The 144,179-nt window shown below is 36.0% G+C and overlaps 8 protein-coding genes and 1 long non-coding RNA gene across 13 annotated transcripts; 3 read left to right on the forward strand and 6 right to left on the reverse strand.

Moving 5' to 3' along the window:
• Positions 1-8,217: 8,217 nt before the first annotated feature.
• Positions 8,218-48,074, forward strand: LOC122014940 (phospholipase SGR2-like). 4 transcript variants are annotated; one of them, XM_042571489.1, is made up of 24 exons: positions 8,218-8,452; positions 8,835-9,148; positions 9,758-9,858; positions 11,107-11,274; positions 14,189-14,344; positions 14,832-14,903; positions 14,979-15,122; positions 25,204-25,254; positions 26,178-26,348; positions 27,623-27,772; positions 34,962-35,027; positions 35,126-35,495; positions 35,571-35,698; positions 35,843-35,954; positions 36,060-36,169; positions 36,337-36,409; positions 40,278-40,380; positions 40,579-40,672; positions 40,768-40,830; positions 40,938-40,986; positions 41,081-41,181; positions 45,573-45,619; positions 45,700-45,970; positions 47,802-48,074. In XM_042571489.1, the coding sequence occupies exons 2-23, from the start codon at positions 8,893-8,895 to the stop codon at positions 45,938-45,940; spliced, it is 2,826 nt and encodes a 941-aa protein (XP_042427423.1). In that variant the 5' UTR covers positions 8,218-8,452; positions 8,835-8,892; the 3' UTR covers positions 45,941-45,970; positions 47,802-48,074. The 4 variants fall into 4 exon arrangements, with proteins under 4 accessions (XP_042427423.1, XP_042427424.1, XP_042427425.1 ...); XM_042571490.1 differs by lacking the exon at positions 47,802-48,074 and adding an exon at positions 46,247-46,491; XM_042571491.1 differs by lacking the exon at positions 47,802-48,074 and having other exon boundaries at positions 35,616-35,698; positions 45,700-46,202.
• A 2,297-nt stretch (positions 48,075-50,371) lies between these two features.
• On the reverse strand, positions 50,372-51,613 carry LOC122015362 (F-box protein At5g07610-like). The gene is made up of 2 exons (XM_042572217.1): positions 51,138-51,613; positions 50,372-51,052 (listed from the first exon to the last, which is right to left on the reverse strand). The coding sequence occupies exons 1-2, from the start codon at positions 51,564-51,566 to the stop codon at positions 50,411-50,413; spliced, it is 1,071 nt and encodes a 356-aa protein (XP_042428151.1). The 5' UTR covers positions 51,567-51,613; the 3' UTR covers positions 50,372-50,410.
• A 2,082-nt stretch (positions 51,614-53,695) lies between these two features.
• Positions 53,696-59,114, reverse strand: LOC122015363 (thioredoxin F-type, chloroplastic-like). Its single transcript, XM_042572218.1, has 3 exons — positions 58,742-59,114; positions 54,053-54,152; positions 53,696-53,972 (listed from the first exon to the last, which is right to left on the reverse strand). The coding sequence occupies exons 1-3, from the start codon at positions 59,041-59,043 to the stop codon at positions 53,838-53,840; spliced, it is 537 nt and encodes a 178-aa protein (XP_042428152.1). The 5' UTR covers positions 59,044-59,114; the 3' UTR covers positions 53,696-53,837.
• A 26,013-nt stretch (positions 59,115-85,127) lies between these two features.
• On the reverse strand, positions 85,128-85,758 carry LOC122013804. The gene is made up of 2 exons (XM_042570029.1): positions 85,503-85,758; positions 85,128-85,396 (listed from the first exon to the last, which is right to left on the reverse strand). The coding sequence occupies exons 1-2, from the start codon at positions 85,756-85,758 to the stop codon at positions 85,128-85,130; spliced, it is 525 nt and encodes a 174-aa protein (XP_042425963.1).
• Positions 85,759-112,389: 26,631 nt separating this feature from the next.
• LOC122017425 (40S ribosomal protein S5) lies at positions 112,390-114,532 on the forward strand. The gene is made up of 4 exons (XM_042575039.1): positions 112,390-112,536; positions 113,157-113,428; positions 114,013-114,216; positions 114,298-114,532. Exons 1-4 carry the CDS (start codon positions 112,477-112,479, stop codon positions 114,350-114,352), a joined length of 591 nt encoding a protein of 196 aa, XP_042430973.1. The 5' UTR covers positions 112,390-112,476; the 3' UTR covers positions 114,353-114,532.
• A 4,776-nt stretch (positions 114,533-119,308) lies between these two features.
• On the forward strand, positions 119,309-126,794 carry LOC122014839 (cyclin-dependent kinase F-3-like). Of its 2 annotated transcripts, XM_042571287.1 has the most exons (19): positions 119,309-119,469; positions 120,212-120,467; positions 120,546-120,603; positions 120,688-120,766; positions 121,645-121,713; positions 121,813-121,902; positions 122,960-123,098; positions 123,179-123,281; positions 123,413-123,465; positions 123,563-123,629; positions 124,479-124,587; positions 124,668-124,733; positions 124,826-124,891; positions 124,959-125,019; positions 125,090-125,194; positions 125,838-125,872; positions 126,040-126,085; positions 126,283-126,367; positions 126,443-126,794. In XM_042571287.1, exons 3-19 carry the CDS (start codon positions 120,596-120,598, stop codon positions 126,567-126,569), a joined length of 1,308 nt encoding a protein of 435 aa, XP_042427221.1. In that variant the 5' UTR covers positions 119,309-119,469; positions 120,212-120,467; positions 120,546-120,595; the 3' UTR covers positions 126,570-126,794. The 2 variants fall into 2 exon arrangements, with proteins under 2 accessions (XP_042427221.1, XP_042427220.1); XM_042571286.1 differs by having other exon boundaries at positions 120,212-120,603.
• A 5,731-nt stretch (positions 126,795-132,525) lies between these two features.
• On the reverse strand, positions 132,526-135,226 carry LOC122015660. Its single transcript, XR_006120941.1, has 3 exons — positions 134,851-135,226; positions 132,848-134,290; positions 132,526-132,584 (listed from the first exon to the last, which is right to left on the reverse strand). It is a non-coding gene; the product is annotated as an uncharacterized LOC122015660 (long non-coding RNA).
• Positions 135,227-135,273: 47 nt separating this feature from the next.
• On the reverse strand, positions 135,274-135,624 carry LOC122013805 (non-specific lipid transfer protein GPI-anchored 1-like). Its single transcript, XM_042570030.1, has one exon. It carries the CDS (start codon positions 135,622-135,624, stop codon positions 135,274-135,276), a length of 351 nt encoding a protein of 116 aa, XP_042425964.1.
• Positions 135,625-140,517: 4,893 nt separating this feature from the next.
• Positions 140,518-143,662, reverse strand: LOC122015873 (pentatricopeptide repeat-containing protein At3g26782, mitochondrial-like). Its single transcript, XM_042572939.1, has 2 exons — positions 142,726-143,662; positions 140,518-142,097 (listed from the first exon to the last, which is right to left on the reverse strand). Exons 1-2 carry the CDS (start codon positions 143,626-143,628, stop codon positions 141,054-141,056), a joined length of 1,947 nt encoding a protein of 648 aa, XP_042428873.1. The 5' UTR covers positions 143,629-143,662; the 3' UTR covers positions 140,518-141,053.
• Between the last annotated feature and the right edge of the window lie 517 nt (positions 143,663-144,179).

Below are 144,179 nucleotides of genomic sequence, written 5' to 3' on the forward strand. Positions count from 1 at the left end.
CAGACAAACCGACCACAGGTCAGGTTTCCGACGCTCAGAAGAAGAGTAGGTCTACCGAGCGATTTGTCCGCCCGGCTGAACGTCAAGTCGAGTAGTGTTGCTCGTCCTAGTGTGCGGCCGAGCGACCTTCCCACTCGGCCCGGTACGCTCCCTTGACCAGACGCTGGAAGGCCTAAGCGGTCGTCCCGTTCGGCTCAGTGACAGACAAACAACATAGAAGAGGATAAAAAGGGGCAATGGGTGACATCAACCTCGAGACAATTACCGCCGACGGGCAACATGGTCGGCGGCCGGGTCGTACAGGGAATAGTACGGTGGAAGTTTCCACTGTCCTGTCAGGGATTTGCTCAGACAGTTGCGGTATGGCGTCAGACACGCTTTTCTGACACGACCACTCTAGGTATGCTTTGAGGAGCGTGCACGCTTTGGGATGCGTGCACGCATCCCCCGGGAGCCCTATATAAGGACCCCCAGGCTTCAACGGAGGTATGCATTCTAGATCACTGTAGTTACAGTTCTCATTCTCGTCATTCCACCTCGATCTTTTTTTGCCGAAGTTGACTTGAGCGTCGGAGGGCCGTTGCCGGGAACCCCTTCTCGGCTCGGTTTTGTGCTTGCAGGTTCTTGCCGGAGGTTCACAACAGTCGAAGGTCTATACGTCATCACCGAGAGCGCCACGTCCCCAGCGTTCATCTACTCAGCACTCAGACAAGATCAGTTTCCATTAGAAATTAGACAACTTTTTATGCTCAAATTATAGTGTAGAAATTCCATGTTTTGGATTCTATAGGGTTTGGTTTTAATCACTATTTATAGGGGGTTTATTTATCATGATATTGCACTACAATTATTTCATGTTTTCTAATTGGTTTCCATTAGAAATTAGAGAACTTTGTATGCTCAAATTATAGTGTAGAACTTCCATGTTTTGGATTATATAGAGTTTAGTTTTAATCACTATTTTTAGGGGGGTTATTCATCATGATGTTGCACTACAATTGTTTCATGTTTTCTAATTAGTTTCCATTAGAAATTAGAGAACTTTGTATGCTCAAATTATAGTGTAAAACTTCCATGTTTCGAATTCTATAGGGTTTAGTTTTAATCACTATTTTTAGGAGGTTTATTCATCATGATCTTGCAGTACAATTGTTTCATGTTTTCTAATTGATTACCATTAGAAATTAGAGAACTTTGTATGCTCAAATTATAGTGTAGAACTTCTATGTTTCAGATTCTGTAAGGTTTAGTTTTAATCACTGTTTTTAGGAGGTTTATTCATCATGGTGTTACACTACAATTGCTTTATGTTTTCTAATTGGTTTCCATTAGAAATTAGAGAACTTTGTATTCTCAAATTATAGTGTAGAACTTCTATGTTTTGGATTCTATAAGATTTAGTTTTAATCATTATTTTTAGGGGGTTTATTCATCATGATGTTGCACTACAATTGCTTTATGTTTTCTATTTAGTTTCCATTAGAAATTAAAGAACTTTGTATTCTTAAATTATAGTGTAGAACTTTCATGTTTCAGATTATATAGGGTTTAGTTTTAATCACTATTTTTAGGAGGTTTATTCATTATGGTATTGCACTACAATTACTTTATGTTTTCTATTTGGTTTCCATTAGGAATTAGAGAACTTTGTAAGCTCAAATTATAGTGTAGAACTTTTAAGTTCCGTTCATGTTTATGTTTCGCAAGTAGTATGTTTATAGTCATACTTATGTTAATGCACTAGTTATGCTTATGTTCATTCTCTAGTCAAGTTTAAGAATTATGTTTTAATTATGCTTATGATTATACTCTAGTATGCTCATGTTCATGCTTTAATTATGCAATCATCTATGTTGTGCGAAAAGTATGCTCTCGTTTATGTTTGGTACCATATGTTAGGGACCTTTATGTGTACATATGTATATGTTTATGTTATGCATGCTCATGTTATGTGAATGCACAAGTTTATGCTTAAGCTTATGCTATAAATTTGCATGCATATATTTAGATTTATGATTATGCCCATGCTTAAATAGCGATCACACTATGATTTGGGCAAGCTCAGGGAGCTTACTGGGTGTGACCGGTGACCCTAGCCCGGGAGCTCACCAAAGCCTACATGGTGGAGTGTGACCGGTAACCCCAACCTGGGACCTCATTAAATCCTATGTGGGGGAGTGTGACCGGTGACCTAGCCCGAGAGATCACCAAATCCTATGTAGTTGAGTGTGACCAATAACCCTAGCCCGGAAGCTCACCAAATCTTATTAGGTAGAGTGTGATCTGTGACCTTGGCCCAAGAGATCACCAACCCTACGTGATTTATGACATGCCAGTCTGTTTACGTGGCATTACATTTATGATTATGTCTATGTTCAAGTTATGTTTATGATAGGTTCATATATGATTATGGTTATGCTCATCCCTAATATATGTGTTTACGCCATGCAAGTATGCTTATGCCAATGTTTATATACATGCTTATGATTATGTTTATTCTCATGCTTAAGCTTATTTACATGTTTATGTTTATGTTTACACTCTTCTACTTATGTAGACGCTTATGCTTATGTTCATGTCTATGATATACTAGCAGTCAAGTCTTAAGTTACCCAGCATGTGCTTCCCTTAGTACACTCGATTATACGCACTAACTATTGCATAACATAGTTTTGAACATGCTAAGTCCGTAGACTCACCGTTGAATTTATTTCAGGATACGAGACATGTGAGACGGGAGGCAGTGACCAGTGAGCAGGCTTGGGGTGTTGGACACACAACCCAAAGCTTTTTAGTTTATATTTATGCATACTCTAACAGTTTATTTGTTTGCAAATAAATTCAATACCCTATGACAAGAATTTAGTATTTCCCTTCATGTCGAAAATGTAGATTTAAGTTATATATATATATATATAATACATGAATTATTATAAAAGAAAAATATATAAAAAAACTAGAGTTGTTACATATATTATTGGACTGATCAACACACAATGGATAGATGTTGGCATGGACCAATTTCAAGCAAGGGGAATTCCCATTTTAATATTTTGGCAATCTTTAGCGGCTAAGAAACTTCTGACTGCTAATCACAGATTGTCAAGACTGTTTTTGGCTTTCCATATTGTCAATTTCATGTGGAGCCATTGACAAGTTGTATGCAATCCGTAGAGCCTTGTTTAGACATCCAAACACCCTTCGATCTCTTAAGCTATAATGTCTTCCCCAAAGGAGGAGGGGGGATTAGGTTCATGACCTTCAGGTGTGGAATTTTGTTCTACACAATCATACGCTTTAGAATATTTAGTGTAAGAAGGACTCGCTGTGGGTTCGATGGATTCATCATCAGCACCTTGAATCGAGTGGATATTTGGGTGGGGCAATGGAAGTGTAACGCCCCGGCCCGGGCGGGCCCCACCCGATCGAACCGGGAACGCCATCTAGAATTGCCCATCGAGTTGACGACTAGCTCCACAGACCACCGGAGGTCCTTTCAGCGTACTTTGTCCTCACTCGCACGCACCCTAGAAAACTTCCCAGAAGGTCACCCATCCTTAGATTTTTCCAAGTCAAGCACGCTTAACTTTGGAGTTCTTAAGTTTGGGCTTCCGAAAAGGAAGGTGCACCTTGGTGATATGGATACGCACCCTGGAAAACTTCCCAAAAGGTCATCCATCCTCAAATTTCTTCAAGCCAAGCACGCTTAACTTTGGAGTTCTTAAGTTTAGGCTTCCGAAAAGGAAGGTGCACCTTGGTGATATGAATAGTATCATCTAACCTTTTAAGCATACTTAACCAAAATCTTAGAACCGGGGTATTACAATCACCTCCACTTAAAGACACAACGTCCTCATTGTGTAACCACGAATCACGCCACAAATAAATCCCAGAATCTCCCTCGCTAGGTGGTGCCCTGGGTGCTCCTGCCACAAGGGCACTCACGGTCGCAAGGTTGCTCCGATACCATCTATATCACCCCGGCCCGGGCGGGCTCCACCCGACCGAACTGGGAATGCCACCCAGAATTGTCCATCGAGTTGACGACTAGCTCCATAGACCACTGGAGGTCCTTTCAACGTACTTTGTCCTCACTCATACGTATCTTGGAAAACTTCCCAGAATGTCGTCTATCCTCAGATTTCTCCAAGCCAAGCACGCTTACCTTTGGAGTTCTTAAGTTTGGGCTTCCAAAAAGGAAGGTGCACTTTAGTGATATAAATAGTATCATCTAACCTTTTAAGCATACTTAACCAGAATCTCAGAACCGGGGTATTACAGGAAGGCTTTTGACTCTCCGCTTGTCAAAAGACTACTATAACTTAGGGATGTTGTTCTAACTCATGCTACCTTATCAGAGCAGGCTGCAGGCTGCAGGCTGCTTGCTGATTGGTCTGCGTCTGACTAGTAGGGAGTCTTTAAAGCATATGATTTCTCTTGTTTGTAGAGTATTGTTCAGGTCTTGTCAAATGTTATCTGGAAGTCGTACCTCATGGGTCATGTCAAAACACATATTTGTTAGTTAGTCCTAGGAAAATGTACCGATTCCACTGTACAATTTTTTTTTGTACAAGTGTCAAATCTTTCCTTAAATAACCTATTGTGTTCTTTAGAAGTTAAATTAGGAATCACAGACGGAACTTAATATCATTGATTCTAAATTTAACTTATCTGTTCTTAATGATTTAGATTTGAATCGCAAGCGGAACTTAACACTATTGATTCAAATCCACCTATGTTATTAATTTCATTAAATATTAATTTCCAAAATTGGCTTCTAGGTCTACATGGCGAGGCACATGACCTTCTTGGATATGGGAGCAACCACCACCGCCTAGACAAAGTCTTTTAAGGAAAGCTAATATTTAATTTCCTTAAATAACTCTAGGTTAACCAAAAAGAATAATCGAATCACAAATTCAAAAAAGAAGAAAACACAAACTCGAAAAATTAATTCGAAAAACTAGATCTAATGCCTCTTGTGTTTGGAATTCTTACAAAAAGAAATAACTAGCATGATGCGGAAAATAATTGCTAATTATATCTTCTCTTTGTATGCTAATGACCTCGTGATCTTCTGTCGTATTCCTCGCCTCGCCTTGGACGTCGTGTGGGTGACGATCCTCCAAGATGAACACCACCCAAAAGCTTCCTTCCTCTTCCTCTAAAATCGGCCACCACCACCACCAAGGAGAAGAGAGCAAAGGGAAAGGGAGAAGAGAGAGGGCCGGCCACTAAGAGATCTCCAAGCAAGAGAATAAGAGTTGTGTCTCATGAAGCCTCCTCACCCCTTCTTTTATAATACTTGCCCAAGGCAAATAAGGGAAGAATTTTTACAAAAATTAAAATCTTCCAAGAGTTTTTCCTTTTCCCTTTTAAATTTTCCTTTTCTTTCCTCTTGATTGAATCAATCACCAAAAATAAATTTGATGATTTTATTTTTTAAAACATGGCCGGCCACTTGCTTGGGCACCAAGCAAGGGTGGTCGGCCCCCATAAGAGGAAAGGAATATTTATTTTTATAAAATTTTACAAGAAGAAAAACTCTTATAAAATTTTACAAGCTCTCTTTCCTAAAGTAGGAGTTAAAAAAGGAAAGTTCTAAAAATTAAAACCATGTTTTAAAATTTAAAACTTCTCTTATAAAATTTCCTTTTTTAACATGATGATAGAAAATTTAAATTTTAAAACTTATCTTTCTTTTTTTCTTAAACCACGAGGATGGTTAAAAAAGGAAAGTTTTAAAACTTTTAAAACTCTCTATTAAAATATGAGGCCTAATTCAAATAAGGAAAGTTTTAAAAATTAAAATCTTTCTTTTAAAACTTATAGTTTTCTACAAAAAAGAAGATTTTAAAAATTCAAAATAACCCTCCTTGTTTGAATTATTGTGGTCGACCCCTACTAGCTTGATCACCAAGCAATAGGACCGACCCCTTGGAAGAGGATGTGGCCGGCCCTTGCTTGGTCACCAAGCATTGGACCGACCCCCTTCTTGGACATCAAGATGAGCTTATATTTGGATGGACTTGAGGCTTTAATGAGGCTACGACAGGGACCTAGAGGAGAAATTGGTTTTGGCCTTCCGATGAGCTTGAGTATCCCGTGTTCGCCCCGAACACACAACTCAAGTTCATCGATAATAACTCATTCCACTAGAGAGTTATTATCGCACTACCGCACAAATCCCAAATTACATTATGGACTCCTTCTTATCATGAGTATGTTAGTCTCCCCGTGTTTAAGATAACGAATGCCCACTAATTAAGTAAGTTACTGACAACTCACTTAATTAATATCTAGCTCCAAGAGTAGTACCACTCAACTTCATTGTCATGTCGGACTAAGTCCACCTGCAGGGTTTAACATGACAATCCTTACGAGCTCCTCTTGGGGACATTCTCAACCTAGATAAGTAGGACACAGATTCCTTCTATAATCAACAACACACACTATAAGTAATATCATTTCCCAACTTATCGGGTATATTGATTTATCGAGCTAAACCTCACCCTTTGATAAGTCAAAGAAATAAATATTAAATATATGTGCTTGTTATTATATTAGGATTAAGAGCACACACTTCCATAATAACTAAGTTCTAGTTCTTTTATTAAGTCAGTATAAAAAGAACTTACCTAAATGGTCATACTCAATACACTTAGAGTGTACCAGTGTAATTTATTAATCAAGATAAACTAATACTTAATTACACTACGACTATTCCGATGGTTTGTTCCTTTCCATTTTAGTCGTGAGCAACTGTTTATAATTTATAAAGATCCGTCAACATGATCTTCTGTGTGTGACACCACACACCATGTTGTATACTATATAAATTAATTAAACAATTACATTTAACAAATAAATATAAATATTGACCAATGTGATTCTTTTATTTCAAAAATAAATATTTACAAAAGCTAGGCTTTTAGTATACACTCCAACAATATTCACTTTGTAACTTTTTGCCCATGAAAGGCTATGGATTAAGACCGACAGCCATATGTGTAATGCAAGGCATGCCCATTGTGTCAAGGTGTGGATGAGACCTTTGACCACTTACTCTTTCGATGTTTGATCAGCATGACTCTATGGACCAAAGTGCGAGTTTGATTGGTAATGTGTCAAACGAACTCGACAAAGAGAATATCACTTATGCTCTATTTGGGAGGAGGTGAGGGAAGGGGAAGGAAAAGTAAATGAGGGGAAGGGGAGAATTGACCTTTGTTTAGGATGGAATGAGTTAAGGAGCGGAAGAGAAGAGAAGGGTAAGTTTTATCCCTGCATGCTCGATAGACATAATTTCGTACATTCTAAATTGGGTTGTAAGGAAGGGGAAGGAAATTTGTTCCAATTTATCCCTCCTTCAATCAAAGAAATTTGCTTGGTCGACTTTGACGAACTCGGTGTCCCATGACTTAAGGTCCAACGGTGTCCTCAGAGGACTTGGAGGCGGCAACATCGACATGCTTCTTGCAGTATTCAATCACCTTGGTGAGGATCCTAGACGTTGGGGAGGGGGATGTTGTTGTCGATGCAGTCATCCTCTATCATGTGCTTGATGGTCTATGACTCCATCCCCATCGCCTCCTTCGCCTCGAACACCTCACCGTCCGAGTTCCTTAGCGTGATCATCCTCACCATGCCTTCCACTATCCAAGAATAAAATCGCACGAGAAGGTTGAGGGAAGGAGAGATCAAGAAAAGGAAAACAAGAGGCAAGAAAGTCATGACGTAGATGAGGTGGGGGGAGTTGAACATGAAGATGTTGGGACTGATTGACAATTCTTATGTCGAGATCTCCATTACTGTCGTAGTTGTCAGAGTTCATAACAAGATGAAATACAAATTATTTTTATAATTTTATATATTTAACCTTCGTTACCTTCCCTATTAGCCCTTTCTCTTTTCCAAATAAAGTGAACATCAATATTTTACTTATTCCTCCTCTCTTTCCCTTCTTTCCAAACAGAGACTTAGTCTACTAGAGGAGACTACAAGGGAACATTTGTCTCACCGTGGCTAGATTTTTAACTATGCCACATGTATTTATTATATTTGCAAGTGAAGAATAGATGTAATTTTGATGTGATCTTTCGAATGTACATGGGATATTTTTTAAGGTCCAAATATATGTGTTTTGATCATTGATTTTTTTTTAATTAAGTAATATTTACTCTTTTTTTTCAGCCAAGCTGAAAGTTAGGAGCGAATAGAAAGTTAGGAACGCAGGTGCAAGCCACTGCGGGACCCTCCGTAACTGCCCCGTTTATTCCCTCGCCACCGCAGCGTTCTCCTTCCCAAATTCGACCACGGCCATAGCCCCACGCATCCTCCGCCGCTGCTTCTTCCTCCTCCCTTCCCTTGCTACCAACCCTAATACACCAACACCTTCTTCTCTCTCACGTCAAAATCTCAGCTTTCAATTTCGAGGTCGCATGATCGAGCCGTAAGCTCTTTCCTCTTTTTCCGGTTGTCTATTTATTTATTTTCGATTTTCTTGTCTTATCGGTCTTTTTTTTTGCGATTTTTTGCCGCATTCAATTCCGTTGTTATTAAGGTTCCCATTGGGGTCTCCTTCGTGCAAAGTTCGTGTCAGGTATTTTTATGGTTGAACAATTTTGGGGGCAGTTGTTTTCATTTTGATGCCACGGTTGTCGGTGTGTTCACGATTAACTTCTTCATTTGTCTCTGGAATTAATAGAAATTGTTACTCTTCCTTGCCTGTCTAGCTCATTATTCACTTGGCGCAGACAATGTTCGTTTACTTTACTGACGATCTTGGTTCAGTTCACTGATATGCCTTTTTTTTCCTTTTCTCTTTCTACCAGATCAAAGAAGGCCGCCCTAGTTATAGATCTTTGCCTAAAAGTTGCTTAGTATTTGGTAATGGCAAATGCTGAAGTAACTAGCGCTGTAGAAAGTGCCAATGAAGATATTCCTTTGTTCTCGGATATTTCTGGTTATAATCAGGTTGAGGAGATTTCACCGGATTTGTTGAAGAATACGCCATCAAACATTGCCAAACTGGAAGATGCAATTGAACATTGCAAGGCCCACCAGAAGTATCTTGCATGCACGAAGAGCCCTTCCGATGGGGATGATGTCCGTTGGTACTTTTGCAAAGTGCCTCTCGCAGAAAAGGGTTGGTTTATTGAATTTCCTTTCCATCGAATTCGTCACATACATTTTCTAGGATTTTGACTTTTATGGGGTACTCACTTTTGAGCTCCTTATCGTTTTGAGAAAAAGGTGCTGCAGATGCCTACTCTGTACATAAAGGAAGAAATATTGACATACATACAAAGTAGTTGCACAAATATAATTATGTATAGAGTCTTATCCACTCTTTGTGTTTAAATATTCAAACAATTTGAAATGTTTAACATTTTCACTTTTCATGAAGTTCGAGTCTTATTGCTTTTGGGCTCAATTTATTTTCAATGTTTCAGTAGAAAGAAAGTGTACATAATTTGATCACTGCTAAGTAACTCACCTGCAAATTAGTTAACTTATGACAATTTTGTCAACGTGATCATCTTTGTATATAAGTTATACAGAAAGGACCAATTCAAATAGTACAATTAGAGTGTCATTCTATTATTGTATGACGAGCTCTTTCTGTCAGATGATTTGGTTAGGTTATGCTAGTTTTATCATAAGGTAATAACATAATCTAGTATGATGCCATCACATATAGATAAGAGTGCTTTATTTGTACTCTGTTTATGAATATGTTTATCTTGTTTTACAGAGCTTGCCGCTTCAGTTCCTAGAACAGAAATTATCGGAAAGAGTGATTATTTCCGATTCAGTAAGAGGGATTCTCTTGCACTAGAGGCTTCTTTCTTGCAGGTCACTACTAGGACCACAATCTGTTCAACTTCTCTGCCTTTGAGTTTCTGATACTACACATAGCCACTAGCTAATGATTTTTCATTTTTGTGGGAACCATCTTGGCTACTTGTTTACGTAAGACTGATTGTCTACTCATTGACATGCTAGTATTTTTCCACCTCGTATGAACATGGACATGTATCAATGGTAGAATGGTAGAAAGGACTAAGAGAATAAGATTCAAGTCATTTAAAACACTTTTCTGATGTTTATTATATCATTTTTTGATCCAATAATATTATTGTCAGGTGTTATGTTTGTCAATTGGAGAAGAATATTGTGATAAACCGTTGTATCATTATGATGATGAAATACAACCATGAGGCAAGGGAATTGTTTGATTAACACATGCTGTTGTTTATTCTTTCTTTCTTTCTTTTGGTAGAGGAAATGGGCCTCCTTAACTTACAGTTTCATACTCATTGACAATTCTATCATGGGAATATGTCTGCTTTGTGCAAACAAACACTCTGAACTGTTACATACCCCCTAGAACTAAGTTCTAAGCTTTCTGTGACATATTTACATGGACCAAGAAGTTATTAAACTAATAGTTGGCACATATGGTGTGTAGGTTTTTTTGTACTAGTTAAAGGATATAGGAGGATTTTCACTTCAGTTAGTGTTTACTCTAGTAATCATTTTCATCAATCTTGGTTCTCTGCTGACAACTATAATTAAGGAGTTAATGACGAAGTTGACAAAGGAGATAACAAGACAAGAGGTCTAAAAGAATTTAATCCTGCGTATTCACCAGTTTTCTTTTTCTTTATAGAATAATCTCACCTAGATAGCCTTAAATGTGGTCTTTTGTCTAATGATAGGATAAGCCCAGGTTAACCAATTTGGTTGGTGGATAACTATTTTATTTTATTTATTTAAATATCTATATCTCAATTTGTCAGGAAGCTTGTGCCAAATGTAGGCGATGATGCTTCATACTATAATATAAAAGTTTTTTCTAACATCGCAGCATGTAGTGTCTGTATTGAGTACATTTTGTTTCCAAATTGCTCTTAGCTTACACTCCTAGCATTCCATATCAGATCTCTGATAAAAAAAGTTTCATTTGTATCACAACTTCTGAAATAGTAAAATCTTCTAATCATTGGTTGCATAGTTTTCTTTTGTTCCTAAAAAACAAGCATCACTACTTTACATTCAAATATTTGTCATTGAAATGTTTGCAAAAGAAAAATGTGACAGATGGAGGAAGAATTACTTGCACATTGGTGGAAGGAATATGCAGAATGTAGTGAGGGTCCAAGTGGACCTCAAACGACTAGTAGCTTAACTTTTGACTACAAATATGATGAGTTGTATGCTGTAGAGGAAGAGAGAGTAGGTGTCCCTGTAAAAGGTGGTCTTTATGAGGTATTTCCTATACTTGTTCTACAATCTGACATTTTCCTTTAGATATTGTTTTTTATATTTACTTACCAGTTAATGTCTAAATAATATGTTGGATAAGTGTTTATTCTAATTGGGTATATCATTTTGTTTATGACATTTTTTGTATTGTGCTTTACCTTCCAATTGTAGCAACAAGTCATGTGTCCCACTTATTTAGATGTTGGTTAGATATCTTTAAATGTCAAGTGAAGTCTTCTTGGTCTATTTTTTGCTCTTACCACAAGTTTAATTAATTCAACCTGTAAACTGTCTAAATATGAAGTAAATCATTTGTCTTTGACTTTGAACATTGCCATAACATTTCAATTACTCTCTCTCTATCTCTCTCTCTCTCTCTCTATATATATATATATATATTTCTTACCATTAATAATCTTTTTTTTCTTCCATCTATTTTAGTGACCCCACCTCTCCATCTAAATATTCTTGTATCTACTCATTTTTCATATTATTTCTTAACTACCTAGCACGCTAACACATGTAGCATGATTGCTTATATTATAGTATTAAAAATTTCATCTTAGTCTAAGGGGAACATGACAATTACACAAGACTTCATGAGCCTCTATTCATTCAACCACCTTCGCTTTATTTGTTAATTATCACTTTTTTTTATCGATCTTTTATAATTTATCTAAAGCACATCTAGAATTTCACATGCAAATAACTTAGTTGTTCCTTTTCTGTCTTTTAATTTATGAAATTATATTTCATGTATTTCTCAGTTTAGGTTTTTTTATTCTAAAATTTGTCTCCATAGTTCTAAATTGCAAGTTTCAAGCTTATTCTAACAAGGTTATATAATATCCATCACGGACAATAAGATTTCATATCATATAATTTGACACAACATGCATTAATGTGTGCTTAGACAATTTCCAATAAATTTTCTTGTTTAATTCCTTTCTATTTGGATAGTTATAATCCCCTTCTTGGACTAGTTTACATTTTTAAACTATAGACAATTAGATATTCAACTTGGCTTGTTATAATTACCTTATATTTGGTTTTGGTTAATTTAGATTCAAAAATAAACTTCAACAACTAGATATTTAAGTATTAGAATTTTCAAGAAATAAATTAAAAAGCACAATATGCATCTGAGCATTAAATATAATTCTATGTAAGCATTAAGGTGTAGAGTTCTGTAGGGTGGCACAAGTGAAATTTATCGTTCCACTCGTTAACCAACACTAAAACGCTTTAGTACAAGGAACCACAATCAAAATGTCAGTCGTTGTGAGGCCTCTACAAGCTCTTGAGAGCCTTGGAGGAGTGAGGCCTGACTGCGAGACCTTCGTGAGCTTGTAGCAGTGAGGTCTAATTATGAGGCCTCTTGTGGCAATCTCGCCTAGCCACGAGGCCTCTACAAGCTCTCAACAGCCTTGCAGCAGCGAGGCTTGACCGTGAGGCCTTCGTGAAGTTGCCTCGTTTCCGTCCTAGCTTTGATAAATAAAAAATATTTTATTTTTTAAGAGACAAAATTGGTAGGGAGAAGCAGAGAATTCATTTTTAAGTTATGGTACAAGGAGAAAAGGAATGAGTAAAATAAGAAATGAAATAGGTATTATTGTAGATAATTCGTTAAGGGATTAAGTAGTAGTAGTTAGGAAGTAGTATATAGTTCGTCAATTTAAGCTAATTTTGAAATTTTTTAATTGATCTAGCTTCACTTTAATCTTACTTTGATTCTTAGAGAAGTTGCACCAGAACATTAGAAGAAGAGAAACTTTGCCAAAATCTTAAATAGCTTTATCTTGCCACTGTTCAAGGTTCTCAGGGATCACTTATTTAATCTTGTCATTACTTGTTAGGCTTGACACATCATCCATCTCTCTCTCATCCGCTATCAATCAAGCAAGACTAGTGTGGATCAAGAAAGATTATTGTGGCCCCTCGAAGCACGGTGTTGCGAAACTCCACAGTGGGTGGCGCAAATTGGAGCATCAGGGTTCAAAATTCCACCCATATAGCATTTCTGCCTACAGTGGATTTCTAGCCGTGAACGTCTGACACTATTGGTCCGATGTGAGCGCTACCTGGATTTACTCTATTAGCTAGTGGTGGCTAGTGAGAAACATCCGTAGGCCGGGCCGATCGTCTCTAGGATTAGTCGGTTTGAAGAGCTGGATACCTGGATTACAAAAAAAAAATTATTGTGGAAAGGAAGTGAAGACAATAATTTGTCTCAATCAACAATGATCCTAAAGTTATCATTCATTATTTCATTCAACTAAAAACCAATTCAAATATAGTTAGAGATTTGACTAAACCCCAGCCAGTTCTTGGATTTTTTTGACTATTCATTCTCGATTACGATACCAATAACAACTAGGCCATTGATGCCCTATTAGTTTGGTGGATCTGTCCAAAAACCAACAAGGCAGAAGAGGATAAAGATAAGGAGCTAAACGAGTTGTTTAAAATAATCATTCTTTTTTTCTCTCTTTATTTAGGGATGATTGTTATGTGAAGAAATTGGAATGTTTTGATCTTCTCACTCTTCTCTCTATTCTCACCAAGTAGCCCATCTTTTCTTGAACAACAATAACTGTTAGTAGATGTTGATCCCTCTTGTGATAAGTTTTTGGTGATGCTCAAACATTTTGGTGCTAAAAAGCATTTTCTTTATTCCATCAAACGTATTTTAATTTTTAAAATTTTATTTAGTCACTTAACTAATCATTGGGACCTGCACCATTATCTATTTTCATTTTCCATAGAACTCAATAATCTAATTCGGTCTATGTGACTACTTATATATATTAACATGCACTTATGCTCAAGATTTAATTAACCATGAATTTGATTTTATACAACTTTTATTAAAATGACAAATATTATCATAGCTTACTGTTGAAATTCTTCTGGGCAGGTGGATTTAACTAAGCGTCACTGTTTCCCTGTGTATTGGAGTGGTGAGAACAGACGTGTTTTAAGAGGCCATTGGTTTGCCCGTAAAGGTGGACTTGATTGGCTTCCACTACGTGAGGATGTTGCAGAACAACTAGAGTTGGCCTATAATTGTCGAGTATGAACTCTGTTATGCTATATTCATATACTTATAGATTTGACCATTCGCACGAGGCTGCTTTTTTATTTTTGTGCTTGTTCTGTGCACTTCTAAGATATGGTATGTTAAGGACCTGAAATCTGTTGCTTCTATTCAGTATTTTACAGTACTTATTTTGGAGAGTCAAATGTGTTCTTCTAGGAAGAAGCTAACTCTAAGACACTGTTAGCTGCATTCTTATTTTCGTAGCTGGTTTCTCTGTTTCTGATGACCAAAGAATATCTATTGTACTTGATCTAGTAATCTTTAGTGCAATCAAGTTTCTCTAATGCAATGAAGTCCTGGAACACCTTTATGCAGCTAATCAAAAATAATTCCCTGCTCATTGCCTCCCCCTTGATCTTTATTTTTTTGTATTTGAAAGTTTGAAGATCTTTTTTTTTTCCTCAGCAGCCTAGTTTCTCTTTTATAGCGACACTAGCCCTTAAAATTGTGATACATTCAGGTATGGCATCGTCGCACGTTTCAACCTTCAGGTCAATTTGCTGCTCGTATTGATTTGCAGGGCACATCTCCAGTATGTCAGTTGATCCAATTGTTTGCCAATCCAATACATGCTATCCTCTTGCTAAAAAAATATTTACCTGCACAGGGATTGCATGCACTTTTTACAGGAGAAAATGATTCTTGGGAAGCATGGTTAGCTTTTGAGAACATTGGCTTCTCTTTTGGAGGTGGTGCTGTGGTTAAACTAAGACGTGGTTTCTCAACTTCTGGATCAGTGAGGCCTACTCAGGTTGGTCTTCTAAGTTTGGAACATTTCTTACCACCTTTTGAACAAACATAGCTGATTTTATAGATTAGTTAAACTTCTACTCTTAATAATGATTGATTAGAAAGCGAGCAATGTCACATATTTCAAATTTACTTTTAGGTTTGCTTTTGTTTTTTTAAGTGGATACTGCTTGGCTTTTTCAAGCTTCAAATTATCACATATTAGATAAAGGCACCGGAGTTTTTTTTTTTTTTTTTTTTTTGCAATATCTTGTTGAAAATTGAAAAATATATTATTTAAAAACTTGTCCAATGCATGAGATCCTAATTTTTTTTTTTACAGATTCATAATAAGATTTATTCTTCAAAACAACTTTTTTAATAAAAAACCCTTAAATTTTTTTTGAAACTAAACAGATTTTTAAGAAATCATATTTTCCTACACTTCAGTGAAGTCATGCTAAAATTGCTACCATGTGACGTGAAGATCATAGATTTGACACTCGAAAATAGTCTCTTCCAAAGCAGGATAAGGTTGATATACCCTTCTCTAAGACCCGTATTGGCGGAAGCTTCACTCTCTGAACTATCTTTTTTTTATATTTTTCTATACTTCACCTCAAACTTTTGAATAGATATTTATGATTTCCAACTTGAATATAATACTTTGAAACATTGAGCTACTTTTTAGTAAGTATATCTTCAACTTGTTCATATGTAGACTTGTAAGGAGTACAAATCAACCCACTCTCTAGTTTTTCGTTTCTCCTTGATGAAGCGTAACACCCCAATTTCTTGCTCACTAACTTTTCACAAAGAAAGGTGCAATATTTGGTGGACCTTTGATGCATTTCTGGTGTTTCTTTGAGATACTATAATAATTGGTGAGCTGCTTGTAGATGAGCTTCTTTTGGGTTATTCATGAATTGAGTAATCATTCTTACTGAATATACTATGTCTAGTGGTGTATGAGACATACATAAGTTTTCCTTCCGAATATTGATACATTCCTTTATCTATTGTGACATCTTACTCTGTAATTTCAAGTTTGAGATTTAGATTTATTGGAGTAGTTGGTGGCTTGCATGCTTCCTTGCCTATTTCTGTAAGAGAAGATCATTGATATATTTTTGTTGGGAGATGAAAATGCCTTGCAGTGAGCCACTCAATCCCAAGAAAAAATTTTAAGCTTCATAATATTTTGATTTAAAATTTTTTTGGTAAAAACTAAGTTAGGAGTGTCTTTCCTTTCACCGTTTCCTAACATTATTATATAAGCATATACTAAGAGTGTGTTGTGACTCCCCTGAAGAAAAATTTAATGAATAATGTATAACGCCCTTCACTTTGTACCCTATAACAATCTTAACTTTAGCAAATCTAAGGTTTAAGATTTTAAATTGTGTCATAGTTTCGGTCTTTTGACTAGAGCAATAATATTTCCTTATTGTGCTAACATTTTGGTGCATGGTGCCTGTGATGGATTAGAGGTTGAAGGAGGAAGGAGATAAAATAGAGGAAGGAGACATTATACATGTCGAGTGGTATTAAGTTTTGATAATTTAACGAAACGATACATTTTGGTCGTTTTGCTCGACACATTATGAGATTTCAAACCAGGGGTAAATCTACCAAACCATGTTTGTGGTGATTACTTAAGTCCATATAAGACTATTCAGTTTACTTATAATGTTGAGTATTCAAATTATTTCCATATCCTGATGGGATTTGCATATAAATATTTTCATTTAGTTCTTCGTGCAAACCTACCAAAGTCAGCTCCAAGCCCGGTTGAAAAAGGGTGAGGGTTGTGTGTTAGGTGCCAACTAGCATAGACTTACAGGCAAGTGTTCAATGAATAGATTTATCAAACTATTGTGCTAGTATTAGGATGTTCTCGGAAAGAACGCGTTGTAGGGTCTAACTGTAATGTCTCGTTAAGGACCGCTACATCTTCATGAAAACTCTAGTGTAGTGTTAAATATGCAAGAGTTCGCGTTGCAGGGTCTTGGCAAGGATCACTACATGTCTATGATAATTTGAGTGTAATGTTAAATATGCAAGAATTTTCACACCATAGGTTAGGTAAGAATAAATATTATAAAAAAATTAATTGTCTAAGATTTGGAACATGAAATCTTGGAACACTCACTAGTAAAATGATAGAGGTAGTAGATACAATAATTAGGAGAAGAATTAATATTTTGTGTGTACAAGAAACAAAATGGATAGGAGAGAAGACAAAGATGATTGAGAATTCGAGTTTAAAGTTATGGTCCACATGAAGGAGTAAAAAATGGAGTAGGTATTGTTATTGATAATTTGCTAAAGGATGAAGTAATAGTAGTTAGAAAGGGGAATAGGATTATAGCTTTCAAGATAGTGGTGGCAAAAGAAACTATTAATATAATTAACATATATGCATCTCAAATAGGATTAGATTAACACACCAAATCTAGATTTTGGGGTGACCTAGTAGACGTATTACAAAACATTCCACACGATTTTGATAGGAAATCTAAATGGGCATGTAGTAGTAAAAAAAGAGGAATATGATAGAGTGCATGGGGGTTATGAGTTTAGAACAAAAAAAATGAAGAAAGAAAAACTATATTGGATTTTGAAATAGCATATGATCTTAAACTAGCTAATATGTTTTCTACGAAAAGAGAATAACACTTGATCACATTCAAAAGTAAGAATAATAAATCACAAATTGACTTTCTTATGGTTAAAAATAATGACAGAAAGATTTGTCAAGATTGCAAAGTTATCCTCGAGAAAATTTGACTATCCAACATAGGTTAGTAGTGTTGGATATACGCCTCAAATATAGTATCAATAGAAAGAAAATATCCACAACTCCTAGAATTAACTGGTGAAAGTTAATAAATAGGAAACAAAACATATTTAAGGGAGGGTAGGAGTACAAATATTAGGGGAAATATATGACTCGAATACGACGTGGGATAAGATGATATTAAAGTTGAAGGAAAAACAAACAACCTATAAGGAATTATATATTTGTAAGAACGAATAAAACTTAAAAAAAATATACAATAGCTGAGAAAGAGGCTAAGAAAACAGTGATGGAAGCTAAGAATGAAATTTTTGAACACATAAAAAATTGGATACAAAAGAATGGGAAAGAGGGAGACAAGAGATCTTATCCAAATAAAATATATTAAAGATGAATGTAATAAGATACTAGTAAACGATGTGAAAATCAAAGATCGATGGAATTGGTATTTTCATCAACTTTTCAATGAAAGTTTAGATGACCAAGTAATTTAGGTAATTTAAGTAAGTCAAATGAATTTAGAAATTTAAATTTTTATTATAGAATTCAAACTTTAGAAGTAGAGCAAGCTTTAAATGAGATGCAAAATGGAAAAGCATTTGGACCAATTTTCTGATAAAAGTATGGAAGTATCTTGGGAACAAGGTATTGAATAGCTTACAAAGTTATTCAACTTGATATTGTAAATTAAAAATATGTCTGATTAGTGGAAGGTAAGGATTCTAGTTCTCTTATGTAAGAATAAAAAAATGTACAAAATTATACAAACTATAGGGGTATTAAACTAATGAGTCATACTATGAAATTTTGTGAAAAAGTAATAGAAAAAAGATTAAAAAAAGCGACCACGGTTAGTGAAAATCAATTTAGATTCATGGGTGGAAAGTCAATAATAGAAGTTGTACATCTTATCGGACAACTAATTGAAAAATATCGGGAACAAAAGCAAGACTTACACATGGTATTCGGTGACCTAGAAAAAGCTTATGATAAAGTTTGAAGAGAAATTATATGGAAAATTTTAGAAAAGAGAGGTGCTACCATTGTGTATATTGAACTAATTAAGGATATGTATAAGAATGTAATTACAAGTGTGAAGACTTTAGGTAGATTAACTGAAGCATTTCCCATAAAGATAGGTTTACATCAAAGATCAGCTCTAGGTCCTATCTTTTTATACTAATCATGGATGAACTCGCTGAACACATCCAAGATATAGTACCACGGTGCATGTTATATGTAGATGATATTGTTTTGATAGATGAGACACGTGAAGGAGTAAATGCTAACCTTGAATCTTGGCGGGAAACGTTACAAGTGAATGGTTTTAAGTTTTGTAGAGTAAAGCAGAATATATGGAATTTAAGTTTAGCAATATTAGACATAATAAAATAATTATTAGGATGGAAGATGATGAGTTGTATGTAGCTAAGAGTTTTAAGTATTTATGATCATTTTTGTAAATGGATGGAGTGATTGAGAGAGATGTCTTACCTAAAATACAAGTGGATCAATACAAGTGGATCATTGAAATAAAGGAGAGCGTTAGATATTCTTTGTGATCGTAAAGTACCTATAAGACTTAAAGAATTTTTTTATAAAACAATGATTAGACCTATTATATTATATGGAGTTGAATGTTGGGCTATGACTCGAGCACATGAACAAAAAATGAGAGTTGCAAAAATGAGAATGTTAAGGTAGATGTGTAGACATATAAGGATGGATAGGATAAGAAATGAAAATATTAAAGAGAAAGTCAGGGTTGCACCTATTAAGGGAAAATTGTAGAGGATACATTTAAGATGGTACGAACATGTACTTAGATGACAAATAAATGCTCAAATTAGGTGATGTGAAACTATGACAAATGTGCATAACAAACGAGGAAGCGAAAGACCAAAAAAGACTTGGTTAGCAATAATAAAATAAGATAAAATTTATTTAAATATAAATTTTGATATAGTGGGGGATAGAGCCCAATGATGTAGAAGGATCTGTTGGAACCCCAAGGTTGTTTTGATGTGATCAAACAAGTTAAGTTAGGTCTTGTGGTGTTTTAACTTTGTGTCTAAGTGTGCAGGAGCTTAGGAGCACAGGAAGTAGAGCGGAAGATGCAGCTAGCGAGAAGGACGACACGGGAGAGAGCCGACGGGATCAGTACGTCTGAGGGACGAGGCGCTGCGGATGAGAAGGGAGTGTGCGATGTTTCTGAGGAATGAGAAACCGGAGCGAAAGATTGCTCGAGGATCAAGAGATGCAGCTAGCGAGAAGGTCAGCACGGGAGTGAGCCGACGGGCTTAGTGCATCCGAGGGACGAAGAGCTGCGGATGAGTACACTAGCGGACGAGAAGGAAGCACGCGATGATTTCGAGGGACGAGAAGCCAGAGTGAAAGCCTGCCCGAGAAGGCCGGAAGTTGGGTACGGGTGAGCCCTATTCCGAATGGCCAAGATCACCCAAGCGATTGGAGTGGAACATCTGGACTGAGGCAAGCAGAACTGGAGCAGAGGGTCTGGACCGAAAAAAGTCAACAATGTTGACTTTAAGGGTTCGGGTGCCTGGAATGCAATTTTGACCAGATCACGTTTGACCGTGATCCGTTGTGAAGGGGATAAAATTTTATCCCCTTCTAGGCGGTTGGAACTTTCCAGGTTCCTGGAACCCTTCCAGGCGCCCCAACTAAGGCTATAAATACAGCCTTGGTCCAGAAGCTAGACATGAACTAGAATTACTGAGCAACACTCTTATACGCCTTCTACTTTGTTTAGCTTCTTCATTTTTGTGCTTTTACTGCTGTAAAAGACTTCTCCGCCCGAAAGAGATACTTAGTGCGATTCAATTCCTTGGATTAACAACCTCCCCGGTTGTAATCAAGTAAAATCTGTGAGCCTCATCTTTTTTAATTTATTTCTTTTCTTTTATTTATGCAAGTGTTCTTTTAAGTCCGAGAAGGGTTGTTTTGTTTTTAATTGTGCAGGGCTATTCAACCTTCCTTCTTGCCGGCCTATCCGGACCAACAGGATCCATATAACTGACCCCACCTAAGTGGGATAAAGCTTGGTTGTTGTTGTACTAGTAGTATTTAGTTCTTCATGCAAAAATGCATTCTTGATATCAAATTGTTGTAATTCCCAATTATAATTAATTGCCAATGATATTAAAATTCTGACAATATTCATTTTTACAACTAGGAAAAAAAATGTTTAGATAATAATCCCATAGGTTTGATTATAGCCCTTGGCTAATCTTGCTTTATATCTCAGTATTGATCTATTTACTCTATATTTCACTATATAAACTCTTTTACACCGGTTTATTTTCTTCCCTTTTGGCAACTTGAGTAATTCTCATGTTTTATTCTTCTATAATGCCTACATTTCTTTCCATTTCTCAATGGAAAATGCCTCAGATAAGGTGATGTAAATGACATTAGTGTTCAAGTTAATCAAGAAGGCTTTATGTGATGGTGAATATTGTTCAAATGATAGGAATTTTGCAAGAGGATATAAAGGTTGTTTTATGCACTCACTAGTTTTTTAATAAGAAGATTCAGGTCCTCATCATCATGAAATTCAATTTCAACTTGTAATGAAGAATTAGAAATTATTACCTCATTCTCAAGATCTGAGTTTTATTTAGTTTTATCCTGGACATGCATTAGTTTAAGGACGACCATCTTCTCCCACGAGTAAGCCCACATTCTTAATGATAGTCAGAATTTTTATGCATAGATTCAAACATAAGTTTAGACATAGGATTTGACACAAGTCTAGACATAAGTCCAGACACGATTTGACTTATTAGTTTACTTATACAGTAATTATATGGATTGATATTAATATACTAAGTTAACACTTATAACTTAATATTGATAAACTTTTTAGGTTAATAGTGACGTAAATTTGATATCAATGTTTTACATCGTTATAAGATATTATAAATTTCTCATTTGAATACAATTTAGTTAAATTGAATTTAACTAGGACATTATTTAAGATGTTTATAGGTTGATTTGACTTAGCATATGATTCTCATTTTGGTATTAGAATATTAGTAGAGAATTAGAGATTACAATAAATCAATATTCATTTGATAGGATGATTGTTATATGTTTTAAGTTGTTTGATTGACATTTTTATTCAATTTACTATCTTATTGCTAAACCCGTCGATGTCGATCCCAAGCATGGATGAAAAAGGACAAGGGTTGCACGTTATATTGTTAGCCAACATGGACTTTTAAGCAAATGCTCAATAAATGGATCCATTAAACTATTAAGCTAATGCTAGAATGTTCTCCGAAAGAAACGTGCAACAAAGACCACTACATCTCTATGAGAATTTGAGTGTAGTATTAAATATGCAAAAATTCTTACATTATAGGGTGGGTAATAGCAAATATTATAGTAAAAATTAATTGTCTAAGATTTGGAATATAGAATCTAGGAATGCTAACTGGTAAAACAATGGAGGTAGTAGATACGATGATTAAGAGAAGAATTAATATTTTGTGTGTACAAGTGACAATGGGTAGGGGAGAAGATAAAGATAGAGAGTTCGAGTTTTAAGTTATGGTACACATATGGAGTAAAATAAGAAATAGAGTAGGTATATTGTCAAAGTTCGCTAAAGGATGAAATAGTAGAAGTAGTTAGAAAGGGAATAGAATTATAACTCTCAAGATAGTGGTGGCGAGAGAAACTATTAATGTAGTTAACATATATGTACCTCAAGTAGGATTACATGAATACACCAAATCTAGGTTTTGGGACAACTTAGATGAGGTATTATAAAATATTCTGCCGGTCAAAATGATTTTAATAGGAGGAGATCTTAATGGACATGTAGGAGTGAAAAATAAGGAATATGATATGATGCATAGGGTTAAGGGTTTGGAACAAGAAATAAAGAAGGGAAAACTATATTGGATTTGGCGATAGCATGACCTTATACTAGTTAATATTTGATATGTTTTTTAATAAAAGAGAACACTTGGTCACGTTCAAAGTGGGAATATTAAATTGTAAATTGACTTTCTTATGGTTAGGAAAAATGATAGAAAAAATTGTAAAGGTTATAAGATTATCCCTAGAGAAAACCTAACTAATCAATATAGGTTAGTAGTGTTCGATATACGTCTTAAGCATAGTACCAATAAAAGGAAAATATGCATGACTCCTAGAATTAAGTGGCAAAAGTTAAAGGATGGAAAGCAAAACATATTTAAGAAAAGAATAAGAGTACAAGTATTAGCAAAAATATACGGCGACTTGAGTATAACATGGAATAAGATGATATCAAAATTTATGGGAAAACAATTGGACTAGATGATATTCCGATAGAGGTATGGAAATACCTAGGGAATCAAAGGTATTGAATGACTTACAAAGTTATGCAACCTAATATTGAAAATTAAAAGGATGTTTGATTAGTGGAGAATAGGTACTCTAGTTTCCTTATATAAGAATAAAGAGACGTACAAAATTGTGCAAACTAATGGGTATTAAATTAATGAGTCATATAATGAAATTTTGGAAAAGAATAATAGAAAAAAAGACTAAGGAAGGATATCATAGTGATTGAAAATCAATTTGAATTTATGCTTAGAAGGTCAATAATAGAAACTATATATTTTCTCAAGTAACTAATTGAAAAGTATCGAGAATGGAAGCAAGACTTACATATGATATTCGTCGATTAAACAGACTAAGGAAATTATATGGAGAATTATAGAAAAGAAAGGTGTTAACATATATTGAGCTAATTAAGGATATGTATAAGAACGTAATGACAAAATTGACGACTTTAAGCGAATTAACTAAAGTATTTCTCATAGAGATAGGGTTACATCAAGAGTTAGCTAGAAGTCCATGTTGTTTGCAATAATATTGTTTTGATAGATGAGACACATAAAGGAATAAATACTAAACTTGAATCTTGGTAGTAAATGCTAGAAGTGAAAGGTTTTAGGCTTGATAGAGTAAAGACAAAATATATGAGATTTAAGTTTTGTAATATTAGACGTAATACGACAATTATTAAGATAGGAGATGACGAGTTGTCTGCGAGTTTTAAGTATTTAAAATAATTTTTTAAAAGGATAGAGGGATTGAAAGAGATGTCTTACATATAATACAAACGGAATAGTTGAAATGGAGAAAAGCGTATGGTGTTCTTTATGATCGTAAAGTATATCTAAGTCTTAATGGAAAGTTTTTCAAAACGATGATTAGGCATGCTATGTTATATGGAGTTGAGTGTTGGGTTATGACTCGAGCACATGAGTAGAAGATGAGAGTTGCAGAGATGAGGATCGTAAGATGGATATGCAAACATACAAAGAATGGACATGATAAGGAATGAAAATATTAGAGAAAAAATTGGGAGACACCTATTGAGGGAAAACAAAACACGTTTAAGATAGTACGAATATGTATTTAGACGACCAATAAATGCTCAAGTTAGACAATGTGAAACTATGACAAATGTTCATATCAAACGAGCAAGAGAACGACAAAAAAAAGAGACTTGGTTAGCAACAATACAACAAGATAAAATTTATTTAAATATAAATGATGATATACTATGAGATAAAGCCCAATGGCGTAGAATGATCCATATAGCCGACCCCACCTAGTTAGATAAGGCTTGAATGTTGTTATTGTTGTTACTATCTTGTTGCTATGGTCTTTGAAATAAGCACGTACATTGGAAGGGATCTAAAGAAGTTAAACCATTATTGTTTCTTTACTTTGTTTCCCTTCACAATATTGCCCATTAGGACACACATTTGTGTGAGTTTTTCCAATTGAGGTTCACTTTCTTTTCCTCTCAAATCTCCCTTTTCATCTATCTTTTATGTGTCAACTACTGGCCACTGGCAAAGCATGAACTAACACCTATCATATGGCTGACCTGATCACAATGCTCGATTAGGTCTACTGACACCACTTCATAAAATAAGCAGGGAAGATTTTACAAATAATTTGTGATTAGGTGAGCCATAAAACTGCATAGTATGCACTTAGTGGACTCAATCAATGTTAATAATTTCTTAGGACACTCAAATTAAATCGTTCTCCATTGAACTTATCTGTGACCATTGTCTCATTCACAAAGGGCTCAATTTGCTAATTTAGTGGCAGCTGAACTCAAATATAAATACCTAGTCTCTGGATGTATGCTTCCCATTGGTTTCATATCTTCTTGATGTTATTATGCATTTATGCTCATTGTCCTTTATGTGAAACTAAGGTTTCCTGTGAATTTTTGGTTCATTTTAGTCTAATTTGAATTGATCAGGATGAGCTTCGGCAGCAGAAAGAGGAAGAAATGGATGACTACTGTTCTCAGGTGTACCCTAATGATCCAAATACCTTGAATTTTAAAGTTAGAGATGTTTCTTTTGGTATGTTTTCCTTTTTCTGTCGGTATAATCCAACTTCTGAGCAATAAAGTTTGAAGTTGAAGAGTTCCTACCATAACAATATTCCAACTCGATGCCAAGGTAGTGTACATCATCACCAAGTTGTATATAGATAATATGCATAGAGTTGGGACTAAAGAAAACACTTGTCAATGTAATAAAAAAGAATTTATTTAATTTGCATATCACTTGGTGAGAATGTGGGATCACCTTGTATAGAGCTTAATGGAGGATAAGAGTCATGTCGCTTGCTTCAAATGGTTAGGACAAACATGGCTGGATGATGAAGATGCTGCTTCATAGATTTGGGACTACTAAATAGCTTTGTGCTATCCTGATCTTATTTCTCTATTTAATGTATATGGTCAATGTTTGATTGCTAAAAGACAAAAAAAAAAAATTGTAGAAAATATTTGTAATGTAAGAGGAAGAAATGAAAATAAAGGAAGATGTAGGAGAAACGTGGAATCCTCTTGCAACCATTTGATTGCCTTGTATATTATGTGAGATGCCTTTACATAGGTATAAACTCATTAAATGAATGAATTGCTTACCAATGACTAAACTAAGAAACAACCCGCTAATGAAAGAAACACCCTTTACATAAACTAATTATCAATAGTTGATTTTTTTACAGCATTAGTTTGACTAAAAGCAAGTTTAGATGAGTAAAAGAATTTATTGATACAAGTTGATTTTTTTTGGGTTTGTTTATGTGAAACTACTTACATTACCTGAACTAGTCCGATATCATTCATGATTTTATGAGCTTTTGAAATTCCAACGATATGGATTCTGTTGTCTTATCATTTTACTGCTTAATCCAAATCTCCAATTTTTGGTACTGCAGGTGCCAGTTGGTCACCTAGTTTTCATGGTTCATGGTATTGGACAAAGATTAGAGAAAGCAAATTTGGTTGATGATGTTGGTGATTTTCGTCGTATAACATCAAGTTTAGCTGAGAGACACTTAACTTCATACCAAAAAAGCACCCAGAGGATTCTATTTATTCCCTGCCAGGTAAATATTGCTGATTGTATAAGAGTGTGCACATCCATCTTCATGAAAACAAGGAATCTTGACCCGCTTTTTATTTTTATTTTGCCTTATTATGAAGGTGAGCAATTTCTGCCATTCATTAATACTTCCGTTGGAAACTTATTGGTGATGTCACCACAGGGGAAGTTGTATGAGCATCTTTTTTGTTTATCTACCTTATTGTTCCTTTCCTCGGTTGTTTTGGGACATGATAAGTTCATAAGCCTAGGGGATATGTATGAATTTGATATTACATAAATGGTTCCTAAACTACCATACAGATTACAAATAGTTCCCTAGTATTTTTTTTTGTTACCATACATCACCAGATTGTCGATATTATGTAAATATCTGCTTGTCAGATTTACTAAATGGTTAGTAACAGGAAACTGATGTGGTAAACATCCATCTCATTTCTACATTGCATATTTATATTAGTCGACTGCCATGCTAAAAGGCATGTCAACAGCCATAACAGCATTCTTCACTGTGATGCAATGATGTGGCAGTTGACATTGATGATTATGTTGACACAGTGGTTGCAATTGATGATTCTGCAAGATACATATTGCAGATCACCATTTGCCTACCACCAATCTTGTCAAGGTCCAAGGCATTTTTTTTTTATAGGTAAAGGAGAATGTATGTATGAGAGAGGTGAATTTAGATCTTCCTTTGGGCATACCCAAGTCAATCCTCAAACCCCTGAAACTTTAGACTCAGAGTCAAAAGTGAATAAATGTTCATGATTTAAATACATGTATTTGTATCTTTATAAAAACTTGGTCTCTATGACTGGCTGCAAGGCTGCTGCGAGCTCACGAAGGCCTTGCGGCCTTGCCTGGCCACCAGATGGCTGCAAGCTCGTGGAAGCCTCGTGGCCTCTATTGGCCACCATGACCTCGCAGAGAGTTTGGTTGAGGCCCATGCTGCTAGAGTTTTGGCGCAAAAGAATGTTAGATCCAAAACTAATCTTCTCGTCGTTATCATCTGCTATTACCGGCTACAGGCTACAGGCGACAGATATAGTTTATATTTTCTTCTCGGTTGGAACAACAAATTTTGTCAGTGTCAACCGGTACGATATGAAACTTTAAACCTTGGTGTACATGAACTTTTACAAGCATTGAATTGATTGTCATCAGAGTAATTTTTGAGTTAGAAGTTTTAGTTCGATCTTGTGCTTGTTTTATCTAGATATGTTCATGTATTTGATCACTGTCTTCATGCTTAAGACCGTGTTCTCTATGCTTTAGTGGAGAAAGGGTTTGAAGCTGAGCGGCGAAAGTGCAGTTGAGAAAATAACCTTGGATGACGTTCGAGGTCTCCGCATGACATTGAGTGCCACAGTACACGATGTTCTTTATTACATGAGTCCTATCTATTGTCAGGATATTATTGATTCGGTATGTAAATCATCTTCATAGATGTACTACTGACCACTGTTTTGGTTGGGTATGAATTTCCATATGTTACTTTCCTACCATTTCTTCTTGATATTTGAATAGTTAAGTTTTTAGTGATCAATTATATTCACCTAGATAGTTCAATATCTTCTTCTACTGCAACTTGGACTATTTGATTGATTAATTAGGATTTAGAATTAAAGTGCAACTTGTTGCTTTGACTGCTTTGCATATAAGGCTTTGAAAAAGCATCATCTTGGAAGCATCTTTTTAAATGTGTTTGTCTAATTTAATCATAATTCTTAGTGAATATTATCATTCCACTTCCACATCATATGTCCCAACTATGATGGATCAGCTACATGAATGCCATTTTGACATGTATATGTAAGGCCCTGTATTTCTATAGTTATAAATATCAGTCATTCGAACTCTTTACTCTTTTAATCATGTTAAGAAAAGGTTTAAAACTTTGATTTTGCTATTTGCTTTTAGTCCAGAATGATATTGTTTCAGGTTTTCACCTTCAACCTATTTCAGCTGACAATTTAAGCTATCAGGGATCAGATTCTATCAGCATTGTTTTGGACTGACTTCACTACTTTGATCCCTTCTCAATTGGCTTATTGGCTTTCCAATTCATTTTATTGTCAAATCTAAATTCCATAGAAACAATTTGAAAAAAAAAATTGAAAAATGTGATGTTACCTTTCTAGTAGGGCCCCTGTGCTGACTGGTATCTCGTTAGTAGGACTTCCATCGTATGAGAGCTGTTCTTGCAACATCCGAGTTAGGTTATGATGGGAGCTGTGGTTCTTGAAACATGCAACTGAGGTTAATATCATAGGTTTTTATCACCCAAATTAGATATTGCTCATACCTCCAATGCATCTCTGTTGGCATCAACTTTTATTTGTAGAACAGGAACTGGAATCAAAATAGGTACAAAATGTGGATCGATGTAGGTGTCAAAGGGTGTGAAAGGAAGAACAAGGGTTGATTGAGGTTTCATAAGTTTGAAAGGGGTGAAAGAGACAAAAGTGACAGGTAGCTGTTGTAGTTCATCATGCTTAATAAGGTCCAAGCCGAGATGGATGTATTAAACAATCAATTATACCTTGTGCCAACCAATACTTTCTAGCACTAGCTTGGGGCGGTACATATTGCCATATTGGGTATTATCTACTGAGATCATGATGTTAAGTAGATGATTGTCTGTAAAAGAGAAAGAGACAATATATTTCTCATCACAATAATCTACTTACATGTAGGTATTTATATACATAAGGAGGGAAAGAGGTTCCTATAATTATAGTATGTCTATCAATCATTAATTACAATCAATCACAATCTCTATAATCAAGCTAATCTAAATCAATCATAATCTCTACAATTAAGGGAATCTTCAGAAGTATTAAACACTCCTCCTCAACTTGAAGCATATATGTCAATCATATCTAGCTTGTCACAAAGTTCCAAAATCGTTTTCCTCCTAATGCTTTAGTGAAGACATCGACAACTTGGTTGGATGATGATGTGAATGGAGTGATAATTTTTTGGCAGTCAACCTTAATATGCTTAGTCCTCTCATGAAAAATTGGGTTACTTGCAATGTGAATAGCTGCTTGGCTATCACAGTACATTGACAATGGTTCATTGTAGGTGAACGCTAATTCTTCAAGTAAATTCTTCAGCCATAACATCTTAGTTACAGTGTGAGTCATGGCTCTGTACTCAGCTTCAGCAGTTAACCTAGCAACAACAATTTGTTTCTTACTTCGCCATGTTACTAGATTTCTCCCTATATAAGTGCAATTCTCAGAAGTGGACCGTCTATCGATCTTAGATCCAGCATAGTCGGGATCAGAATAAGCTTCAATCTTTAGGTGCCCATTTCTCTTAAACGACAACCATTTTCTTGGAGATTTTTTAATGTACTTAAGAATCCTGATAACGGCATCCCAGTGAACTTGTTTCGGCTTATCCATAAAACGACTGGCTATTCCAACTACAAAAGAGATGTTAGGTTTCATTACTGTTAAGTAGATGAGTTTCCCAAGAGGCCGTCTACCTTATCCTTAAAGAACTCTCTCATATCATCCCAAACACTTGAATTAATATTCGTAGGCGTATCAACAGGCTTTGTTCCAAGCAATCCAACTTATTTGAGTAAATATGTAGCATACTTCCGTTGGCATAATGAAACTCCAGATTTGTGTTGTGAGCAATTTCAATTCTCAAGAAATACTTAGGACGTCCCATATCCCTTGTCACAAAGTGTTACTGCAAATACTTCTTAGTTTCATCTATCCCACATATATCATTGTCGGATATTAGGATGTCATAAACATAAACAATAAGAATGATAATCCCATTCGTGTTGAATTTATCAAATTAGGCTCTAGGGCTTTGTTTAAAATCATAAATAGTCTTTTTAAATTTGTAAACCATAGTAGCATTCTCTCCTAAGCAATATACCCTAGAGGTTGCTCCATGAACATAATCTTGTGCAAATCACCACAAAGAAAGATATTCTTCACATCTAGCTGATACATTGGCCAAGATTAATTAAGAGCCAAGGTAAACAGAACTCTAATAGAATTTAGGTGAGTAGTAGGAGAGAACATCTTAAAGTAATCAACATCATAAGTATGTGTAAATCCTGTGGCTACCAGACGAGTTTTGTATCGATCAATAGTATCTTCAACTTTAAATTTCAAAGTAAATACCCAACGACAGGCAACAATATCAACAAAAGGTGGTGTAGCCACCACCTCCCAAATGCCACGAGAGATAAGGGTAGACATTTCCTCATCCATTGTAGTTTGCCAAGCCGAGTGTTGATAAGCCTTAGAGTAGGAAGTTGGAACTTCTGTAGATGATAGAGAAACAACAAAAGCGTGGAATGCAGGACCAACGTAATCAAACGAAGTATGATTAGACAAAGGATGAGTAGTGTATGACCGAATACCTTTACGAAGAACAATAGGCAGATCAATATCAGAGGGGCGAGGAACATCAGGATCTGCAGGAAGAGGAGGTGAGGGACATGAATCTGGTTATGGCCGAGCACGCCTCGTGTACACCTGCAGTGGGTCTATAGTGGGAGACATGGATCATGGGATAGGTAATGGAGGAGATGCTAATGTATCATGTGACTGAGCTATACGGAGGAAAAGTATGGTTGGGACTCAAAAAATGTAACATCAACACAGGTATAACTGCGTTTTGTGAGTGGGTCAAGACAACGATATCCTTTTTGTGTGCGAGAATATCCAAGCAGGATGCATTTAATAGAGCGAGGATACAATTTATCTAAGCCTGGAGAAAAATTATGAACAAAATAAGCACAACCAAATATGCGAGGAGGCATAGACAAATGTCAGGATGAAGTCAAGAGAAGGTGATATCCCCATGTGACACAGTAGAAGACATCCTATTTATGATAAAGCAAGCTATGAGTATAGCATCACCCCATAAAAACTTAGGAGCATGCATGTGACAAAGAAGAGTACGAGCTATGTCTAAAATATGACAGTTTTTGCGTTCAACAACTCTATTTTATTGGGAAGTGTATGAACAAGAGGTTTGATGAATTATGCCATGAGAATTATAAAATTTAGACATTTTCTTCTAAGTGAACTCAAGTGCATTATCGGTATGAAGAATGTGTAAGGAAATAGAATATTGAGTTTTTATTTCATTATATGATGTTAACACCTAGAACCTCACTCCTATTTTTGAGTAAATATAACCAAGTCATGCAAGAATAATCATCAACAAAAATTATAAAATACTGAAAACCTCATCTCAACTCAACTCTAATAGGTCCTCAAACATCACAATGAACAAGTTCAAAAGCAAAAAAAATTATATTTATCAACTTTAGAAGGAAAAGAAGTACGATGGTGTTTGTCAAACTCACAGGACTCGTACTTGGAATCAATAGACGGAATGGGAGCTAAACTTTTGAGAGCGGAAGAAGATGGGTGACCTAGACGACAATACCACTAATAAGGAGACATAGTTGCTAAGAGTGCTCGGGAACTTACAGGTGTAACCAAATCCAGATAGTATAGGTTATCACTCTTATGTCCTCCACCAATTATCCTCTCCGTGTGTAGGTCTTGAATAATACAATATGATAGATAAAAGGATACAAAACAATTGTGAGCTTTTGTTAGCTGCTTATGCAACATTAAACTAACAGGAAATTTAGGTGGAAAGAGAATATTATTAAGAGTAATATTTGTGTCTAACAACACCTCTTCCCGTAATTGAAAAATAGGTACCATTGGCTAGATGAACAGGGGATAAAGATGAGGAAACAAAAGAGGAAGAGAAAACAAACTTGTTACCAGTAATATAAGCAAACACACTGGAATCCAGCATCCAAGATTTATCACGAGATACAACTAATGCACCTGGAGAGGATAAGGCAGCAGTGGTAGAGGGAATGCTAGAAGAAGAGCGAAGCAATTTCTCATAATCAGTACAAGAAACAAAGACTATATCATCATGACTGCCACTGTCTAGTGATGAAGTCGATAGTTCGGTAGATGCATTATTAGGCCAGTCAAGCTTATCAAACTTCGCCCAACACTTCTCGGAAGCATGGTTGGAACGGTCACAAGTACTCCTGGTGGTATCAGTTTCATGACCATGACCGCGACTATTACGACCAAAAGACCAAAAGAACCCACAACAGCGAGCAGTCATAGTCGAAGTGTCGGAAGATGAGGAAAAATTGGTGTTATGACGACCCATGGTTACATGAAGAACCCGAGGCAGAAAAGGATGTCGGCACAAAAATCGATAGCACAGGTGTTGGTCTCGAAATCGGCAGAAAAGGATGTTGGTGTTGAAATTGACAGAAAAAGGACGTCGGCGCCGAAATCAGCAGCAACAATAGGAGACCGCAGCAACAACAAGGGGTGGCAGAAAAATTAGGGCAGAGAAGGAAAACTTGTCTCTGATACCATGTAAAAGAGAAAGAGACAATATATTTCTCATCACAATAATCCGCTTACACTTAGGTATTTATATACATAAGGAGGGAAAGAGGATCCTATAATTATGGTATGTCTATCAATTATTAATTACAATCAATCACAATCTCTATAATCAAGTTAATCTAAATCAATCATAATCCCTACAATTAAGGGAATCTTCCGAAGTATTTAACAATCAATATATATATATATATATATACCCTAGAAAACTTCAAAGTATGACCCTTGAGTATTCCTAAATTGGATTATCAAGCTTTTGATTGAAAATTCCACAGAGAATTATGTTCAATTGGGCTGAATTTGTTTTTTCTTCTAAGCTTTAAGAAATCAATGCTTCAACAGGAAAGCCTTTACTCATGATAAAAAGGCCATTCGAACCAAGTTTCTTTTGGTATCTTGATTCAAGTTTAGTATTGTTATGTTAGGAGTTTCAATGCCTAGTTGGAATGATGTAGTGTATCGAGATGATTAATATTGATCTAATTAATAGTTTAATTTATTAAATTAATAATTTTATATATTAAACTAATCTTTATATAATTAATATCAATATAACCTTCAAAAATCAATATTGCTAGAGGATAAAAATTAACATATTAATATTAACTACCTTACATGATATATTAATTTATATAGAGATAATACCTATAATATATCACATAATTGTATGGATAACTTCATAAGTGTTAAATTGACCAATCACCCATTCTTCATTCATGACTGTGATCTCTTATTCCAGACTAGCAATATGGTTTTGACTAAGATTTAAATTTTGAGTCATACCGTAGTTTCGGTCTTTAACTTGAATGATAGTTTTAGTATTGTATTGTGTATGTTGATACAATTTCAGTACTTATTTATATAGATATATATATATATATATATATATATATATATATATATAAATATAAATATAAATATATATAAGTATATATATCATGAACAATGTTCTAGCAAATCATGCATGAATTGTTTTCGCATCAATTCCTCCAAGTTTTCAGTTTTTAAAATACGAAATAGAAGCTTTTCTATCGTCCTTTGTTTTAAAATCAATCTTAATTGCTCTTAAAAAGTTTTACTATCTTAGGAAATTTATTAGAAGTTATGCAAGGGAAAGTTAGATTTACACTTTAAAATGTAGGGGTAACTTATTGATATTTCACTATCTAGTCAGAAAATCCTACATACAGATTTCAATGAAACAATGACATAACTATACTGGATAGTTTAAGAATAAAACCTAAGTTTACATAAAAAAATAATTTTCCATTCTGTTTAAGAATCACAGTTTTGTGATCTAATATGATACATAGCTATATAGAACACTATATTAGTATATATTTTTTTGAAATCATATTATTGTTTTACAATCCATGGTATAAGATTCAATTAATTTAATTACGTTTGAATCAGATTTTATTGAAAGGAAAGGAAGTTTTAGTTCACTATTGTGGAAGAGATGATTGTTATATTAGGTTTATAATGTGGCATACTGTGAGTGACAATAGTGGAATTAGCGATCCTTGAGCTTGTGTAGATCTCAAACTTTGGCAAGGTTCAGAGACCCAGGGAGTCAATGAGTTCCATAAACTCTCTCTCTTTCTCCTTGTGAATTTTCTATCCATTTTGTCTCTCAATTTATCAAATTCCAATTGATTCCAACCATTTTCTAGTGTTAATTGTAACCTTTTAAGATGCCCAACTTCTTGAGAGAGATTGGAACAACTCTTGTTGATATTAATTTAGTGATCCAATCGCTATGACCATTTCTCATGGACAGTGTTTACTAAGTCTAGATTCCTTGTGAGTTTCATTCCATGTATGTATCAAATGCTGACAAACTGTATACTTTGAATGCAACATTTTCCATTTTGACAAATTGATATGGAACTTTAATGCATGCCAATCAAAATGAGAGAAAGTCCTGAAGAGATGTGAGATGCCTTCAGTTTTTGCAAATGTTTATTTTCTCATGTTCAGCATTGTCACTTTTTGTCCCTTATACTGGTTAAGGAATTTAGTTATACTTCTGAATAACATTATATGCTTACTATTTTAGACAAATTCAATTGAGAAAGGAGTATTTGAATGCGAAAGCTCAACCGTACACTGTAGTGATAATAGTTGGGGCTAGTTATTTTGGAAATTTTTTAACTTGAATATCTATCTGTTTTCAGGTGTCTAATCAATTAAACCGACTATATTCAAAATTTCTTAAGCGAAATCCTGGTTATGACGGAAAGGTAGGTGGTGAAGTTTTTCATTAAATGAGTATAATCATACTTATGTTGATCCGTGCTCTGTTTGGGGAAGCCTCAAAACTAATGCAAAAGTTGTGCAGGTTTCTTTATATGGTCACTCATTAGGAAGTGTACTTTCTTATGATATCCTTTGTCATCAAGAGGGTTCTTCTGCACTGTATTCTATGGATTCTGTACTTGTGAAAAGCGTAGGTGTCCCTATAAAAGAGTCTAAGGTTGATGCTTCTTATCAGCCCACTGAACCTAATGTTTCCATGAGATATGAGAATAACAGCACCAAAACAAGATCCGCTTCAGATCCATATAACACTGTTAATTATAGCACTCAAGATCTTTCTGTCAGTGAAGATAACATTCATGCTAAAGACCTGCAAGAGGTGTTTTCAGACAATGATGGTATTATGGATCCTGAAGAGGAATTTGATGATCTGGATCAACTATATTTCAAGGGTATGTGACTACATTTTTTCTCAAAAGATCTGATTAAATGGTGAAAACTCTTCTGCTGACTTTTTGTATGTGAAGGTGGGGAAAGTTCTACCACGGTTCTAACACCTAGTGTGGATTCAGATGATGCTGCAGTCAGAGATGGTAGGTCTCAAACCGAAGACAAAGCTGATAAGGACAAAATAATCATTCTCCTTGAGGAAGAGGTTTATGTTCTGTTGATATTATGAACTTAATGAAATAGCACCTTTCATCATGTCTTCTAGCTGAGTATAAATCCATGCCTGAATTATATTATTTTCTTATTTCTTTTGGGTAGTGATTCAATTTTCCAAAAATATATTTAACAGGTGAAGTCCCTTAGAATGAAAATCGCAGGATTTGAAAAGATTCATCAGTCAGCAACTTACTTTAAGACCAACCCAAGGAATCCTGCAAGCAATGAAATTTGTCATGCCAAAGGTAAGCCCAACTTTTAGTTTTCTTGTTAATGCTCAGAATAGTCATGATATTCTTCATCTTTTTTTCTTTTTTTTTATTGTTTTATTTTCTGTGAACGATGGGCAGGAAAATTAGTTGAATCTATTAGTCTATCATCTGGAACATTGTCCAAGGAGGAAAATGTTAAAACAAAGAGTTATACACCTCTTATCAAATATACCAAGCTTGATTTTAAGGTAAAATTGTGTGCTTTTTTATCTTTCATATACCATAACTGTTCTGATGGATATGGATTTTTGGTTCTATACATGATTTTGTATTGCATTTGTACATCCATTTGAATTGTTTATTTTTGTCTTAACTTACTAATACATATATATTTATATTAGTCTTTTCTTATCAGGTTGATACATTTTTTGCTGTTGGATCGCCTCTTGGTGTTTTCCTTGCCCTACGAAATGTCCGCATAGGAGTAGGTATGCAAAATGCATGCTTCTCATGCTAGTTATTGTTTCATGCTATATTGAGAAGCCACCTCAAACTTAGTGGTGGGTGAAGTATCAATAACATTTCTTTGCATTATAGTTCTTTAAACCAAGGATCGAGTTCTCAGCCAAAAGTTTATGTTGCCCATTTGTACTTTTCTCAGTTTTCTGTTTTTTTCCTCGTAGAGAAGGCTTGTTTCCTTGATTATGCTGGCAACTTGCTCAAGTGATTGTTTCAATATTTGAACCTCTTGTATGCTGATGATCATGATTTTAAATTGTTCTTTACTCCAACTTTGATAAGTTGATGTAAGAATTCTGGCAATGAGATAGTTTTCAGCCAAAAGCTTATGTTGTGCATTTATACTTTTCTGTTTTTTTTTTTTTTTTGCTTACAGGGAAAGCTTGTTTTCTTCATTATGCTGGTGTGAACCTTTTTCTTTTGTATGCTGATGATCATCATTGTACATTGTTCTGTACTTCAAATTTGATAAGTAGATGTAAGAATTCTGGCAATAGGAGAGAGCCATTCATGGAGTTTTGGTTAGTAAAAATTCTAGGGAAAACTCTCTCCTTTCATAGCATGCGGTCATGGAGTTTGGTTAGAAAAGATTCTAGTGAAAACTCTCTCCTTTCATAACATGCAGTTAAGAATTCTGGAAATAGGACAAAGCTAGTCTTGGGTTTTGGTTATGAACGATTCTTGTAAAAGTTCTCTCCTTGCATAGTATGCAGTTATTATTGTTTGCCTTCTGTTAGACTGCCTAAATTTTTGTCATTGATACACATGGGCTTTATGGGGATCAACAGATATAAGATGGAAATTAATCTGCTTTTTTATTAGTACACCAGCTTTACAACTGAGGTTTTTTGTTAGATAAAATTAATGAAAATTTAACAAATTGGGATATATTTTGTAGTGTTTTGTAGGCACGCGGATGGCCTGGCTAGAGGAGAGGGGTGAATAATCTTCGTAGTTCTTATTCTTATTTTGATCTACAAGAAATATTATCACAAAAAAATATAAACAAAACTCAAAGAAATAAGAAAGAAAACCACAGCACCAAGATTTAACAGGTTCACAACCTCCATGAATTGTTACGTCCATGGCCTAGGTCCTCAAACGACCACTAAACTTTTCTCCTTAGTAGAGGTGGAAAAACCTCTTACAAGCACTCTTCTTACAATGAATAGAAATTAAGTACACAAGAAACAAAATGAGAAAACACTCATGTACAATTCTAGTACGAGTACACAAATATTTGAGGTAGTCACATGTCTTCTCCAAGTTGACATTGCCCATGTTTATAGCCTTTTAGCTTCCAACTTTGATTTTGCCCTCGAAACAACCTTTTCTGTCAAGTAGTTGACTGTTAGGACCTGATCAATCGATTGATGACTTGTTGAGTCAACCTAACTTTATTTTATAGTAGTCACGTTAAATTAACTTTTTTAACAATAAACTTAATGTTACCATTGGGATCACCAATCCTCTAGCAGTCTACTGACCAATTGATTGTTGGTCAAATATAAATAACATTTTGATGTTTTTGTTTGGTCCTAAGTCGACTCCTATTGACCAGTCGACTGATATTTTGACTGTGACAACTTTTAAAGTTGAGTTTCTCCTAAGTGTGAATCTACCATCGCCCACGTGCACAAGTTCTCTCACTCTCATCTCACACAATCTTCCAAGCCTCTTTGGTGTATCTTTGGCAATGCTCCTCATCCGTAGTCCCTTGGATGCCCATGTCATCCTTCTCCGATCTTCCTAGACCTTGAGCTATTCAGTCACCAGACCCTGGTCGCTACAAGTCTCCATGTATATCAACATCAAGTTCTATATGACTTCACACATATATTAGATCAAGATACCTAACTTAAACTTTTTACCTAAACTATCAAAACTGTGATGAATCCTAATCACAAGGGCATCATTGCACCAACAAGTTTCCGTTGTTGAAAAGGAAATAAATTGGAGCATAACTTGATCCCAATTAAATTTTAAACTTATTGTTTGGTAAAGTTGTTGAGTTATTTGGTAATTTAGGATTGTCACCTTTTCTCTTTTGTAATTAATTAGAGGGATAATTTATCAATTATGTGAGGCGCATTTACCAATTTGGTCATTTATTTCATAGTTTCCATTAGGGTTATTGTTAGTATTAGCCCTAAGAGTCAATTATAAGATGATTAGGCTTATTGGGTTAATGGATATGGATTGGCTTATTGGGTTAAAGGTTAATTCAATATACTAAATCCAACCCATTAAGATTAATGAATATTAATAGAGATTAATTTATCATTAATCAAAAGAAGACACAAGAGACACAAACCTTTGGTATGCCTTGGATGAGTACAAAAGGCTTTTGGAATTCTTTTCATGAGATGAAATTTGATTCTTCTTCTTCTTCCTCTTGATCTTCTCTTGGCCGAACCTCCTAGAGTGGCTAGCACCACGAAGGTGATTTTTCTCTGAATCGTGAGTTCGTGAGACGAACGGAAGAGCGTGTTTGTGTGGATACCGTAGAGGCACGAACACTTGATCGTGCTGAAATCTGCATCCAAAGACAAATTGCTGTCGAGACTACTTTGGGCACGCAACAAAGGTAACGATTTTATGTGATAGAGTAGTAAAAACGTAATATACAGTATTCGTAAGGATCTCTGGAGGGATCCTTTTTCTGAATGTGATTATTTTTCTCATAATATCCCTACAGTTATGTCTATAAAAGAAGTGAAGAGTCCATGTATAGATGCTGATTCAAGTAGATAGGAAGGTATGGAGGAGTAAATGAATCATGAAGAGAACTCTAATTGACATCATTACAAGAGATATGGGAAGTATTATTAATATGGCTTTATATAACATCTTGATCCGTGTATCCCATCCCAAATACATGGATCTTGCTTTTCATATTGAGTACAACCAGACAAAAAAGATCAGGATGAAAATATATAGCCAACCTTAAATATTCATGATCTTACTTTTTGTTCTTTATACATTCTTATTTTACATTGTAGTTAATGGATAATCCGTAAGAATTAAGAATTGCTTTTTTAAGGGCTCAGAAGTCGTGTAAAAGGGCTCATTGCATTGGCTTAAATTGTGGTGGTGTTTTTCCACTCAATGGATTTTTCAGTTTTTGTTCTCTGTACTGCATGAGGTCCAACTACCTAGAAAGGGTACTCTTCATGCAGTTGCTTTGTGCATATTTTATTTGCAAAGCATCTTTAACTTGATTAGGTCTGCAGGTCAGAATGTCACTGCCTTAATTGGCTTGCTTGCATGTCCTATACTATCATGGACTTTGTCATCGAGGCATTTTAATTTTGAGTATGTGTGATCTGCTACATGGACTTTTATCCTTCAACTCTAACTTTATGCATGACTATAAAAAAAAAAGGGTAGTTCCACGAAGCTCCAGCCAATGTAGGATTCCGTGGAAAGGGTCTATTATACGCAGCCTTACCCTACTTTGCAAGATATTGTTTCTAAGACTCGAACTCGTAACCTTTAGGTCACACGGCAGCAACTTTACCGTTGCACCAAGGCTCCCTTTCTTATGCATGACTATATTATTAGTGAAATTTAGATCACTTGAACCACTTCTAAACATTGTTAAGTAGAGTTTTGTTTAGTCCCCTCCACTCTTTACACCTACAACTCCAATTGATTTTAGTTGTTGTCTTAGTATAGAATCTATTGATCATCTATCAACTTCCTTTCAGCTTGTGTTACCTCATGGAACTTTGCTTCCCTTGTTATTTCTACATGTGAAATCTTCAATCAGATATCACTGCATCATTTGCTCGTGGTGGATTAACAGTTAACAAAAGCTAGCTTTATTCCCTTTAGGCAGGGGACAAGACTATTGGAAGGACGAAACAATAATTGAAGAAATTCCTGCCTGCAGACAAATGTTGAACATTTTTCATCCTTTTGATCCTGTAGCATACAGGTTTGTCCAATACTTCTTGGTCTTTCTTCAGATGATTCTTCTGTGTATTGATTGGATAATGTTGCATTGAATGTGTATTTCGATTAGCTAATTACAACCATGTAATATTGTACCTATTGCCTCCTATTTGTTCTAAAATATGATCATCTATTTTGAAGTGAGAAATATTTGATGAATCTAGACTGGACTTTCATACAGAGTAGAACCATTGATCTGCAAGGAGTACATTTGCAAGCGTCCTGTTATTATTCCTTATCATAGGGGTGGGAAACGGTTGCATACTGGGTTTCAGGCAAGATATGCTTGATAACTTTTGACAAGGTCTAAGTATTTTGGTGTGTTGTAGTAATCTCTCTCCGTTGTCTTATTTTCTTGATTCTCTTGTAGGAGTTCACAGAAGAAATAGCTTCGCATTCTAGAACTTTGAAGAGTCAAATAAATTCTCTGACGGTATTAACACATTTATTTCTTTTAACTTCATTATTTGGCAAGTACCATATATGTTTAATATCAAACCACTTTAAGGTAGCTTAGTGAGACAAATTTTCTTTTGATAGGTTAACATAGCCAGCATGTTTCAACCACAGAACAAGGATAACAATGAAGGTAAATGTGGATATGATTTTGGAAATATTTTTGAGATGCTTTTGACTTGTAGAGTTTGCTGAAAAGGCTTTAACTAATAATTCATACATTGTAGGCACCTTAGACGCATTCAAAGAAAAAGAGAGATCATACGGTTCCTTCATGATTGAAAAACTAACTGGCAATGAAGATGGTCGAGTTGATCATGCTCTCCAAGTACGGGAAAACTGATCTTATTTTCACTTTATGTTTGTAGGCATGAATAATTTTGCATATGAATCTCGTATTAAATAATGGGACTATATTCATTACTTGGCTTTCCAAGCAAGAAGAGGATCCATATTTTTCCATTAAATTGCAAGCCAACTATTATTTTATCTTGCACCATACTTGTTAATCTGCGCTTTATGATTTTTCAAACCCAAGTAGAACCATTCATATCACTCAACTTATAGGCTTTGATGGAAACCTAAACACTAGGACAAATCAGAAATTGGGTTGAACAACTCACAATTCCATTGGACATAAGGTGTATTTTTATTTATTGTGTAACTAGATGGATCATAAATTGATAATACTGATAGAAGAGACTGGTTTAAAAATATGTTCTAGAACCTTGCTTCACCAAATTGACTTAAACTTCTCAAGATTTATAAACAAAGTTAGTATAGTAAAGTTAAGTTGATTCCCCTGCAACTCTCACTCGATGGGGAAAGAATGCCTCCCTCAAAAAGAAATGCTAGCTTAAAACAAGTAAGGTCTAAAGTATTATTATGTATCGAATTTTACTCTACACTGAACAATAAATTTTTGGCACCATGCTATGTCAACATGACATCCTTTGGCACATTTCAAAGCTTGTTGTGATTAGCTCAAATTTGTTTGAATCACCTTCCATTTAACTTGTTTGCCTTTTAAAGTTTAATGAAATTAACATTTTAGAGCAACAATTTGTAAAAATATAACAAATGCCAACAAATGATTATATTTTATTAGTACAAAATAACTCTCATGCATTAAATGAGATTCATGCAGTATCTTAATGAGATAAAACTCAAGATCATGTTTTAAAATCTCATACCATGTCAGGCAACATGGTCAAAAGGTAATGTTCTGATAGATTAACAAAACTCGATACTAGTAATCTATATTTTCTGTTGTTGTGTCAATCATCTCTATGAGTATTGTGTCATTCTCACATTTGGCGCTCCTTTGTATGCTACAATATGTGTCAAGATGAATTGAAATAATATTTGTTATTTTTTAGGTTTTGTTCATATAAGACAGTGTTTGATTATATTTCAGTTATGTCATTAAGCATTTAAATTGCAATTTGGATGAGTATAGAATATTGATGCATCTCAATTTCTTCAACTTTGGTATTACCTTTCTTCTTTATTATTGTTGGTGCTCTAGTTAGTAACTTCCCTTCTTTTCCTCCCCTATTTTTTAGTGCTTGTCTCCTCGCTATGATCAATAAACTAAATTAAACGATGAACTGACAGAAGTGAAGCTTCCTGTTTGAATTGACGCTATCAAGATGGAAGCACAACGATATTTATAGGATCACATAGGCCTGGGTAGGGGAGGATTTGAATAAACGACATTTGCTTCTTGCAAAACACTACTCGATTCAATTGTTGATCTAATGTACACATGTATGAACAATTAAAGTGTCAAATGCGCAATACAAAATAAATATACAATTAAACACAATAGTAATACAAGATATAATGTGGTTGGAGATTTACTCTACAGCTATGACTTTTGTCGTGCATGGTGTGTCACCGCTAATAGAATCCACTTTTCATCCTTAAAATGAGGTAATAGATAAAAGTTTCACAAACTGAAGATAAATCCTCATTGAAGATGAAACCTCTTGGGCATAAGAGTTCAACGTAAAAGAATGAGATTTTCACACAAGATAAAATCTCATGAGGATGAAACCTCGATCAAAAAAATATATTCTAAACACGGGTGGAACCTTAACAAAATGGCATTTCAGCAAGCTAAAAAAATTCGACCCAGTGCTAGATATCCTCTAGCGATGGCACTTTTGATCTTCTTCCTCTCTAAATAATATAAGAATTAAGTCTAGATGGAAAGCCTCACCTCTCACTAAAGTAGATGAAAATCTAACCCATAAGTGACAAGAATGTTACTGAAGGAGCTTCAAACAAGGATGAAACCTTGATTTAACCTTTCAAAGCTCTCTTTACACTTCAAGAATGATAGAGTAATAAATATATTTTTATGCAACTTTTAATGTCAAAAGAATCACCAAAAACACTTTTAAATTTATCCTTGACGGTAATTTCTATTCTTAGGTTGGTTTAATAAAACCCTTAGTGCCTAACTCTTAGAAATCCAGCCTTTGCAAGCTAATAAATACTTTTGGTCAATCTGGCAAAATCCTAGTCATTTCATCCAACTTAGGTCTACCTACTAAAACTTGTAAGTAATCTTACATTGATACTGCCTGTCTAAGTCTTCTTAGGTAAAACAACCCTTAGTGTACCAGAAATTATAGGTTGACCTACCTACAATCAAGGTCACATAAGCACTTAGATAAAACTCCTTAGACAATACTTCATGCCTAGAAACTAAATTGTATCTTTACCTTCACTTTTACTCGAACAAATCCAAAATACATCAATGATCAACACAAGAGACCTTGGGTCCAATCTCCAAGCTCCATCCTCAAGGTTGAAGCTCCAAACGGCTCCATGATCTATGTTAACCCCATCATCCACACTCAAGCTTATCACCTCAATCCCCTAAATCACATGAGTAATCCTACACACTTAAGGAAATTATAAATACAAACTTCTAACTTAAAGCGCTTTGCCAAAACATAAAAACACTATGGCACTGTTAGACCTCACCACAAGGAAGGAATAATGTCCCAACAATATTTACCCATGCTGACATAGTCAGCAGCTAGAATGATACAGTTTGGTCGTCCCATCCCAAATCTATTAGCATCTGAAACCATAATTTCAACTTCCACTGGATCTGTTTCTCTTAAAGACTTAAAAGTAAACTGAAAAAACATTATAAACAATGGATATAAGGGACTAATGGAAATGTAGACTTTCCTATACTATTCCTTCACCTGGATCGATAGCACAGAGACCTTGCATTCGAACTTCCATTTTGATGCTAGAGAAGGGAACTAATCTGGAAAGAGATTGAGATAGGAAGGCAGAACAATTACTCACTAGAAATTGTTGGCATTCAGGACAAGGACACTCTGCCATAGGGAGGAAAAGCATTATGAAAGACATTGAGCATGTGAACGTTTAGCATAAGATTTGTGCTTAAGAATCACATGTAAAAGATAGGGAGGATTTATCTGCTCAGTATAGTTTCAAAGATTGTTGAGCCTGAGATGGCACTTAGTTTATCTATCTTCTACTTTCTGTGTTCTAGACTCGTGGCTTGTTTCTGTCATAGTAGTCAGTATTCATTTGACAAGGGATCTGTTCATTAATTGCTAAAAGGATTAACTGTTGACGATCTTAAGACCATTACACCTTGGACAATAAAAGCATGTTAAAATTTGTCTTTCTGAAGAAGTCTTCATGTGAAAAATTTAGATTTACTCAAAATAACTCTATATGCTAATATAGTAAACAATTGCACTTTCTACAACTGATTTGGATGATGGCATAAAAAGTTGAGGCTCTCTCGCCTTTCTCTCTCACACACAAACATTAGCATTTTTCTTATTTTTCACTCATAATGCATTCAAGTGTGATTATCTTTTTGTGTAATATCTTTGTTGCCATGATTATTTTTCTTATTTTTATCTTTCTTTTGAAAATATTTTCCTTTAGCAACATTGTTTCAAAAAGTCTCCATCTGAGCCACTTATAAGATTGAATAAGCTTATGCAGTGTGGGACCCTTATGACATTTGCTTATGAGCGTAGGTATCATGCTGGCTAAATCATTCCCTAGTTCATTAAAGTCTAAACAATGTTGAACCCTTGAAGGTAATATTGATTAAATTAAACCAATTTTGCTAATTGATAAAATAAAAACAGTAGCAAGTTTTATGTATTGCCACTAAATAGGTAATATTTTTCTATAAATTGCAGAGGTTGGTTAACATGCATTCTTACATCTGATATGTTGTGTGATTTGTGTGATATGTATTGCTTAGATGAATGTACATAATATTTACTAGAAATGCTAAATTAAATGATTAATTTAATTTTTATGTAACAGATGTAAACTTTTATTGAAATGATTGCTTGGGTTAATAAAGTTGATGATATATTATATGTAAACTCATATATAGACATGTGATGTTATACATCATTGTCATTATAATAACCATTTTTAAAACATGTACTCGATATGCACTTGCACATGTGTCCTCATTTTTCATTAGCGTTATGCAATGGTTTGACAGTAATCCGCCTATATGCTTTTTTAAAACCTTGAATAACCATGCTTCTATGCTTGCAAAACCTTTTTACAAATATTTCTACCTTAGCAATAACTACTCTTCTAGGTTCTGCAGAGCCTTCTCAAGTGATTAATCCAATGTGTTTATCAAAAGCTAAGATTATTGATGGTTGCACCTTCTTGATTTTGTAGGATATAACATTTCGGCATCCATACCTATCAGTTATGAAGTCACACACGTAAGGACTAATGATGCTCGTACCTCTCAATTGAATGATTCTTTTTGTTCAATGGTTTTAATGCAGTCTGCTTCTTTCAGTAATTACTGGCGTGATAAGGACACTGCTCTTTTTATTTTAAATCATTTATATCGTGATATTCCTGAAGAGCCTTATACAAGTAGTGGAGAGACAACTAATCTAAGTGGTCCGAGCAGTCAAAGAGTGCCAACAAAATTGTTCTACGAGCGAGATATCATTGCTGAGGAGACCCCATTGACATTTTCTGACAGATATTCTATTAAGGAATTCTCAAGGGAAGTGAAGAATGTTTCCAGATAGTTCTTTGGCCTTTATCTATCAGTAAAATGAGTGAGTAAAGTTTACTTATTTTTTGGTTTCTCGAAATGTAGCATGAATTTGTGTTTTGCTGATCTGATTTTTTGAGTTTTAGAGGATGGAAGTAAGTGTGGGTACAATTTAATTGGTTATGTGTTGAAGCACATATTCAAACCACCGACATTCTTGGGTTCTATTATTTTAAATTAAATAATTATTACATAATCTATAAAACTGTAATCCACCTTGTACAACACATTTCTCAGTATAGCTATGGAGTGATATATTTAGTAAAGTTTTGGTTTACAGGATGGAAGCAGGGATCACAGATTTCCCAAACTGTTAAACTGAAATCAAGCAGAAGAATACATGGTTATATCTTATGTTATTCTTGTGTTCTATTTGCGGTTGGGTTGATGGTCTGCCATACAAGTGTGTTCTCGCATGTTTTTTGTTTTTCTGGTTCATGTAAGATGAGAAAAATGGTGCAAGGCCCTCTGACAAAAAGCAGCCTTTTTTATGGACTAGTGCAACTTATGCTTGTGAGATGCTACTGGATTAACCTATCTAGGCTGAATTTTTTACATTTGAGTTTTCTATTCCTTGTCATATTTTGTGAAAATTTGAAAGTATTTTATTGGCATATGTAGGAAAAGAACGCAGCCCATTTAGTAGACTCCAAAACTACTCATGATGATAAAGACCGAGTTAGATAAGTTTGTAGTGTAGTGATTTACTTCACATTTTTGTGTTGGAAGAGCTAAGAATGTATGGGCACATAAGATGGCTAATTTGGCATTGAGAAAGGTAGAGGAGTTAATGTTAGTGGATGCATGATGTGTACCATCTCCAATCGGTACCCTTTTACACTATTTTGGTGTAAAAGGGACATCAAATCTCCTCCAATGAAAATCCTAAAATTTACACCAAAATGGTGCAAGTGAACAGTGCAGCACCATCTTGGTGTTACACTGTTCACTTGCACCAAAATGGTGCAAGTACGGTTTATTTTAAATATAATATATGATAATATTAAATTTATATTTAAAATATTCTTAAATATTATAAATTAATATTATTTAATTTAATTTATTATGTAAATTTTATATGTTATAAATTTATATTAATTATTAACTTAAATAAGTAATATTTAAAATATTTGTTATATTACTAAGATTATAAATATATTAAAATTTATAATATTGGTCATTTCTTTAAATATTAGTATGTTTATTAAATTATTTCTAATAAAATTATAAAAATACTAATTTTTATGTTCTTGTAACTAAAAACATAATATCATAAAAATTAGTTATTATGTACAATAAAATTATTAATTTTAATAGTAATTATTATCGTAATAAAAATATTTAACAAATTAATATGTATATCGAATAATAAATTATAAGATGGAAAAATAGAATATTTTAAAGAATATTCCTTTTATGTAGGAAATGGTATGTATTGGTTGGAGTTGAAAAAATTTTTGGTGCTCAAACGACACTAAATTGGTATTGAAAGTGCACCAAAATATGTTTGAGTGTTTAGATGGTCTAAGTTTTTGAATGATATAATGGAATATTTGGCTGTTATCCTTTAGAAAAAAAAAAGACTGGTAATTTAGTTGAATAGTGAATTTACTCCACATTTTATATTATAACTTTGCATTTAAGCAAAATTGATCGTAGTAATATAATGCAACGCAAAACTGAAATGCCTACACGAGCTATTGTCCTTAAGGCGAGAATCTCTGTACCCATCTGCTTCATTTCAAATTTTTATCATCAACTGCAGTTGCCAAAGTGAGTTCAAGATTATGCTTGTACTCAGTTCTATTATCGACTGATGCATTTTTACTCTGCAGAAGTAAACTCAAAAAGTATGCGCCGAAGGCATGTTCTTTAGCCCGAGGGTTGCGGAAGCCTTCTGTATAAATGCGTACCACTGAATTGCCATCCTTAAGTAGGTTAATTTTGCTCTTTCTACGTTGTGTACGTATACATACAGTGAATTTTCATTTATTTTCTTTAGTTTTAAACTGAAAAGTATAGCATTGTATAAGAATACACTACGGGATGTAATGCTTCGGTTTTATTTTTTCAATGGTAATTATGTCCGAGCAATGTTTATTAGTTAAGATTTTGATATCTTAACTAATAAAAAATATAAAAACAAATAAATTAATAAATTTTATTAGTTAAGACTTTGATATCTTAACTAATAAAAAATATAAAAACAAATAAATTAATAAATTTTATTAGTTAAGACTTTGATATCTATGTAATCATATCTTAACTTTAATACAATATAAATGATTTAGTAAGCATAATGGTATATGAATATTATTTTTTTAAAAAAATAAAATATTGATTATTTGAACTTATTTTTTTTCCCTTTTTTTGTATGTATTTTCTTTAGTTAATATAATTTTATCTTAGAAAAAAAATTATCTTAGGACCGAGGGAGTGTTAAGAGGTAGCTTTTGGATGAGTTTTCTAATAAATATCATTTCAACATCTTAGCTCTATTTAATCTCGTGATGATGTGAAGGTCGATAGATCAGTGGTTTTTGAGGTGGGGGTTGTTCGACCAAGCTCGAGAAGTTCGACTTGCGCACACTAAAACGAATGTCAAAGGGCGCTGAGGTATTCGACAAAGCTTCTAATGGTTAAGTCACTACAGATAATAAACACTGAAGAATAAAACATAGAGAAGAAAAGCGCCTTAGCATAAATGACATATCAACCTAACTTAGTATTTATAGGTGTAGGTTTAGAAAGATCTATAGAGATCAAAGTAATGTTCTCCAAGAAAGTATAAAAAGTCTTAACAGTTTCAGTCATTAATCTTATTAATTATAAACACTTTCACTAATAGTAATCGTTTGGTTGTTTCTGTCATTATCTTCATAAATGAAGAACATTTGCCAGTGGCGAGTTGAAAAACTGAAAATGCCCAGAGTAAGCTCGGAGTACATCATGAGAAAGGATCGTGGAGCTCAAAGTATTAAGCTCGAGCTAAAAAAAAACTCAAAAAGACTCAGCATGGAACGTCGACCTATAGATCTAGATGTGTCGACCCAACTTGAAAACTTAACTTATAGATGTTGATTTATTGATGCTTATTCATCGGTCCAGTTCAAAAGTGACAGCCCAACAATTCAGTAGTTTAATTCATTCATTGTATGACCTACAGTCCATTTATAATCGCAAAGAGAGTTAAATCACAAGATTAATTTATAATCATCTGCCAAATAGCTAGGCTAGGGGTAGGAAGAATTTTTCACGAATACATGTGAGTCAAATTCATTTATTTGGTAAAAGATTTTATGCAGACCCTTGACGTCCCATACGATCAGCCTCACAATCATTTATAGAAAGGAGCATATCTTGATTTACTAATTTTATCATGTGATAATCAACTCAGCCCAACCTGGGGGTGAGTCAAATTCAAATTCATTCATTGGTGTAGTAAAGGAATCTATGCTCACCTCAGACATTCCTCACAGTCTGTCCCTAAGTTATATAAAAGGAGATAAATCACAGAATCAGCTTATAGTTGATTGCCAAGTGACTAGTAGGTGGGAGGAATTTTTTTTCCCGAGGGTATGCATTAGTTGGGAATCTATCTCTTGTCCCATTGTGGTAAGTATGTCACCCTCTAACCAATTAGGCATCCCATGAGGAAAAATTCAAATTCATTCACTGTAGCAAACGGTGATTATGCTCGTCCAATCGCCCCTCAGTCCATCCCTAGATCATGTAAAAGGAGGTAAATCACGGATCAACTTATAGTCAATCGCCAAATTGACTAGAAGGTGGGAGGAGTTTTTTTTTCTCATGTGGGCATGTGCCCACAATAAATTGATTCCTTGCCCCATCAAAATAAATGTCATCCTCTGTCCGATTTAACATCCCATAGGGACAAATTCAAATGCATTCACTTATGTAATAAAAGATGATTATATTCATCCTATACACCCCTTACAATCCACCCCTAAGTTAGATAAAAAAAGGTAAATCACGAGATCAATTAATAATTGACCACCAAATTCGTTAGAGGTGGGATAATTTTTTTCCCGAGGACATGCGTTCATTGAGAATTGATCTCTTATCTCATTGTAATAAGTAAGTATGTCACCCTCAAACTAACTAAATATTTCGTAGGGACAAATTCAAATTCATTCACCCCTAACGATCACGTTAACTTATAACCCACGTCAAACGAGGGTAAGAGAGTTTTTTTTTTCTAAATTCAAAATCATTTGTAACCTTGGTGCTCCTCGAATTATTTCATTACTAAAGGTCAATCATCGAATTAGTTTTTAATCGATCGTTTTAGAGTGAGTGGGTTTTTTAAAATAAATTTTAAATTCAAATTCAAATTTAAATTTAAATTCAAATTCAAATTCATTCGCGAGTCCAGTTGAAAAGGTGAAAGAAAACAACACATTAACCCTTTTGTTATAATAATTCAGTTGGCTAAGCAATCTGACATGTAGCGCGAAAAGGGAAACACCCAAATCTGCACCAGGTAAGTCTTCTCCTTCTCCTTCTCCTCCTTCTCCTCCTCTTTCCTAAACTCGCAAATCTCCCCCAATTCCTCCTTCCCCAAGTCATACGCCACTATCCTCCCCGGCGTCCGCAGGTACACCACCCCCTCCCTCTCCGGATGCACCGCCAACAGATGCAGCTGCTTCTGCTGCAAATTCCCCGGAACTCGCCTCAAGATCGCGTCCGCATCCACGCTGTACCTCAACGCCCACCCGCCGCCGCCGCCTCCCCCTCCGCCCTCCAGCGCCCAAACCTTGATCCGCCCTTCTTCCTCGCACGCGTAATGCAACCGCCCTCCAGATCGGTCGACGCACGCCCCCGGCTTCACGCCCACCGGAAGATCGATTAGGCGGCAGGGCAACGCGTCGTCGTCGAGGTCGATGGCGACGATGTGGTGGGGGTAAGCGAGGACGTAGAGGGTTCCGGCAAAATAGCGCAAGGAGGCGGTCAGAGAATCGGAGTCGATGCCCCAGTGAACCCGGCGCTCGGCCCACCCACCGGTCGAGGACGAGAAGACCTCGATCTGCGACCCCTGCGGAAGCCATCCGGCGAAGGAGACAACCTGCCGATTGCAAATCGGTTAGCCACGGGAATAATTCAATTTAGCCCTCAGATGTTTCTTTATTTACTGCTTTGCCTCCGTGCACCTTGTAGCCCTTGGAATGGTAGGAATCGAAGGCCAAGACGGAGAGGAGAGTGGTCCTGCGCGCCGGCGGCAGCCCAGCCCACCTCTTCGTAATCGGACTGAGCACGTAGAAGGAGGCGCTGCTGGCAGAGTAGGCGAGCAGCAGGCCGCCGCAGCAGTCCACGATGTCCGACTTACCGTGCAGCGGGAAGAACTCCAGCCCACACTCCCGGAGCTCGCCGGCGTCGTTGGAGGTGCACGCGAACCGGGGCTCTCTGTTGGCGGCGCTGCAATGGTAGAAGACGGCGGAGGTGAGCAGCGGCAGCCGGCGGCGGAGATAGTCGTCGTTGGAGATGAGGCCGTGCCATGCCTTGGAGACGCACTTGAACCGGAAGAGCGACTTGAGGGGAAGCCTGGTGAGGATCTCCACGGAGACGTCATCGTTCGCCATCGATCAAGGATGGATAAGAGTTATATTACAAGGTAAATAATCTATTACATCTCTCTCTATATATATATATTTATTTATTCTTAAAAGATGCTTAGGAAGCCAGAAAACCAGGATAACGACTTGAACGCGGTGATGCGTTATGAGTTGTGGCGTGGTGTCGGCGTCGCGTGGAGTGAGAGGGAAGATGAGGCTGCTTGTTGCGTCGTTGCTTTGCTTGCTTGGGCGGTTGATGTACGCAAAGCGAGCGTCCGTTCTGTTCTTCGAAAGCGGAAAATGAGGCGGCGTAGTGGGGAGGTGGAGGTGGTGAGAGATGGCGTGGTTGTTTGACACGTTGAAACGTGGAGGGAGCATCTTAAAAATAAATAAAAAAACCAATTATATTTGTATTATTATATTATTATAAATATAATAATATTTTAATAATTAAAATTAAAAAGTCAAATAAGACAGTTAACTCCAGCTTGTTTATGTGTCTAACGTCCTTGACTGATCATCGCATGATAAAATTATCAAGCTCGATTACGTGTCTAACGCCCCTGACTGAGGATCGCATGATAAAATTATCAAGCTCGATTACGTGTCTAACGCCCCTGACTGAGGATCGATTTTCGGTGAAATCAAAAGAAATATTTCATTTTCTCATACGATGACTTCCTTAAATTTTTTAATTTCAGTTGTATGGGATGCTCGAGATCAATGTATAACTTTTACCAAATTATCTAATTAATTATAATTTAAGTTTGTTTAATAATATGAAAATGATATATTAACGAGTCAAATTTGAATTAAGCTCATTTAACTTTTAATTAAATTATTTTTTAATCGAATTCGAGCTTATTTAATTTCATTATGAACTCAATTTGAGTTTAAGAATTAAAGTTTGAATCGAATTCAAGTTCGAGCTTAAGGAAAAATTAATCGAGTGGAGCTAAACCCACCCTAGTGATCATTCATTTCAATTTTTTTTTTTACTATTCGACTAAATTTTTTTTTAGTAATCGTCCGTGATTTATCTCTTCCGTGTTAGTCTTGAGATGGACTGGCGGGGACGATGGAGACGAACGTATTTATCTTTTGCCACAATTCATTTCAATTTTTTGCTTTTTTTTCCTAGAATATGAAGTTAATTTATAGTTTGATGTTAATGCAACTTTTAAAATGGTTAATTAAATGTTACATTCTTAGAATGAAACGTAGATTTATCTATTATTAAAATTTCCTAGAATATGACTTATTTTCTAAAAATATTTTTGGTGAGCTACTTCAATTCATATGTCATTAATGTTTTATTTAGCAGGCGTGGATTGCGGAAGGAAAAAAACAAGAAAAAAAAACACGAAAAGGAGAAGAAAAAAAATGAGAAAAAAAAGGCAGCCGATTGATGTAAGTTAAATAAGCTGTTGAAGAAAAATTGTAAGAAAACGATCTAAATTCTGATGTGACTAAGTCGAGCAGAAGTGGCTAGAGGTGCTTTTGTAATCAACGTCGTCCAGCTTGAGTAGAAGTTTATAATGGCGGATTCTCCCACGTTCGGTGTGACCGATTAATGATTTTATCATAAAGGCGGATTCTGAGGGGATTTTAAAAGAGGGTTGAACGTTGCTGTGTTTCAGAGCTCATGCTTCACGAAAATAAAAAGTTGGTCATGTTTCATGAAAATAGGTGCTAAGCATGCGAGATGGTGGTAAAAAATGCATCAACTTCTTCACCTACACCTAAGATGAAGGTTGAAAAAGTATCCACCGCTGCAACTGAGCAGAGAGGTAAGACCCATGACACGGAGCGTCAAAAAATATCAACCTGTGGAGTAAGAATGCACCACCTTCCATACTTGTAAAAGTAGTAGAGTGGGGCTTCCACGGGCTTAGTTAAGTTGATAAATGACAAATTAATTACCACATAAGATTTTTTGAGATCGAATCCTTGCAATCCGTGTAAACTTACTCCACTTGTCACTTGTCTTCTCAATCATCATGATTTAACTCTTCCGTGTTGATCCTGGGATAAATTGACAGTAACGCTGAGACGAACGTATTCGTCTTTTGTCACACAAAAATAGTAGGGTGGCAAATTCACAAGTCAAATTATCAACCTATATTTTCCTGTGCTATCCTTCGTGCTCGGTTCAATTAATGGAGACTTTGGAGAAAATATCTTTGTAACCACTGAACCAATCCACATGGTCAATTTCAGAATGCACACAACTAATCAAATGTTGCCATCGTATATTAGTCCCGAACTATATGGAATTGCCAAACAGGCAGGAAGATATCAACTTGATTTCACAGTGTCAATGGCGAGGACTAGATCATCATATTTTGCTCCTGTTACTTCCTTCACCACCTTCCCCTCCTTGAGGATCTTGAAAGTTGGTACTACTCTTATGCCCAACTCCTTGGCAAGGGTCTGCAAGGAGAATGGTAAAGAATCAGAGAAAGGATCACACATATAGTGAAATTACTTGAAACAAGAGGACCAATCTACACCTTATTGTCCTGATTGCAGTCTAGTTTCACGAATACAACATCGAGATGTTTCTCAGACAACTCCTGGAATTTTGGGGCCATCACCTTGCAAGGGCCACACCTGCAATCACAAATAAATGAGATCTTTGATGTGAGGGAAGCACTTGGGAATACCTTTCTTGAGCTATTTTAGAACATAAATGAATGAATAACGAAGCAACCTAAGACTACTGTTAATTATCTATGCTACATCCAATTGAAGTTAGAACATTGCTGAAACAAACTAATTGAAGAAAGTAGATATAAAGTACAGGGCAGGCTATGTAAGAGATCAAACTGTTGACCAGTTGAAAAAAAAATGTAGGTAGATTTGTCTAATTGAGGACGGTGGATGTTTGGTGCCACTAAGAAAAGATACAACAAAAATATAGCAGTTAAGAAATTAAAGAGCGTTTTCAAATTCTGTAAAAAATGATGAGAAACCATTTAAGCAGTGGTGCATAATTAGCATTTAGTTGTGGTAGAGATAGGGATAAAGATTCATTGAAAGTTAGGCAAAAGAAAGATTTGATGAGGCACTTTAGAAGCATAGAGATACATGGCTAAGAATCAAAGCAGTTTAGAACTGTCAGAAAACATGGTTAGGATAAGAATTCAGTATATTGGACCTGCCTTTAATATAAAGAAGCGTATTTATAAATCCTAATTTAACTAGCAAAATCCAGACTTATTGGATCTGAATGGTGTGAAATAGTTTCTACAACTAACCTACTGCCAAATAAGCAAATTTTAACTAGCCCATGTGGTTCATGAGAAACATTTACGGATGATATGGATCCAGTATCTTGGCTGAACTGCAGTATGATATTGTATATTGTTTATTGCCCAAAAAGCATCAAACAGTCAAGCCAATGATTTTCGGTGACATTTCAAATTCTTATTCTGAAGTAATTGTTTTGCAGACAAATACAACTACCCATATTTTACAGAGAGTTTGGTTGAGAAACATAAACAATTGTGATCAAGTGCTTTAGTTGACGAACCAAATTCATACAACTGGCTTTAAAACTTAAGTGTTAAGTTTCTCAAAGGCCAAGATGCAGATATCCTAGCACAAAATAGTTCTGAAAATGCAATATGGGCCCATCTTATACACTAACCATAAAAGCAATGACATGTATGCATTAACAAAAATTCAATAGCTTATTACTAGTTTGTGCTCTTGACTTGTATTAATTGATATTTTCTTTAGCATGATTCTAATTAACAAGAACCTTTAAAGTAGGTTATATTTTCTTTTTCTTGACTATATTTAATAAAATTAGTTATATTTTTTTAATATTATGAATTATGTAGTTATTCAATTAAATTAGGTTATATTTTCTTTTTCTTGCTCCCTCTTCCCCTTTCTTTGCAACCCACACACACCCACTTGCACGCCTAGTTGTCAGCCACTTGCAGTCACCAACTGACCACTCACATCTACCCATTGTCCATGAACACGTACCACTCCCCTTCAAGTTCACTCCACACAACTCGCACATGTCCCACCACATGTGATCACCAAACGCTTGCTACTTGTAGCTTCCAGTCATCCACCCGTGGTTGCTCGCTGCTCCCAGAAGGTCATCCGTAACCTCTCAATGCCCAAAGACCCCGCAGCACCCATCGCCTTCGGAAATGACCACGCAATCATGTCCTCTCTCCCCGATAACTTCTTCCTCTCCTCCTCTCTTTTGACCTTTCTTCATCTTTTACTTTTTCCCTCCACTTGGGTCTCACTTACATCTGTGTGTTGATGTCAAGAGTTTCACGTGTCGATTGATGGGCAGAACAATACATTTTGTTGTGTCAATCGACATAGCTTGACACTTCAAACGTTGATTATGAGAATATTTGTCATAGTTCTAAAGATTTATAACTAAAGAAGAAGCAATTCCATCAAAAAAATGTTGGACCCCGTGGTTGTTTTGATGTGATCAACCAAGTTAGGTTAGGTCCTGCTTGTTATTTAATCCCTGTGTCTAAGTGTGCAGGAGCTTAAGAGCACAGGAAGTCGAGCGGAAGACGCAGCTAGCAAGAAGGACGGCACGGGAAGGGAGTTGACGAGCTCGGTGCGTTCGAAGGATGAGAGAGCTGCAGAAGAGTACACCGATAGACGAGAAGAATGTGCGTGGCGTTCAAGGGACGAGAAGCCGGGTTGGAAGCCTGCTAGAGGAGAAGGCCGGAAATTAGGTTCGGGTGAGCCCTATTTTGGTTGGCCGCAATCACCCATGCATTCGGAGCCTCGGAAGAAGAGAACAAGTCAAAAGAAGCTGGAAAAGCTAGCTGGAGGCACCTTCAACGAATTGCTGAAGGCGCCTGCGTTGACTGCAGGCTTGGAGGCGCCTTCATTGTCTTGAAGGCGCCCTCAACCTTGTCCAGGACGCCTTCAAGGCCATTGGAGGCGCCTTCGACCTGGCCAAAGTAGTCGTTTGTAATCGGATAGAGTTTTATCTGGTCAAACCCCTTGGAGGCGCCCTCAAGACTCGAGATAGAGTTTCCATGAGCTATATAAAGACCCCTGAAGCTAGGAAATTATTCAATCAACTCTGTATCAACTTCCTAGCAACTATTTGAGCTTCTAGTGTGTAAAAGGCTTCTTCGCCTTCAAAGAAAGAGGCTTTTCTAGTGCGTTTTTTCAACTGCCTTGAATTAACAACCTTCTTAGTTGTAACCAAGTCAAAAGTCTGGGTCCTTTCTCTTACTGTTTATTTCTGTTATTTCTTTTATTATTATTGCTATTTTTTGAGTTGAAAGTTTGAGGAGGGTATTTTTATTTTACAAGCAATTCACCTCTCCCCTCTTGCTGGCTCCGCTGCACCAACAAAAAAGTTATCTCATATCCACCACAATAAAATATTGCCCAATGCCAAGGTGTTTTATGTAAAAAAAAACATGCTAACAACAAACTATATGATAAATAGATTGCCAACTTGAGTACTACACAATATTACACCTTTGTAAAAGTTCTATAACCATCCTCCAAATTATCAAGCACTCCAAACCTTTGGTAGGGATATTTTGTGCATCTCCGTCATTCTCAAGATACTAAGCTAGAGATAATTACTTTCAAACTATATTCCTAGGATTCAAAGACATAGAAGGGATATTGTTGCTATAATTGGAAAGTATTTATGAAGATTTATAATAGTTTTCATTGTATAGCCCTTCAACTAATATGGATAACTCTATTCCTTTATCATTATTTTCCTAACAAGTCACAGTTGAGTTTCCCCTCTTATGTCTCAACTGCTATCTAACCCAAGGACTGGTAACTCTTCTTCAGACAACTCCACCTTACTAACTTTACCAAGATGTTCTCGTATAATTAGGCCTCGCGTAAATCTGGAAAAAGAAACCCCACCAAATTGCTCTCCTTATCTTTCAAACATGATTTATTGTTTATTCATTATTCATTCAAAATCAGTAGAAGAGCTTAAAGCCTTGGAACTAAATTACAAATGAAATATAGTACCCTCCCTCTCAACCAGATTATCTAATGGCTGGATCAAAACGAGTCGGATAGATTCTTATCATTATAAAACTCTCTTGGTGGCACAGGAGATCAAAGAAGAATATGAGGTAGACTAAACTGAAACCTTTTGCTCTCATGTTTAAGATGACTATCTCAGTTTGCATCATAACTGTCACAGTGCTATTTCAAACTAGGATGCATATCAAATGGACGTCAAAAATGTGTTCTTTAATGGTGATTCCATAGAAATTATGCTTCCTTCCCGATATAATGCTCCTCCTAACATGGTATCTAGACAAAGAAAAACTCTTATGGTTTGAAGGACCACAAGCTTGTTTGCGAAACAAAACACAGTACTACAACAAGTAGGTCATTTCAGCAGAATTACAATGATTATTCTTTGTTTATTCTTCCATGGGCAAAGGTATCTTAGTTTATGTGGATGATAATTTAATTATTGGCGTCGACCCCTCCTCGGATATTCAATCTTTAAAATTTCCCACAAATGGTTTCAGATGAAAAATCTTGCACATACATTGTATTTTTGGCGATAGAAATATCAAAAATATGACAGTAATTCTCTCTAAAAGACATTACAGTAAAGATTGTATTACCATAACCGAAACTGATAATAAATAGATTGATATCAACCTCAAATTAACTGTAAAGTACAATCATGCAGACAAGTGCACATCTCTGATTCCGCACTATATCGGAGGAAAGGGGAAAGTCTTATTTATCTCATTGTTACTTGTCGAGGTATAACACATGGCGTGTAGATCAACAGAGCTACTCTGTGCTACTTTAAATCATTAGCTACTCTGTGCTACTGCTACTGCATCATCAGAGCTCCTCTATTCCTGCTGCCCTAAACTGAAGGGTTCACTGATGCTGAATATGCGGCTACTAGGACACTAGACGCTCTTCTACGAGTTATTGTGTTTTCTTAAGAATTTTCTTCCTATGAACTATTGCATTCCTTGCGTAATTATTTTATAATCTTAAGATTCCATATTGAGGAACTTGTATTTTAAGAGGAGGTTGAATTTTATATGGAACTAGAATGAATTATTGAATTCAATAGTCTAGTTTCCTCAACAACCCCTTTAACAGCGGTAGAGCAACCAAATGGATCGATCACAGGTATGGAAACCAGGAAAAAAAATTTTAAATGCGAGAGGGAGTGAATATACCATTGGGTGTACATGTCGAGGACGACGACCCTATCACCGGCAGCCTCGACAAGGGGCCAGAAAGTGTCCTTATTGACCTCCGTCACCTGCCCCACGACCGGAACGGCGGTATCCAAGCTAGACCTCACCGCGAGGAACTCCCTCCCTCTCTGGCCGGAGGCGGCGGAGCCATGAGGGCGCGACTGCCGGCTGTGCCAGTTTAGGGACCGATTCAGAGAGTTGGGAGAGGGATTAGCCCAAGGAGACGGCAACTGCGACGGGTTCGATCGGATCGAGGGAGAGAAGGCAACCCGCATCGCCATTGCGATTCGAAAGAGGAATCGAGGTAGGAAAAATGGGGGAGGCGGCTTCGGCACGGAGTGAGGGAGGCTGATGAGTGGATACGACTAATTAATAGTAATAACAGCAAAAAGATCTGGAGGAAAACTGATTTTTAAATGACGATAATACCCTCGTCATAGTGTGTTTGGGAAGCTTGTAATGACCTTGTTCACAAGAAGCAGGGTTATTTTCGTAAACACGGATATCCGGTTCGTCTCGTCCACAGAGAAGAGGAGAAATGAACTAGTTAGTGTTTTATTTTTATTTTTTTTCTGAGGTAGATATTTGCATGTAATTCGGACCAATTAATGAGAAGTAGGCAGAGTAAAGAATGTTGAACTGTGCAAAAAGGGAATTACATTCCCTCATCGCCCCGTCAGTTCACTTGGAACTGTACGTTTAATTAAAGGTTATTCTTAATATTCATTTAAAATTATCAATGAAAATTATATTTAATTTAGATAATTAATAATTTTTAAGTAATATTTTATGTTTGACCTATCAGTAAAAAGGACATATAACTTAGAAGATGAAAATCTCAGAAAATTAAATTATTCTTTATTTCGAAATTAACGAATTCTTTTACTTAAAAATGTCCTCCGATAAAAAATATATATAAAAAAAATGTAAAATGTAAAAACAAAAAAAAACAAAAATAAAAATAAAAACGAAGACGCAAAAATCTTTAAAAACAAATATTAAAAAAATTAAGAAACGTCAAAAAAAAAAAAGGAAAAAATAAAAAAAAACACACATAAAAAAACGTAAAAACATAAATAAGAAAAATAAAAAAAAAATTTAAAAAAAAAAGGAAAAAGAGAAAAAAAAAATGAAAACAAATAAAAAGAAAGGTAACACTTACCATTTGAGCTAAGTCCATAGAAAAAAAATAAAAAATGTTCAAATAATAAGGATAGGAGATGTCAAATAGTTAAGATGAGATCCACTGATCTCTTTTCATGCTCTGCTCTTAGATCAGGAGATTGGTGGAAGATAATGACTTCCACCTGTTAATAGATGGGGGTCATTATTTTCCACTAATACAAAGGTTAGACTGGTCTAGTCTTTATGGACCAGAGTATCTCATTCCCTAATAGTCGGTATTATAGAATTAATTTTCTTCATAATTTTGGAACATTGATTGTGACATGGAGAATCATTCATATTTTTAGAATTATCATGGTGGTTGTTCCTATATGAAAATTGAGATGATGGTAAACTAAGAATGTGACTAGAAAGTTGACGAGGCGAGGACTCTGTGTAGATATGTAACATAGGAGGCGTTAGTGCCAAGCCAGGAAGGGGTTCCCGACGATGACCCTTCGATTCTTAAGTCAATTTCCGGTGAGTAGAAAAATAGAGAATATCTGCCTGTAGATAGGAACTCCTTTATAGTATCATTGTAATGTTCGTGCATGCATCTCAAAGTGTAGACATGTTTTCCTATGCGTCCTAGAAAAAGACAAGTCAAAAAGTGTCCCTGACACCCTTCCTTAAGCAGTCATGCAACTCTCTGATGTGACAGCTTAGAAGCTTCTAAAGTACGATTTACCTCTTGGGCATGCTCTGTTGTCAGCGGCACAAACTCCCAAAAGGATATGACAAGATAGCTAATGGGCCCATGTGCGATCGACTACCCGCTGCTCGACCAACTAATCCTAGCCTGGACGTAATGAACAGAGTTATTGCCCTACTTTTCGTTCGGCTGTATTGTTGTCGGAGGACTGCCCTTTGTCCGACCGGACATGCCTCCCGCTCGGGAGTAGTGGTCTGGGGCTATTAACCTTAATCGCAGGCTTTCCTAGAGCGATCATTCAGACGCGATTTGGGTTGATAGGATGGTCACGCTCGGCCTGATAGACGATATTGTCGCTCGGCTTAATTGGTTTGCTTCATGGGCTGGGCCTTTGATTGATCTGACTTTGACCTCCACGTCCGCTACTTTTCTTCTACTTTAATCCACTAATGGGCCCCCTCATCATCACATAAGTGGCAAAGGGAGATTTTTATAAGCTAAATCGATCATTACTTTTACTATCCTAAGCTATCCGAGCCGAGCACCTTTCTATTTCAAACCCGAGTGGGCGTCGTTTATTTCGATAAAATGTCTTCTTCAAGTAAGCACTAGAAGGAGCATTACTTCTACATCCGTCTCCCCGTCCTGCCCGACTTTTCGACCTACTGCCAAATAGAGTTGGCGAAGTCTCCTCCGGTCGGCCGGTATTAAAGCCGGTCGGACTACCTTCAAACAGTTGTGAGCTTGGCCAGTTAGAAATATCACATACACCAATTGTTATTGAAGGAGATCCTATATATGTTTGGGCTAAGTCATATCCAAACGTGGTAGCCCATCCCCTTAAGTATATCCTTTTTCTTCCCAATATCTTTGAATCTAACTAATTTCTTATCCTTTTTTGCAGCTCAAATCATGCTGAGGGCACAACTTAGCGGCAAGAGCAAGCTTGTCGATGCGGAGATCAACGTCGAAGGCGTCACCAAGCTGGAGAGTCGAGGCCTGCTGCCAGTCGAGCATTCGGAAGAGTCGATCGATGAAGCAGGGGGAAGCAGGGTGGCGACTAGTGACACAGTGGCCACCACTGGCGAATTGCCCCCCGAATGACAATCCATGGCGCTGATCTCAGTGCCTTCAGAGTCGGCCACTTCTGGTGAGCCGCTCATCCAACACCGCAAGAGGCACTGGGCGGAGACTTCTTCTCGCTCGGCAACTTTAGCCCTACAACCCTCTATTCCTTCAACTTCCCAGCATCCATCCAAGCAGGGCAAAACTTCATCTTCAGCAGTCCCTAAGAGAGACTGCCTTACCAACCCCTCCATCCTCCTATCGGATACCTTTGTTGTCCGTGCTACCAGGCGGGACGATATATGCATCATCGGTTGCCTACTTGCCACCTCCACCCACCAGCCCGGCCGACTAGGTATCCATAATTCGCTCCTCCCCCATGTTCAAGTCCAAGGGCCTGGTCACTTCAGAGCCATCAGACCCAAGCGGTCGATGAAGCATCAAGGTCATCCTTCACTTGCCTACTAACGAGTGGCATCACCTGGATGGTGTCGAGCCGTGCTCCCCGCGGCACCAAAAAATCATCCAAGGTCCCCTTGCACAAACATGGGCAGATGTCAGGGATAGAGCGACGACCATTCTGCCCGAGGAGCTCGCTAACGACTTTACTCAGAAATCCACTGAGGTGAATTTTAACTAAGTATTTTCTCTACATTCCCCGATCAAAACTAATTACTTTTTTGTCTTGCAGCTCTGAGTGGACCAATGGCTAGCGTTTTTGGAGCATGAAAACCAATAGCTGCAAGCCCCGTCCGGCCAAGCATACACCTCACGGGCTCAGGTTGAGCAACTCATTGTGGAGGTTGTCTAATTGAAGAAAGACTTAGAGCAAAGCTCCAAGCAGCTGCTGGGCTCTGAAGGGGTGCTCAACGTGGAGAAGAACAAGAATCACGAGCAGACCCTCCAACTCGACCAGCTAACCAAGTAAGCTCATAACTTTGAGTCAAAGATAAATTCTACCAACGTCAAGAAACTTTGAGCTATCAAAGACCTTGACCACAAAAACAAAGAGGTTCGAGTCTTGGCCCAAAATCTTAAAGAGGCGGAAGCTACTTTGGCGGCCAAGCAAGTTAGCCGAACAGTAGAGCAGGTGACGAGCAAACTCCATCTCGGTGAGAAAGATGTTGAGCTTGCTACTTTTAAGGTTGAGTTGGCTAAATAATATTTATACTAAACAAAGAATGTCGATGAAGTTTGTCGGCGCTATGTCGGAGCAGTAGCTTGCTTGAAGGTGTGTTGCAGAACAGTAACACGAATACAGTCTTGCACAGAGGTGAATTGAAAATTGATTGCCTGCCTTAGATCTCAAGCTCCTTTTTATAAGAATTGTCACTGTTCGGTCGACCGATCCTCGAGTTCGGTCGATTGAACCCGCTCCCTTCCTTCTTTGCTGAGATCCTATCTTTGAGCATTAATGATGTTTAATGGTTCGATCGATCGATCATCATATTCGGTCGACCGAACGGTACACTTTCCTCGTTTGTGGAGATTCTTCATTAATGCTCTTTAATGTAATGATCGTTCAATCGATCAATACCCTGGTTCGGTCGACCGATCAGGTTGGCTTCCATATTTGCTTCTAATCGATTTGATCTCTGTCACATCATCATGGCTCGATCTACCGATCCTCTGGTTTGGTCGACCAATCAAGCTTTGATTATATTGTGCTCTACTTTGGTCTGAACTAGTCTCTAGTCTGAGTTAGCCTTGCTCGGTCGACCGATCCCTCTGTTCGGTCGACCGATCAAGTCGTTCCCTGTAAAACAGAGTTAAACAATATTTCCCTGCAAAATAAAGGCTAGCATAGTAATATAGTGAGATGCATGAGTAGTAATAGACAGTAACACTATCTTGATCTCAACTTGGAAACCTTCCCGATTTCTTCAGTTGGATCAACGACCTAGGATTTGTTCCTTCCCGAAACACAACCTCACCGTCACTCCTCTAGTTGCTTACCTCGACCTACCTGTCAAACCTTGGTCATCCAGACCTATTTGGACTTTGCTGCTTAGCATCAGATTAGCCCACCAGGACTTTCCCTTGATGTTCGGTCCTCCAAACCTATCAAGCTTCCCTGCCAAGTGTCGGATCCTCTCAACCCACTTGGTCTTTCTAGCTAGCTTCCATGATCTGCTAAGTCTTTCCTACCTAATCACGACTAGGGCTTTCCTGATTGAGTAAATAGCTTGCACACTCAATCAACTTGTTAGAACACAACAAGACTTAACTTGAATTTTTGACAACATCAAAACTCAGGTTCGATTGTGGTGCACCCTACTCCAACAATCTTCCCCTTTTTGATGTTTGGCAATCAAGGTTCACAGTTAAGTTAATAACATATACAAACATATAAGTAAACAAGCATTTTTATTTTTCACTTTACTCCCCCTGAGTTTAACAACTACCTCTCCCTCTTTGACACACATCAAAAATAGAAGAAACACAACTTAAGAGTTTTGAAATATGGTTTTGAAAATAAGATTTTGATAAAAAATCTAAGCAAGGAAGAAAAGTAGACCTTTAAAAACCGAGAAAGATACATTTTGAAAGGAAGTTTAAAATTTTCTAAAGTCAAAAATAAGAACATTAAGTAAAGTTAAAAATTTGGTAGGGAAAATAATTTTGATAATCAAGTTAAATTTTAAAAGGTTGTTAGTGTAAAATAATTTTAAAATTTTGTTAAGAAAATTATAAAAAAATTTGGTAAGTTAAAGTTTAAAAATTTCTTAGGGTAAAAAGTAATTTTAAAAATTTGATAAGTTAAAGATTTTTAAAGATGAAGTTTGAAAATTTTGAAAATATAAAAGGTACTCCTGAAAATAATTCAAAAAATAATTGAGAAAATGTTATTAATGCTCCCCCTAAAATTGGTAAGTACCTAAAAGTCCAAGCATGATTTTAAAAACTAGAAAAAAAAAATCCTTATGATAAAATATCCAAACTTCATACTTAGTTGACTACCACAAGATAACAACTACTGATTCAGGTTGGTCAATTTGAGTGTGTGATTCTAACTAGCTTGTTACTAGCTAGATTGTCCAAATTGATCAATATAGTTTGTTTAAAGTCTAGATTTATAGTGATGCACTGACTTAAACATCTGAAATCTTAGGATAAGTCCTAAGCATCTCATACCATTCTATGTTTCAAAATACACAAGCAAGGTGTCCTACTATGCTTGTGAGATGTTGGCTGCTAAAACTATAGGAACATGCATTTCTACGGTAAGACCTAGGCTACTCCAAAAAGATAAAATATTTTAAAATTAGTTTTGAAAACAAATTTTGAAAATATAACTTTGAAAATATAATTTTGAAAAACTACTAGTAATAATATTTGAAAACATGTAATAAAGAAAAAGACCTATCTTATAAAACACATGCCTAATTGTCTTCTAAGTTACTGAATTCAGTTTCAGGTAAAGGTTTGGTAAATATATCAGTTTGGTTAGATTTGAATTTAATATAGTTAAGTTCAATATTTCCTTTAGTAACAAAATCTCTTAACAAAGTGATGTTTAACTTCTATGTGTTTAGTTCTAGAGTGATGTACTGGATTTTTAGTTAGATTTATAGAGCTTATATTATCAATGTAGGTTTTAACATTTTTATAGTCTAGATTAAAATCTTTTAAAGTATGGGGCATCCATAGTAATTGAGCTACGCATTCGCCCATTGCTATGTATTCAACTTCAATAGTAAATAATGCAACACAATGTTGCTTCCTATTAAACCAACTAACTAGAGAAGATCCTAGTAGGTGACATCCTCCACTAGTACTTTTTCTATCTAACTTGCATCCGGCATAATTGGAGTTAGAATATCCAACTAACTCAAAATGTGAGGTTCTTGGATACTACATTCCGACATTAATGGTTCCTTTTAAGTATTTAATTATTCTTTTAACATAAGATAGATGAGACTCTTTTACGCATGTTTGATAACGAGCACACAAATTTATTGCAAATAATATGTCAGGTCTGCTTGTAGTTAAGTATAGTAAGGTGTCTATCATGCTTCTATAGTATTTTAGGTAAACTGATTTACCATTTGGGTCACTATCTAGATTAATGTTACTTGCCATAGGTATTTTTAGTTCTTTTGAGTTTTCCATTCCAAATTTTCTAAGTAGTTCTTTTGTGTATTTAGTTTGATGTATGTAGTTTCCTTCTTTAGTTTGTTTAATTTGTAGTCTTAGAAAGTAATTTATTTCTCCAACTAAACTTATTTCAAATTCATTTTTCATTAAAGTTATAAATTCTTTTAAGAATTTTGAGTTGGTTGACCCAAACACTATTCCATCTACATAAACATGGTCTATGAATATGTCAGAGTTAAGGGTTTTTATGAAAAGTGTATGGTCAATTTGACCTTCTTTAAACCCTTTCGAATTTAAAAAGCTAGATAGTCTCTTATACCAAGCCCTAGGTGTTTGTTTTAATCCGTATAGTGCCTTTTTTTAGCCTAAAGACATGGTCTAGGTATTCAAGATCTGTAAAACCTGGTGGTTGACTTACATAGACTTCTTCTTTAATTTGTCCATTTAGGAATGTAGATTTAATGCCTATTTGATATAGCTTGAATCCTTTGTATGCTGCATAGGCTAGCAACATCCTAATTGATTCAAGTCTGGCTACCGGGGCATAAGTCTCGTAGTAATCGAGTCCTTCGACTTGATTAAACCCTTTGGCAACTAGTCGAACTTTATTCCTTATGATTTCTCCTTGATCATCTAACTTATTCCTAAATACCCACTTAGTGTCAATAACTGACTTATCTTTTGGTGGAGGTATAAGAACCCAAACCTGATTTCTTTCAAATTGACCTAACTCTTCTTGCATCGCAATTACCCAATCGGGCTCGGACAGTGCATCATTTACGGTTTTAGGTTTAATTTTTTTATATTAGTACTATTTGACTTAAGTTCCTAAAGGCTAATCTAGTTTGAACCCTTAATTCATGATTACCTATTATTTGTACAATTGGATGATTAGGGTTTGGTCTTATTGTTCGTAGGTTAGTTTTTTCATTTTATTTGTTTTGTGTTAATTGTTCTTCTTCTTATTGATTTGTGGAACTATGTTGAGTATTAGTTTTTTCAAGATTAATTATGTTGGTATTAACATTTTCATCAAAAGTTACATTAGTGGTTTCTTCAATTTTTAAAGTGGATTTATTATAAACTCTATAGGCTCTACTTGTAGATGAATATCCAAGAAAATTTCCTTGTTGAGTTTTGAGTTGAATTTCCTAAATAATTTTTAAGGTTTAAAATATGCACATTACATCCAAATACTTTAAAGTATTTTAAGTTTGGAATTTTATTAAAACAAATTTCATAAGATGTTTTATTTAGAAATTTATTGATTATAATTCTATTTTGGACATAACAAGTTGTATTAATAGCTTCAGCTTAAAAATATTTAGATAAATTATATTCATTTAATATTGTTCTTGCAACTTCTTGTAAGGTTCTATTTTTACATTTTACTAGACCATTTTGTTGTGGGGTCTTGGTGCATGAAAACTCATGATGATAACCATTTTCTAAATAAAAGTTTGTAAAATTTTGATTATTAAATGTACCTCCATTATCACTTCTAATTTTCTTAATTTTTATTTCTTTTTCATTTTCTATTTGTTGGTAGAAATTACTAAATATTCCAAAGGTTTCATATTTATGAGTTAAGAATTTAACCAAAGTGTATTTGGAGTAGTCATCTATTATAACTAAGCAGTAAATGCTTTCATTTAGTGATTTTACTCCATGAGAGTCAAATAAGTCTAAATATAATAATTCAAGTATTTTATTAGTTCTATTTTGATTAGTTAATTTATGAGTTGATTTAATTTATTTTTCTTGTTGACAAGGGTTACATATTTTATTCTCGAGGGTTCTTAATTTAGGCAAACATCTAACTAAACCAATTTTGTTAATTTAAATAAATTTCTAGCATAGGTGTGAGCTAGTCTCCTATGCCACAACTATATTTTTTTGTATTGTGTCAAAAGACAATTGTGTGAAGTTTTTGGTAGATTTATTGAATAAATATTTTTATCTCTAAATCGTTTCAATAATATATTGATTGAGTTTATATAACTTATTTGACATTCAGAAGATAAGAATTTTACTTTAAATTAAGAGTCACATAATTGACTTATACTAATCAAATTATAATAAAAATGTTCAATAAGCAACACCTTGTTAATTAATATACTTGATTATAATTAAATTTTCCTTGTATCAATTACCTTTAATTTGTCGTTGTTTCCAAAGGCAACTGAACCTAAATTTTTGAACTTGATATTAGTAAATTTGTGCAGATCCTCAGTCATGTGTCTGAAGCAGCCACTATCCAAAATCTATTTGTCCAAATCTTTGGATTCCTACAAAATGTAGGAGTTAGACCAAAGTTTGATTTAATGGAAATTGTAAGTTGTTAGTTAATCTTTAATTTTAGTAATTGATTAATTATAATTATGTTTTAAAATTAAGTTTAACTATTAATTTAATTTTAATTTAATTAAGTTTTTAAATTTAGTTTAATTATTAAGTTTTAATTAGATTTAGGTTTAATAATTAATTAAGTTTTTTAATTTAAGATTTAATCTTAATTTGTTTATTTGAATAATGTTGATTAATTTTAATTTAGGTTTGAATTAATAATTTTAAATTTAAGTTAAGTTTATTTTAAGTCAAGTTTATTAGTTTAATAGTTAAGTTTATTAATTTAGGAATTAAGTTAAGTTTTAAGTTTAATCTTAGTTTTAAATTTTTAATTAAATTTATTTTAGATTTAGTTTTTTAGTTTTTAATTAAGTTTAAAAAGAATTTAAGTTTAAATTAATTGAATTTTAGTTTTAATTAATTTTATATTTTAAGTTATGTTTTTAATTTTACATTTAAATTTAATTAGGTTTAAAAAAAAAATTAAGTTTTAGTTTTAATTAATTTTAAGTTTTAACTAATTTTAGATTTTAAGATTTAAGTTATGTTTTTAATTTTACATTTAAATTTAATTAGGTTTTAATTAAGTTTAAAATTTTTAAGTTTAAATTAATTGAATTTAAGTTTTAATTAATTTTAAGTTTCAATTACTTTTATATTTTAAGATTTAAGTTATGTTTTAAGTTTAATTTAAGTTTAAATTTAAGTTTTAATTAATTTTAAGTTATGTTTTAAGTTTAATTTAAGTTTTAATTAATTTTAAGTTTTAGTTAATTTTGATTAGGTTAGAATTTTGATTTTAAGGTTAAGTTAGAGTTGATTCGATTAGATTAAATAAAGGGCATATACAAAAAAAGGTTGTTTAACCCATGTTTGATTTAAACTTAGCTTTGGGTTAATCAAGCAGGCTTCTTAAGGATAGGTTTTCAATTCAATGGTAAGACATATGACCTTCTTGTGTATCAACGGTGAACCACTTGTTGAATAATTTCCAAAATATTCCTGCCCAAAAAACTTAATACCAAGTTTTGGTCTAATTAGCCCATGTTTGACTGGGGTAGTTTCAGTCAGATCTACTAAGCCTAGTGCACCAGGTAAATTACACAAGATTCAGCCTAGACATGCGTTCGACAAAACTTCCTTAACGTACTATCATTCCAATCCATTCCGATGCTATGCTATTAGGGTTTGGTAAATCTTTTTAACTAACTATTCTAAGCTAAGCAGAAAAGTAAACCTAATCCAATAGAGCGTGTAGTTGCGTGGTCGTCTTTCCGGGAAGAATTTTAATATTAGACAAATTATTTAATAACAAATCTTTTTTATTTACCTTAGATTCGTCAGTTCCTTCGTGCAGCTTTACCAAATGGTCCCAGAGTTTTTTTTGCATTTTCATAGGGCCCGACTTGATTCAGTTCTTCCATCGTTAAGCCCCACTGAATGGTGTTGATTGCTTTGTAGTTTAGTTGTGCCTTCTTGATCATTGGAGGGGTCCAGTCTTCTGATTCTACTAACTTTTTGTTGGTTGCTACTCGGAAAACCTAGAGGTTCCACTGTACAAAAATTTTGTACAAAGGTCTGAACCTTTTCCTACCTACCATGTGTTCTTTTAAATTAAATTTTTGATCGCCTGCGGAACTTAACACGTTTGATCCAAAACTTAATCTATTTGTTCTTTTAGGTTTTGACTTGGATCTCCTGCGGAACTTAACACGTTCGACCCAAATCTCCTTAAGTTATTAATTCCATTAAATATTAATTTCCATAATTGGTTCCCAGTACTGACGTGGCGAGGCACATGACCTTCTTGGATATGGGAGCAACCACCACCGACTAGACAAAACCTTTTATGGAAAGATAATATTTAATTTCCTAAAATAACTTTAGGTTAACCGAAAAGAACAATCAAATCACAAGGGAAATAAAAACAAAAGAACACTATATCGAAAACAAATTCGAAACTCTAGAATCGTATGCCTCTTGTATTTAGTATTATTTCCAAAAATAACTAGTATGATGCGGAAAGAAAAATACTAGTTATACCTTTTAGAAAAACCTCTTGATCTTCTACCGTATTCCTCTTCTAACCTCGGACGTTGTGTGGGCAACGATCTTCCGAGATGAGAAACCACCAATCACCTTCTTCTTCCTTGCAAGTTTCGGCCATCAAAACATCTTCTAGGATGAAGAGGTTCGGCCACCACCACCATGCTCCAAGGGATGCTAGAAACGAGGCTTGCTTTCTCTCCTTCTTCTCCTTCCTTGATCCGGCCACTAACAAAAGCTCCACCAAGAGGTAAGTTTTGACCAACAAGAGGAGAGGAGAGAAATAGGGCCAGCCACACCACCAAGGAAAAAAGAGGGAGAAAAATAGAATAGAGTCGTTAGCTTTGAAGCCTCCTCTACCCCTCTTTTATAATCCTTGATCCTGGCGAATAAGGAAACTTTAATAAAAATTTCCTTAATTCTTTTTCCATTGAAAAGGAAAAATTATTTAATTAAAAACAATTTTCTTTCTCAATTTTATTTGGCCGGCCACACCAAAGCTACAAACAAGGAGAGTTTTAATTAATTAAAACTTCCTAATTTGTCTCCAGAAATTTATAAAATTTCTCCAATAATTTAATCCCTTCATGATTGGTTTATAAAAAGGAAATTTAATAAATTAAAATCTTTCTTTTAAACATGTGGATAAAAAGAAAGTTATCTCTAAAAATTAAAATCTCTTTTAATCTACAAATAAGGAAAGATATCAAATCTTTTCTCAATCTTTTGTAGAAACTAATAAAAGAGAATTATTAATTTTTAAAATTTCTTTTAAATCATAAACATGGTTAAAAGGAAAGTTTTCTTAAAATTTAAAATCCTCCTTTAATCAACAAATAAGGAAAGATTTCAAATTTTAAACTCTCTTTTAAACATGTAGATGATTTACAAATAAGGAAAGTTTTACCAAAATTAAAACCATCCTTTTAAACTACAAATAAGGAAAGAGATTAATCTCTTCTCTTAATCTTTGTAGAAAGCTATAAAAGGAAATTTTTAATTTTTAAACTCTCTTTAAAATCATGATATCCACATAAGAAATAATTTTAATAAAAATCCTTTTAAATATTCTAGTGGTCGGCCACCCTAAGCTTGGGACCCAAGCTTTGGCCGACCACCTACATCTCATCCACTTGGTCTTGGCCCTAGCTTGGGTTCCAAGCTAGCTTGATCGACCCATTGGATGGGTAAGAAGGTGGGTATCGATGGGTATAAATCTCTATATACTAGAGGCGGCGATAGGGACCGAGAGGAGGAATTGGTTTGGTCTCCGATGAAATTAAGCATCCGTGTTCGCCCGATCACACAACTTAATTTCATCAATAATAATTCATTCCACTAAAGAACTATTATTGAACTACCGCATCAATCCCAAATTACATTTTGGGCTCCTTCTTATTATGAGTGTGTTAGTCTCCCTGTGTTTAAGATAACAAATGTCCACTAATTAAGTAAGTTACTGACAACTCACTTAATTAATATCTAGCTCCAAGAGTAGTACCACTCAACTTCATCGTCATGTCGGACTAAGTCCACCTGCAGGGTTTAACATGACAATCCTTATGAGCTCCTCTTGGGGACATTCTCAACCTAGATCACTAGGACACAGTTTCCTTCTATAATCAACAACACACACTATAAGTGATATCATTTCCCAACTTATCGGGCTTATTGATTTATCGAACTAAATCTCACACATTGATAAATTAAAGAAATAAATATCAAATATATGTGCTTGTTATTATATTAGGATTAAGAGCACACACTTCCATAATAACTGAGGTCTTTGTTCCTTCATAAAGTCAGTACAAAAGGAACGACCTCAAATGGTCCTACTCAATACACTCTAAGTGTACTAGTGTAATTATATAGTTAAGATAAATTAATACCTAATTACACTACGACCTTCCAATGGTTTGTTCCTTTCCATTATGGTCGTGAGCTACTGTTTATAATTTATAAGGTACTGATAACATGATCCAATATTATGGTACTTGCGCTCTATTGTGTTTACTTGCCTTTATAGACTTATGGTTTCTTCGAGTTTGTTACTGCACCAATATTATTACAATAAATTGTAATAATCTTTGGACAAACCAGAAATCATATCTAAGTCTATCTTGTGGTTATTGAGTCATTCAGCTTTTATGGCTACCTCAGAGGCTTGCCATATACTAAACTTCTATGGTGGAGTCCAGAAAAACACCTATGCTTATCACTCTTCCATAGTTATGACTTTAGCTCCTAAAGTAAACACAAAACCCCGAGGTTGACTTATTATTGTCCCTATCCGATTGGAAGTCAAAATCCATGCAACCCACAAGGACCAAATTAACTGCCTTGTAAGCTAGCATATATTCTCTAGTCCCTCTAAGGTACTTCAATATATGCTTTACTGCAATCCACTATCCTTGTCCAGGGTTACTTTGATATCTGCTAACTATGCCCTTGGCAAAACAGATTTCTGATCTCGTGCATAGCATACATTAGGCTTTCGACAGCCGAAGCATAAAGAACTGCCTTTATTTCCTTTATCTCCTTTGATGTCTACAGAGACATATCTTTAGATAAAGTTACTCCATCCTAAAAAGTTAAGAAACCTTTCTTGGAGTTTTGCATGCTTAAAACGAGCAAGGATTTTTCTGATATATGAAGCTTGGGATAAGTAAAATATTCTTTTCTTACGATCACTTATTACTTTGATCTCAAGAATATATACATTCTCCCAAGTCCTTTATATCGAATTATTTGGACAACCATACCCTTACTTCTGACAACATTTTGATATTGTTTCCAACTACCAAAAATGTTATCTACGTATAGTACAAGAAATACCACCACACTTCCATCACACCTTTTGTATACACAAGACTTATCCGGTTACTAAATTCATAGACTTTGATAAACCGGATGTTCTAAGACCTTGAAGCTTTACCTCAGTCCATAGACTGATTGAGCTTGCACACAAGATGCTCTTAGCCCTTTGCAATGAACCCTTCTGGTTGCTTTATATGGATGCTTTCTTCAAGACTTCCATTAAGGAATGCTGTCTTGACATCCACTTGCCAAATAGATAAAAGAATCCGGATAGAGTTAAGCATGGCTACCGGTGAAAAGTTTCCTTTTCATCAAGCCTTCTTTGAAAGTTACTACCTTCCTGCCATTCCTCTTTCCCTATTATAGACCTTTTACACCCAACGGCTTTTACACCATTTGGTGATTCTACAAGCTTCCAGTTTTATTAGAATACATATATTCTAATTCATTATTCATTACTCTTTGCCAAGATATTGCATCTTTATCTTGGAGTGCTTATCGTCATATGTCCGGAGATTAGGTTTATGTCCTCCAGGATCGAGTCCAAAACTCTCCCAAAACATGAATCTTTTAGGTTGCCTAACAACCCTCCCACTACGACAAGGCACTTTCTGTAATTGTGTATCATTTGTGATACGTGTTGCGTTTACTTGTGGTATCTCATCTTGTACAATTGGTACTAGATTAGACATGTCTTTATTATTTCCTTAAGAACAAATTTTCTTATGGGCACACGGTTTATTACATAGTCCTTTTCTAAAAATCGGTCATTGATGCTAACAATGACCTTCTGATTTAAGACTATAAACCTACCGGAAAGCTTGAATCCTTCCTTATAACAGCATGGGTGTCTCAGTTGTCAGACTAACCGAATCAGTTAGTAAAATTTTATTTTACCCAGTTTTCCATACAGTAGCTTCAATAGTTAATGTAGCGATCCGGCTCACAGATTAGTACCCAGGAGTTGGGTCATTACAGTATATCCTTAAAATGAATTTGGTAAAATAACTCATCATCAATCTACTTATTTCCATAAGAGTCCTATACCTTCTTTCTACTACACCATTCTGTAGAGGTGTACCAGGTGCAGTTAGTTTGGATTGAATCCCTACTTCTGATAAGTGACTCCTAAATTCTCCCAAGAGGTACTTGCTACTATGATCTCACCATAGTGTCTTTTTACTTTGTCGTTTCTCGACATCAGCCTAGTACTCTTTAAACTAATCATAGTACTTAGTCTTGCGGTACATTAAGTAAATTTATTTGTATCTTGAATAGTTGTCTATAAAATAGACGAAATATTCAATACTACCTCTTGTCTGGATAGTCATAGGATCACACAAATCAGAATGAACCAATTTCAACATATCTTTGACTCCATACCCCTTAGACTTGAAAGCTTCTTGGTTATTTTTCCTTCCAAGTAAGACTCGCAGGTTGGAAAGATTTCCACTACTAATGAACCCAAAAGTTCATCAGCTACCAATGAATCATACTCAAGTTAATATAACCTAGCCTTAGATGCCAAAGATATAATTGGTTCATTTCCGAAGGTTACTTTCTCTTAAAGTTAGAAGATGTGTTACTAATTTCCATTTGTTGCATCGTGAGAGTTATTGGATTTATAAATTGCCAACCAACGTACCAGAACAGATAACTTCCCTCTTTTTCTTAATAACAACTTTGTTATTAAAAGAGGTAGAATATCAAGTTCTTTGAATATTTTAGAAACTGGAAAACTAGTTCTTTCTAAACTTGGTGCATAAATACAATTACTCAAAAATCCATGTTTTATTCTTATCAAAAGATAAACATCTCCCACTGCAACAGCTACCATTTTTACAGTAGTGCCCATGTGGACGGTGATTTACCTTCATTTAGTTGTCGGGTTTCCTGGAACCCTGCAATGAATTGCAGACATGATTAATGGCATCTTGTATCTACACTCCAGGTTCTGGTAGATAACACCACTAGACATGTTTCAACTAATGAATTAAATACACCTAAATTGTTCTTAGTTCTTAGAAGACAGTCTACCTTAATGTCCAAGTCCTATTTCCAATCATTACAATTGGGACTACTAAGTCTTTTCTATAGTATGACTACTAGGGGATTGACAAATATTTAAATCCTAAGAATCACAAAAAATATTTGGTCAAGATCAACTCCTTAAAAATCCCCATGAATTTTGTATGCCACGTTAGTGTGGACGTATACAAAATCAAAGAGGAGATTTTATCCATTAATTTTATTATCTTGTCAACTTTACTTTATGACGAATAAAATTAATAGTTGATCTGTCTTTGATCAAATATTTGGTCAAAAACTTTTGAATTTAAAAATATTGATTCCTCAAACAATATTATTTAAATTCACCAACACCTCAAACACCGTGAATTTTGCATGCCACGTTAGTGTGGACGTATACAAATTCAACATTTGTAAAAGGAGGGTTTTAACCCATTAACTTTATTATCTTGTCAACCTAACTTTTTGACAAATAAAATTAATAGTTGGTATCATTTGGTCACACAAATAATAGCAGTGACTCCGATGGGGAGGATACTATTAAATGTGTCTAAGTGTATACCATTACTTGACACTAAGTCCATTAATAAGATTATGCCCCTTCCGTTGGGGAAGATCACACGCTCTTAATTAACTTCCTATAGTCATCCAAAAATGGAAGTATGTTCTAGTGATCCACAAACAAGCTCATCCGTTATGGAGGAATGCACTCAGAGCCAATGCGCAAGCTTATTTGCATCACTTACAAACCAGTAATGGAGACCATGGGATTTACTTAAAAATCCCTCTCCCACTTAGTTATTTATAAATGAGGAATTTTAACTATGCTAGCCTACTAAATATGTAAACCAACATGCACACGCTAATATAAAAGCAATAAATAGAAAATCTAATTTTCAACTATTATGGCTTTTATCTCTAGTTGTCCTCCGTGTGTTGTCATCCCAAGCTGCTACCATATTTGGCCACCGCCACCGGGTCTAGCTGTCGCATCCATCTTGCTCCTAGTTCCGCTGCGCCTCTGGTCCTCAGAAGGTTCCACGCTTTGCAAGATTCGATCCGCGACATAAATTGAATTTTACATTTTTGATCCTATATTCCATAAAAGGAATGTACATGTATCTAGATCAAAAATAAAATCCTAATAAAACTAAATACAGCTCCTGCTGTATTTTATAATACAATCATGCACACACAATAAAATGCCCTTGACATGTCCAAGGGTCCAATCACACACATAATAACTATAAGCCATAATAGTTGGATCCTGCATCCACAAAGTTAGCACATCCTACTATTATCCTGCCTAAATTATGTATGACATGTGCATAATTAAATTAATACCAAATACACAGAGGCAAAACCCTAGCTCTGATACCAATTGTTGGTTGCTACTCGGAAAACCTAGAGGTTCCACTGTACAAAAATTTTGTACAAAGGTCTGAACCTTTTCCTACCTACCATGTGTTCTTTTAAATTAAATTTTTGATCGCCTGCGGAACTTAACACGTTTGATCCAAAACTTAATCTATTTGTTCTTTTAGGTTTTGACTTGGATCTCCTGCGGAACTTAACACGTTCGACCCAAATCTCCTTAAGTTATTAATTCCATTAAATATTAATTTCCATAATTGGTTCCCAGTACTGACGTGGCGAGGCACATGACCTTCTTGGATATGGGAGCAACCACCACCGACTAGACAAAACCTTTTATGGAAAGATAATATTTAATTTCCTAAAATAACTTTAGGTTAACCGAAAAGAACAATCAAATCACAAGGGAAATAAAAACAAAAGAACACTATATCGAAAATAAATTCGAAACTCTAGAATCGTATGCCTCTTGTATTTAGTATTATTTCCAAAAATAACTAGTATGATGCGGAAAGAAAAATACTAGTTATACCTTTTAGAAAAACCTCTTGATCTTCTACCGTATTCCTCTTCTAACCTCGGACGTTGTGTGGGCAACGATCTTCCGAGATGAGAAACCACCAATCACCTTCTTCTTCCTTGCAAGTTTCGGCCATCAAAACATCTTCTAGGATGAAGAGGTTCGGCCACCACCACCATGCTCCAAGGGATGCTAGAAACGAGGCTTGCTTTCTCTCCTTCTTCTCCTTCCTTGATCCGGCCACTAACAAAAGCTCCACCAAGAGGTAAGTTTTGGCCAACAAGAGGAGAGGAGAGAAATAGGGCCAGCCACACCACCAAGGAAAAAAGAGGGAGAAAAATAGAATAGAGTCGTTAGCTTTGAAGCCTCCTCTACCCCCTCTTTTATAATCCTTGATCCTGGCGAATAAGGAAAATTTAATAAAAATTTCCTTAATTCTTTTTCCATTGAAAAGTAAAAATTATTTAATTAACAACAATTTTCTTTCTCAATTTTATTTGGCCGGCCACACCAAAGCTACAAACAAGGAGAGTTTTAATTAATTAAAACTTCCTAATTTGTCTCCAGAAATTTATAAAATTTCTCCAATAATTTAATCCCTTCATGATTGGTTTATAAAAAGGAAATTTAATAAATTAAAATCTTTCTTTTAAACATGTGGATAAAAAGAAAGTTATCTCTAAAAATTAAAATCTCTTTTAATCTACAAATAAGGAAAGATATCAAATCTTTTCTCAATCTTTTGTAGAAACTAATAAAAGAGAATTATTAATTTTTAAACTTTCTTTTAAATCATGAACATGGTTAAAAAGGAAAGTTTTCTTAAAATTTAAAATCCTCCTTTAATCAACAAATAAGGAAAGATTTCAAATTTTAAACTCTCTTTTAAACATGTAGATGATTTACAAATAAGGAAAGTTTTTACCAAAAATTAAAACCATCCTTTTAAACTACAAATAAGGAAAGAGATTAATCTCTTCTCTTAATCTTTTGTAGAAAGCTATAAAAGGAAATTTTTAATTTTTAAACTCTCTTTTAAAATCATGATATCCACATAAGAAATAATTTTAATAAAAATCCTTTTAAATATTCTAGTGGTCGGCCACCTAAGCTTGGGACCCAAGCTTTGGCCGGCCACCTACATGGCTCATCCACTTGGTCTTGGCCGGCCCTAGCTTGGGTTCCAAGCTAGCTTGATCGACCCCATTGGATGGGTAAGAAGGTGGGTATGCGATGGGTATAAATCTCTATATACTAGAGGCGACGATAGGGACCGAGAGGAGGAATTGGTTTTGGTCTCCCGATGAAATTAAGCATCCCGTGTTCGCCCCGATCACACAACTTAATTTCATCAATAATAATTCATTCCACTAAAGAACTATTATTGAACTACCGCACCAATCCCAAATTACATTTTGGGTTCCTTCTTATTATGAGTGTGTTAGTCTCCCTGTGTTTAAGATAACAAATGTCCACTAATTAAGTAAGTTACTGACAACTCACTTAATTAATATCTAGCTCCAAGAGTAGTACCACTCAACTTCATCGTCATGTCGGACTAAGTCCACCTGCAGGGTTTAACATGACAATCCTTATGAGCTCCTCTTGGGGACATTCTCAACCTAGATCACTAGGACACAGTTTCCTTCTATAATCAACAACACACACTATAAGTGATATCATTTCCCAACTTATCGGGCTTATTGATTTATCGAACTAAATCTCACACATTGATAAATTAAAGAAATAAATATCAAATATATGTGCTTGTTATTATATTAGGATTAAGAGCACACACTTCCATAATAAATGAGGTCTTTGTTCCTTCATAAAGTCAGTACAAAAGGAACGACCTCAAATGGTCCTACTCAATACACTCTAAGTGTACTAGTGTAATTATATAGTTAAGATAAACTAATACCTAATTACACTACGACCTTCCAATGGTTTGTTCCTTTCCATTATGGTCGTGAGCTACTGTTTATAATTTATAAGGTACTGATAACATGATCCTCTGTGTGTGACACCACACACCATGTTATCTACAATATAAATTAATTGAACAACTACATTTATCATAAATGTAGACATTTGACCAATGTGATTCTTATTTCTCGATAAATGTTTATACTAAAAGCTAGGCTTTTAGTATACACTCTAACACTTTTCATCTACCATCGAGGGAGTGTATCCTTTGAGTATGGTGAACCAGAGCTCGATGTCGGATTTGAGATAGCACTCCATTCTGTTCTTCCAGTAGCTGAAGTTCTCTCCTTTGAACAATGGAGGGCGGTCGGTGTTGTACCCTTCTTGGTAGGAGTTTAATATCTTTGCTATCAAAGAAAAAAGGAAAATAAGATGTCCAAGACTCTCGTCTTGGAATTAGTAGTGCAGGATAAAAAAAATTAAGAACGAAAAAAGAAATCTTTTTAAGAAGAAAACAAAAAGTTTTTTAAAATTGCTTGAAAAATGATTAAGTATTTTCAGAGCTACCATGCTTTGATATCAATTGAAATATCACTCATAAAAAAACTCTTTCTTTTTGTATCGTAAAACCAATTAAAGTAAGCAGTGGAAAATAGAAGACTCTTTTGGTTACTTGGTTCAGAACCTATATCGACTCCTACTCCAAGAACCGTGATCCTTGATCACACCGTTGGACAATCTACTAAAACACTTCTTTCCAAAATCCTTCGGAGAGAAGTAATTCGCATAGATGCAAAGTATAAGATAGTAACAATCTACTATCTTATTTTAATTCAAGTACAATGCAAGTTAAATAATATTTATACTAAACAAAGAATGTCGATGAAGTTTGTCGGCGCTATTTCGGAGCAGTAGCTTGCTTGAAGGTGTGTTGCATAACAGTAGCACAAACAGAGTCTTGCACGGAGGTGAATTGAAAATTGATTGCCTGCCTCAGATCTCGAGCTCCTTTTTATAACAATCGTCACCATTCGGTCGACCAATCCTCGGGTTTGGTCGACTGAACCCGCTCCCTTCCTTCTTCGCTGACATCCGATCTTCGAGCATTAAGGATGTTTAATGGTTCGATCGACCGATCATCTTGTTAAGTCGACTGAACGGTGCACTTTACCCGTTCGTGGAGATTCTTCATTTGTAGACCCTAACTTCTACCACCTTTAAACTATACTAGCTTTCCATTTTTTATTTTTTATTTTCGACCACCACATACATATACATATATAATATATTTGAACCATCCCAAACTTTACCATCGCTTAAAAATAAAGTCAACTACATAAAAGGAAGCAAAATCCATCATCAACGTCATTCAAATCCAGAAAAGAAATTCCTAAAAGCATTCTAAAACTCATAAACATGAATTAATACTGGATCCTTCGAGGATGTATTTTCCTCTCCAACTCCCTCACAACATGAATCATAAAATACTATTTTTTTTATTTTTTTGAACCACAGCGCGTAAACAGTAAGGTCTTCAGGGTGTACTATCAGCCCAGTCCAGTCAAATGTCAAGACCTCCAGCCTCCTCGTTTCCCTCACCTGCAATCATTTGAATCTAGTGAGCCTACTGACTCCGTACATCCAAATCAATAATAATGAGTAGTACATACACATATATAGGCACATGCATAGGTGGAAAAGAAAATACTTTTACTAATACACATTTAGAAAAAAAAAACAGTCATGAGCATTTGTTCCTCTTTTTTTTATTTTATAAATCGATAAAGAAAATGTCACGCCCCGGGGAGCCCCTGTCCGAAGAAATTTCGGCAGCATCTCCCCTGTACGGCGGACAATCTGAAACTTTCTACATCGCTCCCAGGGCCACATATACATCGGCCAACACGGCCGGAACAATAACAATAATAAAATACATCACACAGTCATCCACGCAGTTAAATAGATAACAAACTAGAACAGGGATAATATGACTCAAAAACAACCCTACTCAACTACACTCATAAAGCTCAAAATTGATAACGAACTCACCTCTTCCGCCATCCAGGCAGGCATGTCGTAAAACAAATCCAGATAAAACTTTACAATGTCCATACGTAAACTAGTACAAGATCAGATAGTGCAATAAGCAATAAAAACCAAAAGACCCAAAACAGAACATCCTCGGATCTGCAGGGGACTAGCGACTGGAACTCTCTCCGGACAGTATCAACCTGAAAATAACAACGGAGGAGGGTGTGAGTCCAACACTCAGCAGGTATCAACTGATATACATAGTAAGGAAATAACATCTAGCACTAATCATGCGTACAGTCTCCTGACGTAATAAAGGTAAATGCAAACTGAAATAAACAGGAGAATACTGTATTAACCAGGACCTGGTACAAGGATAAACAGTCCGAGAGGTATAGAAATCCTGTATGCATGTCAAGAATATGATACAAATAGTCCAAAAAATAACAATCACAAGAAATAGATGCATCTATGGCTATCACTAACATCATGGTCACCCCTGACGCCAGTCAGCCATCTCACACACAATGGTGGGACCGAGTGGGTAGGGCTGTGACAATCGTGCACTCTGCATCACTACTTCTGATGAGTGACCGAGTGGACGGGATGCTGTCGGAGTATACACATACTCATACCCCAAATCATAAATGGGGGAGCGCAATGCTCTCATCTCCGGGTACACGATGACAGAGAGGGATCTCGACGTGCTACCACGCTGTAATCACACTACCCATGAGCGGACCAACGGAGCATCGAACTAGCAAACTGACGTGCTACCACGCTGCATCACGCTACCCATGAGCGTCACAATGGAGCACCGAACAGTGATGAAACTGGCGATGTGCTCGACAATAATGGAGCAATCTATCACACAGCATGCAATCATGCGAATGGTGCATGACACTAAGCATGGTAATATACTGAATCAATCTATATACATATATGATGTGCACCATAATCAATAAATCATATCAAGGGTACACAGACCAAATAAGGTATCACACCTAGGTCCTGAACATGGTGAAGCATGGTTATATCACTACCCCTATAAGCATGTATAATCAGGTAAGTAATAACATGAGATGCAAAACAAGCATGTAACAGGTATCAGGTAGTGACTAACCGAAGCAAATAAGAAACATAATTATTGCTATTTGTTAAATTCACTACTATGCATATCAAAGACATAAAGTCAAAAGTACCCGCCTCCAATAGGAAGGTCCAATCCAGTCCAAATCCGACGTCGAGATGCTCGTATCATATCAAACTCCTGTAGTATATGGTATCTAGATTTAGCTAATTACATATAAATAAATTAGCTAAATCTAATACTCGAAAAGCTAATATAAATCCAGATCCAATTATAAACCCTAATTGGATCATTTAAACTCCTCAATCGACTTTAACTAATCCATATAAATTAGAACTTGCAATAAGCATAATCCATCACAATAATCAATCCAACCATGATCTACATCTAAGATCAAAACCTACATTTAACTATTCAATCACACTAAGCATGTATTAACTAGTGATATACTAACCATCTAGTAATCCATATCATCTTCAATTCCACACATACCTAATTCATCAACAATACAAATCAATTTCCCTACTTCTTACCTTAATCCACAGCCCAACAAATCCATAGCAAAGACAACTTGCTGTCGGAACAGAGGTAGCTGTTGGAAATCAAGAAACGCCCTGCAATGCACGGTCTGGATCAAAATGAAGCTCAAGAAATCGACATCCAAACAACAACCAAATTTCCATAACAACCAGAGCACCTTACCTCTTTCTCTCCACTAGTCGGAGGTGATGAACGATCGGGCGAAGGAAACTCCAGCGAACAGTATCGTGGTGGCTGGAATCTTGCTAATCTTCTACTTTGGGACACATAACTCCCAAATCAACACCACTCCAGCAAGATCAAGTCCAAAATCCACAGCTACGTATGGTACTTACCTCCAAAATTGCTGCTAGGGTGAATTTGTGCTCCTCGCCGTCAGCCAGAGAAGAGATCAGAGAATCGCAGACAGTGCTAGGATAGTAGGATCAGTAGAGAGCTCGATAATCTCTCTTCCGGCCAAACTCACTGGCGCAAGGGGTAGCGATCCGAGAGGACGGCTGAAGGTGATCGGAAGAAGAGGAGCCGACAGGGGTTTGGAACTAGGGCACAGGTAATGGAGCGACATCCCTGACCTGACCCTGTGACCTCTAGCGACGACGATGACATGGAGGTAACGGCGCTAGGGCACCTTTGGAGGGAGAGCCGCAGTGACAATCGGAGAGGGGTCAATGATCTGAGGGAAATCTGATCAGCCTATGCGATCGATGGAGAAGAAGGTCCGATGGTGATGGGCTGGACAACACCGGCGTGATCGAGAGTCGCCGACATCAGGGCGAAAGCGCTATGGACAGCGGCGTCGGGGAAGAGGAGGTCGCGTGAGAATGGGGCGAAGCTCCACACCTTGAGAGGGAGAGGAAGGATGCTCGGCGTCTGTGATCGGAACGAAGGAGTCGCCGGAGAGGGAAGGGGATCTCGGGCAGAAGGAATCGGGGATGAAGTTGGGAGGAAAAATGAAACCGTTCGGGTGAGGGCACGCGAGCACAGTTCGGCGGAGGAAATAAAAGAAAGAAAAAGAAAAGGAAAAGAATTTAAAGAAAATAAACATTTTCTCGTTAAAACAGGGTAGCCTAAACAGGCTTTCCCGGGCCCAGTTTTTATTCCCGTAAACTCGTCCATACGAGCTCCGAAAAATTCCCAGAAAATTTCTAAAAATTTCCTTATCATTATTCGTCATTTTTCGGTATTTTACAGAAAAATCATGAGCATGTAGCATTTTCATATATCATTAAAAATCATCATATCAAATAGCATAGCCTTTACCATTTATCATAAATCCTTTAGGGTGAAATTTGATCATTATAAGTGACTATCCTTTATCCTTTATCCTCTATTCGATTGATCAATCTGGCTATAAACCATGATACCAGGCGGCGGAGGCATCAACAATTCTTTTCTTATTGCTAAGCCTTAGCCTATAGTTGGCGGGGTGACAACAACTCTCGTCACTGGACCGTGCCCAAATATGGAAATCCGATATTGGGTTCCCTCTGGGACATTTTCTCGTAAAGGAGCTTCCTTTGGGGCCTTTTCCCTCATCGTGTTCCCATTAATTATATTTATCACAGTCAATTCACATCATTCAAAAAAATTCTGTATCTATTTCGTCACTTAAACAAAGAAAAATAGAAATAGTTGTCCCCCCCTTTTTTCCAGTAACCAGGAATGCATGCTAACCTTAGCTTATATCATTAAAAATCCATAAAATTCCATATTCAATTTGAATAATCATTCTTTCATTTTTTTTATATGGTATGATTAACTTCTAAACTTCCTACAGGTTCTTAGGACACTAGCTTCCAACCTGAATTGCAAGTGTGCCCCTTTGATGCATAACACCTCCTATACATGCATGAATTCTCAAAAATTTGTCCCCTCGGGATGGTCTAGTGGCTAGCACATGAGGTGTTGTCACCATGAGGTATGGGGTTTGAATCTTAGCATAGCCGAGGTAAATACCTTCCTTATGTGCTAGTCACCATTCTCAAGGCTAGTAGTTGCCCGTGATTTACCTCCTCCGTGTTGGCCCTGGGATTGGCGGGGGCGCTGGGGGCAAGCGTATTCGCCTTTTTCCACCATGAATTCTCAAAAATTTCATGTAAAATCTATAATGACGTGATTAAATCATATGGTTCTAGTTTTCCATGCACTAAACCATAAACAATCTTACTACGATTTGAATGGCGAAAATAAAAGAAGGGTTTAAGAAGTGTCTTTGCATTTAATATGCCCGAAGAATAACCCTTGTCCTGACTTTTCCCTTCAAGCACCCACGAACAATCTTCTCCGCTTTTTCCCCCAACCCATGTTTGCAGTCGCTCAAATAACCCTAGGTTCTGCTCTCCCCCCTTTTTTTTCGAAGCATCCCCGTCTAAGATGTAGGGTTTATTTCATATAGTTGCTCATGTCCAGGCTCATTAATCCTATTAGATAGGCCTCAACTCATAGAATAATTCAATCCCACAAATAAACCATATATTTCTAAAAATAAAAATAATTATTTAATAGAATATTTTTATTAATCATGTAATCATGGAAAACTATATTATTCATGCAATTAAAACATTTAATTAAGATAATTTAGCAATTTATTAATTTGCATGCAAATGGTTAGTGGATTTTGGATATTACAATTCCTTCCTCCTTAAATAAAATTTCATCTTCGAAATTATAAGTCACCGAATAATTCCCAGTAGCGACTCCTCATGTCGGTCTCAGTCTCCCAAGTAGCTTCTTCCTCCGAGTGAATTTGCCACTTAACCTTGATCATTTTTATAACCTTATTTCGTAGCCTTCTCTCTTGTCTGCCCAATATTCGAGCAGACCTCTCCTCATAAGATAGATTTGGTGTAAGCTGCAGTGGTTCAAAATTTAGCACATGTGAAGGATTCGACATGTACTTACGAAGCATCGAGATGTGGAACACATTATGTACTCCTGCCAAATTAATTAGGTGGCAAAGCCACTCGATAAGTCAATGTTCCCACTCTATCTAGGATCTCAAACGGCCCAATGAATCTTGGACTGAGTTTGTCTTTCTTACCAAATCTCATAACACCCTTTATAGGTGCTATTTTCACGAAAACATGATCACCAACTGCAAACTTGAGATCCCTTCTTTTGTTGTCAGCATAGCTCTTCTGTCGACTTTGAGCAGTCTTCATCCTATCCCGGATTCTGGCTACTAGATCTGTTGTATGCTTCACAATTTCTGGACCCATTTTTTCTCTTTGTCCTACTTCATCCCAATGAATAGGTGATCTATATTTCCTTCCATAAAGTGCCTCATAAGGAGCCATGCCAATAGACAACTGTTAACTGTTGTTATAAGTAAACTCCACAAGCTGTAGCTTCGATTCCCAGCTCCCTTGGAAATCGATCACACATGCTCGTAGTAAGTCTTCCAAAATCTGTATCACCCTCTCCGATTGACCATCTGTTTGGGGATGGAATGCTATACTGAATAGTAGTTTAGTTCCCATGGCCGAATGTAAACTTTTCTAGAAAGTTGAGGTAAACCTCGAATCTCTATCCGATACTATAGAAATGGGAATCCCATGCAATCTGACTATTTCTCGGATGTACAACTCTGCATACTGAGTAATGGAGAAGGTTGTCTTCACTAGTAGGAAATGCGCCGACTTAGTGAGACGATCAATTATTACCCAAATGGCATTAGAGCCTTTCATCATCTTTGGTAGACCCACTACAAAATCTATGGTAATGTTCTCCCATTTTCACTCCAGAATTGGAAGTGGCTTAAGCATCCCTACTGGTCTTTGATGTTCTGCTTTGACTTGTTGACAAGTTTGGCATTCGAATACGAAACGCATGATGTCACGTTTCATACCTAGCCACCAATAAAGTAACTGTAGGTCCTTATACATCTTGTTCTCCCTGGATGTACATAATATGGAGTATCATGGGCTTCTGTCAAAATCTCAACTAAGTGAGTCAACACCAAGAACCTAGAGTCAGACCCGATATTTGACAGTACCATCTTCGACCTAATATAAACCCAAACCCTTAGACTCGTCCTTCTGTATCCACTTCTATAGTTGCCCATCAATAGCTTGTCCTTTCCGAATTTTGTCCCTTAAGGTAGGTTGTACTGTTAGAGTGGAAAAGCTAGGAGTCTGGCCCTTAGCATACATCTCGAGGTTAAATCCCTGAATTTCTGTTTAAAGGGGTTTTTGTATTGATAGTTGTGTAATGACTGTCGTTTTCCTACTAAAGGCATCAACAGCCACATTAGCTTTCCCGGGGTGATAGCTATAGGATCGAAAAGAATTTAGATATCTCCATAATGGTATGATATTGTCCACTTTGGGCCTAAACCCTCATGGTTTTGCTCTTGGGCTCTACCCAAAAGACTTCATGCCAATGGAGATATCTTTCTCTTATAAACCCATGATCTTTCCCATGTGTTTGCAATGTGGGACTATGTTTGCAACCTTTCAACCCCAATAATCCCCCCTCAAACAAAGGAACACAGACTTCCCACGTCCGATCATCGATCCACCAGGTCTTCCTGCCCCTCGGTCCACCCGACATACTAGGACTTCCTTGCCTAGTCTCAACTAGGACTTCCTGCCTGGTGTCTGGTCCTCTTGATCCGAACATAGGAGCTCTCACTTCCTTTGTTCGAGGTCAATATTGTACCAACATGTCTCAATTAGACCATAGCTCTTGTGCACAGTCGGCGGTTAAACCTTCTGGCAGTCCGGGTTCTGATACCAATTGTAGGATCGAAAAGAATTTAGATATCTCCACAATGGTATGATATTGTCCACTTTGGGCCTAAGCCCTCATGGTTTTGCTCTTGGGCTCTACCAAAAAGGCCTCATGTCAATGGAGATATCTTTCTTTTATAAACTCATGATCTTTCCCATGTGTTTTCAATGTGGGACTATGTTTTGCAACCCCAACAGTAGCTAATATCACAGTCGTAGTCCTTCACAAGCTCTATTCATCTTCTCTGTCTCATGTTTAGCTCTTGCTGGGTGAAGAAATACTTTAGGCTTTCGTGATCAGTAAAGATTTTGTACTTCTCCCCATACAAATAGTGTCTCCATATCTTTAAAGCAAACACAACCGCTGCTAGTTTAAGGTCATGGGTCGGATAATTCTTTTCATGCACTTTTAGCTGTCGAGACGCATATGCAATGACTCGATCGCGCTGCATAAGAACCGCACCCAAACCTAGCTTCGAAGCATCTGTATACAACACACACTCTCCCTGTCCTGATGGCATAGCTAAAACTGGCACCGTGGTAAGCGCTTGCTTCAACCGCTCAAAAATGTCTTAACAATCAGCTCCCCATGTAAACTTGGCATTCTTCTTCGTCAGGGTTGTCAAGGGCACTACAATGGAAGAAAAACCCTTAATGAATTTCTGATAGTAGCCTACCAAACCTAGGAAACTGCGTATCTCGGTTGTATTTTTAGGCACTGGTCATCCTCTGACTGCCTCAACTTTAGTAGGATCTACTTCTACCCCATCTTTTGAAATAACATGGCCTAGGACTGTCATCTTCTCTAACCAGAATTCACACTTGCTAAACTTTGCAAATAGCTTTCGGTCTTGCAGTATCTGCAAAGCGATCCTCAAGTGTTGACTATGCTCCTCCCTGCTCCTCGAATAGATCAAAATATCATCTATGAATACAATGATGAACTAATTGAGATACGGTTGGAATACGCGATTCATGAGATCCATGAAGATCATTGGGCATTTGTCACTCCGAATGACATCACCATAAATTCATAATGTCCATATCGTGTCCTGAAAGCCATTTTATGCACGCCCATTTTTTTTACCCTAAGTTGATGGTATCTTGATCGGAGATCTATCTTCGAGAATACTGATACCCCTTGCAACTGATCAATAAATCTTCGATTATTAGCAAAAGATACTTATTCTTCACTGTCACTCTATTCAACTCTCGATAATCGATACAGAGCCTCATACTTTCATCATTTTTCTTCATGAATAATACAGGTGCGTCCCATGGTGAAAAGTTTGGCCGAATGAATCCTTTATCCAGTAACTCTTGAATCTAATCTTTCAGTTCTTTCATTTTTGCCCGAGCGAGATGATACAGTGCCTTAGAGATTGGCACTGTACCCAGTATCAGCTCAATGGAAAATTCCACCTCCCTTCTAAAGGAATTCCAGAGACATCCTCAGGAAATACGCTACGAAATTCTCGGACAACTTCGACATCCTCCACCTTTTGGCCAACTCCATCAAGTATCAAAACAACATTGGCTAGAAATCCTTGACAAGCCCTCGTCATGAGTTTCCTCGCATCGATGCAAGAAATAAGGTGCGGCCTCTATCTGTTCCTTGCTGCCTCAAAAATGAATGACCCCCCTTAGTGTTAGTTGCTACTCGGAAAACCTAGAGGTTCCACTGTACAAAAATTTTGTACAAAGGTCTGAACCTTTTCCTAGCTACCATGTGTTCTTTTAAATTAAATTTTGGATCGCCTGCGGAACTTAACATGTTTGATCCAAAACTTAATCTATTTGTTCTTTTAGGTTTTGACTTGGATCTCCTGCGGAACTTAACACGTTCGACCCAAATCGCCTTAAGTTATTAATTCCATTAAATATTAATTTCCATAATTGGTTCCCAGTACTGACGTGGCGAGGCACATGACCTTCTTGGATATGGGAGCAACCACCACCGACTAGACAAAACCTTTTATAGAAATATAATATTTAATTTCCTAAAATAACTTTAGGTTAACCGAAAAGAACAATCAAATCACAAGGAAAAAATAAAACAAAAGAACACAACTTCGAAAAATATATTCGAAATACTAGAATCGTAAGCCTCTTGTATTTGGTATTATTTCCATAAATAACTAGCATGATGCGGAAAGAAAAATTACTAGTTATACCTTCTAGAAAGACCTCTTGATCTTCTACCGTATTCCTCTTCTAACCTCGGACGTTGTGTGGGCAACGATCTTCCGAGATGAGAAACCACCAAGCACCTTCTTCTTCTCCTAGCTAGGTTCGGCCAACACAAAGAAGCTTCACCAAGGACGAAGAACAAAACACCAATCAAGCTCCAAGGGATACAAGCTTTCTCTCCTTCTTCTTCTTCTTCTCCAAGTAGTATCCGGCCACCACAAGAACTCCAAGCAAGAGATAGGTTTCGGCCACCACAAAAGAGAAAGAAAGGAAAAGGATGGCCGGCCACAACAATTTTCTTCAAGAATGAAGAATTTCGGCCACCACCAATGCTCCAAGGGATGCTAGAGATGAGACTTGCTTTCTCTCCTTCTTCTCCTTCCTTGATCCGGCCACAAACAAAAGCTCCACCAAGAAGATAGGTTTCGGCCAACAAGAGGAGAAGAGAGAAAGGGAAGGGCCGGCCACCACACCAAGGAAAAGAGGGAGAAAAATAATAGAGGTTGTCCCCATGAAGGCACCCTCACCCCTTCTTTTATATTCCTTGTCCTAGGCAAATTAGGAAATTTAATTACAATAAAATTTTCTTAATTTTCCTTGACATGAATTAATTTGAAGTATTAAATAAAACTTCCTTTTTATCCATGTATTGGCCGGCCACAATCAATAGAGAAAAATTAGGAGAATTTCAATCAACAAATTAAAACTTCATAATTTATCTCCGGAAATTTTAAAATTAAAATTTCTCTTCAAAAATCTCTTCATGGTTGATAAAAGGAAATTTCTATAATTTTAATTTTACAACATGTGAATAATTTTTTAGAGAGAAAATAAAATATCTCAGCAATCTACAAATAAGGAAAGAGATCTAATCTCTTTCTTTAATCTTTTGTAGATCTTTTATAAGAGAGATATTTTAATTTAAATTCTCTTTAATAAATTATTTCTTCCACATAATAAAAATTAAAATTAAAATTCCTTTTTAATTTAATTTGGCCGGCCCCCACTAGCTTGGGTTCAAGCTAGGGCCGGCCACCCAATTTTATACCTAGGCCGGCCCTAGCTTGGTTCCCAAGTTAGCTTGGCCGGCCCCTATTGGTGGGTATAGAAGGTGGGTATAGGTGGGTATAGAACTCTATAAATAAGAGGCTATGATAGGGACCGAGAGGAGAAATTGGTTTTGGTCTCCCGATAAAATTAAGCATCCCGTGTTCGCCCCGAACACACAACTTAATTTTATCAATAATAATTCATTCCACTAGAGAACTATTATTGAACTACCGCACCAATCCCAAATTATATTTTTGGGCTCCTTATTATGAGTGTGTTAGTCTCCCCGTGTTTAAGATATCGAATGTCCACTAATTAAGTGAGTTACTGACAACTCATTTAATTAATATCTAAGTCCAAGAGTAGTACCATTCAACCTTATTATCATGTCGGACTAAGTCCACCTGCAGGGTTTAACATGACAATCCTTATGAGCTCCTCTTGAGGACATTATCAACCTAGTATCTCTAGGACACAGTTTCCTTCTATAATCAACAACACACACTATAAGTGATATCATTTCCCAACTTATCGGGCTTATTGATTTATCGAACTAAATCTCACCCATTGATAAATTAAAGAAATAAATATCAAATATATGTGCTTGTTATTATATTAGGATTAAGAGCACACACTTCCATAATAACCGAGGTCTTTGTTTCTTTATAAAGTCAGTATAAAAGAAATGACCTCAAATGGTCCTACTCAATACACTCTGAGTGTACTAGTGTAATTATATAGTCAAGATAAATTAATACCTAATTACACTACGACCTTCCAATGGTTTGTTCCTTTCCATCATGGTCGTGAGCTACTGTTTATAATTTATAAGGTACTGATAACATGATCTTCTGTGTGTGACACCACACACTATGTCATCTACAATATAAATTAATTGAACAACTACATTTATCATAAATGTAGACATTTGACCAATGTGATTCTTATTTCTAGATAAATGTTTATACCAAAAGTTAGGCTTTTAGTATACACTCTAACAATCTCCCACTTATACTAAAAGACTAAGCTGCTATATCTGCTGCCATACATCTGATTCCTAATCCTTCAACATGCCCATCAAAAGCTCTTGCCTTAAGGACCTCAGTGGAAGGATCAATAGGTCATCACCTGATGCAATCTAGGCGGCAACAACTTCTCCTCGTTTATACGATTTCTCGTATTGGGTGGTACTTGCGCTCTATTGTGTTTACTTGCCTTATAGACTTATGGTTTCTTCGAGTTTGCTACTGCACCAACATTATTACAATAAATTGTAATAATCTTTGGACAAACCAGAAATCATATCAAAGTCTATCTTGAGGTTATTGAGTCATACAGCTTTTAATGGCTACCTCAGAGGCTTGCCATATACTAAGCTTCTATGGTGGAGTCCAGAAAAACACCTATGTTTATCACTCTTTCATAGTTATGACTTTACCTCCTAAAATAAACACAAAACCCCGAGGTTGACTTATTATTGTCCCTATCCGATTGGAGGTCAAAATCCATACAACCCATAGGAACTAAATTAACTGCCTTGTAAGCTAGCATATAATCTTTAGTGCCTCTAAGGTACTTTAATATATGCTTTACTGCAGTCCAATGTCCTTGTCTAGGGTTACTTTGATATCTGCTAACTATGCCCTTGGCAAAATAGATTTCTGATCTCGTGCATAGCATACATTAGGTTGTCTAACTGCCGAAGCATAAAGAACTGCCTACATGTCCTCAATCTCCTTTGATGTCATCGGAGACATCTCTTTAGATAAAGACACTCCATGCTTAAAAGGTAAGAAACCTTTCTAGGAATTTTGCATGCTTAAAACGCGCACGGATTTTTCCGATGTATCAAGCTTGGGATAAATATATTTTTTCTTGCGATCCCTTATTACTTTGATCTCAAAAATATATACATTCTCCCAAGTCCTTTATATCGAATTATTTGGACAACCATACTCTTACTTCTGACAACATTTTGATATTGTTTCCAACTACCAAAAATGTTATCTCCGTATAGTACAAGAAATATCACCACGTTTTCATCACATCTTTTGTATACACAAGACTTTATCCGTTTACTCAATAAATCCATAGGTTTGGATTACTTTGATAAACTGGATGTTCCAAGACCTTGAAGCTTTGTATCAGTCCATAGACTGATTGAGCTTGCACACAAGAGGCTCTTAGCACTTTGCAATGAACCCTTCTGGTTGCTTTATATGGATGCTTTCTTCAAGACTTCCATTAAGGAATGTTGTCTTGATATCCACTTGCCAAATAGATAAAAGAATCCGGATAGACTTAAGCATGGCTACCAGTGAAAAAGGTTTCCTTTTTCATCAAGCCTTGCTTTGAAGGTTTCTACCTTCCTGTCTATCCCTCTTTTTCTATTATAGACCTTTTACACCAAAGGCTTTTACACCACTTGGTGGTTCTACAAGCTTCCAGATTTAATTAGAATACATATATTCTAATTCTATTATTCATTACTCTTTGCCAAGATGCTTCATATTTATCTTGGAGTGCTTCGTCATATGTCCGGAGATCAGGTTCATGTCCGTCAGGGATCGAGTTCAAAAACTCTCCCAAAACATGAATCTTTTAAGGTTGCTTAACAACCCTCCCACTACGACAAGGTATTTTCTGCAATTGTGTATTATTTGTGATACGTGTTGCAGTTTTCTTGTGGTATCTCATCTTGTACAGTTGGTACTAGATTAGACATGTCTTTTATTATTTCCTTAAGAACAAATTTACTTATGAGCATGTTGTTCATTATATAGTCATTTTCTAAAAATCAGTTATTGATGCTATCAATGACCTTCTGATTTTTAAGACTATAAACCTACTTTTGTTTATCTAGGATAACTTACAAACAAGTGAACTCCTATCCAACTTATCATTATCTCTCTTTAACATATGTGCTGGATTACCCGAATCCGAATATGCTTCAAAATAGGCTTACGCCTATTCAGCAATTCTATATGAGTAGAGAGTTATGACTTGGAAGGCACTATGTTCACTTTCATTTTCAGAGTTTATCCTTAAAACAAATTTGGTAATTTTCTGAATAACTCATCATCTATCTAATTATTCCATAAGAGTTCTTTACCTTCTTTCTACTACACCATTCTGTTGGGGTGTACCAGATGTAGTTAGTTAGGATTGAAATCCAACTTCTTATAAGTGATTCCTAAAATCTCTCAAGATGTACTTGCCACTACGATCTTCCATAGTGACTTTTTACTTTATTCCTCCGCATCAACCTTGTACTCTTTGAACTAATCAAAGTACTTAGTCTTGCGGTACATTAAGTAAATTTATTTGTATCTTGAATAGTTGTCTATAAATTAGACAAAATATTCAATACTACCTCTTGTCTGGATAGTCATAGGATCACACAAATCAGAATGAACCGATTTCAACATATCTTTGACTCCATACCCCTTGGACTTAAAAGCTTCTTGGTTATTTTTCTTCCAAGTAAGACTCGCAGGTTGGAAAGCTTTCCACTACCAATGAACCCAAAAGTTCATCAGCTACCAATGAATCCTACTCAAGTATAACCTAGCTTTAGATGCCAAAGATATAATTGGTTCATTTTCGAAGGTTGCTTCCTCTTAAAATTAGAAGATGTGTTACTAATTTCCATTTGTTGCATCGTGGGAGTTATTGGATTATAAATTGTCAGCCATCATACCAGAATAGATAACTTTCCTATTTTTCTTGATAACAACTTTGTTATCAAAATAGACACAATATCTATAATAGTTTAGAAACTGAAATCAGGTTCTTTCTAAACTTGGTACGTAAAGACAATTACTTAAAATCTATATTATATTCTTTTCAAAGGATAAACATCTCCCACTGCAACATCTACCACTTTTACAGTAGTGCCCATGTGGACGGTGATTTACTTTTCATTTAGTTGTCGGGTTTCCTGGAACCCTGCAATGAATTGCAGACATGATTAATGGCATCTTGTATCTACACTCCAGGTTCTGGTAGATAACACCACTAGACATGTTTCAACTAATGAATTAAATACACCTAAATTGTTCTTAGTTCTAAGAAGACAGTCTACCTTAATGTCCAAGTCCTATTTCCAATCATTACAATTGGGACTACTAAGTCTTTTCCTATAGTATGACTACTAGGGATTGACAAACATCCTAAGAATCACAAAAATATTTGGTCAAGATCAACTCCTTAAAATCTCCATGAATTTTGTGTACACAAAATCGAAGAGGAGATTTTATTCATTAATTTTATTATCTCGTCAACTTTACTTTATGACGAATAAAATTAATAGTTGATCTGTCTTTGATCAAATATTTGGTCAAAACTCTTTGAATTTAAAATAACATTGATTCCTCAAACAATATTATTTAAATTTACCAACACCTCAAATACCGTGAATTTTGCATGCCATGTTAGTGTGGACGTATACAAATTTATCATTTGTAAGAGGAGGGTTTTACCCATTGACTATCTTGTCAATATAACTTTTTGACAAATAAAATTACCTCAAACACCATGAATCTTGTATGCCACGTTAGTGTGGACGTATACAAATTCAAACATTTGTAAGAGAGGTTTATTAATTTTATTATATTGCCAATCTAGTTTTATGACAAATCAATAGTTGGTTTCCCTTTGGTCACACAAGTGATAGTAGTGACTCCGTTGGGGAGGATACTATTAAATGTGTCTAAGTGTATACCATTACTTGACACTAAGTCCATTAATAAGATTATGCCCCTTCCGTTGGGGAAGATCACACGCTCTTAATTAACTTCCTATAGTCATCCAAAAATGGAAGTCTGTTCTAGTGATCCACAAACAAGCTCATCCGTTATGGAGGAAGGCACTCAGAGCCAACGCGCAAGCTTGTTTGCATCACTTACAAACCAGTAATGGAGACCATGGGATTTACTTAAAAATCTCTCTCCCACTTAGTTATTTATAAATGAGGAATTTTAACTATGCTAGCCTACTAAATATGTAAACCAACATGCACACACAGCACAATATAAAAGCAATAAATAGAAAATCTAATTTTCAACTATTATGACTTTTATCTCTAGTTGTCCTCCGTGTGTTGTCATCCCAAGCTGCTGCCATATTTGGCCACCGCCACCGGGACTAGCTGTCGCATCCATCTTGCTCCTAGTTCCGCTGCGCCAATGGTCCTTAGAAGGTTCCACGCTTTACAAAATTCGATCCGCGACATAAATAGAATTTTACATTTTTTTTGATCCTATATTCCATAAAAGGAATGTACATGTATCTAGATCAAAAATAAAATCCTAATAAAACTAAATACAGCTCCTGCTGTATTTTATAATACAATCATGTACACACATATAAATGCCCTTGACATGTCCAAGGGTCCAATCACACACATAATAACTAAAAGTCATAATAGTTGGATCCTGCATCCACAAAGTTAGCACATCCTACTATTAACCTGCCTAAATTATGTATGACATGTGCATAATTAAACTAATACCAAATACACAGAGGCAAAACCCTAGCTCTGATACCAATTGTTGGTTGCTACTCGGAAAACCTAGAGGTTCCACTGTACAAAAATTTTGTACAAAGGTCTGAACCTTTTCCTAGCTACCATGTGTTCTTTTAAATTAAATTTTGGATCGCCTGCGGAACTTAACACGTTTGATCCAAAACTTAATCTATTTGTTCTTTTAGGTTTTGACTTGGATCTCCTACGGAACTTGACACGTTCGACCCAAATCGCCTTAAGTTATTAATTCCATTAAATATTAATTTCCATAATTGGTTCCCAGTACTGACGTGGCGAGGCACATTGCCTTCTTGGATATGGGAGCAACCACCACCGACTAGACAAAACCTTTTATAGAAATCTAATATTTAATTTCCTAAAATAACTTTAGGTTAACCGAAAAGAACAATCAAATCACAAGGAAAAATAAAACAAAAGAACACAACTTCGAAAACATATTCGAAATACTAGAATCGTAAGCCTCTTGTATTTGGTATTATTTCCATAAATAACTAGCATGATGCGGAAAGAAAAATTACTAGTTATACCTTCTAGAAAGACCTCTTGATCTTCTACCGTATTCCTCTTCTAACCTCGGACGTTGTGTGGGCAACGATCTTCCGAGATGAGAAACCACCAAGCACCTTCTTCTTCTCCTAGCTAGGTTCGGCCAACACAAAGAAGCTTCACCAAGGACGAAGAACAAAACACCAACCAAGCTCCAAGGGATACAAGCTTTCTCTCCTTCTTCTTCTTCTTCTCCAAGTAGTATCCGGCCACCACAAGAACTCCAAGCAAGAGATAGGTTTCGGCCACCACAAAAGAGAAAGAAAGGAAAAGGATGGCCGGCCACAACAATTTTCTTCAAGGATGAAGAATTTCGGCCACCACCAACGCTCCAAGGGATGCTAGAGATGAGACTTGCTTTCTCTCCTTCTTCTCCTTCCTTGATCCGGCCACAAACAAAAGCTCCACCAAGAAGATAGGTTTCGGCCAACAAGAGGAGAAGAGAGAAAGGGAAGGGCCGGCCACCACATCAAGGAAAAGAGGGAGAAAAATAATAGAGGTTGTCCCCATGAAGGCACCCTCACCCCTTCTTTTATATTCCTTGGCCTAGGCAAATTAGGAAATTTAATTACAATAAAATTTTCTTAATTTTCCTTGACATGAATTAATTTGAACTATTAAATAAAACTTCCTTTTTATCCATGTATTGGCCGACCACAATCAATAGAGAAAAATTAGGAGAATTTCAATCAACAAATTAAAACTTCCTAATTTATCTCCGGAAATTTTAAAATTAAAATTTCTCTTCAAAAATCTCTTCATGGTTGATAAAAGGAAATTTCTATAATTTTAATTTTACAACATGTGAATAATTTTTTAGAGAGAAAATAAAATATCTCACCAATCTACAAATAAGGAAAGAGATCTAATCTCTTTCTTTAATCTTTTGTAGATCTTTTATAAGAGAAATATTTTAATTTAAATTCTCTTTAATAAATTATTTCTTCCACATAATAAAAATTAAAATTAAAATTCCTTTTTAATTTAATTTGGCCGGCCCCCACTAGCTTGGGTTCAAGCTAGGGCCGGCCACCCAATTTTATACCTAGGCCGGCCCTAGCTTGGTTCCCAAGCTAGCTTGGCCGGCCCCATATTGGTGGGTATAGAAGGTGGGTATAGAACTCTATAAATAAGAGGCTACGATAGGGACCGAGAGGAGGAATTGGTTTTGGTCTCCCGATAAAATTAAGCATCTCGTGTTCGCCCCGAACACACAACTTAATTTTATCAATAATAATTCATTCCACTAGAGAACTATTATTGAACTACCGCACCAATCCCAAATTACATTTTTGGGCTCCTTCTTATTATGAGCGTGTTAGTCTCCCTGTGTTTAAGATATCGAATGCCCACTAATTAAGTGAGTTACTGACAACTCATTTAATTAATATCTAAGTCCAAGAGTAGTACCACTCAACCTTATTATCATGTCGGACTAAGTCCACCTGCAGGGTTTAACATGACAATCCTTATGAGCTCCTCTTGAGGACATTATCAACCTAGTATCTCTAGGACACAGTTTCCTTCTATAATCAACAACACACACTATAAGTGATATCATTTCCCAACTTATCGGGCTTATTGATTTATCGAACTAAATCTCACCCATTGATAAATTAAAGAAATAAATATCAAATATATGTGCTTGTTATTATATTAGGATTAAGAGCACACACTTCCATAATAACCGAGGTCTTTGTTTCTTTATAAAGTCAGTATAAAAGAAACGACCTCAAATGGTCCTACTCAATACACTCTGAGTGTACTAGTGTAATTATATAGTCAAGATAAATTAATACCTAATTACACTACGACCTTCCAATGGTTTGTTCCTTTCCATCATGGTCGTGAGCTACTGTTTATAATTTATAAGGTACTGATAACATGATCTTCTGTGTGTGACACCACACACTATGTCATCTACAATATAAATTAATTGAACAACTACATTTATCATAAATGTAGACATTTGACCAATGTGATTCTTATTTCTAGATAAATGTTTATACCAAAAGCTAGGCTTTTAGTATACACTCTAACACTTAGGTGGTCTGATAGATACTGACCCTTGTCAGAAATCAATTGAAGCTCCATTTTGTGATAACCAGTCCATTCCTAGAATAACGTCGAATTCAAGCATCGACAACACAATAAGATTTGCCCGGACCACATTCTTCTGTAGTCTAAGCTCTATATCCTTTACCATCCTGGTAGATAACATCTGCTCACCAAAAGGCACTGTGACTTTGAATCCCAATTCCATGTCTTCTGGTAATATTCCCAATCGCTTTACGAAGGTGTCGGATATAAATGAGTGTGTAGCTCCCAAATCTAGCAAGGCATAGGTAGCTACACCTGTGATAAATATTCTACCTGCGACAACAATACCAATATATCCCTTAAAGCCTAACGTTTTTCCATAGGTAGCTACACCTGTGATAAATATTCTACCTGCGACAACAATACCAATATATCCCTTAAAGCCTAACGTTTTTCCAAAAAAATCCTTTTATTTAAGTCCCTCAAATTTTCAAAATTTTATATTTCATGCCCATAATCCTCTCATTAGAAAATTCTATCCTAAATCATGCAAAATTTGAGACATGCAATCCTAATTCATCAAGTTCAAATTCCTCAAAATAATCCTAACGCTTCGTGCAATAAAGCCATAATAATAAAAAAAAAAATATGTTAAAGTAGCTGGAATACCTGTGATAAGCGTAGTGTCTAGCTCTGCCTCCTCGTCTTGCATCACAAATGCTCGACCTGTCATCGGTTGTCTCTGCTTTGGGCAATCAACAACTTTATGCTCATCTCCTCCACATTTGAAGCACTTGTAGGTACCCCACATGCATTTTCCATAGTGACGGTGATTACATTCCTTGCATAGTGGCTTCTCATCAGTCATTGGGGCACCTGCTTTCGGTGGTTGTTGATTCTGTTGCCCCTGAGGCTTTTGTTGTCCCTGTCCTGTATACGATTTCTTATTTTGTTGTTGTTGTTGCTATGGAGGGGGTCTCTTCCTCTGCACCTCTCATTGATTATCCTTCAAGGATTGTTCTGCTCTGTAGGCTCTAGTGACAACATCATTATACCCAGTCAGATTTGCTAACAAAACATCCTGGCGAATGGTAGGCCTGAGACCATCCATAAAGTGCCTCAATTTTTCAACAGCAACATTTGCAATTAGGGGCACAAAGTGACATCCCCTATCGAACTTCTTGATGAACTCGACAACCGATAAGTTTCCCTATCAAAGACTCATAAACTCCCTCTTTAGCCTCGATCTCACATCAGCTGTGAAGTATTTTTCATAAAAGATCCTCTTGAACTCTTCCCAAGTTAGGGTAATCAGATTAACCCCTCTTTCAGCTCCCTCCCACCATAAGGAAGTATCATCCTTTAGCAGATACATGGCACATCGAACCCTATCAGCATCAGCCATATTTATGTATCGAAAGATCACCTCCAGAGATTTGATCCATCCCTCAGCAACGAATGGATCCATAGTACCAGCAAAGTCTTTAGGGCCCAACCTCCTGAACTGCTCATACATGTCATCCTGTAGCCCCCGGTTAGCAAAACTAGTGTGTTGTTCTAGGAGTCGAGTCATTCCTTCCAGCACACGAGTAGTAGCATCTAGAGGGGGAGGTGGAGGACGTGGTACCTCATGCATCTCTCCATCCTGTCTATCCTCCTCATGGCCCTACTCCCCATGTCCATGTACAACATGCCTCGGAGGCATATATATATATATATATATATATATATATATATATATATATATATAGTAGGTAAAATTTAAAGAAATAAAAACTCACAGACTTGAGGCTTTACTTCTTCAGCTTCCCGGAACTAACAGTAGACACCACCCCTCTAAGATCATGGTTCTAATACCAACTGTAGACCCTAACTTCTACCCCACCTTTAAACTATACTAGCTTTCCTTTTATTTTTTTTCGGCCACCACATACATACACATATATAATATATTTGAACCATCCCAAATTTTACCATCGCTTAAAAATAAAGTCAACTACAGAAAAAGAAGCAAAATCCATCATCAACATCATTCGAAACCATAAAAGAAATTTCTAAAAGCATTCTAAAACCCATAAACATGAATTATTACTGGATCCTTCAAGGATGTATTTTTCTCTCCAACTCCCTCACAACATGAATCATAAAATACTTTTTTTTTGAACCACAGCGCGAAAACGGTAAGGTCTTCGAGTTGTACTGTCAACCCGGTCCAATCAAGTGTCAAGACCTCCAGTCTCCTTGTTTCCCTCGCCTATAATCATTGGAATCTAGTGAGCCTACTGGCTCCGCACATCCAAACCAATAATAATGAGCAGTACATACACATATATAGGCACATGCATAAGTGGAAAAGAAAATACTTTTACTAATACACATTTAGAAAAAAAATAGTCATGAGCATTTGTTCCTCTTTTTTTTATTTTATAAATCGGTAAAGAAAAATCATCAGCATGTAGCATTTTCATATATCATTAAAAATCATCCTATCAAAAATTATAACCTTTAGCATTTATCATAAATCCTTTAGGTGAAATTTGATCATTAGAAGTGACTATCCTTTATCCTTTATCATCTGTTCGATTGATCAATCTACCTGTAAATCATGGTACCAGGCAGCGGAGACATCAACAATTCTTTTCTTGTTGCTAAGTCTTGGCCTATAGTTGGCGGGGCACAACAACTCTCGTCACTCGGTCATGGCCAAATATGAAAATCCGATATCGGATTCTCTCTGGGTCTTTTCCCGTAAACGGGCTCCCTCTGAGGCCTTTTCCCTCATCGTGTTCCCATTAATCATATTTATCACAGTCAATTCAACTCCGCCCATGATGACCGGTCATGGCCGGTCCCAAGCCTGGATAAAGGAGGAGGGTTGCGTTAGGTTGTCAGTCAGCGTCAAACTATGGTAAATATTCAATGAATGAATCCATTAAACTATTATGCTAATGCTAGGTTGTTCCCCGGAAGGAACGCGTTGCAGGGTCCGACTGTAACATCTTGGCAAGGACCGCTACATCTCCAGAACTCGGGTGTAGTGATAAATATGCAAGAGTTCACGTTACAGGGTCCGACTGTAACGTCTCAGCAAGGACCGCTACATCTCCATGAGAACTTGGGTGTAGTGTTAAATAGGCAAAAGCTCTCACTAACCATTGGTTAGATAAGAACAAATATGATAGGAAAACTAATAATCTAAGATTTGGAACATGGAATATAGGAACCCTCACTGGTAAATCAATGGAGGTAGTAGATATGATGATTAGGAGAAAAATTAGTATTTTGTGTGTACAAGAGACAAAATGGATAGGCGAGAAGGTAAAGATGATAGAGAACTCGGGTTTTAAGTTATGGTACACTGGAAAGAGTAAAGCAAGAAATGGAGTGGGTATCATTGTAGATAATTTGTTAAAGGATGAAGTTGTAGGAGTAGTTAGAAAAGGGGATAGAATTATAGCCCTTAAGATAATAGTGGCGAAAGAAACTATGAACATAATTAGCGTATATGCACCACAAGTAGGATTAGATGAAGCTACCAAATCAAGGTTTTGGGAGGACTTAGATGAAATATTACAAAATATTCCACCAAATGAAATGATTTTAATAGGAGGTGATCTAAATGGGCATGCTGGAGTGAAAAATGAGGAATATGATAGAGTGCATGGGAGTTATGGGTTTGGAACAAGGAATGAGGAAGGGAAAACTATATTAGATTTTGCAATAGCATATGATCTTATATTTATTGGTTGCTACTCGGAAAACCTAACGGTTCCACTGTACAAAAATTTTGTACAAAGGTCTGAACCTTTCCTAGCTACCATGTGTTCTTTTAAATTAAACTTAGATCGCCTGCGGAACTTAACACGTTAGATCCAAAGTTTAATTTACTTGTTCTTTTAGGTTTAGACTTGGATATCCTGCGGAACTTAACACGTTCGATCCAAATCACCTAGGTTATTAATTCCATTAAATATTAATTTCCAGAATTGGCTTCCAGGACTGCATGGCGAGGCACATGGCCTTCTTAGATATGGGAACAACCACCACCGCCTAGGCAAAGCCTTTTAAGGAAAACTAATATTTAATTTCCTTAAATAACTTTAGGTCAACCAAAAAGAACAATCAAATCACAAGGAAAAGAAAAATAAAAGAACACAACATCGAAAACTAATTCGAAATACTAGAATCGCATGTCTCTTGTATTTGGTATTTTTACATGAAGATAAAACTAGTATGATGCGGAAATTAAATACTAGTATACCTTTTCTTTTGCAAGCAAAAACCTCTAGGTCTTCTACCGTATTCCTCTTCTAACCTCGGACATTGTGTGGGTAACGATCTTCCGAGATGAGATACCATCAAAGCACCTTCTTCTTCTCCTTGCAAGGTTCGGCCACAACAAGAGCACCTCTAAGGATGAAGAGATTCCATCAACCAAGCTCCAAGGGATGCAAGCTTTCTCTCCTTCTTCTCCAAGCTAGAATCCGGCCACCACTTGATCTCCAAGAGTGAAGGGAGTTTCGGCCACAAGGATGGAGAGAAGAGAAAAGGAAGTGCCGGCCACACCAAGGAAGAAAAGAGGGAGAAAATAATGGAGGTTGTTCACCTTGAAGGCTCCCAAAACCCCCTCTTTTATAATCCTTAGCTTTGGCAAATAAGGAAATTTAATTACAATAAAATTTCCTTAACTTTCCTTGACATGAATTAATTAAGAAAAATTAAATAAAATTTCCTATTAAATCATATCATGGTCGGCTACCTCATAGAGAGCAAACAAGGCAATTTTCAATCAACAATTAAAATTCCTTATTTGTCTTCGGAAATTTTAAAAATAAAATTTCCCTTTAAAATCCCTTCATGGTTGATAAAAAGAAATTTCTATAATTTTAATTTTTCAACATGTGAATAATTTACAAAGAGGAAAAATAAAATATCTTTCCAATCTACAAATAAGGAAAGAGATTTAATCTCTTTCTTTAATCTTTTGTAGAAACTTATAAAAGAGATATTTTAATTTTTAATCTCTCCAATAAATTATATCTTCCACATAAGAAAATTTTAAAATTAAAATTCTTTTCTAATTTAATAGGGCCGGCCACCTAAGCTTGGGTTCAAGCTAGGGCCGGCCACCCATGGATCAAGGCTTGGCCGGCCCTAGCTTGGTCCTCAAGCTAGCTTGGCCGGCCCCTACAACATGGGTAAGAAGGTGGGTATAGTACTCTATAAATAAGAGGCTACGATAGGGACCGAGAGGAGGATTGGTTTTGGTCTCCCGATAAAATTAAGCATCCCGTGTTCGCCCCGAACACACAACTTAATTTTATCAATAACAATTCATTCCACTAGAGAACTATTATTGAACTACCGCACCAATCCCAAATTACATTTTTGGGCTCCTTCTTATTATGAGTGTGTTAGTCTCCCTGTGTTTAAGATATCGAATGTCCACTAATTAAGTGAGTTACTGATAACTCATTTAATTAATATCTTAGTCCAAGAATAGTACCACTCAACCTTATCGTCATGTCAGACTAAGTCCACCTGCAGGGTTTAACATGACAATCCTTATGAGCTCCTCTTGGGGACATTATCAACCTAGATTACTAGGACACAGTTTTCTTCTATAATCAACAACACACACTATAAGTGATATCATTTCCCAACTTATTGGGCTTATTGATTTATCGAACTAAATCTCACCCATTGATAAATTAAAGAAATAAATATCAAATATATGTGCTTGTTATTATATTAGGATTAAGAGCACACACTTCCATAATAACTGAGGTCTTTGTTCCTTTATAAAGTCAGTATAAAAGAAACGACCTCTGATGGTCCTACTCAATACACTCTAAGTGTACTAGTGTAATTATATAGTTAAAATAAACTAATACCTAATTACACTACGACCTTCCAATGGTTTGTTCCTTTCTATTTTGGTCGTGAGCCACTGTTTATAATTTATAAGGTACTGATAACATTATCTTCTGTATGTGACACCACATACTATGTTATCTACAATATAAATTAATTGAACAACTACAAACAAATGTAGATAATTTGACCAAATGTGATTCTTTATTCAAAATAAATGTTTACAAAAGTTTAGGCTTTCAGTATACACTCTAACAATATTAGTTAATACGTTTTTTAAGAAAAGAGAAGAACACTTAGTCACATTCAAAAGTGGGAATAATAAATCGCAAATTGACTTTCTTATGGTTAGGAAGAAGGATAGAAAGATTTGTAAAGATTGCAAAGTCATCCCTGGAGAAAGCTTAACTACTCAACATAGGGTAGTAGTGTTGGATATACGCCTCAAACATAGTATCAATAAAAAGAAAATATATACAATTCCTAGAATTAAGTGGTGGAAGTTAAAGGATGGGAAACAAAATATATTTAAGGAGAAGGTGGAAGTACAAGCATTAGGTGAAATATACGATGACTCTAATACAACATGGGATAAGATGATATCAAAGTTGAAAATAGTAGCTAAGAGTGTACTCGGTGAGTCAAAGGGGCATGCACCATTAAGAAAAGAATCTTTGTGGTGGAATGAGAAAGTACAAGAGAAAGTGAAGGAAAAACGAATAGCTTATAAGGAATATATATTTGTGAGAATGAGGAAAACTTAAAAAAATATACAATAGCCAAGAAAGAAGCTAAGAAAGTAGTGAGTGAAGCAAAAAATGAAACTTTTGAACGATTATATCAAAAATTGGATACAAAAGAAGGGGAAAGAGACATTTATAGAATAGCTAAAGTAAGAGAAAGGAAAACAAGAGATCTTAGCCAAATAAAATGTATTAAAGATGAATGTAATAGGGTATTAGTAAATGATGGAGAAATAAAAGAGCGGTGGAAGAGGTATTTTCATCAACTTTTTAATGAAGGTTTAGGTGACCAACTTAACTTAGGTAATTTAATTAGGTCAAATGAGCATAGAAATTTTAATTTTTATCGCAGAATTCAAACTTCAGAAGTAAAAACAAACTTTAAATGAGATACACAATGGAAAAGCCGTTGGACCAGATGATTTTCCGATAGAGGTATGGAAGTGCTTAGGGAAACAAGGTATTGAATGACTTATAAAATTATTTAACATGATATTGAAAACGAAAAGAATGCCTGATCAATGGAGGATAAGTACTCTAGTTCCCTTATATAAGAACAAGGGAGACATACAAAATTGTGCAAACTATAGGGGTATTAAACTAATGAGTCATACTATGAAACTTTGGGAAAAAGTAATAGAAAAAAGATTAAGGAAGGAGACCACAGTGACAGAAAATCAATTTGAGTTCATGCTTGGAAGGTCGACAATAGAAGCTATACATCTCCTTAAACAATTAATTGAAAAATATCGGGAGCAAAAACAAGATCTACACATGGTATTCATTGACTTAGAAAAAGCTTATGATAGAGTCCCAAGAGAAATTATATGGAGAATTTTAGAAAAGAGAAGTGTTAGCGTAACATATATTGAACTAATTAAGGATATGTATGAGGCTGTAACAACCAGAGTAAAGACGTCAGGCGGAGTAACTGAAGTGTTTTCAATAAAGATAGGGTTACATCAAGGATCAGCCCTAAGTCCCTATCTTTTTACACTAATTATGGACGAACTCACTGCTCACATTCAAGACACAGTACCGTGGTACATGTTATTTGCAGATGATATTATTTTGGTAGATGAGACACGTGAAGGAGTAAATGCTAAGCTAGAATCTTGGAGGGAAACACTAGAAGGGAAAGGTTTTAAGCTTAGTAGATTAAAGACAGAATATATGGAATTTAAGTTTAGCAATATTAGAAGTAATGAAACAATTATTAAGATAGGAGAGGACGAGTTGCCCGGAACCGAGAGATTTAAATATTTAGGATCATTTTTACAAAATGATGGAGGGATTGAGAGAGACGTCTTACATAGAATACAAGCAGGATGGGTGAAATGGAGGGGAGTGTCGGGTGTTTTATGTGACCGTAAAGTACCTCTTAAACTTAAATGTAAGTTCTATAAAACCGTTGTTAGACCTGCTATGTTATATGGAGCTAAATGTTGGGCTATGACTCGAGCACATGAGCATAAGATGAGAGTTGTAGAGATGAGGATGTTAAGGTGGATGTGTGAACATACGAAGATGGACAAAATAAAGAATGAGAGCATTAGAGAGAAAGTCGGAGTTGCATCTATTGAGGACAAACTCCGAGAGACACGTTTAAGATGGTACGAACATATACTTAGACTACCAATAAATGCACCAGTTAGGCGATGTGAAACTACGATAAACATGCATATCAAACGAGGAAGAGGAAGACCAAAAAAGACTTGGTTAGCAACAATAAAACAAGATAAAATTTATTTAAATATAGATGATGATATAATAGGAGATAGAGCTCAATGGCGTAAAAGGATTCATATAGCCGACCCCACCTATTGGGAAAAGGTTTGGTTGTTGTTGTTGATCACAGTCAATTCACATCATTCAAAACTATTCTACATTTGTTCCGTCACTTAAACAAAGAAAAATAGAAATAGCTACCCCCTTTTTTTCTAGTAACCAAGAATGCATGCTAACCTTAGCCTATATCATTAAAAATCCATAAAATTCCATATTCAATTCGAATACTCGTTCTGTCATTTTTTTTATATGGTATGATTAACTTGTAAACTTCCTGCAAGTCCTCAGGACACTTCTTACAACCTGAATTGCAGGTGTGTCCCTTTGATGCATAACACCTCCTATACATGCATGAATTCTCAGAAATTTCATTTAAAACCAGTAAAGACGTGATTAAATCATATGGTTCTAGTTTTTCATGCACTAAACCATAAACAATCTTACTATGATTTGAATGGCGAAAATAAAAGAAGGGTTTAAGAAGTGTCTTTGCGTTTAAAACGCCCGAAGAACAACCCTTGGCCTGACTTTTCCCTTCAAGCACCCACAAACAATCTTCTCCGCTTTTTCTCGCAGCCCACATTTGCAGCCGCTCAAATAACCCTAGGTTATGCTCTCCCCCCTTTTTTTCGAAGCATCCCGTCTAAGACGTAGGGTCTATTTCATATAGCCGCTCATGTCCAGGCCCATTAATCCTATTAGATAGGCCTCAACTCATAGAATAATTCAATCCCACAAATAAACCATATATTTTTAAAAATAAAAATAATTATTTAATAGAACATTTTTATTAATCATGTAATCGTGAAAAGCTATATTATTCATGCAATTAAAACATTTAATTAAATTTTTTTAGCAATTTATTAATTTGCATGCAAGTGGTTAGTGGATTTTGGATATTACATCATTAATGCTCTTTAATGTGATGATTGTTCGATCGACCGATATCTTGGTTCGATCGATCAATCAGGCTGGCTTCCATATTTACTTCTGATCAATCTGATCTCTACCACATCATCATGATTCGGTCGACTGATCCTCTAGTTCGATTAACCAATCAAGCTTTGTTCAGACTGTGCTCTACTTTGATCTGAACTGGTCTCTGGTCTGAGTTAGCCTTGTTCGGTCGACCGATCCCTCTGTTCGGTCGATCGATCCCTCTGTTCGGTCAACCGATCAAGTTGTTCCCTGTAAAACAGAGTTAAACAATATTTTCCTGCAAAATAAAGGTTAGTATAGTAATATAGTGAGATGCATGAATAGTAATAGACAGTAACACTATCTTGATCTCAACTTGGAAGCCTTCCCGATTTCTTCAGTTAGATCAGCGACCTAGGGTTTGTTCCTTCCTGGAACACGACCTCACTGTTGCTTTTCCAGTTGCTTACCTCAACCTACCTGTCAAACCTTGATCCTCCAGACCTGTTTGGACTTTGGTGCTTAGTATCGGATCGGTCCACCATGACTTTTCCTCGATCTTCGGTCCTCCAAAGATATTGAGGTTTCCTGCCAAGTGTCGGGTCCTCTTAACTCACTTGGTCTTTCCGCCTGGCTTTCACGATCTGCTAAATCTTTCCTACTTAGTCATGACTAGGGATTTTTCGATTGAGTAAACAGCCTGCACACTTAGTCAACTTGTTAGATCACAAGACTTAACTTGAACATTTGACAATATCAAAACTCAAGTTCGATTCTAGTACACCCTACACCAATAATATACATATTTAGCGTTTAAGATTTTAAAATTTAGGAGTTGGGTTATAATGAGTTTGAGCCAATAAAATTTTTTCCTCTAGAATTTAGACTTCTCTTTTAGGTTATAGTGTTTAAAATTAAAAATTTTATATACTCATGGGGTATATTATATATTTTTAAGATTTATAATTTTAAAATTTAGGAGTTGAGTTATAATGAGTTTAAGCTAATAATTTTTTTTCTTTGGGGTTGCAGGCTTTCCTTTTTTGTTATAATGTTTAAGATTACAAATTTTAGATACTCAGTATAATATTTCTCTTTAGGAAATATTGATTTAAAAAAATAATGCTCCAGGTGCCTGGATTCAATCCAGGCGCCTAGTACTATAGCATGTGCAGTGTATAGTTCGCAGTTATATAGATAGAGAAAGCATTGTAAAAATCAATTAGCAAGCTATTTGGTCGATATAGTTAAGAACTGCTTTGCTTACTTATGTTGTGATATAGGATAAAAGTTAGGAATCAAATTATGTAATAGAGTTGATCTACTGAGGTATTGAGCGGCGGTGTAGCATCAGATCCCACAAATCGTAAATTCTTTTTTCTTATATTATATTAGAATATTACGAAGGAAAATCTTTTTCAAAAATTCTATATCAGATCCCCTTCTTCCGAGAAGGCTACATCTCTGACTATCTTGAGGACTTGTCCCACACCACCGGATGCAGAGGAAGCTCACCGAGTTGACTAAGAATCAGTCGTTTACCTCGACTTTGAACCCAACAATTTGCCTTTCTACCTCTATGAGGTAAAGCCGGGAGCAGTAAGTTCACCCCCAACAAATCTAGACTCCTTTTCTGCCAGTTCGAGTTACCATTGTGGATCCATCAGCTTCTGAGCTAGCAGAGTCCAACTAAAAAGAAAAAGGTGTTAACCTCTGGGATATCCGATCGAGACATAATTGCAGTGGTCCGAACAGCTACTCCTGTGCCATATTCGAACCCACCCATAGCAGTGGGAGAGGCACCACAATCGCTTAGCATATCCACTCCCATAAGCAGATGGGAATAGAAGATCCCAATCCAGTCGTTTATCCAAAACCAGAATGAGGGCTTTTTCGATTCACCGAGCGGAAGCAAAGCAGCAGTTCCACCAACTAGCATCTATTATTGTTTGGGGTTGGAGTATGGAACGCAGAAGCATAGGGAGTGATAGCAGCAATGGATCCTGATCCGGTTTGATCAAGACCAAAAGCATTCCTACGGGATTGAGATTAAGAACAACCAATGGTGGAGGAAGGGGAGAAGGAAGAAGCCAATTACCAATTCAGAATGACAAGACAGGCGGAGTGAAAGGAAGGCAAACATTGGGAGGCTAATAGGATGAATCCGGGAAACGAATGGAGACTAGTGTTTTTTGGGAGTTCGAGTTCAAGGCTGGCTTGCAGTACGAAGGTAGGAGACGCGGGAAAGGATGGAGTTCTTTTTTTTTTGAGTATCTGTCGTTGTTGGAGTAAGTTTTGTACCCTGTTAATTTTTCAGTTCCTCTAGTCAGGTGGGCGCCGTCCATTCTTTCAACCAGATCCCCCTACATATGTGCGGGTTTCCTTGCATCCGGCTTACGCCATTTGAAATTCTATAGTGAAATTGAGATTGCTCGACCATGGAAACGAATTTGCATGTAAGTAGTGCTATTTGTCGTACCATTGACTCTTTTATGGTATGAAATTGACTTTCGGCAAAAGGTGATTCGCTCGTCCTCAGCACCCCCGTTAATCCGTCCCTAGGCTAACATGGAGAAGGTAAATTACAGGTGGCTACTAGCCATTAGTACAAGTGGTCAAGGCATAGGGGAAGGTATGCTCGAGCGCGCCGAGTTTCGACCCCAAGACCTCATGTGATAACACCCTATGCCTCAACAACTGTACTACCTCAAGGAGACATGAAATTGACTTTCTTCGCCCTAAGAATGAATATGCTTCTGCCCTGATAATAGTGGAATTTCTTTCCATCAAATGACCCAGCCTACCCTGGCTCTTACACTGTATGGGCTCCCTATGCTCTCACAGCTAAAGCTTACCATGTTTCGCGCTTGCGGCATTTTCGCCAGACGATCTTTTTCCAGAAGTGCCATCCATACTCCCCACTGAAAAAACTCGCTTCTGCATTCTATTAGGCTATAGATTGAACAAATGTAGTTGAATGAGACAGCAGGCGGGTTACACGTTCCACTACGCTACACCGAGATGTGAGGTGCAGGTGGTGATGATCACCTCAAGCGCTAGCGCTCTTAACAGACACTCCAGGACCCGCCAATGCTCATGAAAACCCATTTGAGTCCTTCATTCAACCAGAGATGTGGATAACAAAGCCACCTTCACAACCTCATTCCCTGTATTAGAGGCGCGCACACATGTTACATGTATAATATAATGAATAAATACACGTAAATTAGTGCCACATATCCATAAATTGAACTTGATAAGGATGCGCCAGACCTATGCAGTAGTGCAATGCCCATGCAATAGTACAACGCCCATGCAGTAGTGCAACACGAGGGTGACTACACTTGATCTTAGCCAAAGGTCAAGAAAGATATATTTTCTAAGATGTGCGATTAAAGATAAGCAGTGCACATTTTTTATATAAAAACATCCAGAGAAAATTACTAATAAACTTTAAAATTATTTTTAGTATAAAAAAAATATTAATATAATTTAATTTTGGAGTTCATCAAAATTAGTTATAGTTATTAAAGAGTCATCAAGTACACACGTTGTATGTATAATATAATTCATGAATACGTGAAAATTAGTACCCCAAACTCATAAAGTAAACTTAGTAATAGTATGTCAGACTCATATAGTAGTGTAATGCATGGACAACACTCAATAAAAAAATTAAAATTAACGACCAAACCTAACTTTGGATAATAAAAAATCTAAATCTAACTTTTACTATTAAAAAATTAAACATTGTTGACTAAACCTAACTTTGGCTAATAATTAAAACTATTTGTCGACAAAAAATTAGTTTAGCCAATAATATAAATTTTAATCAAACGGGATCTTAGCAAAAAAAAAAAAAAAAGATATACTTTCTAACATCATTGACCCAAGATATTTATAGAATTTTTTCGTTAGATGTTATCAATCATAAGACGTGAGATTAAAGAGAACTATGACAGTACATTTTTTATATAAAATAATCAGAGAAAATTATTAATATAGTTTAAAATTATTTTTATTATGAAAAAAATATTAATATTATTTTATTTTGAACTTTATCAAAATTAATTATTAAAGATCTCGATTTTTATTAAAATAGTAAGATAGTAAAATATATATAACAGTAAAATAAATTTAAAAAATAATTATAAATTATAATGTTAAAACATTATCCTAAACTATATTGTTTTAATAAAGTAATAAAGATGAAAGTAATTGTGAAAATGTTTAGTTAATCCCCTGTATACTTGGGGGAAAATAGATTTTTACTAAAATTTATTTTAAAATAATTTAATTCAGGTATCTCATATTTATGTCGATTAATTTTAAAAGTAATTGATGTAGTATTATCAAAATACTCAAACTCTTCGGATGTATCCCATGAGTAATATCAATAAAATGATTCAAAGTGAAAAATATGACTTTTGGTTATAGAAGACAATTATCTGATTTATCCTGCATCGTTGATTATTTTGATATTGATCTGGCTTCGCTATATATAATGGCCTTGTAAGCTAGGGTTTCGTGCTTTTGGTTGCCGCCTGCCTGTTCACACTTCTCTCGCGTCGCCGCTCCCGGCCTCTAATGGCGATCCAACAACAGGACGTTAAGCTGTTCAATCGATGGTCCTTCGACGATGTCGAGGTTTGCTTTGTCCTCTTCAGCTTCCCGTTACTTTCCTGCTCGTCTGCTACACCAATTTCCCTCCTTTGTGCTACATTTACGGGGCTAGTTCCAAATATTTGGTGTAGTAAATGATAATATTTCGCATGTTTGATCTTGTTTAGGCGAAGAAGTAATCAGTTCATCCTTTTTTTCCGATTACGTCTCTATTTCTTTTTTTTTTTGTTATTATCCTTTCCTTTCCGAAAGGCTTTTTTTTCTTTCGATTTTTGGTTATTCTGCAACTCTTTTTGAACAGGATTAGTTTACATGAATATCAATATGACATCGGTGAAAGGGAGTTTGTGTGTTCGAGCATTACGTTTGTAAATCAAATGAAGACAGTTCGCTCATGTTTTCCAGTTGGCAATGATTTACTAGTACTTGTTTGATTAGTTCATCCTTTTAACAGCATTATACTCTGTCGTCCGTGGGGATTTTACTAAAGTATTATCAAATGTTCTGCAATCGATTGCACAACACAACTTTGTTATTGTTTCTACAATGTAACATTTGAGAAGTTGCACGATTATGTATTGGCATATCAATTCATCATTCATAATTTAGCATCGTTGAGATTGCTTGTTTCTCTCTGAGCACAGATCAGTGACATGTCCCTTGCTGATTACATTGCTGTAATTCCACCCAAGCATGCCACATATCTTCCACATACTGCTGGAAGATACTCTGCTAAGAGGTTCCGCAAGGCTCAATGCCCAATTGTTGAAAGGCTTACAAATTCATTGATGATGCATGGACGGAATAATGGAAAGAAGCTTATGGCTGTACGCATAATTAAACATACGATGGAAATTATTCATTTGCTTACCGATGCAAATCCAATCCAAATTATGGTTGATGCGATCATTAACAGGTGATCAGATTCTAAACTTGAATTTCACTGAAAGATGTTTATAGATTTATTTATTTATTGTAGTCTCTCCTCTAAAGACAAGATATTTGTTTTTCTTTGTAAGCTTTATAGTAAAACCAATATATGGTGACAATGTAAAAGAATAAGTGGAACAGTCACCCAAATTTTCATCTACATCAGTACGGTTTGGTAGAAGCATTCATGAAAGTGTTCTTTGTTTGAATCTTGCCTTAGACTGGTTTCATATTGTGGATGGAAGGGGAGGGAGTAAAGGTGTTGAGGAAAAGGAGAGGTGAATTTGCCATGAATTGTCACGGAGGTCAGGATTAAACTTGTTAGGTAGCTTTTGATCCTTTATAGACTATAACTCATCAGTTTGTAAGTCATTGTTGTGTTGGCTGCGACTTAATTTTTTCACTTAAACTGAATTCTTGACATCATATATCAGTCATGGTAACTCATGATTTGTAAATTAGTTTCATTCCGCTGCACAAACTGAATTGAACTCAAATAGAAGTATTAAATAACAATGACCTTGCATTGTGCATGGACTATGTTTTTGATGATTTGTTATGCAATGGCAGTGGTCCAAGAGAAGATGCCACTCGAATTGGATCGGCTGGTGTTGTAAGACGTCAGGCAGTTGATATCTCACCCCTGAGACGTGTTAACCAGGCAATTTACCTCCTCACTACTGGTGCGCGTGAAAGTGCTTTCAGAAACATCAAAACAATTGCTGAGTGCCTCGCTGATGAGCTAATTAATGCTGCCAAGGGTTCTTCCAACAGGTAAACCTTCAAGAGCCTTTCTAACCCTTTTCTTGGAATGCTTCTTCCTGTGTTAACTTGATGTTGGGCATGCATTAACAGCTATGCTATCAAGAAAAAGGATGAGATTGAGCGTGTGGCCAAGGCAAATCGTTGAGCATATCTTGCAAATTTATATGATGCTCCAAATTTATGCTTTCTCCTTGATCGCTTTAATTTTGTTTCGGTTGTTTATGTGCTAGTAAAATTTCTTGGTAGACTTGGCTGTATCTTAAGCTAAACGAGTATGTAAACGTGCATTTGTTTTTGCTAAGTTGGAGACTTTGATGTTGGACTAGGTATTGGATTCTGACTAGTGATAATGATTGCTTTTTAAATTTTGAGCGAATATTGGAATTATCAAAAGAGTTTTTGTTTATTTATTATCAAAATAGTATTCTATTCGACCTCAATACTTTTTGTATTTTCAATTTTTTTTTTTGTTTTTAGTGGGTTTACAGAAGTTATGGATATAATATGGATATCTTAATAGTGATTAATGTTATATTATAATAGTTATAATTTATAATTATTATAATATTTTTTTTTTATTTTTTCAACGCAGTATGTAGTTATAGTAGTTATGAATTATAATTATTATAATTATATAGTAATTATGAGATTGTTGTTATAATTGTATGGTAATTAATATAGTAAAAGGTGATTTGTCTCAGTAACCCTGTCAATGTGTTTTTAGGTTAATAAGAGAAGTTAAATTATGGAATGTTTGAACGTGTTAAATTTTAACTCCATAATTTAATGTGATAGCATCTCATGCCTTAAGCATCCGATCTCATGCCTTAAAAATGAAGAGCTCCTAATCGTCATATTATTCTTCTGGTGGCCATTTTAACATTGTTTTTTATCCGATACATTTCAAGGATTTTAATATTTATGTGCGTAATAGGATGAAATATTCTCGAAAGAAATAGGATGTTTTAAATTAACTTAAAAATGTCTGCTCAACTTAACTTTGTCACGAAAATGATCTAAGTAGAAGTTTCTCATTTCGAAATTTTAGGCTCAATTATAAATTAACGCATTCTTTCTTGTCATGAATCATGATCTATTTAATAAAAAATTATCATTTTTTGATAGACGTCCTTTGGGGAAAAAATTCTTTCTATTCTTTAGTCATTTGACAGATAATCATAGTCATGAATTATAAAAGATAGTTATTTGACAGTTGATTATAATCTAAAGATGAATTATGAGAGGTGTCTAAAATGAATATAATCATATTTTTCCTATAATGATCTATTTAATGAACAAATATCCTTGAGATGATGGTCTTGAGAAGATAATAAGGGCCAAATTATTATAAAAAAAATGAAAATAGTTAAATTCGAAATCAAGGAAAAATAATAATTCTCATTTGGAAAAGAAATCAATAAGGCTTACATTTACATTCTTCTTTATTATACGTTTAAATCATAATTTATGTCCCCGAGATTATGATGTAGCGATAGAGTATTCAAGTTATCGTGCTTTTTTGATTATTCTGATGATCTATGAAAAATTTTCGTGAAATCAAATTGATCATCTCAAATTCAACGTTATCCAACTTGATTAATCATTTTTTTAAAATCATAATTTAAAGTAACAATTATTTATTATTTATTATTTATTATGCACTTTAACCTAACCACAAATTTAATTAGCAAGACTTTTCTTCACCAATCAACTTTATAGCAAGAGGGGGTGGGCCCCTCATGTGGCCATCCCAGGCGCGCATGCCGGACGCGCGGAGTATCAATCCGGTATATATATAATATACACACATGGATTTGTTAGGTTGGACCTGATGCACACCCAACATGCAGGCCTAAGAGGGTACCCCATGTGGCAGTGGGCTCACATGAGGGGCGCCTCTCAAGCGTGCATGCTGAATATATATAGAGAGTGAACATCATAACATGTTGTATATATAAAAAAAATATAATCATGATAAAAAAATCTTTTTTATAAAATAAAAAAACATCCTATCGTATGTTTTTTTAAGCCAAAATATATTTTATTTCATTATTACTATAGTAATTACTTAGCTATTACAATATGTAATAGTGGAAAATTAATTATTTTATTTTAACTAAAATTAGTATTTGTAAAACACTATCAAAATATTCTTTAACAACTTATCAAAATTACTTAACTTTCATCCAAATTATTTTAAATTATCAAAATAACTTTAAAACAATTATATAACTATTTAGGTAACTACTACACAACTATTTAGGTAGTTATTATACAATTATAAATAAATTTTAAAATCTTAAATTTTAAATTATAGATATTATTATATCAAAATATTTTTTATCAAGTTATTCAAAATTATTTACACTTCATTCAAATCAGTCAGTTTTATCAAACTGTAGCATCTAAATAGCTAAATACTACTGTATAATTGTAAAAGCTATTTCGTACTACAATAATATTAAATATTATATTAATGGTTACATATACTGAAAATTTACCGTTTCATTCTTTCAAAATGAGAATTGTATTGTGGAATAGAATGTGTATGAGTATGATATTACTCTTAAAAAATAATATATGTTTAATTTGTTGAATATTTTCTATTAGAATAAATTAAAATTTTCTTTTTTTTATTATTATAGGAAAATAAGAAAAATAAATAAATGTGAAAGAAAATTCAATGTGAGAGAAAAATATGATGAGAGAGAAAATGTGATAAAAAAATGAAGATTGAAAGTGTGATGAAAAAAATAAGAAAAGAGAGTGATGAAAAAGAGCATAATGAAAGAGGATGAGGAGAAAAAAAATATGATGAGAGAAAAAGTGTGATTAGAGAAAATGAAGAGAGAAAGTGTGCTGAGAGATAATGAAGAGAGAGTGTGTGTGATGGGAGAGGTTAAAGAGAGAGAATGTATGATGAAGGAGAAAGTGTAATGAGAAAAAAATAAGGAAAGAGAGTGTGATGAGCGAGAGAGCATGGTAGCAAAATATGACTACACTAGTCCCCAACTCCCTCGCTAATCCGTCTATAGGGCCAACACAGACGAAGTAAATCACAGTGACTACTAACCTTTGGAATAGTGACTGATGCATGAGAGAGACATTTACCTCGGTTATGTTAAGATTCGAACCCCAGACCTCATGGTGGCAACACCTCATGCGCTAGCCACTGGATCGTCTCGAGGGGACATAATGGGAGAGAAAATATGATGAGAGAGGATGAAGAGAGAGAAAATATGATGAGAGAAAAAGTGTGATGAGAGAAAATGAAGAAAAAATAAAATGTAATGAGAAAAAATCAGAAGAGAAAATGTATGATGGAAGTAATTGAGGAGAGAGAAAGTGTGATGATAGAATAAGTAAAGAAAATGTGATGAGAGAGAACAAGAAGAGAGAGAGTGATATGAAAAAAAAATAAACAAATATATTAAGAATATTTTTGTCTAAAACTTAGGAGGCATTTGATTTAGGGGAATAGGAATAGGGAATGAGAATGAGAATTATTGATTGCCATTGTTTATGTTTGGATTATAGGAATAGGAATACAAATAAGGGAATGAATCCTTGAAATTGAGTAATAACTCATTCTCATGTACCTCCCCTTCAATGAGCCATTACCCTATTTTCATCAATCAAAATATTCCCTTATTCCAAAAATACCCTTGACCTAAAACTAAAATTTTCTCCCTTAATATCAAATATCAAAATATATTTATTTATTTTTTCTTTCATATCACTTCTCTCTCCTTGTTCTCTCTCATCATTTTATCACACACTTTCTCTCTCCTTAATCTCTACTATCACACTCTCTTTCCTCTTTTTTCTCATTACACTTTCTCTCTCATCATACTTTCTCTCTCCTCAATTTCTTCCATCGCACTCTCTTCTTTCTTTTTTTCTCATCATACTTTCTCTCTCCTCAATCTCTCCCATCACACTCTCTTTTCTCTTTTTTTTCTTATCACACTTTCGCTCTCATCACATGTTCTCTCTCCTCAATCTCTCTTATAACATTCCTTCCTTTTTTTTCCTCAATACACTATCTCTCTTATCATACTTTCTCTCTTATCATACTTTCTCTCTTCTCAATCTTTTCCATCACACTCACTGTTCTTTTTTTTCTCATCACACTTTCTCTCTCATCGTACTTTTTCTCTCACCATACTTTCTCTCCTCATTTTTTCTCATTACATTTTCTCTTCATCCTCTCCCATCGTATTTTCTCTCACATCATATTCCCTCTCTCATCTTCTCTCATCATGCTCTATCCTATTACACTCTCTTTTCTAATTTTCTCTCATTACATTTTCTGTCTCTTCATTTTTCTCATCACACTTTCTCTCTCATCGTTCTTTTTCATCATATTTTTCTCTCACATTTATCTTTCTCTCACATCTAATCTTTTTCTCTTAATGCAACTAACCAAACATTACTTTTAAGAGTGATATCCATGCTCATACCCATTTTCATTCCATAATACAATGATTTTCATTCCGATTCCTATTCCTAGGAAAGAACCAAACGCCCCCTTAATTCTCCTTCTCATCAAAATCTAAGAGAGAAGATAAATTTCATCGATACCTAAATTTGTAAATTTTATTTTAAAATTTTAATTTCATTCTCATCAATCAAATATAAAATTTAAAAATAAATCCATTCTCTTATCTCTGAACCTTTAAACTAAACCACTTGGTAGGAACCTGTTTTATTTTATTTACCCTTATTTATTTATATTAAAAAAAAAGGAAAATGATGTTAACAAATTTATTCCGCACCGCCACGCGATGCGGATGCGGTCCCCAAACGGCTCGCATATTCGCTCAATGCGAAACCTTCCATCATTACGGCAACCACCCCGCATAATTTCGCAATGCGACTCATAATCATCAAAGGAAATATGAAATGACTAAAATACCCTCACTTTCCCTTATCCAGTAGGCGGCCGCGTTTGCTCACACTTTGTATTTATTATTTTGGCTACGCCGCTAGTTTGAAATGATTGGTAAGTAGGTCTGACAGTCGGCCCTCTTTTGGTAAATTCGCACTGGAATAACGTAATTTATGTTTTATTTTAATTCATTGCGTGGGGACCGCCCGTCTTCTTCTTTCCTCGTCTCCTTGATTGTTCATTGATCTCGCTTCTTCGGACCTCCAAATCTCTCGCCTCGCTCTTCCAATCGAAGCGACCGTGTGTGAAATCGCCTTATGCTGCAAGGATCAGGCTGAGAAATCCTTTCTTGATGCGCTCAATTGTTGATGGTTTGTGTTACTGGCTTCCTATCTTTTTGTGTTTTTTTTAGCCCCTAGCTTCGGATTCTGAGTCGACGAGGCATTGTTTTGATCGGTTTTATGGAGGTCGGTGTTTTCTTCATTCGCACAAGGCAATGCCTTTTCTCTCCTTTCTAATTCTCCCCTGTTGCAAAAATCGTTTCTCCCCCTTTTTGATAAAGCCACTATGCTGGGTCCGCATCTATTTGCGTCCTGTTTCGCCCAACGAATCTGTACTAATTGTTTTTGGTTTTGTCTGTTTCTGTTGATCTGTAATCCGTAACTTGATGGTTGTTTCTTATTGTATAAATACAACGAATCTGTTTCCTTTTATCTCTTTATTATCAGTAGTATCATTATTATTCTATTAATGATTTACAAAAAATTTGATTTTTCTTTACTGCTGATCAGAATTTTATTTTTTATTGTTAGATAATTAAGTAATATTTTGTTTGATTCGGTGGGTTTAGCTCTCGCATTCGGTGGACAAGATAATGATGAATTTGATCGTCCATACTAATAAAAGTTTCTTGCCATTGGATTGGGAAAAAATAAATAAAACCATGAATTATAGCTTTTTTTCCGTATTTATCTTTCTTGATATCTCTCTTTTCTTGACCTATCTATGATTGATTGCATAACTGTAAAATTTAACATAGTTGAATTAATGCCTGTTTTTTCCAAGTATATTCACTGTGTTGGATTTATAATTTTATCCTGTTCAAATTTGCAGGTCAATTGCCCCAGTTTACAAAAGCTGGGAGAAATCTTCTTATAAATGGAACTAACTTGTAGTTTCGGGGGATTTATTTGCTCTAACATTTTCTTGGTTGTAGTGCTGGGAGAGCTGTTGCACACTGGCCTTGTTTGACATTTGTTAATTATGGATTGCTTCTCATCGTGGTTGCTCTAAGTATGCGGCACATGTTCTGGGTGATATATAGTCACTCATCTCATGACAAGAAGGGCTCTTTTGGTTGCATAGGAAAGTATGTGCATCTTGATACTTACCTAAATACTGGTCAAATTCTTCTCAGAGATGGTAAAGAGCTTCTTATTCTAAGCAGTCCTTTCGAAGTTCAGTGATTTATTCTTGTTTGTCAGTGAAGAAAAAAAAATGGAGAAGTAAGTAAATCATAGTTGCGTTTCTTGAACCTAATAATAATCTTGGTGAGGCTGATACTACTACTTGTGTCATTTACATCATAGGTATAAGTTCATAAATGAGATTGGAGATGGAACTTGTGGGAATGTTTATAAAGCACTCAACATTGAGAACAATGAAATAGTAAGTGTTGAACAGCAGTTTTGTTTGAACTTTTATGAAGTACTTTTATGGATATAATACTGGTACTTGCTGGGTTTAGGTAATGTATTTAAAGTTTGAAAGATTGTGGGGTAATTTCTAAAACATATGCATGAACATGATATGCCAAACAGTGCCACCTCTTATTTTCAAACTGTTGTATAATTTCCATTGGTGTAAGTTTTTATGAGGAGATAAAGGCTTTTGATACATAATCAAGACACAAACATACAAGAAACTGCAGAAAACTTGCTGTGGTCAATTGAATCGTCATACATTAACTAGAAGAACAACTCTGATTTCCCAGCTATTTTATGTTGTCTACTTAGATCTTATAGATATACTGAGTCTTCTGTTAGGCAATAGCTCTGGTTTAATCAATACTTTTGTGCTTATTTCAGTATGTTGCTTTCTACATAGGCAAATTCTTATTTAGTATATCCTTTATCAGGCCTTCACTTACAGATATTGTACTAGAAGAACAAAATATCTGTTTTTATATTATGTTTATAGTAAGGTGACGTGAGCTAGTGCCTGGGGCATCTGTTTCTATGCTGATCTACAAATGAGGGAACCCCTTTAATCTAATGGGTCAAAGTTCAGCTACCTCCGAAATGTCTCTCTTTTCCATTATGTCCATAATTTTACAAGCATGTTAGATCGCTTCCTTCTCTGTTTAATATCTTGGAGATCCATTGTAAAGTTTTAGGTCTCTGGAAGTCGTCTTGAATCCCTTATATCAATTAACATGTATTTTTGTTTCTCAATTAATTTTTTGGTCTGGTTTAGTATCTAATTATTACATATAGTAAAGGGTGGTTGAAGTTTTTGTGGTAAACAAAGCTATGAACTAATGTCAGGTTGCTATCAAGAAAATGAAAAGAAAGTTCTACTTTTGGGAGGAGTGCATGGATCTATGTGAAGCTAAGGTATATTTTTAAATTTTACAACTTTATCATGGTGTTTCAGTTATCTTCTCTGATCTAGTTTGGCAGTCATGACACAACAAAGTATTCTGCTTTTGACAGTCTCTTCGTAAGTTGAACCACCCCAACATTGTCAAATTGAAGGAGATTGTTAGACAAAATCATGAGCTTTTCTTCATTTTTGAACATATGGTGGGTAATACCTTTCACCTGAATTAGGAATAACATTTGTTTTTTTTCACAGACAGGCTGGATATTGCAATTGTTGATTTAGGAGGGTAAAATAAATGAACATTTTTTTATTTTCACAGTTGATTTTTTTTTTTATATCTTGAGTCCACTTTATTTGATTCCAAGAAACGATAACTTTTTTTTGTTGTTATTATGAGAAAATTAGGGCACTCCAGACTGATCTATAAGTTTTAAGCACATATAATTAGTGGCACTACCTGAAAACTTTTGTAATGGTTGCAATAATTAAAACATAAAAATATAATAAATTTATAATTTAAGTTTAGCATTTTTTCATATTTTTTTGTGGTTGATAGATAGGGTTAGCTAAAAAAATATTACGAAAAAAACCATTATATTAATTTTCTTTTAAAGTCAAATCATTTGTTTACCATTTCTTTGTGGGGTCAATTGATCCCATTTCTCTCTATGTGCTTCCACCCCTACATATATTTTGGTTTGATTTGCATTTCCTCTTTCAATCTAATATTTCTGCTTGCACATTGCGAACTAAGAATAAACTTGCTCTGCAATCATTTATTCCCGGTGTTGGTACACTTGGGTTTCTGTTACATTAACATGATAATCATCTAATTGGAGGTTTTCAGCTTCTACTTGACATATTTATATGCAGGGTTTCATCTCCTCTGACTACATATTCTGACTGCTAGTATTTTTTTGCTCAGTACCCTACAAGATGGAGGATTCTGTTTCATTGGACATATAACTTACTTTCTTAGCATAGTTGTCTACATAGTTTATAGGTTAAAGCTTAGTCATTAGGGAATTTTGTACTGACTTTGGTTATATGTGTTAACATATAACATGTGCGATATAAGAAATCATCATTGTTACACTTTCTATTCCATTTGTCTATCAAATGTTTTCTTCTTACATATTAGATGCCATTCAAGGTACCTTTGTGAGCTTAGCCTATGTAACCACATCCCTGTTTTGTTGTATCATTAATTAAGTTTTTCTAGATGAAGATCTCATTGCTTTTCTCATAAAATTTCAGGAGTATAATTTGTATAAAGTGATGAGAGATAGGCAAAATCCTTTTACTGAGGGAGAGATACGGAACTTCATGTCACAAGTACTGCAAGGACTTGCTTACATGCACAAGAATGGATATTTCCATCGTGATCTGAAACCTGGTACTGAACAATCTTTTTTTTTTTGTTGAAATATATCATTTGGAATAATAAACATTGCAATATTTTCTTGCTAATTTCAGAGAACCTTTTGGTGACTCATGATGTAATAAAAATAGCCGATTTTGGACTAGCAAGGGAAGTAACATCGCAGCCTCCTTATACTGATTATGTTTCTACGAGATGGTAATAGATGCGTTTGGATTTATATAATTAATTTTAAATTCTAGTAAATGTTAACTGTTGCAAAGATATATAGGTAAGTTGCTATAGGGTTTATGATTTATCTGACTAATTGTTGATTATTTTCTGTCAAGGTACCGTGCTCCAGAGGTCTTATTGAAGTCTTCGTCATACACCCCTGCAATTGGTAGCTAAACACTACTACCAGACAATTTATTGTTTTTATTTATTTCTTGAGTTTAAACTCCATCATTATTAGGCTCTTTATGTCAATATTGTAACAGATATGTGGGCTGTTGGCGCAATTCTAGCCGAGCTTTTCATGCTATCTCCTCTTTTCCCGGGTGAAAGGTGAACATAAATCTACTTCTAACTGAAAAGAAAGTGGGTTCTAAGTTTTTTTTTTTTTTTTTTTGTCTTTATACGTTTGAGCATCTCTATAAGTTTTTCATCGACATAAGTTCTTCTATTGATATATTATTAAGGTTGGCAAACTCAGCCGATTTTACAGATTGATAGAGTTGGATTGGGATGTGTCCTCAATCCAACTCCTACCAATTTCTTAAACAAGTTGAAATATCAAATTTAATTTGATGAATGACTAAAAATGAAATCAAGTGACAAATTAAGGTAATCAAATGATCCTATTGACTAACTTGGAAATCTTCCATGGGTGGGAAAGGAATTCGCAAAGACTAGTAACGTGTCAAAGATGACAAGGAGAAGTGCTTGTGTTCTGATTGCGAAAATCAAGTGCCTAAGGTATTCCCAATTGAATTTCTGCCAGCGCTTGTTAGACTTCTTAGATCTGCCAAATGTTTAGTCGGTTTTGACCCATTTACACTTTTCTCATTGCACCTATAATGCTAGTGTCAAGAAACTTACACTTCCACACTTGACACACACCATGAGTACCACAATACAAAACTAACTTTAAATCTTTGCCAAACATACCAAAACCATGGTTGGACTCGACTGCCTAAGGCATGCAGGTACGTTCAGTATTTCTTGAATTCCAATGCATAATACTATACTCTTTTATACTGTCGTATGGGGCCTAATTCTTATATATGCACTTCAATTTTCTGACAACACAATGCACAATGTATTTGTACTACTGTGCAACGGTTAGCCACCATAAGAAATAGATTGGCAAACTACTATCTGTCCTTTTTATCAATTGTCTCATTTTTCTCGCAGTGAGATAGATCAAATATACAGGATATGTACCATTCTTGGAACTCCAGATAGCAGTATTTGGCCAGATGGCATTCTTCTCCCGCATTCTACATATTTTAATGTTTTTCAGGTAGAAACAGATTTATAATTAGAATTTACTTCTCTTCAATTTGTTTCCATCCGAACTTGAATTTCTACTTCATGTAAAAGTTTCCACCTGCTGATATCTGGGAGATTATGCCAAATGCTAGCTTGGAAGCGATTGACTTAATCCTGGTAGGTTCATGTGAACTTTACATTCACTTGGTTTCGCCTTTCCTTAAAACAACCACTGAGTGATGCATATGGTTGTTTTTCCTCTACTTCAGCAACTATGCTCCTGGGACCCACAAAGAAGGCCAACTGCCGAGCAATCCTTGCAGCATCCTTTTTTAGTATATTCCTGGTATTAAATCTTTTCTTGAACTATTCTGAGAGACCTTATTTTTGAATATCTTCCAGGTAGGCACATGGGTTCCATGTCCTCTCCAAGATCCCTTTCAACCAAAGATTAAACAAGCTGGTGAGGCTTATGACTATGAGTCAGTCGCTTATGTTATTAGTGAACTTAACTGCCACTCTGATTGTTATAGGACAAATGCCAAAGCTTGAACTAAAGTTATGGGATTTTAACACGGAATCAGATGATTGCTTTCTTGGTTTAACATTGGCAGTTCAACCTAGTATTCCCGAGAGCGGTAATATAAGATAATACCTGTCAGTGTTTTTGTAAATTTGGCGATGTTTCTTTAAACTTTAATTTTCTTGCAAAGAAGTATGTTTTGGTTTGCCACATTCTAAATACATGTAGCTTGTCAATCCTTGAATTACGTTGTCTATTATTAGTTTGAAACTGAAAAAATGTAACCAAATCAGAAATTTTGATTATGTACAGATATGATCAAAAATTGAACCATAACAATATTTAGATTCAGTTTCTTTTGGTTAATTGTAAACTAAACCAATATCCAAAATAAATTCTGTTAGGTCTTCATATTACATTCTAAAGCAGTTCAGTTTTAAATTCTAAAAAATCAAATAAAAAAATATGATTTGGTCCAATTTGGTTCGGTTTGTTCAAATCAAATGGGCACTGATACCTGGAATAGATTGATGGTGGATAAATTACTGTGATAAATCCTACTGGCATTCTTCAGTTTGTAAGATGTGTATATATTTAATATTTTTCTCCTCTCGTATGGCTTGTAATCCGTTACAGTTGGTGGATTTTTTCCCCAGATTGTGATGCAATTTAAGATGATGAAATCTCTATCTTTTGCCTGTTCATCTCATTCAAGTCCTTTTGCCTCAGTTCTAAATTGTCTTCGTTTGGTATTGCAGATGCTGGGAAACATGCCTTGCTACAACCAAGAGAGGTAAGTTATTAGTTTGCTATGTAGTTAGTAGAGTTTTGCTAATCATTGCACACAAATAATGCAAATAGGGATGCAAGAACAAACTTAAACTTGCATCGCCATTAAGTGCTCTGATATTTTTTTCTTCTAATACGACATGGATTACCTCACTATTTTTTATTATGTAGGACTTCTTGTTTTACAAAGGATTCCATGACCAGTCTAGCCAATCAGGTAACTCTTATCATTGGATTTGTAGTTATTCTATCTCTTCTTATTCTGTTCAATTGAAAAGATTGGTGATGGTTTCCCATCTGTCTTTTTGCCATTTTTGTGCTTTTAACTTTTAACTACAAATGATGAAAAGTCGCACTTGTGTTGGCTCATGATAGTTTTCACTCTTTTTCTCTTGGGCTCTTGATTTACTTCAGTTTTTTGGCCCCTGCTGTCGGCCGACCGCAACATCAATGAGTTAACAAACATATCTTTGTTACCATCTTCGTACCTACTGAGCAGGTAACAAATTTGTCATGCTCATCATAAGAACCCCCAACATGTGTAATTCTATTCTTGATCTTCTATTCTTCTTAGCCAAGCTCCGTTATCAACTATCGGCGTTGAACAGTCACCTGGGTTCACATTCCCTTCGATGCAACCGAATTTGCTTGACCATGGTGCATTTGGACCGATGATGCCACATGTTCGCTCATTCAAGTAAACCCAGTTTTGGGATTTGTTTACTCTTTGTTGATCCTTACAATTACACAAGATTAACTTTGAAGCAGTCGATTAAGTGGCTGAATAGATCTGGAAAGTGTTAATTCTAGTTTCTGTTTATTATAAAGTGCTTTACAGAATAAGAGATTCTCTTGTACATATCAGTGAGTATAATAGAACATTGACAATTTGTTGGTAAATGATATGATTCATGGATTGAACACTACATTCTTCACTCACTTGTACCTTCTTTTGTTGAGAGCAATCCAGTAGAAAATTTATTTTAAATATTTTTTGAATGATGTATACTTCTGTAAGAGGAGTATTGACGTAACGGTAAAATTGATATCTTGGATTTGAAGGCCACATATTTGGGTTGCAAAAATAATCTTTTGTAATGCAGGATAAGACTACGCACAATAGATCTAATATGATCCAACTCTTCCCTAGGACTCTATATTGACGGAGAATTCATGCATCGACACTGGACTACCCTTTATCTATACTTTTTAAGGTTCTTATTCTTTAATAAAAGGCTTGACGGACACTTGCTAAAAGTGACTACGGGAGGCGATTAAGGGAGTGGCGCACATACAAGCCTGAGGATGCAACTTTGGATGACGGCGAGATCTTGACATGCGGCTTGAGCCAAGGGAGGACCGGCTATGAGCATATCCACACACTCCCAGACGAGATTACAGGAGCTGGCCTACAAAGGATGGAGGATTGACAAAGATGATGTTGGGCCACATGCGAGCTAGAGGCGCCCTAGGAGGCGAGACTTCTACTTTGACATGGGCAACGAAGATTGGTCACTACCTCATCTTCTATATTTCCTATGGAAGATGACTAGATTATTGAAGCACGATACATAGATAGAGTGTTGATACCCGAGTGAGCACATGTGATTTTTCTCCCGGACCTGACACTTCATCTTTGGTTGCCATTTCTATTAGATTCTTATTTACATAGTTTTCGCTCACCAATTAACCAAAGAGTATATTTTTTTGGTTAGTGCCAACTTTACACTACCAATAGGCAAACCCAAGTTTACATTAAACCTTTAATTTTGTGGAAAATTTTTCTGTTTGTTTTTTTTAAAATATTCTTCCATATGTTGTGTAATAAAAATTCATGTTCAAGAGAAACCTTTCAGTTAATTAATAGAAAATATAAACACTTTTTTGAAGTATGTCTACATTTAAAAGAGAGAAGTTTGTTTCCATTATTTTATAATTCATCCACCCTATCAATAAACTCTAAAACATTTTGTCAATGTGAGACATAGTGGTTGGAATAGTCATCAAGGTTGGAGCACTGTATTCGTATAATCATGATTCAAAAATTTGTGGCCCCTGAGACTACTATGCCATGATAAATAGTGGGGTGGGCAACCCATGCAACGGGCATTCAAATCTCACGAAAGACCCTTACCTCTACGGAGTTTGAAATACATGTGTTGGGTTGTCTGTCGTAACTCATCTGTGCTTTTCGATTTATTATAGTAGTCGGTGGAAAATTTTTATACACTGAACCAGTCACATCTAGGATTAATTAAATTGTAAGAGTTTACCTGGATTATAAAAAAAAAATCAAATATTTGTGTTTTGATGTTTGGATATCAGTTAAGTTAGCTAAAGATGTAATCTTATATACATGTTAAGTGTGCAAATACAAAAGAAGCTTGATATAAGTTTCTGATACGACAAAGGAAGTCCAAAAAGCTTCCAAGTGGGCATTTGTACGAAGTCTCGAATGAGTATCGGATAAGACCCAAAAGCACGAGTAAACTTCTTGGCAAGATAAGACTCAAAGGGGTGAGGAATCTTTTGACAAAGTGAAGTTACGAAGTTGTGAAAAACCTCTTAGTAGGAAAAGGTAAGTCCTAAGTAACTAAGTTAGGACGAAGAAAAAAGACTGATCAATGCTTAACTTGAAATAATGAACAAAATGGGATATTCTATTCGGGATATTTTTAAATTTGAGTAACGTAGTCGACTAATAAGGTATTATCAATCAACTAATATAGCGTCAAATTAAATACCACAAACTGAACGAGGTATTCAGTTCATGGTGTTCTGACTCTAAGGTATTAGGGGAACTAATACTTTAGTACCAATTGACTGACCCAGAGTAGTCGATCGCACAATCAACTCAAGTGAAATTCACAATGAGCAAAATGTTCCTATTCGATCCAAAATTGAGCTCAATCGACTGGGCAGCAATTGACTACTTAAAGGAAAGGCTAACAATAGAATCAACAATGATCCGATCTCTGCAGTTATTGTTGGAGCAGTCGATTGATATTTGTGAGCAGCCGATAAAAATGATAAAAGTCGTTGAACTAATTAGTACCTGTTATCAATAGCCAGAGGAGTCGATTGATGTTGACCAAAATTGCAGAATGGCAATGGAACTCAATGTGGATGAAAGCTTTATATAAATAAGGGTTTGGACTACTGAAACTTTACTTTTTTGTTATCTTTGCTCTATTGTGCTTAAATTATTGAAATATTTCATTTCTTTTCTTCTTTGTACTCGGACTCACATCTTTGTAAGAAGATTTCTTCACCTTTAGTTACTGATCAAAAAATAAATATAGAGGTGACTTCGAGCAGTGATCTATATAATTTATTATTATTACCACATCTTCATATAATTTATTACTACCACAAATAAATTAAGACCTTGAGCCTTGAGGGCATAATTATGGGATATAAAAACATTCACTTGTCAAAAAATCACAATCTAATCCCAGTTTGAATCAAGTCCCCGGGGTATTGGTTGTAAATAGAATATGCAAATGCAAATCATTTATAATTTGGGTAAAGAGCACAAACTAAAAAGATATATATTCTTCAGGAGCTAAAACTTGATAGAAATGAGCCAGTGCATACGTACATATAATGAACGAGCAATATCTCACTGTCTAGATCTGTGATTAGCTCGGACCATGTAATCTTTGGGAAAGATGAAGATGAACCAAGAACATAAGATAGTGACATTCCATCAGAGTTTACATATTTGGAGGAAGTTCTTCACCATGGTAAACTCTCCAAGGTCCCCAGTAGAACTTGGGCCTCATGAGGGGCACAGCTTCACCCGGATGTTCCTCCCAATACTTCTCCTGCTCAAGTTACCCGATAAGCATTAAGTGTTTCTTCTGTTACAGTTAAGCATTAAGAGTTTCTTATGATATGGTTAATCCGTAAGGGTTTAGTTTCTTCTTATAGGGTAACTAAAGGATCTCTCACACTTAAATTATGCAAAATTTGAGGATTTCAGCCGATATGTGGTTTGGAAAACAACATGCGTGGGTAAAAATAGCAACATTTAGCAGACTTGCAATGCAACACCAAGTTTTTGCAGGAACTCGAATATCAAATATTTATCAAAAAATTATACCGCAGGCTGATTCGCAAACCGGCTTGTGACAAGCTGTTATGTGTCAATTGTCACCACGCAAAGTTTTGCAAATCAGCTTACAGAGTCAAAACCGTATTTATGCAAAATTAAGGTGTAAATATGGAATCCTTCCCGTAACAATTTTGACCAAAATCCAAATAATAGCAAGATAATTCAGCATGACAGAAGGGTGAAACATGATAACAAGGGTTACCAAATTAGTAGTCATAAAAATGCAATGCAGACTACTAGAATAAGTAAAAGGAAAGCCAAACATATTTCTTCTAGATAAATAAGCCATGGCCTACCTTATAAAGCTGCTCGGTTATGGCGGAACCAATAATCCCTGTGTAGAAGGCAGCAACATAGACCACCATTAGAGGTGTGAAGGACTTTGGACGACGATAAGGCTCGATCATGTCCCACAGAACAGTCTTTTCCCATTTGTAGAACTGTCGGTCGGCATACATTCTCCATAAATGGCTGGCCATCTACAACCAAAAATAAGGTAAATATATGTGAACAAGATTTTAATATTATCTTCTCGTCTTTAAAAGAAGCCTATAAATTTGTAATCAATTGCAAAAATTAAATTTGAATTGAAATACTAAACATTCATCTGATGTGAAAATTGCCAATAGGCCAAGATTCATCATAACACAATCACAAATCATCACGCTCCGAGAGTATACTTATCCATCAAATCGGACGATACCCCTTAATGACAATATGAGAAATATAATATCGAGCTCAGATCAAGCAAAATAAACATCGATGCAAAATAAAAACGTGCTAACTTTTTAAATACCAATGCGTGTATGCATATGTATGCATGTACATGTAATCATACTAAACCAAACCAGATAAAACAAACACTCAAACATTCGATACTAAAAGAACATCATAAATACAAGCAACGGAAACATAGACCAAACAACCCGAAAAGAAATTTGAACTCAAGTGAGACTAGCAGCTAGGACTTCTGAGTGACACAATATATCATCTACTTGCTAACCTGGAATAGAGGAAATACAAAGGGTAATGAGTACAACAACTCAATGGGTATAAGAAGATAATGCATAATACTAAAATATAAGGAGATCAAAAGATGCAGTCTATGGTGAAATACTTACTATAAAAGTAAAAGAGTCAATATAAACAACCACTAATGAAACATAAACAACTACATAACCATCTACTAACCTGCTCAACCAAATGAGACCAATAAATCAGGAGTACATACAGTACATCCAAATCCTGTACAAACAAATACGCAACCAGCATATAACAAGTCCTGACTAGTGCAACAATATGCTACCACAAATGCATCTCGTGGACCGTTAGAGTATATAACTAGTCATTTTCCGTGGGAGAACACTCTACCACGGATGCTCCCGTAGGCGGACAAGATGAGGTAGCTATCTAGCTCCCCTATCATTGATTGCAGGAGAACACTCTACCATGGATAGTCCCGTGGACAGGTATGTAAATAGTCACTATCTACGGGCGAACTCGCTACCACGTACAATCTCATGGGCATGCAAGATATATACGTAGCTATCTAGCTACGGACTGTACGCGAATTCGCTACTACGAATGTCTCGTGGACAGTCGAATGTATTATGGTCGATGACGACTCTCTCGACCACAAATAGGAGACAATAGTTGATAGAATGTAACGGTTGTTGACGACTCTCTCAATCACGAATGGCAGACAATTGTCAATAGGACATAACAACGTAATGATAAGCAGAAAGTGAATAATCACATCCAATATAACACTCTATAACCATATCTCAGTCTAACCTCACTAGCATATAGGTATGAGCCTAAATAACAAACAAAGTTCTAGTAGGATACTCGATATCCTATACTACGATACAAGCTTAGTAATGTATAGGTCTGAGCCTAAATAGCAAACAAGGGCCTAGTCGGAAACTCAACTATCTAGTTACAATCTATGTGTGATAACTTAATATCACTATCTGTTTTAATGAGCAGTTCAAATGCATAGAAATACAATAAGTAGCAAGTCTAACAACACGCATCTAAGTACAACAGTAAGTACAATAATAACAATCTAAATCAAGAAAATCCTAATCTAGTCATAATATCCTATCTAACTCCATGGTATCATCATAAATACATGAAAATAACAGGTCACAATCAAGTAGTCCTACATGACAATCCGACAAAGTAACCTAGTAGAATACTCTACCACTTGCTACAGCATAACATCTATCATGTATAAGCACGAGCCTAAGCATATAACTATATACTACGATATAAATGCAAGAGCAAAATTCTACAACTATACTATGGTCTGGTATATCCTATATATATATATAACCAATCCAAGCATAAAAACAACGAGACTGCATAGATGTCAATATCGATAAACAAATAAGGACAAGCAACAAAAATCAATTGCAAGAATAATAGAGAGTGGATATAAGGTAAGTAAGTAGCTGCTGCCTAATCAACATATAATAATAAAATAATTATGCACTAAGATCAAAGAACTATAGAGGTCAAAGTAAGAACTACCCACCTCAACTGTAGAATGTCTTAACCGTCTTCAAGTCAGCAAAATCTGTCTCGAGCTCGAATCCTACAAGTATAGGATATTAAAGTAATCCTTATAATAAAGTCAATTCAGTTTATCAACTCATCCAATTAGTAATTCCATTAACTACAACCTGATATCTAATCAATTATTAAATTGACTAATAAATCTATTAATCTATCAATTAATTTAATCTAATAATTAATTATTCTTAATTAATTACTCGAATTCACTCAACGAATAGTTAATCATTTTTTCTTTTTTTTTTCCTTAAACGTGGTATAACCAATTCTTAATTAATTACGCACCTATCTATCGTAATTACGTCAACTTATTAGTTCATCATCCACTTAGTGATCGAATCATTCCATTGTTAAATCAACTCATTAGTTATTTGATCTATCCGAAAGCGGAGAAGATGACAAGCTGAGGATATGGTTGTGGGGTTGACTAAACGACAACCGCGCGGTCCTGCAACACAAAAGGCATTAGTGCCGAGCCAGGAAGGGATTCTCGGCGTTGGCCCTCTAACGCTCAAGTCAGTTCTAGTGGAGAATAGTAAGAATGTTGCAGCAAAGAATGTATTGAATAATGAAGTTGCGCATACCTTCGCATGTAGATGGGAACCCTCTTTTATAGTGTCACTGTAGTGTTTGTACACACATTTCCAAGCGCACGTACGTTTTCCAAAACGTTATAGGAAAAGACAAGTCGAAAAGTGTCTGACAGTTTTCCTTAAGTGAGCAGATGTGACAGACGAGAAGCTTCTAAAGGACAGTTTGGCTACTGGACATGCTCCGTTGTCAGTGGCACAAGCCTCCAAAAGGGTACAATGAGATATGTAGTTGGGTCCCACTATAAGCCGACCGAATCCCACTTGAACTGGTTGTCCCTGTTAGATCGTGTCGTTCAGAGTTGCTGGCTTGTCCCCTTCTCTGCTTCCCAACTGTTAGTGGTTACGTTGTCCCACCAGCCACGCCGCTCGATCGATGAGGAATGGTTGTCCCTGTTCAGTCGTGTCGTTCGGAGCTGCTGGCTTGTCCCCTTCTCTGCTTCCTAACTGTCAGTGGTTATCTTTGTCCAACCGGCCATGACGCTCGATTGGAGAGGACTGGCCTGTGGTGAATTGCCACTTACCCCTTAACTCCAATCGCCAATATCAGAGGATGGTCGTTCGGCATCCTCGTCACCGGGGGCTCCCGATCTCTGGTCCGATCGACCGACCAAGGCCTTTGACCATTTTTTGCCTTGGCCTCCACATTAGGAAGCCTTTTCCCCCTTTGATCCTTCTTTGGTAGGACCCCTCTTCATTATCGTATCACAAGTCTTCCCCTCAAATCTAGTCGAAAGAGGTTATAAGTCCGACTGACTAAACATTTGATGTTCTCCATGAACACTCTTGCCGAGCAGACGCCCTACGATTTAGAGCCGCTGCTTGGCTGTCATAATCAATATTTATACTGTCCTTCAAGAAACTACTCTCTTTTTGGTCTAGCGCTCTAGGGTTTAGAGTCACTGCTCGACTATGACGTTCACTCCTCCTGCCTCCTGCCGTTTGTCGAGAAGCGACCTTTTCTTTAACCGGAGATGGGTTTAGAGCCGCCGCTCAGCATTTTCCTCGTCAAAGCTGAATCCGATCGAATTCCACACCTATCTCGCCCTTTAAGTTTCTTTGTCTGATCTCAAATTGGGCAGCCAGCCATATCTTTGCAAAGGAAAACTTCTTATGAGGGATTAACTTCAAACATTCCCTAGATCAAGCACAGAGCACATATAAGAAACTGTATAACATATGGCATGGAATGCTGTCAAAACACATCTATCATAAATATTGCAATAAAACAAGGAAAAGTAATGATTTAACTATTAACTAATTTTTCATATCATCAAGGATAAAAATACCACATGCAAAACCTGATATGGATGAAATTAAAAGTTCATGAACAGAATTTTGCTAAGAAGATACTAATGTTCTGTTTTCTTGGTACTTGGAGAGAACAAATAAGCGGCAAAGCAATTAACTTTAGTAAAAAGAAAAATAATAATGAATGGAATTAAGGTCAATTACATTTCATCCTGTTTACTTAGAAAAGGTAATTAAAAAAAAAACCTGCCACCATTTACCTGGGAATGGAGGGTAAGGTAGAATAATGGATGGAAATTGATTAGAAGCCATTCCCATATGGATGGAAATTTTCTAAAGATTCAGGCTTGCGGGAGAATAACAGAAAATATGTCAAGGAAAATACCTAAATTAACTTCTTTTCCTAATGTTCAAAGCGTACAAAAAATCAGGCTTGCTGGAGAATACCTAAACAAATAGGAGGCGGCGCTGGAGGTCGGCAGGAGGTGGAGGACGGGAGGCCGCAGGCGACGAGGGCGGCGCTGGAGGTCCCCGACGCTGGGAGGAGGCGGCGGTGGAGGTCGGAGGGAGGGAGGCGGCGCTGGTCGTCGAGAGGGTAGGGCCTTTGCGCGGAGGTGGCGCTGGAGGGAGGTCGCGGGAGGTACGCGGCTTCGGAGGGAGGACGCAGGCGACGAAGGCTTTGGCTGACTGCGGAGGAGGCGACGCTGGAGAAGAAATCGCGAGGAGAAGGAAATCGCGAGGCTAGGGCTCTGGCTTTTGGGCGTTGGAGATTGGCACGTGTTTGGCACGTGAGGGAGTTTTATAGCATTTGTGTGGACGAGGGGCGGACCAGGGATTTTGGGACCAGAAGATCCGCGAGGCAGTCATTAATTAATTGCCTGGGCAATTGCTAACGCTGGCGTTGACGAGGCTGCAGGCAGCGGGGAGCGTGAGGAGGCGGTCGACCCGGAGGCCGAGGGTGCGGAAGCCGGAGGAGGCGTTGTGCGTCTGTTGTATGACGAAGCAGAGGCAGACCGGCCGTGTGCTGCGGATGTCGCCCACGGTGGTGCAGCAGTCGCTGGACGGTCTGTCGCTGTGGCCGTCGCCGTAGTCGATGCAGGGGAAGAGGCTACTGCTCGCCTGCGCACACTGCTGCTGCTGCAGAGAATCATCAGCAGCCGCTACCACCACCACCACCGCGCACAGGAGAATAAGAGCCATGCTTCTGTTGCTGCTGCTCATCGTGTTCGCCGAGTCTGGCCGCCGTGGTTGCAAGATTAATTAGGATGTGCCGGTCGGCGATCGACGTTGGAATGGAGGTGGATATATGGTGAAGTTAGTTAAAAAAAATAATAAATAAACTTAACTAGGAAATGATAGCTTGGATAAACTTCCGTTGCACCATAACCCGGGATGATTTGATAGTGGGGAAGGATGCGCACGTGGCCATTAAGCAAAAGATTGATTAAATGACAATTAAGCAAAGATTGATTAAATTAATTAATTAATTAATGATTGAATTTACAATTTTAGTTCTATTAATTTAAAAGTTTATTAAAAAATATTATTTTTTCTATTTATTCTGTTAGATTTAGATGTTAAATTTAATAAATTAATTAAAGTGATTAAATCTAAATATCATCTAACGATTGATAACAATTTGATTGATAAGAAAATTTTGATTACATCGATCCGATTTATTCCATTTAATTTATGGCTATCGGTTGGATTTTTTTTTTTTTAAAAAAAATCAATTTTAATGATTTCAATTAGATATTTCAGCTACTAATTTAATTAGTGGATATAATACCGAATTTGGAAATGTTAACAATAATATATTTTGTTTATGGTCATCTAGTATAGATGGTTCATGCAGAAATAAGTATAAGGTTGATTTTCAAAGGATGTAGAAATCCTACAAATCACCTCACCTCTACATACTGTTGTTAGACGAAACCTTCAGGATTTACTGACTGTATTTAATGAGAAGAGCCGGTAATAATATGCCATTTGAAATTAGTGTTATCATCTTTTACCACATATATATTATATTAGTCAATTTCATGATAAATAGCACTATGACCGGCATCGACTAAGATATAGTTGATTGTGTACGCCGTTCATACAATCCATGTTAAAACTCAATCAAAAATGACTGAGTATCTACAAAGTTGACATGTACTTGTGGAAATTATGGCCATGATCTATGAGAAATCTAGAATTGTTAAGTTATTTCAGCCATTAATCCTAGTTTGATGATCACTAACTTTAATTGCTTTCATTAATATAAAATATTTACCTGTTAGTGATTAACATGTAGGTATCATGGAAGGATCGTGCATGGATCGTGGGTCACATTTGTGGCTCATTGTAGTGAAAGGAATATATCTTTAAGTAAGTGGAGAGTCGAGGCAGCTAAGCTCAACTAACTGTGCTCAAAGTAACACGATCAAGAAATTAAAAAAATAATAATAAATTTAGTTAATCTTATTGATTAGTCCTGGGATGATTAATTCGGTCCTATGAAATTTTTCCATCGATCATCAGGATAAATCGGGAAGCGCGCACAATGGACAACCCAAAAGTCCAGTATCCTTTGGTTGCGTTTCCTATTTAGAAGAATATTTTTTACAAATATACTATAATTAGGGATCGAATTGTAAATACTTGAATGATAATCTAGATATCCTATCACAATACCGTAACCAAGGACAACAAGATCAAAAAATTGAGCTCAACCTTATAATGGTCAATGGCATATAGGACTTCAGGGAGATCGATGTTGACGTGCTGACCTATTTCGAGAGGTAAACCTTATAGGCGCCAACGTGTTGACCTAGTCTATAGCAAGGTCTCTCCGACCTGTGTCCACAAAGAAATATCATAGCAACGTCCCTCCTCCGATACTTAAGTCACTGGGTGCTCTAAGAGAATAGAGAAGAATGAAATGAGTAGAATCAAAAGCGTTTAGGGAGAATCAAGGATTTGCATATCTCAATATTTATAAGAGACATACCTGGGAGATCGTGCCCATGATCTCCCAAAATCTAGAATGTTTAGTCGTTATAACCACTAATCTAGGTGTAACTTCCATTTAATTATGGTGTCAGTTACTCGACCATTGCAAGCCAGAGATCAGGATGGGGAGAGGCCTCCATCTAGATTGCGATCATGCTAGCCAGATAACTACTATGGTAACGATTGTAGCTAGGTTTTGGATGTAATATGCTAAGTCGACTACCAGTCAATTCTACACCAAACAAAAATATTATATACACAAACAAACCAACTTAAGCCAACTCCCTAGTCGACTTTAACACATTGATAGATTAAAATAATTGGATCATCAAAAAATCATTCCCAAATCCATAATTCAAACACTATCTTTTATTATCATTTCATTCCTTCATTCCGAAACTCATCAACCAAACACCTCCTCAAAATATAAATCACTCGACTCCCACGACTCACCTAAGAATTTACTTGTTACAATTTTACTCAAGTGGTCATTGTCAAATCCTCGCTCAATCACCAACATAATCCATCTCTTGCGGCTCCCATCAAAATTATCCACTTGACTTTTCAGTATGCGATCTCTCGAATATCTCATATCATCCTTTTTAATTTTCAATGGACATTTAAATCATTGAACCAACACCACCTTGGTCACGTCAAGCTAACCTCCATGAGTTTCGTGTAGCCTCTACAAACTTTATGTTTACATCGGTAACACAAACCAAGATAACTTCAACTCTTAACAAATCAAAACACTTTGGTCCTAAATGACCACTTCGCACGTGATTACACTAATCCGTTTACCTCAAATATCTCGAATATCAGAAGCTGTGCTAAATAAAATAAAATATCTTCTTTGTGAACAAGCCCTGTCAGTTTTTACATCCTGTAATTTTGATAATCAAATATATTCAAGTATTTTTTATCGAGTTAAAATTGTAGTCTCCCTGGGACATGCATTGTGATAAACTGCTCAATTCCAATTCTTGTACTTAAATATCCTCGCTTGTGTGCGCCGGTAATGAGAACTTCAACAACTATCCAAATTTCATAGGAGCATTTAATTGCATGACAATCGAGCAAATTAAAACAGATTCACCTCAACAGACAGAAATAAATCCGAGAGAGAAATACCTGGTTAGAATTCAGAAAAGAAGAGTCTCTTCTCCATGAAACAATCTTATTTGTTCTTCAAGTCTTAGTGCCTTGTCTTAATCCCCACAGCAAAACTAGGGGCAAAAAGAGTTAGTATGACGCAAACTGTATATCTATCTTATGAGTACAAGGCTATAAATCCGAAGTTAATAGCTCATGGTTTATAAACTTTGTTTGCAATTATGTTGCAGGAGAATATGAGTACTTCACAAGGCCTCAAGGAGAGTACATAATAAACTGCTAAAAACAAACTTAAGCATGGATTCTTATAAATATAGACAACAGTAACTCACTTATTTCAGTCGTCCTTTTCTTCATTCTCCTTGGATTTGCTATCTTTAGTTAGAAAGCAGAAGCAATAGCAGCAAGGACACTGGAACAGGATTTCATTGCTTCGCTCCAAATTCCAAATGCAGCACCCTTAAATGGTGAACTCCGTCAAGGAACAACAGTCCCCTCTCAATCCACAAGTATTAAATCCTTTCCTCCACTTGTTACCAGATGAAGCCAGATATTATAGCTCTTGGCCTACTGTTTTGTTGTTTCCTACCAGGGTCATCAGGTTAGTCACTAATGAGAATATACACTCCGTGTCGCGTGTAAGTTTTAATAGGTAGCAAGACACTATATTACTGAAAAAATATTTAAATAGCAGTACCACCATTACTATTTTCTTGAAGCACAAAGGAACAATAGAAGTAGCATGAAACTAATTCTACGCCAATATGGATATCATGGCGAAAGAGAAAATCCACGTATAGAAAAATAGTTGGGATCACAGCTGCTTGTACATCTCAAACTAAACTAAGCCTAAGATGGGGGATAAAGTGAATTGATGGGTGAGCTAACAGGGACAACATAACATGATTAGGTTAGGGCGATCATGTGATGGATTGTTAAACTAGATCTTCAATGGGGCATGACAACCACCATTCATCATGGGTAAGCAATCAGGATAAAGTTGAGCAAGGCATGCACATGGATGCACTTTTTTTCATTAGGGCCCCCATTGTGTGCCCAAATCATTAACATACCTCTTCCCCACTGCTTGATTTACTTTTCACCACATTCAATGTTCAGTTATATCTAACGAGGAGCACTAGAGCAGAGTAAGAATTGTGAAATCTAAACAAGTTGCTAAAGGAGTTGAAGCACACAAAGGAGTTGAATTCATGGTGTTAGATTAATAAAAAACACCTTTTGTGGTGATAGCAACTCCCGTAACTAGTATTTACCTCAATATATTTGATGATCAGTAGCACTTGAATAGGTCTTACATCTTCAAGTGAAAATCAACTTCTCAACTAAAGTCCCATTGCAACTTGTAAAATATTCATCTGCATTCATATTGAATTTTATTTTAATGCAACCATATCATTCTGGCCATCAAGTAATCAAGCTAACCAGGTTTTGACAAGATTAATCCTCAGCCAAGAGACACGCACAAATATGCTCCACGGTTGCAGAAAACTATCTTTCTTGAAGTTCTCTCAACAAGATGAAGAAAATTGGTTTTAAGCCTCTTGTTGTCCTTGGCGCAGACATGAATATAGCAGCAGTGATAAAGGTAAGAAACTAAATTATTTATTGTAACCTTGGCAACCGCTGATGGGCCTCGATGAATGATTGATAGTAGGTTATTATCATGAAGGGAACCGAAAGTAAGGGCAATCTGTTAGACAAATAAAAAACAAAAGGAAGAGGATTTGATATGTTATCTAAATTCTATAAAAGAAACTAATGTTTTGATAGCTTGCTTCATCTTGGATATTACCTGTGTATTAAGGATTCATATCACTATTTCTAGTCATCACAAACTAAAGAAACCTACGAATCACATAACAATATCTATGCTCATGAACAGAAAAAGATAGAATTACCATAATCAATTCATCATAATCAGTGAAGTAGAATTAATTGGAAAGGAAGATTTTTAGTCATTTGATTAAGAATTGAACACCTCTTGCAAAGCAAGGTAAGACTGCATACAATAAACCCATCCCCAAGATTCTACAGTAGCAAGAGCTTCTTGCATCAAGATGCCCTTTTTTATTAAGAATTGACGTCGGTTATATGAACTATCAATCATACTTACATACTATCCCTATAGAACTTGATCAAATCAAGAAATCGCTTATCCGTTTAAATTATACAAAAATGAGTTCCTCCTCCCCTAAAGAGAAGAAGCATTAAACAAGAGGAAAAGAACATGTGAGAAGGATAGTGAAGCACTTATTTGTCTATCATGCTGGGAATCATTGGCAGCTTCTAGGCAGCAAACCCCCAAATATAATTCACCAACACAGCTTTCATAATCAGAAAGACATTTGGCAACCCTTAACATTGCTAGGAATGTGACTAGTTCAGCCAACTTCATAGATGGATCCTCATCTGTCATAGTTTGTTTTAGAACAAGCGGACTTCAAAATTCTTTCTCCAGCAAAAGAAGTTAAAATATAACCAGTTGATGCACATACAGCATTTTGTTTGTTTCAATAATTTTACCAATAATCCCCACAAGAACAGGACCCATCCTTGAAATGATGAAATCTGTGTGAGTCTCTGATGACAATCTCGCGATCTACAAGTTTGGCAATCAATTTGATTGCAGTATGACAATCGCCACAAACTCGAAGATTCTTGATGATGTTGACAGTTGTTCCAGAAGCTGTGTTCATAATTGCAAAAGCAACAGCCAGTTTTTCACTGTGAACATGTAGTACAGTTTCTTTCTCTTCTTCATTGACATCATGATGAACTGAACCTGTATCTGGGACATAGCCAGCTTCCTGCATCCTAATTCTTAACTCCTCCAAATAGGCATATATTTCTTTATGCTGGGGGTGCCTTCTGTCCCCAACTAGGAATACATGAACCTTTCCCCTAAGATCCACAGAACTATGCCCTGGTGGTTTTACCAATCCTTTGTTCTTTATCAGAACTCTCATCCTCTCCACATCACCCCACTTTCCCACATCTGCATACATATTAGCGAGCAAAACATAGTAGCCACAATTTTTTGGATCCAGTTTAAACAATTTTCTAGCAGAAATCTCTCCTAGCTGAATATTCTTATGGATCCGACATGCACTGAGAAGGGCACCCCACACTACAGAATCAGGTTCAACTTTCATTTCATTGACCAGTTCATAGGCTTCATTAAGACAACCGGCACGTCCAAGCAGGTCTACTATGCATCCATAGTGCTCCACACCAGGATCAATATTGAAATCTTTCTTCATTGCATTTAACCAATATCTACCCTCATCCACTAACCCTGAATGGCTACAAGCTGCCAAGACAGAAACAAATGTTATGTAATTAGGCTTCTCTCCTGATCTCTTCATTTCATGAAAAACCTCTAAAGCTTCTCGGCCAAGGCCATGCATCCCATAACCCGCAATCATGGCAGACCATGATAAGATGTTCTTTTCCTTTATACGGTCAAAGGCCTTGTTTGCTGTTCCAACTCTTCCACATTTACAATACATGTCAACTACTGATGTGCCCACATATACATTTTCTTCCAATCCCAACCTGACCACCTGCAAGAAGCCGTATTATGACAGAAAGAACCAACTTAGATATCCAAGTATTACAAACCACAAGGCTACATCTATCTTATCTAGGACAGTAACATCTTTGAAGTTTAAAGCTTTAAAACAATAGTCTTTACAAGAATGATATAACCTCAATATTTCAGACCTCTAATCAGAAATTGAGGGGGGAAAGCAAAAGAAACTAATCATGAGATGCTCTCTAAAGAAATATATTGAAAAATCCTATTTGAGCCTGTACCAAACTATCTGGCAATGGTTTACTTAACAAGGTTAGAACTTGTAAGGGAAACAAGTTTGCTAAAGAATTCACACGATAATATTGTAATCTTGTTACAAGAAAATAATTAGACTCTTCTTAGAATCATCAGGAACTACTCATCTAAGGCACACCAAAATATATTTTTTTATGAATTTCAGGTTAAAGTGTATTGTAATTTCGTTTTATAGGTTATCCAGTCAGTATAGTATATCTTCTTAATCTTCTTTTTTGTCAAATTTTATGTGAAATGATTAGAATGAACCTAAACTTTGCCATAATGCCAAATAAAACTTTGTTAACAGCAATTATAGAAAGTCTTCTATATCAGATGGGTGCTAAAGTCATCAAGCTCACCTGATTATGGATGCACTTTCCAATCTGCAATGTCCCTGCATGAGCGCATGCAAGCAGCACCGCAGAGAGGGTGATTGCGTTGTGTCGTTTGCCTCCATCACTCGACATCTTAGCATATAGCTCTATTGCCTCTCCCGAGAGCCCATTCTGAGCAGACAATGCAATCATCGAGTTCCACGACACAACATCCTTCTCAATCATTCCATCAAATACCTTCCGCGCCAAACTCAAGTCACCTCCTTTAGCATAAGCATCCGTCAAAGTGTTTCCTACTCCCACATCCATATCCAACCCGGCCTTCACAACGAGCGCATGAACAGCTGCCGAAGCCTTCATACTGGAAACCCTCGAACATGCGGAGAGCACCGCCACCGCTGCCACAGAGTCGACGCCTACAGCACCTTCATCGGAGAGAAAATCCTTGAACAAGAAGACAGCATCCCTCGGGGCATTGTTACAGACGTAGCCAGTTACCATAGCGGTCCATATAACGGCGTTTCGGTGTCGGGACTCGTCAAATGCTCGGCGAGCATCGGCGAGCTCCCGGCACTTAGCGTACATGTCGATGAGAGAGGAGGCGACGAAGAGGTCCGGGAGAAGGCCGAAACGAAGGGAAAGGAGGTGAAGCTGCCGACCTGATTCCAGGGAAGCGAGTGCAGCAGCGGACTTGAGGGCCGGGGCGAAGGAGGAGCAGTCGGGACGGAGGTGCAGACGGCGGAGAGATGCGAAGGCACGGAGGGCGTGGATGGAGTCTCCGGCACGGGCGAGGTCGGCAATGATGGAGTTCCATGAGGCAAGGGAAGAAGTGTCGATAACGCGGCCAAAGTGGGCGGCGAGGGCGGCGGCAGAAGTCGAGGAGAAGGCTTTGGAAAGGACGCGTGGGGGAAGCGAGCGCGTCCTCATTCCATTTCTTTCCTTTCGTTTTTTCCCCCTTTTACCAAACAAATTATAAGGGAAAAAGATTGGGCAAAAGTTACAACGGCGCTTCTTTTTTATTAAATTGTCGCCCTATTTGATTTTATATTGAAAAAGACGTCCTACTCCCGGCATCCCTTGTCCAGGTCCCTTCTAGGGCGGATCCTTGGTCTGTAAAATACGGATCAGACAATGGATTACTCTTTATTAGTGAGAATGATGATTTCTATTTATTTTATACATAAGATGTATTTAGTTTAGGATTATCTTTGATAATTTTGATTATATCTATGATTTTCGAGTAATGTTCTAGGTTTGACACGTCAACAAAAGGGACATGTAATCCGGAATCGAAAAATCTCGGAAAACTAAGGATGCGTTTGATACACACGTTTTTCATTTTCATTTTTTGAAAAAACGTATATTTTCTAGAAAACAGAAATTGACTTTTTATCATTATCTGTTTTTCTAGAAAACGCAATCTATTTTTTTAGAAAACAGGCACGAAAAACGTAAATCAAACATCATTTTTCAAAAAA

The sequence above is a fragment of the Zingiber officinale genome, chromosome 8B (assembly GCF_018446385.1).
Source record: "Zingiber officinale cultivar Zhangliang chromosome 8B, Zo_v1.1, whole genome shotgun sequence".
NCBI lineage: Eukaryota > Viridiplantae > Streptophyta > Magnoliopsida > Zingiberales > Zingiberaceae > Zingiber > Zingiber officinale.

Coding starts and splice junctions, on each gene's coding strand:
- LOC122014940 (XM_042571489.1), top strand. CDS start 8,893: ATGGCAAATGCTGAAGTAACTAGCGCTGTAGAAAGTGCCAATGAAGAT. Junction 9,149..9,757: donor AGTGCCTCTCGCAGAAAAGG/GTTGGTTTATTG, acceptor CTTGTTTTACAG/AGCTTGCCGCTTCAGTTCCT. Junction 41,182..45,572: donor GAGTTGATCATGCTCTCCAA/GTACGGGAAAAC, acceptor TTGATTTTGTAG/GATATAACATTTCGGCATCC.
- LOC122015362 (XM_042572217.1), bottom strand. CDS start 51,566: ATGGCGAACGATGACGTCTCCGTGGAGATCCTCACCAGGCTTCCCCTC. Junction 51,053..51,137: donor ACCATTCCAAGGGCTACAAG/GTGCACGGAGGC, acceptor TGCAATCGGCAG/GTTGTCTCCTTCGCCGGATG.
- LOC122015363 (XM_042572218.1), bottom strand. CDS start 59,043: ATGGCGATGCGGGTTGCCTTCTCTCCCTCGATCCGATCGAACCCGTCG. Junction 54,153..58,741: donor CTCGACATGTACACCCAATG/GTATATTCACTC, acceptor TTGTGATTGCAG/GTGTGGCCCTTGCAAGGTGA. Junction 53,973..54,052: donor ACTGCAATCAGGACAATAAG/GTGTAGATTGGT, acceptor TTCTCCTTGCAG/ACCCTTGCCAAGGAGTTGGG.
- LOC122013804 (XM_042570029.1), bottom strand. CDS start 85,758: ATGGCTCCTTATGAGGCACTTTATGGAAGGAAATATAGATCACCTATT. Junction 85,397..85,502: donor AAAGGGTGTTATGAGATTTG/GTAAGAAAGACA, acceptor TTAATTTGGCAG/GAGTACATAATGTGTTCCAC.
- LOC122017425 (XM_042575039.1), top strand. CDS start 112,477: ATGGCGATCCAACAACAGGACGTTAAGCTGTTCAATCGATGGTCCTTC. Junction 113,429..114,012: donor GTTGATGCGATCATTAACAG/GTGATCAGATTC, acceptor ATGCAATGGCAG/TGGTCCAAGAGAAGATGCCA. Junction 114,217..114,297: donor GCCAAGGGTTCTTCCAACAG/GTAAACCTTCAA, acceptor ATGCATTAACAG/CTATGCTATCAAGAAAAAGG.
- LOC122014839 (XM_042571286.1), top strand. Junction 123,099..123,178: donor CCATCGTGATCTGAAACCTG/GTACTGAACAAT, acceptor TGCTAATTTCAG/AGAACCTTTTGGTGACTCAT. Junction 124,892..124,958: donor CCTTGCAGCATCCTTTTTTA/GTATATTCCTGG, acceptor AATATCTTCCAG/GTAGGCACATGGGTTCCATG.
- LOC122013805 (XM_042570030.1), bottom strand. CDS start 135,624: ATGAGCAGCAGCAACAGAAGCATGGCTCTTATTCTCCTGTGCGCGGTG.
- LOC122015873 (XM_042572939.1), bottom strand. CDS start 143,628: ATGAGGACGCGCTCGCTTCCCCCACGCGTCCTTTCCAAAGCCTTCTCC. Junction 142,098..142,725: donor GAAAGTGCATCCATAATCAG/GTGAGCTTGATG, acceptor GGCTTCTTGCAG/GTGGTCAGGTTGGGATTGGA.